Source organism: Eublepharis macularius, chromosome 12, assembly GCF_028583425.1.
Source record: "Eublepharis macularius isolate TG4126 chromosome 12, MPM_Emac_v1.0, whole genome shotgun sequence".
NCBI classification, from domain to species: Eukaryota; Metazoa; Chordata; class Lepidosauria; order Squamata; family Eublepharidae; genus Eublepharis; species Eublepharis macularius.
In genome coordinates, this window is record NC_072801.1 from 37,052,114 (window position 1) to 37,170,207 (window position 118,094).

The 118,094-nt window shown below is 45.2% G+C and overlaps 2 protein-coding genes across 7 annotated transcripts; both read left to right on the forward strand.

Annotated features, from left to right (window-relative positions):
• Nucleotides 1-487: 487 nt before the first annotated feature.
• GRB7 (growth factor receptor bound protein 7) lies at nucleotides 488-75,840 on the forward strand. 6 transcript variants are annotated; one of them, XM_054995063.1, is made up of 17 exons: nucleotides 488-549; nucleotides 872-1,024; nucleotides 5,426-5,510; nucleotides 49,148-49,343; nucleotides 51,812-51,956; nucleotides 58,428-58,584; nucleotides 60,466-60,587; nucleotides 61,458-61,538; nucleotides 63,546-63,683; nucleotides 66,140-66,250; nucleotides 66,719-66,817; nucleotides 68,203-68,283; nucleotides 69,529-69,645; nucleotides 71,006-71,066; nucleotides 71,655-71,742; nucleotides 73,439-73,532; nucleotides 73,869-75,840. In XM_054995063.1, the coding sequence occupies exons 2-17, from the start codon at nucleotides 881-883 to the stop codon at nucleotides 74,013-74,015; spliced, it is 1,866 nt and encodes a 621-aa protein (XP_054851038.1). In that variant the 5' UTR covers nucleotides 488-549; nucleotides 872-880; the 3' UTR covers nucleotides 74,016-75,840. The 6 variants fall into 6 exon arrangements, with proteins under 6 accessions (XP_054851038.1, XP_054851039.1, XP_054851042.1 ...); XM_054995064.1 differs by lacking the exons at nucleotides 488-549; nucleotides 872-1,024; nucleotides 5,426-5,510 and adding an exon at nucleotides 16,103-16,183; XM_054995067.1 differs by lacking the exons at nucleotides 488-549; nucleotides 872-1,024; nucleotides 5,426-5,510 and adding an exon at nucleotides 16,281-16,347.
• A 1,089-nt stretch (nucleotides 75,841-76,929) lies between these two features.
• Nucleotides 76,930-90,797, forward strand: LOC129340544 (retinol dehydrogenase 8-like). The gene is made up of 6 exons (XM_054995400.1): nucleotides 76,930-77,029; nucleotides 79,313-79,474; nucleotides 81,142-81,321; nucleotides 81,606-81,699; nucleotides 87,366-87,549; nucleotides 90,358-90,797. Exons 1-6 carry the CDS (start codon nucleotides 76,933-76,935, stop codon nucleotides 90,595-90,597), a joined length of 957 nt encoding a protein of 318 aa, XP_054851375.1. The 5' UTR covers nucleotides 76,930-76,932; the 3' UTR covers nucleotides 90,598-90,797.
• Nucleotides 90,798-118,094: the final 27,297 nt, after the last annotated feature.

Sequence of the window (118,094 nt, forward strand, 5' to 3'; positions counted from 1 at the left end):
GGCTGCTCTTTTAGTAAGAACTATAATTTTTAAAAAACCCTTCCCAGATAAAGACTGGCTAGTTCCCCTTGTTAAAAGTTTATACTCGAAGGCCTGGTTTGAGATTGGAATATTTGGCTAATCCTTTCCTTACTACAGTGGATCTGGTTTTCTGGAAGGAAGCCAGTCTGGGAGACAGTGGGAGAGCAGGCTCTTTTCTCTGATGTGGTTTAAATGATTTTAGGTGGCTCTGTGGGCCTGACCAATAAAGAACAGTGAATTTTTCTTCACCTTTGGTGAAGTGTACCTTATAGAACTGAAAATCTAAGTTGGTGAGGAAGTGCTCCCCTCCTCCTCACCCCTCTTGGTTTGCAGTCCGTGCTTGGCCTGACTTAGCCCTGCCGACTTCTTTCTCCTGACAGACAGAAATAGCTTGGCACCACGTGGCTTTTGAGTCACTCATCATCTCTGGATGCCTTCTGCTCCATAAGGAGAGATGAGACGGATTTCAACCATGTGCAAGGCAGCCACTATTGCTACCTTGTGGTCCTCCGTGGTCCTTCATGTCAGGTTTGTGCCACAGGAAATGGGACAAGGAGAGCAGAAATGACATGAGAAGAGGCGAGACCAGGACGGGTACAAAACGAGCTGTGCCGGATGGATCCGCTGTAGTTGTCACCATTTCAAATATCCAGTCCTGTCATCGTACCCGAGTGTGAAGCATATGGAACTTCAGCAGGCCACGATGGGGTGGGGTGGAGGCGGAAAGTGGCAGGTGTGGAAAGAGCCATCGGACGCAGCTGTGGGCTGATTCATTTCAGAGTAAAGTGGAAAGCTGGGGCAGATGGGAGCACTCTGTTAAAGAAAGTGACCTCTGTCCTCCTGATTATAGGCCTACGATATGGAAGACTCCCGGGGGTTGCACTGGAAGAGAGCTATGGGGGTTGTCTTCTGCTGCACTTGTCTGCGCAAGCGTGGCCCTCCGGGCAAGGCACACTCTTGTCATGAGCAGAAGAGGAGCCGCAGCAACGTTTTCTACCACAAGGTAATTGTTGCTGTCTGGGAACTGGTTGTTAATTTCTCGAAAGGTAGGAGGATATGCCACCATACTGCCTAGAAGTCACAAGATCTGAAAGGCCGGTCTTCTAGTATAAAGTGGGGAGGGGCACTTTACATGTTTACTCACCACCAAAGCAAATTCCCTCTTCATATCTCTTTTCCCAGGATAGAGCCCTGTGCCATGGTCAATTTTAAAATTGAAAGACACCAGACACAAGATGGCATCCTAATCTTGGACTACGTGTGGGTGGCTTATGGTTGCTTGTCGTTCAAGGAAAAGCACTAGATTTGTTCCAGGCTAGGTCTTAGAACTCAAAGCAAATTGAGGCTTACTGGGGAGTTGGTGTATGGAGGTACTTGATTCTTTGGGTCACACAGATTACCCTTCGTTCTCTTACAGATTACCTCTGTGTTGGTGTCAGAGCATGCAACTGAGTTTTTATGTTGAGGCTTGGTAAACCCATGAATTTGGATGCTAGACTATGTAGGATTTCCTTCAAGATCATGTGAGAACATGGGTATGCAAGGGAGGAGCTATAACAGTGATGGAGTGTTTGCTTTGCATGCAGCAAGCCCAGGTATTTAGTCTCTTGGATCCCATTGGGAGTCCTTCCACCCTGAGCCCTTCGTGGGGAGGGCAGAATAGAAATCTAAATAAATAAAATACATAAAAGGCACGGTAGGATTCACTTTTAAAATTGCTTATTTATTTAAAATATTTCAATTCCTCCTTTCCACCAAATTCAGAGTCCCCAAGGTGGCAAACATTAAAATATTTCAAACATTAAAAAGCACTTAAAATGCAAATATATACAAATTATTTAACACAATTAAATAAAACATAAATTAATATACTCTAAATTAATACAAGTAATATAAATATATAAGATAATATATTTCTTCCGTATGGAAATTATCTGGCAGAGTTCCATAGGGTGCAGTCTTATCCCCGATGTTATTCAACCCCTATGTAAAGCCTTTAACCAAAATCATTCATAGCTATGGAACTGAATGTCATCAATATACAAATGAAACCAGCTCTGTATCTCATTATCCAGATCCCCTGGTGTTGCAGTAGAGGTTGTGAGTTGCTGCCTGACAGCTGAGCTCAGCACTGTGTACTGTCTGTAGTAATACATTCCTACTTGGTATATTGTTTAATGTGTCATGTTTAATTGCTTGTACTTGTTCAGCATTCTTTTCAGTTCTATATTGGATTTCTGCTTGTTTCCAATTTCTCTAAATTTACACTTGCACACCCTAGTGCATTGTTTATTGAAAGCCCCAGCTGTTGATTTTATTGACTTATACTGTGTAATCCGCCTTGAGTCCCAGTGAGAAAGGTGGGCAATAATAATGTAAAGAAATGTAAATAAAAATAAACACATAAAACACACTCAAACAGGGAGGAGGGCTAATTAGAGTTTGTGAGGGGAAGCCGATCAAATAAAAGCAGATCAAATAAATATCAAATCATAGGGTTGGAAGGGTTCTTACAGACCATCTAGTCCACCCCCTGCCTAATGCAGGAACAGCCTAAAGCATTCCCTCATTCGGCCGCTCCTTGAAGAGTGCAAGTGAGGGGGAACCCAACACATACCTAGGCAGCTGATTACTCAATGTGATGTCCAGCTGGTACCTTCCCTCCTGCTGTTTAAACCCATTGTTTTTTTAGTTCTATCCTCTGTTGCCAACAGAAACAATTCCTTTCCCTCCTCTACAGCCTTTTAAATACTTAAAAAGAGCAATCATGTCTCCCCTTAACCTCCTCTTCTCCAAACTGAACATTCCCTAGTCCCTCAGTCTTGCCTCATAGAAAGACTTTCAAGAAACAGTTTTCTTGAAGCAATTTAAAATAAATCAAGATATATGTGCTCTGCATGGGGCCGATTCGGCCCGTTTGGGGCCAAATTGGCCCCAAACGAAGCGCTGGAACGCTCCCATGACCGGCACAATGACGTCACTTCCAGAAGTGACATCGTTGTGCCAGTTGGGAGCGGGCACATGGTGCATGTTCCTGAGGTGCCTGCTGGTGGTGGGCAACCTTTGGCAGTTTGCTACCTCCCACCAATCGCTGAGTGATCGGTGGACGAGGGGGCAAATCTCCAGGAGTTTGCCCACCACCAGCAGGCACCTGGGAACCCTAATGCAGTCACCTACTCATGTGATAGCTACATTAAGTATACAATCTCTGTGTGAAACTAGGTTTTGTCCAAAGCAAGTAATTTTTTAAAAATGATCCTTTCTTTTTCTTCCTCCTTCCCTTTTTTCTTAATGCTCTTCTTGGTTGTTTAATTGCATGTAATATTCCATCCCATGTTTACTACTCTGAATGGGGACAATAATTAAACAAAAATCAAAGTGAAGGGGTAGGGGAGTGAAAGCCATGTGAAAGGGAATCCTCAGGCAAACGATGAATAGAAAGATTAATTTCTGAAGAACGAGAAAGCCCCAATGTATTTTGATTAAAATCTTCCTTGGGGCAGTGGGATCTGATACTCCTTTTTTTCAAAAGAAAATCCAGAGAAGATTTTAATCATAACATTTTCACCCCGGGGAGACCTACATTGCTGACTGCAGAAACGGCATCCTTAGGCTTTCTCCAGAGCAGAAAGAAAAACCATTTCTTGCTGCAATGACCAAGGCCTTGGGTTACTGCTGATTTAAATCTCCAACAGCTAATGTGGGCCCACCGCCCAGAGATGACAGTGCAGTTCAACACCCCACTGAGGCTTTTGCAGCTGTCTGGGTCCTGTAACTGTCAGTGGATTGATGGTCAGTTAGAATGCTACCAGACACCCTCCTCTATCCCCCTCCTCGTTCACAGGCAAGGGTTCTTTGACTTTTAACATTCCTTTAGGCACTGTGTCCACTTCAAAACATTTTATCCTTGCAGCCATAAAACTGTGAGTGCAAGCCAATTACAACTTTCAGCACAACTTTTTGAGAAAGGTAGCCTACATGCAGTGCTGATCATATCGCCCCCAACAGGGACTCTCTCCACTCCCCCACTTCTTCCTTCCTTAATATTTTGGCTATGCCAGCTTTTAAAATGCCCCCTTGCTTAAATTACGTAGAGCACTTTCTTGGAGCAAGCTCCTTATTCCTGGAAATCTCATGTCACATTGTATAGTGGTTAGAGTTTCAGTCTTAGATCTGGGAGACCCAGGTTGCCGTGGAAGCTTACTGGGTGATCACAGTCACAGTCACATGCTCATGGTTTAATATACCTCTCAGCATGGTTGTTGTGAGGATAAAAGGGAGGAGAGGAGAAAAATGTAAGCAGCTTTGAGTCCCCAATGGGCAGAAATGAATGAAATAAATAACAAATAATTATAATCAAGGCAGAGCTGTAAATTAAGTGCTCTCAAAGTATTTCTTTCTGGGAGACAGAGAGAGAGGAAGAGAAAGAAGGCAAGGACGGGGCAGTGCAGCATCTTGGCCCTTTGGTTGAGGGGTATCTTCTCACGTGGTCTCCCTCTCTACCATGTAGCAAGAAGTTCCTGACATGCTTTATATGGTCACCTTTCCTTCTCTTGCAGTGGAGTTCTGAAATGAAAGGTTAGGAAGGTTGAGCTGGCTTCAGCGGAGAATGCAGGAAATGGTATATTTCTGGAGTGGCAACAACTCCAGAACCCCAAAATATAATCAGTCCTCTGAACCCAAGAAACCAATCCAGTATCACCCACAGATGTTTTGGCACTTGAAACAAAATTCAAAATGGCCTCTTTTAAAAGTTGCCAGCTCTGGCTTGGGAAATTCCTGGATATTTGGGAGTGAAGCCTGGGGAAGGTAGAGTTTGGGGAGGGGAGGAAGCTCACTGTGGATATGATGTCATGCAGTCAACCCTCTGAAACTGGCATTTCATCAAGGGGAACTGATCTCTGTAGTGTGGAGATGTTGTGATTCTGGGAGAACTCCAGGTTCCACCTCACTTGCACCTGGTGGCAAAGGGCACAGTTATTGTGCTTGAGTGCAAAGCTATCAGTGTCACAGGCATTTTAGATGACTGAACAGTGGGACTGCATGGTTAGAGCAAATAATTTGCATCAGAAGGTCCCAGATTCAGTTCCTAACATACCCAGTAAAGAATTCCTGATATCGGGGTTGGGAAAGACCAGATATCAGAACAGATATGTTGTTCCTAGGATAGATGAATCAAGCACTGGATTTACTAAGTTCATATACATTAAACAGATTTTTTTTTTAGCTCTGTTTTATTATTTCACTGGCAGATAGCAGTTAACTTCTAGTATGTCTTTTATCTTGTCCCAGCAACCCTCTGGTGTATGCACTGGAGCAAAGAAGGCTATATGGGGAGGGAGGAAAAGTGTAAAAATGGCCAACTAATGGGATATTTCATGTACTGCCTTTTCCCTTTCTATAGGAAAACCTGGGGTCAGCCCCATCTGGACTCCGGCTTCAGGAGTGGATCTATGGGGGGTCACATTGTTTTGGTGTCCAGAATCCAGGTAAACATAGGAAATGCTTTGTCATTCTTTTTTCAACCCCAAATGTCACTGATCAGTGGAGACAGGTCTTGCAATACCTCTTTGTCTTTAGGTTCTGCCTGCTGCTGAGAACTGAAACAAAAACAAAATGTAACCACCAAACCTTTAGATCGGGGTGCCCACCATTACCTTTCCTGGGATTCACCAAGTGTATTTAGAAAGTGAGAGGGGCCATGTGGGGCTTTTGCCTAGAAGGGCTTTTGATCGGCTATTAGAAATCTGATTGCCTGGGTGGATTTATGAAAAGTTGCTTTGGCAGCTGCTGCGACCACAGCACAAAGATCTTCACTGCATGACTGCAGGAAAGTTGTATGTATGCAAGAAAATATTTTAAAACAATATGTTCAATATAAAAGGCATCCTGTTAAACATACTTTCTGCCAAAAATATTGAAGAGTTACTGCTAGAGTTAAGTATGAACTCACTCTCTGACATTTTGTGGTTGGCTCGGCCATCTGAAGAAGCCATTTTGTAGTTGTGCCCAGCACCCTGTGTCAAAATTCCAAAGGTGCCTGCAGGCTCAAAAAGATTGGGGGGCCCTGCTTCAGATTGTAAAGAATCACATAGTTACATTATTTGGACCACTGATTTAGAGTGTGTGGGCATTTTTTAAAATGGAACCCACTTCTAAATTTTCTCTTTTTTGGAACCTCTTGCAAAACAACTCCATATTGATTTCCTCCTCCCCAGTATAAAGAACAAGAATCTCACACTAGTTACGGTTGAATAAGTTTGTATTTTATTATTCATTTTTAGTCCTTATCAATATATAGCATCATTGAGCAACAAGATGAGTTCCACAGCTGTTGTGCACATTATGTTGAGACAAACACAAATGTGCCATGTGCCCTCCCTGAACCTCCTCTCCAAGCTCATCTGTTCCACTTGCTCCTTCCTAGCCTTGCAACCCAGCTGTGTGAGAGTCAGTACCCACTTTTGGATCCTAACACACAGTTTGAGAAGCACTGGTTTAAAGAGAGTTTTCAACTCGAGATGCTTTAATGCAGATTGTTGCTTGCTAGGCTCCAGTTTTCCCAACTCCTCTGCACATGTAATTTATTTCAACTCAGTCTACAAGAGCTTCCATATGACAGCAGTACTCTGTGTGGCTCTTGCTGCTTCAGAAAATACAGATGTTTGCAGGGGCAATGGAGTATTTGCATGTCAGTTTTCTTTGTGCTTTCCTTGCCCCAGGCCCCACCTCCCCCCATGGCCACTATTTCTACCTGTTGTGCCACCAAAGTAGTTTTTGGAGCTTTTAAAAAAAATCAATAATTGACATGCTGTAGCATTAAAGTGCTATAATAATATACCAATTACTGATTTTTAAAAACCGACCCAAAGCTCTCTTCTTGTGCCACAAGTACTTTTGGGGGATTAAAAAAATCAGTAATTGACATGCTATAGCTTTAGGATGCTAAAAAGATATGTCAATTACTAATTTTAAAGCCCCTCCCCTCTAGTCACAGGGGGTGGGGAGGGGGGAATTGGCAGCCATAGTGGACTGGGGCAAGGAAAATGGTAGTGCCAATGTGGGCAATACCTGAGAAAAATCCATACCTTCTCATCCGCACCAGTTCAAACGCTCTTTGGCTGAATTTTTTTTTAAAAGATTGTCCCAAAGGAGGTTTAGAAACTATCATAGCAAAGCAGGAAGAAAGCTCAAAGATGCATGAATGCATAATGATGCTATAAAGATGCTGGGGGAAAGACTGTTCTTGTCTGGGAGCCAAGGAGAAGCAAAACAGCCAGGAGGAAGCAGCTTGCCACTGCAGGCAAATCTGAATTGTTAACTGTGAGTATAAACAATTTTGCCCGCTTCTTTGAAAAGTCTAGAAATACACTGTATCACATACAGACATGTGATAAGGGGGATGTAGTTTGTGTTGTGTGGTTGGAAGACATGACCATCTTGGTAGGCTTTTGCATAGATCAAGTGCTTTCTTAGTGACTAGCTACTGAAACACATCTGTTGGCTGGGTGGGGGGGGGACAGTCCAGAAGCTTTAATCTGGGTAGAAAGAGAGCCAGTTGAAGTTTTGCAGCTGTGGGAGATTGGGAGGATGATGCATCCACAGCTTGTGAGGCCCAGACATGAGAGCAGGAAGGATGGTGCAGATGGCTGAACTGTCTGTGGGTGGCCTGGCCCCGGGGCCATCTCTGATAAGGATCAAAGCAACTGGGTGAGAGGTCCAGGCAAAGAGGAAGGGTAACTGCCTTCTCTTAGTCCACAGATGAGGTAGAATACAATGAAGCACCTGGGATATGTGGGCAACCACCCCTCTTCTCTTTTCCTGTCGTTTGAAGGGGGCCCCATCAGCACCACCATGTTTTTGATTGCTTACAGGGCAATCCTAAGCAGAGTTACTCCAGTCTAAGCCCACTTGTTTCAATGGGTTTAGACTAGAGCAACTCTGCTTAGGATTGCACTGTTAGTATGCCTTGGAAAGATTATTTTATGTATGTATGTCATTTATAGTCTGCCTTTCTCACTGAGACTCAAGGCGGATTACATAGTGTGAAATTAGTACTATCAGTATCAAGGGCATTTCCATAAATAATGTCATAGGATTTTACAAAGGCAGAGCATTAGCAAGGATTGCTGAAACAGAACATAATCAATTCTAGGACTGACATTAGATAACATGAAGCACAGGTAATATAGAGGAGTACATATTCAAAGCGACAGATAATATGCTGAAACAGAACATAATCAATTTTAGGACTGATGTTATATAACATGAAGCACAGGTAGTATATAGGAGTACATATTTAAAGCCACAGATAATATGCAAGGCAACATAGTGGTGAAGTCTATGATCCCTATCTCACTAGTGAAGCATCTGAGACCCCCTCCCTACAATACTTCCCTCCTATTTGAGTAAAAAGCCTTTTTGAATAATTTGGTTTTGCATCGTTTGCAGAAAGCCAGGAGAGTGGGGGCCCTTCTGACTTCCTCAGGAAAGCCATTCCACAGGATAGGGGCCACCACAGAGAGCCCTTGTACAGGCTGCTGCTGACTTCACCCGTGTGCAGACTGGCACCTGCACAAGACCCTGTTCAGATGAGTGAAGCTGCCGTGGAGGGACATAAGGAGGGAGGCAGTCCCGTAGGTATGCTAGGCCAAGGTCATTAAGAGCTTTGTATGTAATAACCAATACCTTGAATTGGGCACGGTAACTGATAGGTAGCCAATAGAGTGACTGTAGGATGGGAGTGATGTTCATGCTCCTGCTTGCTCCTGCTAACAGTCGAGCTGCAGCATTTTGCACCAATTGGAACCTCCTAGTTAACTTAGTTGGGAGACCAATGTATAGTGCATTACAACAGTCAAGTTTTGATGTTAACATAGCATGGATCCAGGTGGCCAAGTTGGCTGTGTCGAGGTAAAAAGCCATCTTCCAGGCTAGAGTGAGATTGGAGTAAGCATCCTTTGCAGCTGCCTTAACTTGTTTTTCTAGCAGTAGTGCTGGAGCCAGTATAACCCTTAGACTCTTAACCGAGTCTGCAAGGGTCAGATGAACTCCATCAAAAGTGGAGAGTACACTGTCTTTCAAGATCTCTGCCTTCCCAACAAGCATCACTTCAGTCTTGTTTGGGTTTGATTTCAATTTCTTATTTTTCAACCATTTTACCCTGGTGTCAGGCAGTGATCTAAGATTTCTATTGCATCCTGTGGGAACCTAGATAGTGAGATATAGAGCAGGGTGTCATCTGCATATTGATGACATCCCACTCCATAGCTGGGAATGAGTTCTCCTAAAGGTTTTACTTAGAGGTTGAATAACATGGGAGATAAGATTGCCCCCTGTGGAACCCCACAAGATAGTTCCCATTCTGGAGATAGCTGATCTCCGACAGCAACCCTTTGATTCCGTTCCATGAGAAACGATTTAAACCAGTCTAGGGCACATCCTTTGATGCTCACTTGTGTTTCTAAATGCCTCAACAGGATGGCATGGTCTACTGTGTCAAAGGCTGCAGACAGGTCCAGGAGGAGCAATAAGGAGGCATGGCCCTTGTCTATATTCAAACGGAGATCATCCACTAACACTACTAGTGCTGTTTCTGTCCCATGCCCTGGTCTGAATCCAGACTGGAAAGGGTCTAGAGTGCTAGAGTTTTCCAAGAAGATCTGGAGTTGGTTAGCTACTGCTTTCGCAATCACTTTGCCCAAAAAGCGCAGATTAGAGACTGAGCGATAATTGGCCACATCAGTTTTGTCTAGGGATGGTTTTTTAATCAGTGGACGGATAGCTGCCTGTTTGAGTGGCTGGGAGAAGGAGCCCTGAGTTAGCGATTGGTTCACTTATGTGATCTTTACTTGATTTTAACAACCAAGACGGGGAAGGATCGAGCACACAAGTAGTGGCTTTCATAGATGCCAGGATCCTGTTTTGGTCTGTCATTGTAATTGGTTCAAAGCAGTCCAAATGTAGGCCAGATGGTGCATTAAGCATTTCTCCTATTTTGTTCGCATTGCAGCTAGCATCTAGACCAGAGCATATTCGTGCTATTTTATCAGTAAAAAACTTAGGCTACCGTGTTGGCCACATCCGTCTTCTACGCCTCTGGGAGCAGTGAATTCCCAGTCAGAATTCATTCATTCACAGTTTTGTCTGCCAGCACATGAGCAAGGCCATTTGCTCTTCAAGGGAGGCAGTAAAAATATACCCAGATTCTCCAGCATACTCCTGACTACAAGTGAACAGGCTCATTTCACAGAGGAATTTCTGAAGTGTTAAAAAACTCAGACCCATCTCTGGACTCTAACTGCCTGGGTTAAGGATACCAGAAGGCACTATTAGTTGGGCATCCACACCTGATTGTTGTGGGATCTCTCAAGGAAATAAAGATATATGATTTAGTATGTAGGGTGAAATACATCTCCAGGTGTAATCCTGAAGCAGGGTATCTAAAGATTAGGAAACTCTGCTTTCAATAAATGATTTTTAAAAATACGAAGCAGGCCTCTTAAGAAAGCCTAGATGGTTCTCAGGAGAAGTGCAAGATTTTCCTTTCTTTTCCCTGCAGGTGTCTTCATACTGGCAGGGGGAAGAAGGCCTTTGTTTGGCAATCTTCTTGGGTCCTGCCTTGCACCCTTCAGATATCTCTGACTGTTTGGGACTGGCTTTTTGAAGAAAGAATGCTAAGATTCTCAAAATGCTGACCAATGCTGTCCTCAGGATCAATTCCTTGTGAAACTGCTATATATAGTTTTAATAATAACAACAAGAATAATTAATATTCTGTTGTAACTGATTGGGCCGCAAGAAGCAGTGCCAATTAGTGCCCTCCATAGAGTCACTAAGGTTTGTTACTGGCATCTGTCCTGTACCTCAAACAAGAGTTATGATGATCTGCTGATACTAGCAGGTAATGGCCAGGAGTCATTCTGTAGAAAAAGAGCTGGAGGAACTCATTAGCATAACTCATTAGCATAACTCATTAGCGTATGCCACACCCTTTGCCATCACCGGAAATGTGTCATTAGCATAACTGATTTGCATATGCCACACACCCTGACATCACCTATCCTAGCTGTTTTGGACCCAATCCTGGCCATTCAGGGCTGAAATTGGGCCCAAAATTGCGAAAAGAGGCCCAAAATGGTCAGGATTGGGCCGCTGCTGAACAGGAGAGTGATCCACCACCCTTCAGAGGCCCGATCCGGGCCGTTTCGACCCCAATCCAGGACGAAATGGGCCCCAAATGGCTGAGAGTCAGGTGGGCGGGGTCACCTGACGTGACCTCTTTGAGGAACTGCCGGAACTGCATTCCTGTGCGCTCCCCCTCGAAATGAGCCCTGGTGATGGGCGGCTCTTATGAAACATGCCATGGAAAGCTTCACCAGCTGATCACTGCATGGCAAAGACACAGGGGTGTACTAGGCCAGGCTGTTTTTGTCCTGGCCAATTGGCAGTTCTGCTTGCAGCACTTGGGTGCTCCTGTGTCTTAGGGATGATTGTTGTTCATCTTTCTAGCTGTCTAGTACATTTCTTTATGTTTTTATCCCACTTTTAAGAAACTCAGGACAGTATATAGAATTCTGCCTTCCCTTTTTTATCTAGATTATGGGTAAAATGAGAGCCCTTTTAGACATTATGGTTTTTGCTGTCCTTTCATGCGCCAGGGGAGATTGGACTATGTACAGTCATCTCAATACTCACCGTCACTTCTTTACAACATGTATATTTTCTGGCTTTGGGACATGCAAACATTTTTCATGGTATGTATTTGTATGTACCAAACCTGGAAAATAATCATTCCCCCAATTTACATTAAATTGTTACTTTGTGTATCATGAGGATCATGTGTAGCACAATCTCCCCTTGTGTGGAACTGAAATGCCAACACTGTAATGTTTGTAAAAGCCTGAGGTTATTCAGTGTGCCTGAGGCGCAGTTAGTTTGCAACTTGCCTTCCCCTGACCACATATTTGCCTACTATGACAGATCTATCTCTTTGCTTCATTTCTGTATCTCATTACCTACCTTTTCTGATCTTACGGAGTCATATTCTTAAAAGAAGAATGTATGTTGGAAGCTAGGATGCTAACCCGGCAGCTGGCAAATCATACAAGGATGCCTTCCTGTCCCTCCATCTGGACTCTTTTTTTGCTTAGCTTAGGTAGGCCCTGCCCCAGCTGGTGGCCAAGGGAGGACAAAATCCATCCTATCTAAAAGGTGCTTTATTACAGCCTAGGCTGTGAAAGCCTGTTGGCCAGATAACTTCCTTGACTAATGGATGCTACACTTCATGCCTAGATTGCCAGAGAGAGGAAGGGACCCCAGTCAGTCCTGTTTGTCTCATTGCTGATCATATGCAGTTATGGGGAGACCTGCAAAAACTTTCCAGTTTTTTTCTTAATACAATACTTTGCCTGTACATACTTAGACCCGCTCCAGCTGCTCATTCTGTTCATACATACCCCACTCATGCAATTTCAAAACTGCAGTGACTGCCTCATTGTCTTATTGCGCAACTACCTGTCAACCATCTTCCAGGGCTCTCTCACTTTACCTTCTTAGCAGTTAGGCTATTCATGAGCATTCTAGGGTACCACAGCAGTCCTGCCCAGGCTGCTGAATGCTTACTGCTCTGACCTCCAGGCTCCTATGACAGTTTGGGTTGCCAACAGCCCTGCAGGGAAAAAAGTCTTGCCCTTTTAATAGGGGCTTACTTTGTGGAAATGGGCTGCTGACGTTTTTTAAGGCATGGGGGTAAACATTAAACCTTTGTTAAAAGGAGAAAACCTTTTTTCTCCAGGTAGTTGGCAACTTTCCGATATACTGGAAGAATCACAGTTGTGGCAGATTTTGCGTTGTCCCCTTCTCTGAGCTCCAGGGCATTTTTTGGCTTGCTTCATACATCTCTTTGACCACTTATGCATGTCTCTTCCACCTGCGGCTGTTTGCATTGAGGATGTATGAAATTAGTCCAAAGCTCATTTTGCAGCACAGCATCCTCAGTTTCTTATTCTTCAGCAGCGCAAACCTGCAGCATTCCTAGGCTCTCCCAGCATTGCAGTGCTCTTTGGAAGAACCAGGCTTTGGGCATTTGACTTCACTGTGTGGCAGCTCACAAAGCAATGCCTCCCAATCCCAAGGATGTACGAATTGGGATGACCTGTTGCCTGTTGTGGAGCTCAGAGCTGATTAAATATCAGTATTTGTGGTTGTACTAGGAACTGCAAATAGGGACTGGGGATTGGGAAATGACTGCAGCCTCTTCATCAGATGGTGTATATATTGTGTGGGTCTGGATCAAACTACGCATTATGATGGAGATCTATGACGGGATCTCTTGACATTTTCTTTCACATTAAAAACCATCTTTGGGTCAGGGGTGTTCGCTCTGGGGGAGGAAGCATTTACCCTTCTTCCTGCTATGCTTCCCTTGATAGATGTTTCCTCCTGAAGCTATTTATCTAGACTAACAACAACTCTTAGGGAATCAACTCAGAGGAGAAAGGGTTAATGTGTACACGTACACACACAACGAGTAATGCTAACTACTGTCACTAGAGGGTGCAGGCTGCAGCACAGGATATTTGTTTAAAAAATAGGGTAGCTTGCTAAAGGGTCTGGGAGAATCTGATCTCATGTCTGCAGGCTGCAGCCAGCATTACTTTTTTGGGAAACTTCTACACTATGGTCTTCACATATGATTAGGGAAAAAACCCATACTCTAGAAAGTATTTTATCCTTTGCTTTCTATGGGATTGGGAGTTGAGGCCTAGATATTCCATATACATTATGGGAAGTGACAAGCTATGCTAGGTGGTTCTGTTGGGATTCTTTAGGAAAGGGAACAAGTGTATGATTGTAGTATTGATCATACAAGTGTTAGGAATTAGTCTGGTCCAATGAACTGAGGTATGGGGGAGGTTCAAATCCTTGCTCTACAGGGAATATATTGCGTGGTCTTAAGCAAGTTATCAGACATAAAGTCAATCTGGCCTACCTCATAGGTAGGGTTGCCAGGTCCCTATACCTTCTTGGTGGGAGGGGGGGGAGACCTGACACTTACCTTGTGTCTTGCAAATGTTTCCCAGCACTTGCATGCTGACGTCACTTCCGACCACAGGTGTGCTCTTGTGCTTTGCATGGGGCTAATTCTGACCTGTTTGGGGCTAAAATTGGCCCCAGCAAAGCATGGGAGCACACCCACAGCTAGTGCAATGATCACACTTCAGGAAGTGACATCATCGCTGCCCACTAGGAATGCGTCCAATGCGTGTTTTCCCAAGTTGCCTGCCAATGGCAGGTCATCTCTAGGAGGTTTGCCACCTCCCATGGATCACTAGCAATCATCGGGCAATGGGACAAACCCCCAGGACATCGCCCACCACTGGCGGGTAACTGTGAAGCCTACTCATAGGGTGATTGTGTGTTTTCAAATATAAGAGACCTCTTCAGGTGTTACATCCGTGCATATTGGGAGGTACCCATGATACTTCTGAGACTAAGATCAGGCGTGGAGGTCTCCTGGAATTGCAACTCATCTCTAGGCTACAGAAATCAGTTCCCCTGGAGAAAATGGCTGCTCTGGAGGGTGGACTGTATGGCATTGTACCCTACTGAGGTCCCTTTTCTACCCAAACTCTAGCCTCCCCAGGCTGCACTTCCAAATCTCCAGGAATTTCTCAAACCAGAGATGGTAACCCTAACTGATATGTGTGGTCACCTGTGTTGTATAAACATGAGTAATGTATGTATTATGCATGTGTATATAGGTTTGGTACATGTGAACCAAAAGCCTGGAAGATCCAGCGGTCAGTTTGCATATACCAAAGCTATACCCACGTGCAAAATACAACATAATAAGCATGCCTGTTGGGCAGATACTTGCAAATTAGGAAAACCAGTATTGTCTGAACAGGACTAAGAATGTAACTCAGTGGATATCGTGCATGGGTTAGAAGGGAAAAGAAATCTACTTTAAAAACAAATAGTGACTGTGGGATGTAGTAGATCTCTGGTTTACAGACTATGTCTGAGGAACCTGGAGTTTTTTGGAATCTTATCAGAAAGTGCTGAATGAAGAGTCATGGTGGACTCAGTCTCAGTTGCTCAGCGGTAACAGTGAGGTTTAAAGCTCCTGACAGGTGCCATTGTATGACCTGAATGTGTGTGCCTTAAGATTAGAACACTTCCCATAATGTTTTGCCAAAGGCAGAGATTTTGTAGCAAATATGTTGGGCCTCCTCTGCAGATAAATCTGTGTAGGAAGGGTTCTCTGTTGGCAGAAAGAGTGAAAACCTCTGTGAGAGTGGGCTTTGGAGCGCACATCATGGTGGTCTTGTGCCCCCTCAAGTGTAAACCACTAATGGGGTTATCATGTTTCATTCTGGGGGTTGGATTCCTATAACTAGACGCTGCTCTGTACAATTCACTGCACCTGGAAACCTAGGACATTAGGGAGAAGGTTAGGCTATATCTGCTCATTGTTTTTATGCAGGGATTTTTGTACAAATGAGCTTTCAGCAGTGTGAGCCCCCCACTTCAATTCAGCCTGAAGTGGCACCGCTCACAGGTTTACCATTTCAGTGAGCACTTAAGCCTAAGGTGGCTGCTTGTGTGGAATTTGTCCTGATGAAAAGTCATTATTGAGGCACTGATCAGCAGACCAGCTAGAAATGTGATCTTTTACTCTTCAACCTTCACTCTCCCCCACCTCCCAATCTCCACTCTTCCAAAGCTGTCAAGTCTGGTTTTTTCAGGTTTGTGAGCGGCACCAGATGCCCTTTCCCTCTTAGCTGGCAGAGTGCGAGTTGCACTAGAATATTATCATGACGGGATTCTTTTTTTAAAAAACGAACAACAAACTGAAAAGTATTTGGAAGGAGAGGGGGTGGGAGAGAGGAAACACTGGGGTAAGTTAAACATCAAACTCTGTGTGGTAGGAAGATGCAGAGGAAAGGAGGCGGAGGTCTTGGTACACCTGCTGGACTACCTTTGGCTGATCCTGGTCTGTTTGTGTTTGCGTGAGTGTGTGTGTTTTGCCTGGTGTGATGTCAGGAGAAGAAGGCGTGGCTGCTTTACAGGCAGGTAGATAAAGGTTTCAAACTAAACAGGATCCCCCAGTTCTGAGAGTCACACCAGCAGCGGAAGCCCAAATTGCCAGGGCCAGGTAAGTTGACGCACTCCCTTCAGTCCGGTTTTGCCTCTCTCTTTCCTCTTTAGACCGGGAAGCTGGGGAGAGTCCTGCTGGGAGGCGGATAGGAGAGATCTGCAGCTCAAGCCTCTGCGTGTTTACCTGAAAGTCCTGTTGGGTTCAGAGGCGCTTGCTCCTAGGTGAGCGAATGGAAGGTTGCAGCCCCAGTGTTGCAGGTCAGGAATTCAGAGGTTTCCAAATTGCTCTTGGCTCTTTCATCTATGTTCCAGCCTGTGAGCTCTGGAATTCCTACCTCCCCCCCCCATTATCTACATGTTTTCTTTTGTGTCTGTTTCAGAAGTGGGTTATCTTTTTCGGTATCCCCTCTCCTTTCTTTTTCTTTTAAACTGTTCCTATCTTTTGCTTCTGCTTCACAAAAATTAGGCCCTCATGCTCCTCATTTTCTTCTTTTGACCCTCAAAGCAGAAATAGAAAGGATACGCTTTTGAAAAACCTCAGTGAAATGTGGGACGGAGGGACTTAAAAAAAAATAAAGGGGTGGGAGTTACGTTCTGTTGTTATACAAATGGCACAACTTCCTAATTAGCAACTACTTTTATTGGGGGGCTGCTTTGGAGAGGGGATGACTGGGACCAGGAACAAGGTCTTATTTCATTCCGTCCCACTTCTGGCCAGTTTCATTGCTCTTCATCCTGCTGCCAGTACACCCTTTCCTCCAGGTTGACTGTCCCCAGTTCATGGTCCTGAGCTTAACGTATCCTTTCTTTTGTGCGCGCGTACGTTTGTATATATTTTGAGGCTACTTGGGGAATGAATATGTTTTCTGATTTGGACTCATGCTCAAGAATGCATAAGCCTGATTAGCTTACCTTTTAAAACTCTGTTGAGTAGATACTCACACGAGGATAATACAGTGGCCTTTTTAATGGCATGCTTATGGGTGAAACTGGGACTTCAGTCACCTGAACAGCTGGGTGGGAGCAAGGGCCCAGAAGGTGGTCGCTGAGATTTGTGTGAATCAGGAAGGAAGGTACGATCTTGCACAGAAGGCATTTCTCCACCCAAATATGCAGCACAATTCAGAAAAGGGATGCGGGAAGGAGGAATAGGCCACCAGGGCTAGGCCTTCGTTGTTTATCACAGTGGGTGGTAGGGCACGGGATCAGCTGGCAAGGAGCTATGTAGGGTGTGATTTGTTCTAAGGTTGGCATAACAAATTTGTTGTGGCATGGAGGGGGGGGAGTTGTCTGCAGATTGCGCCTCGTGATTTGGGAGTCCTCCTGCTCTGGCCCTGAAGATGAAACCCAAATGTCAAGCAGGAGAACCGTGGCAGAATCTCCCACTTAAAAAAAAAACCCTTTAAAGCAGGCATACAGTGGTTGTTAATCTGGCTAGAGAAGAGATGCCAGGAAGGAGGACATTGCTGTTTCCTTGATATAAATCTATCTCCCCAAAATTTATTGGTTGTGGGGTGGGGCAGGGAAGGATGAGGTGAGGAAAAAGACAAGTACCAGGTGCTTTTTTTCTCATACAGTTGGTGGGGGGGGGGGATTTAGGGGCAGACTTGATGTAGCAAAGGGAGGCTTGTGAAGGGGTCTCCTTAAAACACACCTGTGAATAGCATCCCTGGCGAGGAGTGCAGTTTGATTTCAAACTACAGCAATGGGAAGGGGGTATATGCTTGTATGGTACTGATGTATTTTCCCCACATGGCAAACTGTAGCTGTGATTGCAGGGAGAAAGAGTTAAATTTCCTTTCCTTCATGTTGTGACCCTAATCTGAGTTGGGAAGAGAAGGGGTGGGGGGGACTGCAGCTCTTCTTCACAGGTGTTTTTTTAAAAAAAATCAGGAGCTCTATTCATGGATATAACCCCCATCAGAGGCATGTTCCCAATCAAATTAACAGCCCCATGTGGCTGATTTGAAATTAATAAGAACACCCTGTAGGAGATTTAGATCACAGAGCTCTGGTGTCATATCAAGTTTGGTTTTCAGTCTCACTACAAAAGCACATAACAAAATCCGGATGGGCTCCCCCCACCCACCTCAAAACAGAAAAGTTGCTTTGATGGGGGGGGGGGAGGAATTTGTGTGTGTGTGGTTGTGTGTGCTTAATTGCTACTCTACTCCACCACCACTCTGGTTTTACTCCATTAGATTTGAAATGCATGTAGTATTGCCATATCTCAGACTGTGATGTGAGTGTTTCAGGTTTTAATCTCTTTTTCTCAGACTCCAAAATTCAGCAACTGGAAATGAGGATGGCAGCTATCTTCCTTAGATCCATCTGCAGCCTCCCCCTGCATTATACATTTTAAACCACCCCCGTTTTCCCAGTATGTTCTTCCAATCTTAATAGCTGCATTTAAGACATCATGATGACACATCTCTGTGACGAGCAGTTTGGGATTGGAAGCCTTGAATGGGAGTCTAGTTTGCTGTGGTGCCTGAATGCTGGTGCTGGGATAAATTTAAGTTTATTTCCTTTCCTACAAACTGTGGTTTGAATCCCAGTTTTTGAGGAGGGATGCAATTCCAGTTAGCCCAGATACCTGCATTTGAACATCACAGCAAATTGGAGTTTGATTTCAGGGCTCTAAAATGAGGAAGCCTTCAAACATACCCTTCTCATGAGGAGAGGTGGGAGGAGAGAGGTGTGAGGACTGTGTTAGAGTAGAGATTTGTTTGCAACATCTAAATGCAATATCAGAAGGGACACCAGGAAAGGAGGTAATGTGTTTTCAAACTCTTTGGGAAAGTGCAATAATCCTGTTAGAGAGTCTTGTGATGTTAAAATAAATAAATAAATTGCCAAGTGCCTTCAGGCTCTGCCCTCTAGTCTGACTGGCAACGCTCCTGAGCTCCCAGTCTCCACCCCATCCTTCGTGTGGCCTAGTCTTCATAAAACCTGGAAGCCCAACACCAAGGTTTGCCCTAAGAAATGCATGCAGTGGAAAAATGATAGGGAAGAGGAATGATTGGGAGTCAAGAAGTAGTTGATGGGGGAAACATCAGGTATCCTTTCCCTATCTGCTTTTTTACCAAACCTGTTACTTCCAGTGTGACTTTTCTACCTTATGTTCCCTCTCTCGTTTTAAGAGAGAGCCACTGTGATGTAGTGGTTAGAGTGTTGGCCTAGAATCTGGGAGACCCAGGTTTAAATCCCTGCTCTGCTATGGAAGCTCACCTGGTGACCTTGGGCCAGTTGCACACTCTCAGCCTAATCTGCCTCACAGGGTTGTTGTGCTGATAAAATGGAAGAGAGGAGAACTGTGTAAGCAATTTTGTGTCCCCACTGAGGAGAAAGGTGAGGTATAAATAAAGAAAATAAATAAAAATAAGAAGGCTGTTGAGATGTCTTTAGATAGCTTTGTGTACCAAATTAGGGTGGTCAGCCTCTAGGTGCCGCCTGGAGACCTCCTAGAATTACGACGAATCTCTGTACTAAAGAGATCCGTTCCCTTGGAGAAAATGTTTCCCTTTGGAGGGTGAGCTCTGTGACACTATGCCTCACTGAAGTCCCTCCCTAGGCTTCACCCCCGAATTTCCAAGAATTTCACAATCTGGAGTTGTCAACCCTAGTATACCATAGTTAGACCTCTGGAATTGAACAACATATTACCTGGCTCAGACGTGTTCCTGAAGGTCACACAATACCTCCACGTGGAGCAGCAGAAGTGGGAAAACTCTCCCCACACTGTTTTTGAATGGGTAGAAAAGCTTAGGAGAAAGGCAGGAGCTCTCTCTCCTCCGGCAGCAGCTTTCTGAGCCCATTTGTGCTCTCTTTTTATAACAGAAGCCGTTCCCCAGAGCTGCTATGTGACTGTGCAGACCATGGGTTGGCTCTGTAGCAAACTCGGAACAGAAATAACGTTTAGAGTGACCTCAAGTCTTAGTTTGCCATAAAGGTCATTTGTAGAGAATCTGCTGCCAGGTAGGAAGAGCTTGAGGCCTCCTATAGCTTTCAGTTCACCGCCCCCCCATTGGCTCCCTGATCTGCTTTTCTTCCTCCTAGGCTTTATCTTGGAGTTGGCTGAGGAAAATTGGTTAAAAAAATCTGGGCATGCAGAAGAAGATGTGCATAGTGGAAGATGAGTGAGTAAGGGCAGGGGTAAGCACCCTTTGCCAGCTGGTACTGCTTTCTTCCAAATGCCCTGTCATCCCCACAAGATTAGGAGCCTTGTATTTGCCTCAGACCCATGTATGTGCCCCCTTAAGCCCAGTTGTATGGGATCAGTGTCTTTTGCTCAGCGGTGTGGGAAATATATCCTCAGAGGCATTCCCCACTAACGAAAGGTTGTTGGCAAGATCCTGCATGTAGGATGCCAGTTGGCCATGAGCCAATTCTAGAGGGACATGACTCGGTGGTTTGGGAGAGGGACAGAGTGTTCAAGTTAATAAAAAACCAGGTGGGACCCAACCCCCTGCCGTCAAGTTTAATTAGTTAGGGCTGAACAGGGAGCAGAAGGATCTGAAGTCACTGAGCACTGCCTGAAAAAAGAGGCCGTTCTTCCAGAAGGCTTCCTGAGTGGCCACTGTCTGCTGCGGCCTTGTAAGCCCATCTGTCATCTCTGGAGCCACAGCCAGGTAGGGTTAAACTTTAAACACATTAACTGGAGCAATGAGTTGGAGGCATATCTAAATTTTTCTCTGCAGGCAGCAAAATGTACACCCTATGGAATGCCGTTAGGATCTGTTTGTCATCAAGCCTGTTGAGCTTTTCTTTGGTGGGTTTTGACCCTGTTGTGCAACGGACAAAAATGAATGAATATAAAAGTTATGATTGTAAATGCACAAGATCTTAGGTGGAAGCCTCAGCCCCTTCAATTGAAGGATTTATGATAGAAATGCTGGGAAAGGCCATGGAGAACAGCCACTGCTGGTCAGTTTAGGCCATTCTGGAGTCAATGAACTAGTGGTCTGATGCCACGTCCTGGGTTCATATGGTGAAAGGTTACTGCCTGGAGAACGTATCAACTTTTTAAAAAGATCCTAGTGGGGTAGGAATGAAGGGAACCCATGAGAAAAGTTGAATTCTGCAGCCTGTATACATTAAGGCTGATAGCTCTCCAACCCTGTGAGGAGTCTGGTACTTGGCAAGTCAGTCTGTAGACGGGAGCCTAGTGGTGCATGGTAAGTGCAGTTGATAGCTCCTTGCTGGTTTTAGTGATTCTTGTGTAGAGCCTGATGGCTATGCATGAAGGAGACAAATCGCAAAAGCTCCCAAGCTGAAAATGTCCTGTTTCCCTGAGGCTGACTCCTTGCCCTGAGAATGAATCTGGAGACCTCAAGAAGAAGCCTAAAGCCCTGCAGCTTCAGGACAAAGCCTGAGGCCCGCCCACTCTATGCAAAATGTGTATTTGTATAAGTTGACTTACTGGGCTTGAAGCATTTTGCTTCTAGTAGTAACAGGGAAGAGCAGTGAAGGGATACTGAAGTGTGCACACCCAGCACTCGGCTGGTAATCCTGTTCAGTCCTCACTCTGGTGTCTGAGATTCCAGCAGGCCTTGACTGCGCTCTTAAAAAGCTTCCTTTGCTGGCTTCAGAGCTGAGGGCCTCAGGATGCCAGATGCAGTACAAACATCTAAAGTGCAAAATTGCAGAGTATGCCCAGCTCTATCTGTAGCTCAGTTGTAGTGTGTGGCATATTTTACAGTCTTTATCCAACTGACAGCTTTGGAAAATGACAGGTCGCTGTTATTCCCACATTACAGACAACAGTGTGAATGGTTTCCTTTGTGCGTTCTAGTGCAGTGGTCTTCAACCTTCCCAGACCTGGGACACCCCCTTTTTAATCCACTTGGTGGCAGCAAGCAAGCCACTCATCTGCAGGCATGTGACATCCCAGTCAAGTATCAGTAAAAGGGGGAGACAGAGTTACAGCCTCAGCAGGGTCAAGGCCAGGGTGGCAGACAGCGGAACAAAAGAAACAATGGCAAAAACAAAAAGTGAGCATGAGGAGCCCATGCCATTGCAAAGAACAAGCTGAGCTCCTCTTAGCTTGCATATAAATAGGAGGAGCAGCGCCCTTGCTGTCTCCACACAGGCACTAGCAGTGGATCATTCCAAGATGCAGCAAAAAATGGTGGTTCTATAGGGGTATGTGGCCCCACAGGTGGGGCTTCATAATCCACCGGAGGGTTCCAACTTATAGGTCTGAAGAGCACTGTTCTAGGCTGGAATTGGAGTTTGGGTCTTCCAGGATGAAGTTCAGCTCTTCCTCCAGCGCACCCTCCCAGCGTTCTAGACAGATTCATGGAGGAGAGGTTCACCAATAGCTATGAGCCAAGATGACCCAAGGAACCTTCACATCTAGAAGCAGTCAACCTCTGAATCCCAGTGCTAGGAGGCAACAAGAGGAGAAGGCTTTGCCCCCTGTGCCCTGTTTGTTAGCCCTCCAGGGCAACGGGTGAGCAGCTGTGTGAAACAGGACACTGGAGTAGATGGGCCATTGGTCTGATCCTGCAGGGTTCTTATGTTTAGGCAACAGATATACTTAGAAGATACAAGGACTGGGCTTTCAACTGTAAACAGTCTGATGAAAGTCAAGCTTTTGTTAAACAATTAAGATAAACGTATGACCTACCAGATGCCCCAGTTTGTTGTTAGGGTGCAAGATGGACCTTTCTCAAAGCAAAGGTAGCCTTGACTGCCAGTGGCATCTGCTGAGGTCATGGCTTTATTGAAAACCACCTCTCCTTTATTTTCTTAATCTCTCTGAAGTACCGTTTAGTTCATTATTGTAACGAGAGTTGAACGATTTATTTATTTAGTTTTACCCCTCAATAAAGCACAGGTACATAGTTCTCTTTTTATTTTATCCTCACAACAACCCTGTGAAGATGGTTAGGCTGACAGTGATTGGCCAGAGATCAGCCAGTGACTTGAATGCTGGTCACCCTGGTCTTAGAGCCAAGCTACAAGTGATGCCTTACCCAGGTTGGACTCTTGTCAGCTTCCCTCAAGTTTTGATGGGAAATGTAGGCATCCTGGTTTTACAGCTTGGCTCTCTATTACAGCTGCAAGACTAGGATGCCTACATTTCCCATCAAAACTTGAGGGAAGCTGACAAGTGTCCAACCTAGGTAAAGCGTCACCTGTAGCTTGGATCTCAGTCCAGCTCTCCAGCCCATGCAATTTATTGGTTCTTAACCCTTCCCACCTTCTGACTGTGATACAAGGGCTAGTGGATTTCCGTTCTCATTTGATCTAATGAAGTGAGTTTTGACTCATGAAAACATGCTACTGGACATGAATGTTGGTTCTCTGCAATGGGGCATTTGCACTAGAACTATGGAGTCTGGTTCAAATATCTACGTGCCCTAAAGGTTCCTGGATGACCTTGGGGCAGACATTCTTTCTCACCATAGCTTACCTCAGAGGCTAAAACAAGAGACTTGTTTTGAGGCTAAAATGCAAGAGGAAAGCATGCCACAATGAGCACAATGGAGAAAGGGTTGGGTAAAAAAATTCCCTAAATAAAGAAGCACACTACATATTTTATTAGTGGTTATCCATTGCTTCCATTAATTCTCATTTGGGGTTTTGTTAAAAAGAATCATTAATAAAAGTAGTAATTTGTCACCTAAAGTCAGAATTATAGTAGCAGCTCAGTGGAAGTCCAGCAGGATTTGAGTCCAGTAGCACCTCAGAGACCAACAAGATTTTCAAGGTGTAAGCTTTCGAGAGTCAGAGCTCCCTTCTCTAGACACTAGTGGAAGTCTTTTTGTGTAACAAGATTTTGCTTTCAATAAAGCAATGAAAACAAGGTGGGACAGCGCAGAGCGAATCAGATTTGGATCTGGAAGAGCTGGTTTCAAATCCCCTCAACCCTGAAGCTTAGCTGTCCAGGTTACTGTTACTCTGTTTTATGAGGGATTGTTGGGAGGATATCATGGGGAGGAGGGGGGTGAGCTTGTGTGGGTATGCGTGCGCACACACTTCAGTACCTTTTCCAGAGCTGTATTAAATAAAAACAAAGTGTAAACTATTACTAATGTTGTTAGACATAAAGAGGCTAGCAAAGGAAGGAAGTGTTTTTGGAATGCAGAATTTTTGTTAATTTCTGGGAATTGGACGAAATCTGAATCCAGATACATTATGAATGTTTTAATTTAGTGGGCACCACAGACATTTTGATGTCTTTAATCTGCCCCCACCCCTATAAATGAAACTGTATTTGGTTTATGAATGAATCCTGGCAGTCTACACATTTTTCCGGGCTGCATCTAGATTAACTGAGTTTAGATAAAGCTGTCTGTTATAAGGAGGAAGTGCTTTTCAGATATCTTGCTTTGAAGATCTGGTAGTGTATTGCAGATCTGGTGATTAGACTGAGAGCTATCCCACATAGGTCTACTCAGAATCCTGCTCTGGTATATTCAGTGGGGCTCACTTCCAAGGAAGTATTCTTAAGGTTGTACTGTGCTGCGCTCATCCTCTATGCTTTTTTAAAAAAATCTTTGCTTCCAGCAGCACATCTGAGTATTCTGCTTGGGTTTTCTTTTCTCCCATTTCTGAGCTGTTAGCAAAGTCCTGCAAATTTGGCATGGGACAGACTGTTGGGGGAGGTAGCTGCCTTGAGATTTGAGCAAAATGTGCTGGAAAGTAAAACGTGCGATGCGTGCACCTATACGCTGAAGAAAGATCACCAGTAATAGATGAATGATTAAACCCCAGAATCAATGAACAACTTTTTTTTTCTTTCCAAATGGAGGTTAGACAATGCTGCTTTCTTCTGGCCTTGCACAAACATAAGGCATTCACAAAAGGTAGTAACTAACTACAGTTTTACTAGTTTGCTTGTCTGTATTACAGGGCAATCTTAAGCAGAGTTACACCTAAGTCCATGAAAATCAATGGGCTTATAAGGTTATAATTCTGTTTAAGATTGCACTGTAAGTCATTTACAGCCTTGCAGTAAACCACCCCTCTTATTTTTGTAAAGCTTCCTTGCCTAGACATAGGGAAGTGATTCCTGCTCCCCATGGGCAATCACACAAGCAGTTATTTCTGAGCCTAGTCTGATCTGGAGCAGAGGACTCTTTGCTGCCAAGAGAGGAAGGAAGATTGTGTGAGCCTTGAGGCCTCTATAATCCTTGTAGTTAGCCAAGATGCTGTTTTTGCCATATTTCATTCCTAGATATCTTGCACCTGGCAGGATTTCCAAGTAGGTGGCAGTTATTAGAGATAATTGTCTGGTATAGCAGATGGAAACATGCCACTTGATCCTGTACATATGCACTCAGAAGTCCCACTGATTTCCGTGAGATGAACCATGGGATTGCGACATGTGACTTGGGCTGCTTCCGCACAGGGACAAATCCCCATTGTGTTTTCATTACAGAGGTGTTTGCACTGGAGGCACCACATGACAGTATTCTTCATTGTATCCCTTCCTGCCCACCATTGCTACTGGAGTGCTTTTTGCTGTTTATAAAAAAAACTAGCAAAAAATCTGCCAAGGAGAGGAAAATAGTGAGTGTAAGGGGAAATGGCACTGGCTCACTAGTGGTTAAGTGGTTCAGCACTCCACTGGTTCGAATCCCACTACTGCCATGAGCTCAGTAGGTGGCCTTGGGTAAGCCACTCCTCTCAGCCTCAGCTCCTTAGCTGTATTGTGGGGATAATAATAACACTTAACTAGTTCACCGCTCTGGCTGAGGCACTAATCTGTCTAGAAGAGCGGTATATAAGTGCAATTGTTGTTGTTATTATTAAGTATGATCTTTCCAGAAAGATTGTGCCCGAGCAGCTCTGTGAAAACACATTGCAAGACAGGGGGAAAACCCAGTAGGAGAATGACTCCATTATGGTGTTGTGCAGAAGCAAAAAAGCCCATAAACCCTGCTGGAGAACATGGAGCAAAATATCCATGTAGAGGCAACTTGCACTTGGACCAAAGTTCATCCTGCAATAAATTAATTAGTCTTTGATGTGCTAAGATACTTTTGGGTATACATACATAAAATCCAGTTTATATCATTTTCTCCCAAAGAGGGCTGGGAATTGTAGTTTGGTGATGCTGCTCAATATTATAGGTCCCTGGTGCCCCATTTCTCAAATTACTGTTACTGTTTAAGTCTGTAGAGTAAGTTTAAGTGGTCAGTACAAATCTACAAAATACATATTTGTAAACTGACATTTGTGCAGCTTTTTTGTTGTTTAGCTAGTTGCCTTTTGGACAAAGAAATGGGAAATGATCTTAATTAGATTACTGGTGGTTAGATGTGCTGATAGGATTCAAGTGACAGAAATCCCTCTGGGAATGAAGCTGGCCCTTAAAAATACATGATACCTTTCAAAAGATAATTACTTAGAGCAAGGCATAACTACATCCTAGATACTGCATCTACAAAAGGATGGAATTCATCTGGGAAACTGACACTTTCTTGGAGACTTGGCAACATCATGAGACTGGATCTAGAGATTTGCCTACTGTCAGAGTTGACTTCAACACTGGGTGTTTGCTTAAATCCTGATGCTAATGGTAAATGTTTTTTTTCCTCTGCTTCACATGGTATTTTCATACCCTTTCTAGCTTTTCCTTGGCTTTTCTGAAATCTTTTTAAAAAACATGTTCTACTCTGATCTTTTTGGAAAAATTACAGGAAAGCCAGCGTGGCTGCTGTGTTGATGTGAGAGTTCAAATCAGCTTTATTTTCCTAACCTACTTACAATGCTATAGTGATTTGTCAATTACTGATTATAAAAAACAAGCCGCCCCTCCCACCCAGTTCCTAGTGGCACAGAGAGTGGGATGGTCACTCTGGGGACTGGGGAAGTCCCTAAAGAAGGCTGCCAACTGGACTCCCCATTGCCACTGTGCTTAACCAGCACCTGCAGCAGCAGAAAGGAAACCACCAAGAATCATCACTGTGTTGATATCACCAGAGACTGGATATCACTTGGTTACTGAGCTTTTGTTGATTCTTTGCAGTATGTATGATGTGCCTCTGAGCTGGACATTTGAATATTGCATTTGAGTTGATGCTGGGTGTGATATGCAAGCTCTGTCGGGAGTTTTATCTATGATGACTTATTCACAAATGCAAATCATCTCATGGAGCTACAGTCAACGAGCAATGACCATGCATATGCACCATGGACCTCACCAAAACCTGGCATGAATCATCTCATGTATAACTCAGTTTCCACACTGTAGGATAAATTGGCTGCACACCTATGCATATCAAGCATGCTTGGAGAAGCAGCCCCTGGAAGTCACAGCATCAGCAGTCCAAAGCAGCTGGCTGACAGCAGAACTTAGAGGGAAGCCCCAAAAGGGAAGCAGGCAGAGCAGGCTGGCAATCCTCTGAACTCTTGAATCTGTGGGTGAAGAAGTGGGGACAGAGAGAAGGCCAGCATGTGAGCATTAAAATACCTGCTCTGGATTTCTTGGCATGAGTATTGGGCTGGAGAGATAGTTTTCAAGGTTGTGCGGAGGAGCCTGGTGAAACAACAGGTCTTGTCTCAGGAATTTTGCAGCCTATATTTCAGCACAGGAGGAAGGCAGCAAAGGAAGAGGAGGAAGGTGGACATGACGGTAACAGAAGAATACATGTGAATGGTGTTACATTATATATACATTACAGCGCATTTTCAAGAAACTTGGAAACATGATCAAGCCATTGGCAGAAATCCAGGCAGTAACAAGCGTATCTCCTTTTGCTTGGCTCTGCTTCACCTGACATATCAGTTATGCTGTGTTTGCAGCTGCTGTCTAATCACAGAACTTTGACCTCCTATCCCTCTCTCTTTCTGGGCCTGGCTGCAGTTCCCAGTTATATTTTTCCCTTTGTGAGTGGAGAGGGCTGATGAAAGGGCAGTCAGTGTACAAGTTCAGGGAGTCAGTGTCAAGGTTCTGGTGCAGGTGTTGGTGCTTGAACGCAACCCTTGCTCTGTCACAGCTACTGATCGTAGTATTGCTCTATTGCTGATGGCCTCATTCAAGAAGAGCTCTGTTAGCAAGCCCAGGTGTATTCCATTGGCATGATAATGGAGGGCAGGAAATGCCTCTTTCTAGTCATTTTAGTTGTGTGTGTTATGTGCCGTCAAGTTGCTTCCAATTTATGGTGACCCTATGAATTAATGACCTCCAAAACGTTCTATCATTGACAGCCTTGCTCAGATCTTGCAAACTGGAGGCTGTGGCTTCCTTTATTGAGTCACGCCATATCATTTTGGGTCTTTCTCTTTTCGTAGCATTATTGTCTAGTGCAGTGACTCTTTACATGATGTGACCAAAGTACAATATTCCCAGTTTTGTCATTTTCGTTTCTAGAGAGAATTCAGGCTCGATTTGAACCCACTTAAGAGATCTTTTTGGACATTGATGGTATCCGTGAAAGTCTCCTCCAGCACCACATTTCAAATGAATCACCTTTCTTCCTGCCAGCTTTCTACACTGTCCAACTTTCACATCCATACACAGTAATGGGGAATACCATAGTATGGATTATCTTGATCTTTTCCCCCAGTGACACATCCTTATTCTTAAGGATCTTTTCTAATTCCTCCATAGCAGCCCTTCCGAAATGTCTTCCAGTTTCTTGGTTGCCGTCTCCCTTGTGGTTGATGATTGAGCCAAGGAATAGAAAATCTTTAACAATGTCAATTTCTTTACTGTCAGTATTAAAATTGTGTAATTCCTAGGTGGTCATTACTTTTGTCTTCTTGATATTGCGCTGTAATCCTGCTTTGGTACTTTCTCCTTTAACTTTAATCGGTAGTAATTTCATGTCTTCACTATTTTCTGCCAGTAACATTTTAATTAGAGGTGCTAAAAATGCGTTCCTTGCCTCCCCATCACAGAACTATATTTCCCAGGATCCCCTGTAATGAGAGCCATAATATTTAATCCTTATTAATTTTTACTGTAAAAGTATCATATGGGGTTGGATCCATTTTCCAATGGCAGAATGGAACTTTCCTTCCTCCCCCCTCCCACTGCTGCCCACTGATTGCCACAAAATGATGCTCCTAAGGGACAGAGTGCCTCGAAGAAAGACACAAGGAGGGGTCTGCAGCAGGAATCGATAGAAATTGCCAGTTTTGTCTGGATACCTTTTGCAGGACTGACATGCACTGGCTTGGAAGTAGACATACCTTCAGGTTACGTGGATTTTTTTTTATGGTCTGGGTTTTCCTGATGAAGAATTTTGTGTAACTCAATAAGTCACCTACATATTTTTCCCAGTTTCATAAAGCCTGATTCAGCAACATCTGTGTTTTCTCTGGAAATAAAAAAATAACCTTTAGAGTAATATAAGCTAGAGCATGAGGAGTATGTATATTTTATAAATACCAAAAGTGTAGATTTCAGTTGAACATTAGGAGAATCTCCTTAATGGTATGAACAGTCGAACCAATCTACTGCAGAGAGGAGGTTTTGCTGGCAATCTCCAAGCAGAGGATGGAACCAGAAGATGAATCCACTAGGAATGCTTTCGCTTTGGATTTCCTGAGCTGCTTCCATACGAATTTCTCCCTAATCTTACACAAATGCTTCCCTGAATTTTTGGGGAGCTTCCACATGATGTTGTGGTCACTCCAAGCATAACTTGTGAGGCTCCTGGGGCTTTCTTCTTTAAGTTGGATCAAAGGAGCACCTACTGTGACCCAAATCACAGGAGGAACTGTAGGGTAGCTAGGGTGGGAGCTGAGCTAGGTACCACCTTAAAAAATGGTGAAGCCTTTTCCCCTCCCTTTGAAGCTTTTTTTCTGTTCCCAGCTCTATTGTATCTTTAACCATGGCTCAGCTGGGCAAGGTGAAAAGGAGAGTTTCTGGGCCACAGAAACCCAGCATGCTTGCTGCTGATTTGGTGCTTCTGCATCAGCGCAACAGAGGGGAAGGGGGGGCGGGGCCAGGACAGCCGTGAGGCGGCTTGTGATGGAGTGGCAAAGGCTGCCCCACTTGCTGCCTCCCCACTCCCCACTGCTTCTGCAGTTGTAGTGCCTCTTTGCATTCTGTACAGAAGCAGCTCTGCATGGAGTAGAGGTTGGACTGGATGGCCTATAAGGCCATTCCAGCTCTATAACAGTCACAGTGCTCTTCAGGTTGCTCGGGGCTATTTTCTTTTTAAATGTTCCTCTTTTCTTCTGTGTTTAAATTTAATTGGGAGAGAAGGCAGCATGGTCTCATCAGATCTCGCAATCTAAGCATGGTCATTATTTGGATGGGTGACCACCAAGGAAGACTCTGCAGAGAAAGGCACGGGCAAACCACCTCTGTTTCACACTTGCCTTGACAGCCCCTTCCTGGGGTTGCCATAAGTCAATTGCAACTTACACACAGAAATTTAATTACTTCCTGTTCTCTTGCAGTGTTAATTAAAATTATAATTTATCAGTTTTGGGGGGGGGGCGTGCAGAGAATGAGAAACTACTGCCTTTTACTTTGCAGCCAATCAAAGCTACTACTGTTCTTTGTTATTCTTTATTATTGCTATTTTATAATCATGTGATTATGATAATAAACAGTAAACTTTTAATAAAAATAAGTAGTGTCTTTGGTTGGCTGTGAAACCGGAAGCAATGCTTGAAAACAAGTTAGCGAACAAGAACCAACAATTTATGGTTGATTCATGAATGCTGGGAGAGAACTGGTTGGTCCCAAGGAAACAGGAAGTAATTAATTAATTGTAAAACAAAGGAAACTTGCAGGAAGAAATGGAACCTCCATTGCTTGCGGTTTCCTTCCAAGTAGGCGTATAGTAATACCTTGTTCATGAGGATAATTCTTTTTACGTGGTGAATATATTAAGTGTCTTGAGAAAACAGTTTTATTTCCGCTTTCAGCTGTCTGTGGAAGAGGGTGAGTGATAGGTTTACATGGAGTTTGTTATTATATTCACTACTCTTATCTAGAAAAAATATAAAAAATCTTAATGGGAAAAAATCCACAAAACATTACTTATGTGGATCGTCCCCAAGTTCATATCCTGACCATGAAATCAAGTGGCTTTAAGCAAGCCACTAGCTCTCTGTCCCCAGCTGCAGCATGGAGATGGATCAATGTTCTTTTCAAAGGCCAGAGCTAACGCTGCCAACTTTAAATTGAGAAGTTCCTGGAGATTTGGGGGTGGAGCCTGGGAAGGACAGGGTTTGGGGAGGGGAGTGATCTTAGCTGGGTATAATGTCATAGAGTCCATAGCAGCCATTTTCTCCAGGGAAACTCAACTCTGTAGTCTGGAGATTAGTTGTAACTCTGGAAGATCTCCAGGCCCCACCTGGAGGCTGGCAACTGTAGAGCGCCATGTTATTACCTTGTCAAAGTTGTTTTTCCAAAGCTGTGTTTACTGAGTGTAAGGCTACTGCATGAGTGGGTGGGGATTGCAATGCAGTGGGAGTTCTGAATGCTCTTCCTACTGCTTTTCTGTTTCAGCTTCTCTCCTTAGGCTGGAGAGGGGGTGGAGAGAATGCTTGCCTTTGCAAGTGTGACATTCTTGGCCTTACAGGCTTGTTTTAAGGTTTATTGAGACAATGTATGCAAAGCACTTTGAAGACTCTGAAGCACTGTATAAATGCTAAGTATTTATTACGGGCCGTCCAAACAGCCCAGACTAGCCCAAGCTTGTGATCTACATGGTCAGCCATGGGAGACCACTAAGGAAGATCAAGTTTCTTCCTATGTGAAGGCAATGGCAAGCTACCTTTGCTTGTATCTTGCTTGGAATGTCCCAGGGTGGTGTCACTATGAGTTGGTTGTGACTTGACAGCACATTACTACTACTACTTATTCTTTTACTTTTATTACAGAGCTACTCTATCCCCTCATGGTCAGCAAGGGAGGTGGGATTCTGCATGTTACAACCAGTACATTTTACAGAATCCTCTAATTTGCATTTAACCTCCCCCATTCCAACCAGTTACTACTTATGGCTTCCTATCCTTAACCTTGAGAACTGAAGATTTTTATGGATCTTTGGAAGATAATTGTAGGAAGACTCTCTTCCTTGCTGGGAAATTTAAGGCTTTTTCACACAGAGGTTTTCCAAGAGCTTGGGTGCCAAACTACAGCATTCCCCACCCCGCCCCCACACCTTCTTCACATGGTTGTTCATTTGTGGTCTTTCTGTGGTTTCCTCATTGTTTTTTTCTCAAATCAAATCAAAGAGAAACCAGAGAGAAATGACATACTCATGGGATGACAATAAATAAGGATTCTGTGAGGAAGCTCAAGAAACACCTGCTCCAGGAAAACTCAGTGTGAAAAAATCCTTAGTCTGGTTACTTGATTGCAATTTATTTGAATTTTGGCTGAAGAAACCCAGACACGTTGCAAAATGTGGGAGTTATATGAAGAGGTCATACAGTATGTTGACTATTTGCTTTTAGCTTAGAAAATCTGTTGATATTAGCTTCGGGCTCATGCCAAGGAAGTGTTGTGTATTCTAACCGCCCCCCCCATACACACAGTTTGGGAAATCATCCAAGTGTATTGTTGAAACAGAATGAGGAAATAAGCAGAAGTGAAAATAGGAATCAGTTGGCTCGGCAGTAAAGCAAGTGTAACCCAGATGTGATACTGGGGAAAAAAATAGGAAGGGAGACAGTGGTATCCTAAACAATGTTACACCATTTTGAGCTCATTAACTTCAATGGGCTCTGTTTAAGATGGCACTGAAAGCCTGCTGAGAACAACCTCGTATTAAATTTTGGACCATTCCCTCCTTCGAACCTTCTTCACATATTAGTAAATAAAGTTGCCTTACACCATGTCAAACCCAGCTTGTGTCTGTTTATTGGAGGTGGATGTCTAAAATAAAATAAAATGCTGTCTCATCTAACCTAGAAGTGTCTACTCAGACTGTCAGCAGCACTCCAAGGTCTCAGGCAAAGGTCTTGCTGGGGACTGAGCCAGGAATTTCCTGCTGGCAAGGAACGTGCTCCCTCCCTCTGCTTCCTTATAAATTCTGCAGAGAGCAAGTATGTTGGGCAAAGTGCTCTAGATGACACAAGCAAGTGGGCCAAGCCAAATGCTGTAGGGGAGGACGAAACACACGCACACAACAGCAAACAGCTCAAAATCACAAACCATTCCGATGTTGGGGGATGTTCTCAGTGAACTGAAGGAGTTGCTCATAGGCATCACATTGGGGATCACTGGATGAGACAAACACTTGACCCCTGTGATTCCAATCAGGGAGAGTTTGTTGGCTTGTGGCAGTCCCTGCGTGTGGCTTATGGTGGGGTGAGAGGGAAAGATGTGCCCATAAAATAGGGATAGGCAGCCAGAAGCATAGGGGTCTGATGCACCCCCCAGGAGCTTCCCATTTGCCCTTCAAATATTAAATAGGCTTTTATCCCCATTCTACTGGTGGTGGGCACCCAGGAGGTGATGGAAGTCACTTCTGTGTCACTGATGGCATGGGAGTTAGCCAAGCTCCTGGGCTGTACCACTGCCATCAGCACTGCTCCAACCCAAGTAGTAGTGTTGGTGTTTTGGCCAGAGAACAGGCCCTGGTGTAGGTGGTAGCCTCCAGGTGGTAGCTGGAAATCTCCCAGAATTACAACTGATCTCCAGGCAACAGAGATCAGTTCTCCTGGAGAAAATGGCTGCTATGAATGATGAACTCTACGGCCCACTGAGGCCCCTTCCCTCTCCAAGCCCTGCCCACGCTAGGCTCTGCCCCCCAAATCTCTAGGAATTTCCCATCCTGGACCTGGCAACCCTATCCATGGGGATTCATGAGCACTGACACAGCCAGAGTTCTGCAGGAGGGAGCGGGGTCTATTCTTCCATCTGGCACATTGCCAGCCCCCCAAGTCAAAGGCGCATTGCTGAGGGCCTCCCTTGTCAACCCCAGCCCGCCTTCCTCCCGGCCCTTATCTGTGCTCCCTCTCAGCGGGGGTTTGTTTTTTAGCTCAAAACAGAGAGCTCTTGTACTTCCCTGTCTCACAAACGAGGGCAGGGAGCCAGCAAGCACAGGCAGTACTGCTAAGCCACACAACGAAAACACCCTCCTTCGCCTTTCTCCTGCTCACACCTAAACCACTGACTGACGTGGGCCAAAGGATTGAGCAGACACACACCAAAGAGCCTGCTGCACATGATGCAGGGGGCTTCCTTGGTGTTGACAAGAAGTGTGGAGGCAAGGGGGTTTCTGAAGGGAGAGCCAGAGGGTTCCAGCCTGCCCCTTTGACACTCTCTCAGCCTAGCCTATTTTTTATTTATGTATTTGCATACTTAAACTGCACCTGTTAAGTTGCCTTTCTGTCCAACATGACTTACAACATGACTTCTCCATTTTATCCTCACAACAACCTATGAGTTAGATTAGGCTGAGACTGTCACTTCCATGGCAAAACAGGGATTTGAACCTGGATCTCACAGATCCTAGCTGTGGATTCTAACCAACCACTACACAATATTGGCCTACCTCAGCACGTTGTAGTGACGATAAACAAGAGGAGGGAAGAACAATGTACACCCTGAGGTATCTGGAGGATAGGCAGGATGAACATGCACCCATCAAATACATAAAACTGGGGAAAGGGGTGGGGAAGAGGAGGAAGCTGCCTGTCCAGTGATTTGGGCCAGGGCCAGAACTGGCGTCCCTCTTGCCCAAGAGCTTTCTTCAGGCTGCAAAACTTAACCTGACTCCCATTTGCAACATTTTGCATTCTCCAAAATAGGGACGGGTTTCGATGTGTTCCTGATAAAAGGGGGCGTGTGGGACGGCTCGTGATGGTGCAACCTTTCCCCAGCCCCACGCATGCCTCCTCCCCCGTTGCTCTCGAAGCTGCTGGGAAACGAGCTCGACCATAGGCGGGGGTGGGGGAAAGGCTCCGAGCCAAAAAGCAAAGCCTGAGCAACGGGCTGTGTTGCTCCAGGGACAGGGGCCGTCAATGCTTGGGGGCACATCCCTGTGCAGAGTTCGGTTCGTACGTGCACGCCCAAATCAGACGAGCTAGGACTTTTTTCTAAATCGTTTGTATCTCGCAACTCTCAGCATTCATCTGGATGGGGGAATCCTGGGAACTGCGAGGCACCAGCCGTGCAGGAGTTATTTGCTTGGGCGGGACGGGGAGGTATTTTGGAAAGGAAGTCGCCGTTTAGTATACTTGGGGAGGGCTGCTGCGGATCTGTCTTGTTTTGCGTGTCGCAGCCGACTTTCGAAGCGTCATAAGTCCGTATTTCTCGACTCGCCAGCGTGGCGATACAAAAAAACAGAAGTCTGACGTTCCTTTGAACAGACTGGCTGGCCCAAGGTTTAATTCCGGCATGGAAGGAGATGAAGTTGCTCGTTTTAGATTGGGAAGGGAGGAAAAGGGAGCCGAGGCCGTGTGCCTGTGTCAAGGGAGATACCAGGTTCGCTGGGGCTGGATTTGTGCTATATTTATGCAGGCGGCCTAACGTGGAAGGGTTAGGCTGTCTGCATAAATATATGCATGAATGTATTCGTCTGTATGAATATATTCGTGCTATATTTATGCAGGCGGCCTAACGTGGAAGGGTTTGGCTGGGCTATGTGACCTGGCTGGGCTCTATGGCATTGAGGTTAGCAGCTCCCAGAGTGCTTTGGTAGGGATGAAAAGCCAACGTTACAATCCACAGCCAGGCCCATTTGGCCAAATCTGTCATCTGCCAGTGGTGTGTACCTTTCTTAATCCGTGGCGGAGTAGGCCAGCCTCCAGGGTTCCTAGAGCAATTTCCTCCTCTGCTAGCCCATGTCTGCCTCTCTTCTGTCTGCAGATCCTTCCTTGTAGCATCCAAAACAAACCATTCCTCCTTCCTGCCTGGTGTGCCAGATACCAAGGCAGTGAGTTGTTGGCATGGGAGGGGCTATCTGGGCATCCTGCTTGGAGATCTCGATGCCAAACTGGTTGAACCACAAGCAAAGATGTGTAAGGTCCATGGGGGAGTGTTGACCACATGAAAGCAGCGGGGTGGGAAGAAGAGTCAGTTGATTTGGGGCACCCCCTTCCCCCCCCCATGTGTGAATGAATTCTATCACAATCATCTTCAGCCTTTCAGAGGCCTCCCGATAACGAGACTCTGTTTTCATTTTTGCTTTTTCACTTCGTTTCTCTCTCTTGCTCTCTTCTCTTTTACCATTTCCCCTCCTGTTCCTCCTTCACTTAAGAAAACCCCTTGAGGAAAAAAATTCATGATGGTGCAACTGCTGGGACCCATCTGAAGTGACGGTGCACAGGAGTGGTGGATTGTAGCCTTAATAGAAGATCGCTGGTTCTGAGCATTTACTCAAAAGCAGGGCTAGGAGTCCCCCCCCCCCCCCCCCGATATAACAACAGAGGGGGTTGTCATACATTTGCATACAAGTTGCAGTTACGTCTAATAATAAAAATCTTTTTGGGTAAAATGGTTTTAGGGGGTATCCGTAATACATTTAGGGTTGTCTTCCTTTTGAGGAAATATGTAAGTAATGTATACAGAGGATACACTATGAGCCAGTAACACACTCTCCGCCTGTTCTATCTCATGATACTGTTCTTAGGATAAGAACATAAGCCACTTTGGATTCCCACTGGGGGCAAAGGTGGGATAGAGAAAAGAAAAATAAATGAATGTGTAATGTTGCTGCACTGAGTCAGTTAAAAGAAAAATCTAGTGGTACATTAAGGACTAACATTTATTTCAATATGAGCTTTTAGGGGTCTCAGCTCACTTTGCCAGATATGTGCTGGAAAATTTACAGATTTTTTGAAACAAGCCTTCAGTCTTTTTGGACCCCTACTCTATTTCAGTGGGTCTTCACTTGGAATTTACTGGCAGCAACTGCACAACATTAGCATCAAATATCTCCCCAAACCACAAATAAAAACTTAGGGCAGCAGTCTAAACAAGATAACTGTAAGTTTATTATAATATAGGCATGTGGTAGACTGATCTCGAGCATACATTCAGGAGTGGAGTTGTGGATCAGACTAAAGCATCTACTTTGTGTGCAGAAGGTCTCGAGTTCAATCCCGGCATCTCTCCATTTGGAAGCTTCGGGCCACTAGCCAACTTCTTAATTCAAAGTCTGTTTCCTATTTGCTGTCTGTCTTTTTTTTAAGATTCTGGAGAAGAAATTGAGAATTGGAGATTTTATTTTCAGGCTGGGCTGAACAATATAAAACAACTCGCTGCTGATAGCTGGCTGAACCCATTTCAAGTGGAGAGAAGGGGCTAACCTAAAGTCGTCTCCCCCCATTTGCACCCCAAAATTCTGAATAGCCTGAAATATTTGTAAAGCAGCCCCTGGGGGTCCATATGGCCTCCATGGCAAATGTCTAGCCTAACTTGGCTCATGCCTCCAGGTTATTCAAGGGTCTTGCTTAGCTCCTCTTTGTGGCATCCAAGATATACTAAGGACTGAACACGAGATCTTCGGCATACAAAACGTGTACTCTCCTGCAGAGTGTTAATAGAGATTGAATGATCGTGACACAAAATTGGGAATGATTAGACTGGGTGGACTTGATCCTGGCCACAAACATATTCCTCAAACTCCATGCACCATGCACCGAAACAGGCTTTTGTGAGAAAGAAATAGGAAAATTGATGAGAAGGAAACCAGCAAAATGCAGCACCTCAGATTGTAAGACTGTCACTGACATTCGCTTATCTTTTGGGATGTGACAGCCTGCTACTGCGGAACCCATTTGTCTTCATTATGCCATCTTTTCCCTCCAGGCCTTGGGTGCCACCATCCTTAATCACATGTTCTCTGTGTTACAAAAACTTTTGAATGCAGTGTATTAATTATTTTGTTCCCTCCTCCAGGACAGTTGGTAGGTCAGTGAGATCCTTATTGCCAGTCTGCCAGTGGAAAATTAGGTCACTGGGCAGGAGTGTTCTGAAGGCCTTTCTGCTGAGCCAGGCTGGAACCTGGCGGCTTTGATTGTAAGCATCAAGCCTGTACCTTATCGTCATCATAGAGCTTTTCATGGTTGCTGTTTTCAGCACAAAAGCTCTCAAGGGTGATGGTTGAGAAACATCAGTTGAGAATCGTTTAGGTGATGGACGACTAGAGGGACATCTGTATGGGATGGAGAAAGTGGAAAGAATCTTTTTCTCCTCTCATACGGGGGTACCCAATAAAGTTGATGGGCAATAGATTCAGGACAGATAAAAGGAAGTACTTCTTTACTTAGTGCCTAATTAAACTGGAATTCACTGTCAGTGGATGTAGTGATGGTCACAAGAATAGATGGCTATAAAAGGGGCCTAGATAGATTTCATGGAGGAAAATTCCATCAGTGGTGAGGTGACCAGACACGGTAACTAAAGGGGGATCTTCACATCCAGGGACAGTCTACCTTCCCCCGGCCACTCAAACCGGCAGTTATCCATCCACTAATTAAAAAACCATCTTTAGACAAAACTGATGTGGCCAATTATTGTCCAGTCTCTAATTTGCCTTTTCTGGGCAAAGTGATTGAGAGAGCAGTAGCTGACCAACTCCAGATCTTCTTGGAAAACTCTAGTGCTCTAGACCCTTTCCAGTCTGGATTCAGACCAGGGCATGGGACAGAGACAGCACTAGTAACGTTAGTGGATGATCTCCATCTGAATACAGTCAAAGGCCTGCCTCCTTATTGTTCCTCCTGGATCTGTCTGCAGCTTTTGACACGGTAGACCATGCCATCCTGTTGAGGCTTTAGAAACAGAAGTGGGCATCAAAGGATGTGCCCTGGACTGGTTTAAATAGTTTCTCATGGAATGGACTCAATTGCTATTGGAGATCAGCTGTCTCCAGAATGGAAACTATCTTGTGGGGTTCCGCAGGGCGCAAACTTACCTCCCATGTTATTCAACCTCTACATAAAACCTTTAGGAGAACTAATTCACAGCTATGGAATGGGATGTCATCAATATGTGTGGATGATACCCAACTCTATATTTCGCTATCCAGGTCCCCACAGGATGCAGTAGAAATCTTAGATTGCTGCTTGACAGCCGTAGTGACATAACTGAAAATAAATTAAAATTGAACCCACACAAGACTGAAGTGATGCTTGTTGGGAAGGCAGAGATCTTGAAAAATATTGTAGTCCCCACTTTCGATGGAGTTCGTTTGACCCTTGCAGACTCAGTTAAGAGCCTAGGGGTTAAACTGGCTTCATCACTACTACTAGAAAAACAAGTTAAGGCAGCTGCAAAAAATGCTTACTACAATCTCACTCTAGCACTGAAAATGGCTTCTTATCTCGACACAGCCAACCTGGCCACCTGGACCCATGCTATGGTAACATCAAAACTTGAATATTGTAATGCGTTATACATTAGTCTCCCATCTAAGTTAACTAGGGGGGTCCAATTGGTGCAAAATTCTGCAGCTCAACTATTACCAGGAGCAAGCAGGAGCTTGAACATCACTCCCATCCTACAGTCATGCCATTGGCTACCTATCAGTTACCGTGCTCAGTTCAAGGTATTGGTTATTACATACAAAGCTCTTCACAGCCTTGGTCCAGCATACCTACAGGAGCATCTCCCTCCCTACGTACCTCCACAGCAGCTTTGCTGATCTGAACAGGGTCTTTTGCAGGTGCCAGCCTATACATGGGCAAAATCAACAGCAGCCCATACATGGGCTTTCTCTGTGGTGGCCCCTACCCTATGGAATGGCCTGCCCGAGGAGGTCAGGAGAGCCCCCACGCTCCTGGCTTTCCGCAAACAATGCAAAACCAAATTATTCATATGGCTTTTTTTCTCAGCTAGGAGGGCGGTATTGTAGTAAAGGGGTCCCAGATGTTTCACTAATGAGTTAGGAACCATAGACTTCACCATTATGTTCCCTTACATATTATCTGTTGCTTTAAATATGTACTCCTATATACTACCTGTACTTCAGTTTATTTAAGTCCTAGAATTGACTATGTTCTGTTTCAGCAATTCTTCAACCCCATATTGGATCCTTGCTAATGCTATGTTTTTGTAAACTTGTATTCATTTACCCTATGACATTGTTTATGGAAATGTTCTTGACACTGTTTGGAAATGCCTACCCTTGTCCTTGCTACTGATTGTACTAATCTCAACTATGTAATCCGCCTTGAGTCTCAGTGAGAAAGGCGGACTATAAATGACATAAATAAAATAAATATCTTAGAATATTAGAGCTGGGAGGCAACATTAGAGGAAAGCCTTGGGCTTCTATGTCTTGTATGTGACAAATTAATGGAGGATAGTTGTTTGTTTGTTTGTTTGCTCCATTTCTGTGCCACCTTTCTCCTCAATGGGGGTCCAACGCAGCTTGCATCTCTTTCCTCTCTTGAATTGCTATTATCTTTGCAAGCTAAGCAGAACCTCTGGATTCCAAGGCAGTATACCTCTAAATTGCTGAGGAGCAATTGTGGAAGGGTCGCTGCATTCATGCCTTGCTTGTGGGCTTCCTAGAAGCATCATATTGGCTGTCACAGGAAACAAGATGCTGGACTAGGAGGTTGAATCCAGCAGGGCCTCTTTCTTTACGCTTGAGTAATACTGCTTCTTATAAGAGTTCCCGTTGGGGTCATTTCAGTGGTTGCTTAGATGGTTTGCTAGGTGGAGCAGGTGTCTCCTGAGCCAGACAGGTGAATCATGCCAGTGTCTCTTGCTTTAGCCAGTCAGAGGCACCAGGTCTGGACATACTGGCAGCGACTGCCCCAGAGGCAAAGTGGGCAAGTCAGACTCGTTCTGTTTTCCCTGCAGCCCACGCAGCCCTCTGAGCAGGAAGGGGGAAAGAGCTAGAGGAGACTGGAGACAAAAAGGTGAAGGTATATGAGACTTAGAACATGCTTGGGCCAGTAGGAAGGGTGGGGTGGCGGAGCTGAGTCACCGGCCCACATTCTGACTCATGGCTTTGTTTGGATCGAGTGGGGAAGTGCGCGGGAGAGTAAGTCAGGACCGGCTTCTGCTTCCTGCAGACAAGGGACCAGCTGATGCCAGAAGATCAGCACAACAGAAAGAGTCTGTTTGGTTTTTCAGATGCGTGTTTGTTCCTTTGGCATTCATCGGACCCATTTATGCACTGTTGACAGGGGAGTGACTTTTGCTTAAGATGCAGGTGTGTGATTTTTTGATAAGCTGGCTCAAACCGGTACAGTGAGTTGGTGAGTCATGCCTGGCTGCTTGAAATAATTGCCTACAAGGCCATCTTGCCATAAGAAAAATAATGAGGATAATAATAACAATAAATATTAGCCACCTTCTGGTGGAAAACAAGCCTTAGATGGGTTGGAGAAAGGCTGTCGGGGCTTGGTTGCTTCTGGACTTTTCAGTCTGGGATGGGTTTGCTTGCAAGCCAAATCCAAAGGTCCCCTTAGCCACCATTTTTATGTTAGGGCTTACATTATTTATACAGATACAAAAAATATATATAAGTCACAATAGGACCGGTGGCGTATCTGGGTAGTAGGTTAAACCTTCTGCTGTTGAAAACATTGAATTCTTTGGTAATGTATCATCATCATACACATCGAATACTAACCGTGGACATAATTAGTCACATTTAAACAATAAACGTATCCTTGACATTTTCATACATATCTACAGTATACACAGGAGCTTTCATTCTCTAATGTCATAGATTACCTTATGTTATCTGTATACCTGAGAAAGTGAAATTTTAGCTTAAAAAGCAGTTTGCTCATTCCCAAAGAAAATGTTTTATAGGGGGGTATTTTGTCAGAACACCCTCAATTTTTTTTCCTTTGCAAAATTTGTAAAAAAAGCCCTTGAAATTTCTCTCCCTTCCCAATTGTTATTTATATCCAGCTTCTGTCCCCAATGGAGACCCAAAGGTCTCTGCTATGGTTCTAACCTCCTCCGTTTCATCCTTATGACACTCCTGTGATGTAGGTTAGGCTGAGAGAGAGTGACTGGCCCCGGCTCACTTGGTAAGCCCCTATGGAAAAGTTGGGATTTTAAGCCAGGTCTCGCAGATCCTAGTCTCACCCTGTAACCATTAGACGATGCTGGCTTTTGCATCTCTATTCCTGTGCCTGGTGATGCCTTGCTTTTGAAAGGCCTGTTACAAAATTCAGTGTTAGTTGCTTCAGTGCAGTCCCACAACACCCCTCCGGCAAGTTGCCTCTTGCAGCGCAATGCTAAATATTTGCTCCAGGACATGGTATCAGGATGTCCTCGCCGCACATTATCTTCCCAAGGTGGCGTCTTGGTGAAGGACAGAAGCACTTGTATATAGACAGGATCTCACTTGACTTTCATCTTGGCAGAGTCCAGGGAGTTGAACTGGAAGCTCTCCCTACAGAGATACAGGGGTAGAGGAGGCCGCTGAATCTTCCAAGTTTTCTGTGTCTTTGAGTTGGCCAGGGAGCTTATTTATAAGTCAGGCTTGTAAACAGCCACCCATATATTCATCTATGGTGAGTAAGAATTGCCTTCAGGTGATCAAGAAGGTAAATGTTCATACATTGGAAATGCTGGGTGTTTGTTTTCTCTTTGTTTCTGGTCGTGAATGATGCCACAAATGACTTGCTCCACTTGGTCGGACCGGATACTTTTGCTGACTTAATTGTGAGGCTCCAAGTATTCCACGAATTCGCAAGTGCTAAATTTGGGACTGAGCAGAATTTAGCATCTGTTTTTAAAAAATCAAGTTTCTAGTCTTTATGGTTGAGGTGACAAGTTTGAAAGGGCATGGGAAGTGCCCTTCATAACTCCTCTAATGAACAGCAAAGGTATAAATTAAGTGAGCTTTGCTGAATTTTTATATTACAGGTTGCATAATTCCTTGTGCACTATGGGGCATATTTGAAGTGTGACTTTTTGATAGCACCTTTTCTCACACTCCTGAAACTGCTTGGTGACCTTTGGCTTCATGGTGTCTCTGACCTAGAGAGGAACCCTGAGTCACCTCACCCAGTTGTGGTAACAAAAATGACAGGCAGCTCAATGAAACTAAAAGGGTGGGTGGAGGAGGGGTATGCATGAAACTCTACTAGCAGATTTTTTTATAGCCGAGCATCTGAAAACCCGTGGCTGAGTCACAGTGGAAGCTGGTGACAGGATAGAAATGTAACTATGAACCAGCCATTTGACCACACAAGTCTGAAAGACAGAAGCCTTTATTGTGGATTAATCTTTGAATGGCAAAAATGAGACTTGTTAAGAAAATAACTGTCTCACATGTGACTGTAGGAAGGGGGCCCTGGCTCAGAGGTAGAACATCCGCTTTGCATGCAGAAGGTGCCATGTTCAGTTCCCATCATCTCCAGTTAAGAAGGTGATGTGAAAGTCCCTGGAGAGCCACTGTCAGTCTGAATAGGCAAGACTGACCCTCAGAGGCAAATAGTGTGACTCAGGAGAAGGCAGCTTCATGGGAATGAATTGCATGTATTTCAGTTGACCAACTCCTATAGGTATCTGTTTCCTGATTTTGTTTGAAATCCCTCTTTGCAAAATATGCCCCTGAGCTATCTAGTGGACTGATTAGTGGCATTTATTGAATAAAACTGCTTGATTGATCCAAAAGGTGTCGCAAACTTTTAAAATCGTTTCATGCAAGGTTGGGTCACAAGCCCAGGCTTAAGAAGGGTATTCTTCCACTTCTCTCACACAGTAGGGACTGCCCCTGCATGCATGGTACCTATGGTAATGTCACAATCTAATAATAAAGGAAAGATGCTTTTGTTCATGTGTTACCCCTATAATCACATGATTCATTAAATAAGATTTCTTTAATGAGGTGACTGTCCGACCATGGACAGATTCTTGTTTAATAAAGCTTATTGCAGCAATGTATCTGTTAATCTTTAAGAGGCCAGATTTGGTGCTCCAGCCATACATTATGGGAAGATACTCCTCCCAATATGCATGGTCACCATTTCTTTAAATGGGGCACTGTGTATATTTTTCATGTGCTTATAGTTTCAGCACATACAGCAAATGTGTTCATGCATATCAAAGCAGTCTGCACATAGTAAAGGCACAAACTGTTGCCTGAGCCTATTAGGAGGATTCCCATTATAAGTGGTTGAAATGAAAAAACAGAATGTCTGAAAAGGACTTTTGCTGTCTGAAACATCTGTTATGTTGCTAAGCAATTGAGGATATACTTTCTGATGAGTGGTGGCAGGAGTGGGGAATGTGGTTTGGGAGCTCTTGTACTTTTTGAGACTTTGGACACTGGAATGACCACAAAGCAACGTTTGTCATGGATGGGAAAGAAACCTGCCAAGTGGTCATTTATTTATTGCAGTTAGTATCTTGCCATTCTTCCAAGGAGCTCAGCAGCCTGTTTTATCCTTCCAACTTTGAGAGAGTCACCTAGGAGGTCAGAGGTTAGAACGCTTAAGCCTTGTCTAATGTACTTAAAATTATTTACACTGCAGTCGTAAGAGCACTTTCCTGGGAGTAAGCCTGATTGAATAAAATAGGCCTTGCTTTTGGTTAAACCTGCTTAGGATTTTTCCCTGAATGTATCAAACTGTTTAAATAAACCAACATTTAAAAATTGACAATATGTGAAAGATTGTGTCCGTCATCCCTGTTCCTTTGCACTTTGTCACTCTCTGGAGGCAGGTTACGGGGGGATATGGTCTGTACATTTTTCATTATATCAAAAGGATTATGGGCTTGCTTTTTGTTTTGTTTTTTGTTTTAAAATGGTAGCTGAACATTAATATCACCAAGTTTTATAGCTCATTGAAGATTTGAAGCAGAGTTTCCCACCTCCAAACGTTTCAGTCTTTGTGCTGTGTGCAGTTCTATAATAATCAGTCATGTTAACTGTATGTGGAGAATGTGACCAGCATGTGGCACCAGCATGTGGGGAGTGCAAAGTTTAGCTCATGATGAAACTCAGCTACAGCTATACTGATCCCTCCATGCTTTTCTCCTCCTGCCTTTGCTCTAGCATCCCCACAATCAAAATAATTTAACACCATTAATGAACACAGGTTTGTAAAGAGAAACAGATAATAAGGCAGGTCCCTGCCTTGGGAAGCTTACAAACTCAGTTTGCTGTCAGAGGGGAACAGAGCATGGGTTGGCGCTCCATTTGCTGCCTAAGAGCCAAACTACAAGTGATGCCTGACACTAGTTGGACACTTGTCAGCTTCCCTCAAGTTTTGATGGGAAATGTAGGCAGCTTGGTGGAAAGTTGGACAAGTGACAGTTGAAAAGTCCATTGGAAAGCAGTCAGCCAAGCTGCAAGACAAGGATGCCTACGTTTCCCATCAAAACTTGAGGGAAGCTGACAAGTGTCCAACCTGTGTCAGGCATCACTTGTTGTTTGGCTCTAAGATCTCACACTCAGCTTCAATCAGTCTCGTCCTTTGAATGGAAGGGACAACAAGAAATGTCCTTATTGGTTAATAGCTTCCGTGAGCAGCTTGGCAAGTTTTTCCAGGCCCTGTCCCATCCCTGTTTAGCTGGCCACTGCCTAGAAGTAGAAAAAGACCAGTGACAAAACCTTAACTTCTGGTATTCAATTGAAAACTGCCATTGGCAATTATTTTCTATGGACCCAGACTGGTATCTCTCTCAGGTGAAAGAAATCCTTTGCATTGAAAAAAAAGAGTGAAAAACTGTACAGTTTTATACTGAAATTCATTACAATGATGACTGTATTAGGACTGGACTAGACCTCTTTGTTCCACGGGCTGAGCCAATTGCTTCCCAGCAACTAGTCAGCATGCTTTCTGGCTCGCATGCAGAGGAGATCTGGAAAGCTGGGTGGCTTCAAGAAGTGGCTGGTGTGGATATAATGAAGAGATAATGGATCACTCAAGAGTTCTTTTGGGGAAACACATGACCACTTGAAGCTGAATCCGGACAGCAGCTCTCCAGGCTGTCTGGTAGAAGTCTTTCCCATTACCTACTGCCTGATCCTTTTAACTGAAGATACCAGGAATTGAGCCTGGGATCTTCTGCATGCAAAGCAGATACTCTACCTCTGAGCTATGGCCCTCCCCAGAGGGAAGGAGAGGATAAAAGCGTCAGTCCCAGCTGAGTATCGCTCCAGAATACATAGCCCACCCATCTATTCTTCTCTCCAGCATGGGCTTTCAGGTGTAAAGAGACAGAATGTCTTGCCTCCCAATACTGTGTGGAAATGCAGCATTCTGCCTCTTCATCTTTTATGTTCTTGGCAGAATCATGTTTCTTCAGCTAAGACAGTAGGACCAATTTCACATACTATATTTTCAGTGCATACCCCAGTATTTCTAACTGCACTCATGAAAATAAAAAAATGTGATTTGCATGTATTGACACAACATGTTGAGTGTATATTCAATGGCAAATTTGAATTTGCCGCTGCATGTAGCATGTTAATACAGATTCTTGATCAATACTGTATACTTACCAGTATTAAAAATGAAAAATAAAATATAAATTTGTTCCGTGTTAACTGATGTGAGAGTTTTGCATTTCACGTTTGAGGGGAAGAAATAGCATGTAGTTTCACAGTTTCATACAGAGCTGAATAAATTTGGAAGAAGGTTTCACTTTGGAAAATTTGAGAGCCTTCAAAGTCTATAACTGAGTATTTTCCAGAAATGTTTTCTTATACCTTCTTGTTTTTAATGTCTGCTGTTAAGCAGGTACAGGGTGTAATTTTAAATACACTATTGTGCTTTTAATGAATGTTGTATCCAGAAGCTCAGGCATGAAAATCAAGAGACTGTGCAGTTTTCAATGGACACAGAGTTTAATAAAGAGAAGTTCTCTACTCCAACCCTGTTCTAACCCACAGTTAATTCTGGAGTGGATTAGCATGTAGTTAATAATCCAGGACAATCTACAATATTGGCCTTGAATAGGAGTTGTTACAAACAGCACAGTTACTTATTGGTTTTGTTGGATTGTGCTTTCAGTATCTGAAATTGATGAATGACTCAATCAGTGAAAGTTTGCACACTCTACCACCAACAGAACTTTGGCCCGGGGAGTATGTCTTCCTGAAAGAATTCTCTGTAGCACTTAGGGTTGCCAAATGGTTTCAACCCAGATACCAGACATACTCCATGTTTCTCGAGCTTGCATAGTGCATGCGCACTCCAGAGGCTCCAATGACACCACTTCCGGTTGAAAACCAGAAGCTGCGGGATCTCAGTGGGGCCAAAATCGGCCCCAAATATAGCATTTTTGCACTCAGTTTCACAGAACACTGCCCTAAGCCTGCATATTCACAAGTAAATCCTTTGGAGTTCAGTGGGTCTTACAGCCTAGTTTAGGATTGCAGCAGTGTGTGTTTTGAACATTTAATCACTCTCCCATATTGAGATTTGGCGTGGGGAGGGGGAATCTTGCCTGAACCTTCCTGCATTGGGATAAGGCGAAAAGTGAGAGTTGAAGGATATTTCTATTTCAGTTATGCTACAATAAGACCGAAACATACCTTGAATCATGTACAGAGTGCCTCCCCTTCTCCCCCACCCCCCAATTCATACATACTCTTCTCCCTCCCCCATTTAATTTTGACCCATAAGCTTCATTCAGTCTGATGTCAGGCAGCAAATAACACCTCTCTGTTGAAACACTTCCCACTTACCTTCCCAGCCTTCCTGGGGCTCCATTTCTTTCTTTCCTCAGCTGCACAATCCACTGTTTGGGGGTGGAGGAGTGAGGACAGCACTTGGGCTCTTCCAGTCTCCTCTGTTCCACTTCCTTGGTGCACTCTAGCCCAGAGAATAATGCTGGCAATGCAAGCAGTGCAACCAACTTGGAAGAGGACAACAGAGTTTAAATGCTCTTTTTTGTCAAGGAAGTCTAAAACTATCTTTGAAGAAATGGTGTGTGTGTTTTGAACATTGAATCACTCTCCCATATTGAGATGGGGAGGGAGGGGGAAGCTTGCCCGAATCTTCCTGCATTGAGATAAGGCGAAATGTGAGAGTTGAAGGCTATTAACAGTGTGTCCCCATCCTACCACTGTCAGCCAGCTCAGGCAGGCTCCATTGCTCACTCTAGCCATTGAAAAGGAGGACTGTTACGAGTGGGAAGGGGGTTGCATGGGGGATTTGAGTAAGCATGCTACCACCTTGAGATGGACAATGTGATGCTGACTGAGGTGACTGGGCAGACAACTGGCTGCTAGTGGGGAAGTGGGGGAAGGAGGCAGGGAGGTGGATCCTGAGCTCTGCTCTCCTCAGCAAGGGCCTGTGCTTTTGTGCCCTCCATTAGTAGACTGGCTGCTGGGTAGGAAGCATGGGGGGATGAAGGGAGGAGGCAGAGGGGCAGAGCCTGAGCCCAACTGTCCTCAGAGAGAGCCCGCATATGCCCTCCCCTCCTACCAGATGCTCAGATACCTGCTTGCCACACAGCATATCAGCAGCTGTAGCAACCTGCTGGTGCCACAGGCTGCCCACCAAAATTCTTGCACACCCAGACACAGCAGCAGCTGCTGCTGCTGCTCATCTTGCTTGCCTTGCCCGCTCCTCCTTCCCACCATGCAAAAATGCCAGACATTTAAATGTCTGGTATTTTCTTTGTCATTTTCCTGGACAGTCCAGTCCAGGTAAAAACCGGACACTGGGCAACCCTAGTAGCAGTTCTTTTTAAAATTTAAACTTTATTTTGCATTATCCTTTAGAGCAGAGATGCCCAACCTTTTTGAGCCTGTGAGCACCTTTAGAATTATGACACAGGTTGGTGGCCACAGCCACAAACCCTGCCACAAGATGTCAGAGAGCGAGGTCATGCATAACTCTAATAGAACTCTTTAACCTTTCAGGTAGAAGCTCTGTTCAACAGAATGCCTTTTAAAATGAATATATTATTTAAAAACTTTTTTTTTTGCAGATACACAGCTTACCTTCAGTCACTCACTAAAGATCCTTGTGCTGTAGTGGCAGCTGGTGTTGAAGCAATATTTTTAAAGATCTGCACAGCCAGTCAAAAAGCCAGTGACCACTCAGAAGCCCTGCTAGACAATAGCCCTGTCTGACCTCATACACTTTCTAAAAATATTTGGTGTATTCCTATTTGGGCGTAATGAACGTAACTTTAGATACATGAAAAAAAGCAAGGCAAAGGGGGGGGAAATAATCTTCCCCATTTTCTCCTCTTCCATAGATAATGACATGGATCTGGGCACTCTCCAAAACAACATCAACAACACCTTGGACAACGTTTATGAAGAGGGCCCGGAGTCTGATCGGTTCAGGACCCTTTCCAGTGGCAGCCCCATCTCCAATGGCGAGCAGGCCAACCTTCTGACAGGGGCTGATACTATCAAGCGTTCTCAGCCCCTGCTCATCCAAAGCAATAGGTACGTGAGGCTGGGGCAAAACGTGACGGGAACTGCAAGCCACTGCCTCCAGAGGTGAGGAAACCTATTTCTCATAAGAAAATGTGGGAACTAGTTGTGAGATTAGGACTTTATTCATATCAAAGTTCAGCACTGAACCAGGGTTCACTGCCAGGGCAGAGACAGGGCATGGCTGAAGGTTATATCTCTGCAACATGCAGAGGGCACAGGCTGATGTGAGCCAGTGCTCAAGTCATGCAGAAGCGAGTTCTCAGAGCATGAATAAGTTTATTTTCATTTCTGAGAAAATACCCCCCCACACACACACTCACAGTTTTACACATATCTCTGGGTGTATTGGGTAGAACCCCCAGGAGCCCTTGAACACTGGCAACTCTTTTAAAAATAAAACAAAATAAAATTGCAGAGCAACACATCCTTCACCTGTGGGCTTAGAAGGGTATAACTCTGCTTAGGACAGCACTGTAAATAAATCAATCACTGTTGTAAGACCTAGTTCAAGTGCTCCCTAAAAGCAGGGAAGGAAGGTGGGGATCTGGCAGTTTTTCTGTTACAGTTTTATACAACTCAGGAAGGGCATAGAGGCATCCATGGTTCTCCCTGCTCCATTTTATCCTCACAGTGACCCTGTGAGGTAAGTTAGATTGAGAGAGACAAAGAGAGCGAGTGTGACTGACCCATAATCGACCCTTGAACTTCCATGTCAGAATAGAGATATGAACATGGGTCTCCCATGCCTATTGGCACGTTACTTGCTACATTTCTGCTACATAATTGGGAATTGGATTTCTAGATTTCACTCATGTTGAAATTACGTAGTTCTGTTTGTTGGTGGTTCATGAGTCTTCCTTTGATTCACAGTGGTAGCAGGAGATCACTCCTCCTGGGTAATATACAAACTGCCCCTTAAGGTTAGGAAAGTTTTTGAATGGCCTTGTAGCTGTCAGACTGCATAAGAGGAAGGGCTTGGTACAGACATCCTAATCCAGGCATGTGCATTGGCGCCCTTGTGAAACGTTGCTTCAAGCAACATTTGCCGCCAATTTGGTGGCTCCTCCTCATATAAAACATCTGAGGAAGTTTCAAGGAAGACGCCAAAAAAGTATTGATAAGAACAATGGAATAGCTCCAGGTGTGTGGGGGGGGGGGGGGCGGCGGCGGCGGATTCTTCCATACATCCCTACGTGGAAAACGCCTGGTGTCATTCCATCCCCCAGCTGGCCTGATCAATATCTGGCTGCAAGACTGTCAGGGATTCTAGCTGCCCCACTCTGAGAGCCAAACAAGATGCAGGGAGAAATGATTGCATTTTTGTTTGGTTTAAAATGAAAAGCAGGCACAGGAAGAGGGGAGGAGAAATCAGATTAGTGTGGAGGAAGGGAAGGGTTTAACCCTTTCCCTCCTCCACAGTTATCCAGATGCAGATCATATTTGTTTCTCCTGTGAGGTGAGGGATTTGCATTGGGAAAATGGTAAAGGGGAAAGGGTTAAATGTCACTACTGATTCAAGGCTCTTCGGTTGTTTATACCTGAAAATAGGTGGGGGCAGCAACCCCTTTGGATAGTTCAGATCAGGATTTCACTGCACCATGTCTAATTTGACACTGAGCGCCCTACTAAGATAAATCTGCATACCTAACCTCATTCAGCTGCCAGTTTAGTTGCATCCCTGTACAGCCCTTCTTTCTCTGTCACTGCCATACACATGTTCAGGTTGTTATCCATCAGGCAGATTTTCAGACTAATTCCCTGTATACAATGTACATTAGGAGTGAAAGGCAAATAGTGTCAGGGCAATGATTAGCTTGCAGCATTGTGGCAAAATGGAACAGAGCAAGATTCCCAGTGTGATGGTGGCAAGAGAGCACAGGGCTGAATGCAGGAGGGAAATGAAATGCCCAGCCACATCTTCAGCCATAAACAGGGATGCATAGATGTTGTAACTCTGGGCAGCAAAGAAAAAATGCAAAAAGTCGGCCTTAGATGCAGAGTTCAGCTTCCCAGCAATCTCTGGGTTGATCTTAACAAGATTTTGGATCCTATTACTGTAAAGATATGCTTGTCAGTGTGTGGTCCATGTTTGCTGGAATTTCAGACACCAGAGCGGTGGCTAAATGAGATTCCTAGTGGGTAGTTGGGGGAGGCTTTGGTGCTTTTCAAGTAGCTCTTTGTTCCCCACCAGGAACAGCAGAACCAGAATAAATCACGCAAGGTAAGAGAAATGAAGCATTAATGCACAATTTACTCAGATCACAGGATTCTTGAATGGAGAGACAACACAGAATTGGGATTGCCAAGTGACAAAACATTTAATATTTTTATTGTTGAGGATATTCAACCCTGAATCTCTAGCATAAATGACCTGTTTTCTGACATGCTAACCTAGAAATTCCACCATACCCTTGTTCCAGGCCTTCAGCATCTCCCTCCTTTCTGATAAACTTTCCAATGTCCTTCTTTCCTCCTAGAAAACCAAAGGAGGAGGAGGAGCCACGGGCCTTGTCTCTGCCCTGCATCCCCAACCCCTTCCCAGAGCTCTGCAGCCCCTCCAATTCGCCCATCCTCAGCAACTCCTCCCTGGGGTCAGGTTCACAGCGAGAAGGCGGCTCTCATGTAAGTGCATTCCTTTGTATTTGAGTCAGACAGAGATCAGGTCAGAGAATTGTTTGAACTCAGGACTTAACTCTGAAGCTCATTTTTTTCCAGTGCTGGTGGGGGAGGCTGGAGGATATGAAACGCATGATCAGTCAAAGGATCTTTCTGGAAAGTAATGCTTTTCCTTCACTTTGCAAAGCTTTGAGATCAGGAGTAGAGGCTTGACGATCCCCACCTCCACCCCAGCCAGGGTGTCCTTGCAATATATCTGCCTGATACAACACGTGAGAATTGGGCCTTGCTCAGAGAAAGTTAGTGGAGGAGAGCTGGATGAACAGAGACTCCAATCACCTGCTTCAGACTATTAGGCAAGAGCTGATTATGGGGCAGTCCTGGAGGCAGATTATGGGGCAGTAGACTTCAAGAGGTTCCAGGCGACGCTGGAAAGCCCCCAATGGGATGGTGGAATCACAACTCTGCTCCTCATTACAGAAACCCCAAAGCCACAGGCCCTGAGCTTGGAGGAAGCTAGTCTTACCCTGTCAGCTGAAAAAAAAAATCAGCTTCTTCTTCTCACCCTGTTTATTTAGGGAGCAGGGGAAACTGTTTATAACTGGGCAGACCCTTAAAGAGGGAACATATTCTCTTCCCTACTCCACATACGGTGCAGCAGTGGAGGAAGCAAAGTTCATCTTGCCCAGGGCAGCCAGATACCTCCAGCTAGACTTGTGCCAGGCCTTGATTTCTCCTCAGAGCTGGGAAGTAAACCAAGGTGTCTTGGCTTCTTAGGGTACCCTGATGTTCTCCTTCACTTCTCCCCCTCCCATCCTCCCAGACAGAAAAACCTTAGAATTACAGTTTAAGGATCTAAACTTGCTGGGCATGAGAGGGTGAGGCTGGTTGCCACGGGGACTGTTGCTAAGGCTCCCAGGTTTTGTTTGGCCAGCTTGTGGGCCTCCACTGAGAGCCTGTAATTATGGCACGGGAGGTTTCCAGAAGCCTTGGAAGTGTTTCAACCCACCTGATGCCTCTCAGGGCCCAAGACAGATGCTTCACCCACACCTTCCACTCTCTGATGGAGGAAAACAAGAGATGCTCATTTTGCATTTATGGTAAACAAAAAGAATGACCTAGATCAGGCAGCTAAGAGAGGAAGGAGCCTCCCTGCTGCCTACAAAATCCATTTAGGTTGGGGAAGGTACAGTCCAAAGCAGATCTTCCTCAGCCTCCTGAAAACATGTTTCTCTCATTGGACAGAACTTCCTTTTTTGAATGCTGAAGGCCAAACTTGACCTGATGGGTGCAGGACCCATTTGTAGATTCCTGCATGTCTAAAAGGCAGGTCTAAAACAGAAGGTGCAGGCAGGTGAGAGGAGGCCCTTTGCCCCAGCCTACTTCCTTCTGGTATTGGCTTGGCCTAATTTGGAGCAGGACTGCAGTACTTGGGGAGACATGGATTGCCCCCCCCCCCGGCACCGCTTTCCCAACCTGAAATGGTCCTGGGGAGCTACTATTTTCCTCCTTAGCAAAACATACATGTAGTTCATCAGTACATGCAAGTTTCCCCAGTGGACACGTAGCAGCTCCCTGAGTAGGTACAGAAAATGATGCAGGGGAGAAGCTTAAGCCCTGTTTCCCATTCCCCACAATCCCAATCTAAATTGAGCCACCGTGAGCCTGTGAACTAAGTTCTGAACATGGAACCAGAGCACATCTGGTCAACAGAACTCATGGCAGGCATGTGAGAGGGATATGAGAACTTTGTAGCATGTGAATTGGTCCTCGGCCTTGTAGAAACTGCAGGACAGGGAGCACAGCCAGTATAACTGTGTGCCTCTTTCTTCTGAGTGCTGCTTCCTTCATTTCTGGGTTCCTACTAACTTTTTACAAAACATAACAGCAACAGACATCATCTGGTCACAGCCTAAAACAGACTGTGTTTTGCAAGCCAAATAGCAGCAATAGTAATTGCAATAATAAAATAATTGAACCATGTTGAAAATGGGATAACATACAGTTAGTGTTTCATGTGAAACAATAGGGGCACCGCACAGGCAAGGATTTTAGGGGTTGGTGATGGTGATGGTAGAAATACCATTTTCTCCCTCCACTGCAGGTTGAGGCTCACATCCCCCCTCTTCCTGCTTCCTGCCAGTTTTTGCATACTGGGTTTGAGTTGCTGTAGCAACCCCAAATGCCACTTGAACCCAGATGATTTGGGTTTTGTAACATTTGCACATGTGCAGTCCTCACTATTAACTTTGGGGGGCTTAAACCCCCCAAACCAGATTTTATTTTTAAAGTAAGATTGTTCTGCAAACCTGGGTTTTCCCTTGAGTTTACAAAACCCTGAATGACCATTGGGGCATGGATTTGTCTATTTGCACAGGAGCAGTTTTCAGGATTAGATCTAGCAATAGTAAAAAATATATGGGGCTAGAACGGGAAGGGGAAGAGGGTGAATAATGAATACTTTGAAACATTGTTTTGAAAGCAACTGCGGGGAGGGGGCACAATAAGTTGGGTGCCAGTGCCCTGTAAGATGTCTACACTCTCCTAGCCATCAAGCAGCACGGGAGGTTACTGGCTTACCCTCCTGGTCCCATGCTTCTGCCTGCTGGGTGCAGAAGGCCATGATGAGTGTACTTTGCTTGGGGTGGCAGAATTCCTCGAATTGGCCCTGGCCTCATACTTGCAAAAGTGGAGGAGATATTAAGCTGCTTCCTGATCCAGCAGTACTGATCTGCACAGAGAACAGATTGGACAAAAGCACCTGCTGGAAACAGTTGCCTCCAACACAATTCCTTTCATCTTTTGTAGGGAAGAGGTTAATAACTCCCAAGCTCCTAATCTTGAGAAGGGGGATGATTACAGGCCCATTCTAGGAAAAGCCCTTGTCCGTCAGCCTGTCTGGTATTTTGAGGCTCTTAGAACTCTCCGCCAATTTCTAGCTTTACTGGCGGCACAGACTTGAGATTACCCTGGAAGGTGTTTATGTGAAGTATGACATCGAAACTGTAGCCTTGCCTTTCATCTTGGGTGAGGTGGGAGGGCTCCTGAGAGGGGGACCTTCTAATCTCTCTCCTGGGATTTGAGCCAGGGTGGCTTGTGCTATTCAGGGAGCCTTTTTTAAGAAGACCAATGACTTTCCCACACTTTCCCCCCTCCTTCCAGCGTGTCAGTTTTCCCTTCCAAAGTTTCATCAAGGATGGAAAGAGCTGACTCAAGGTTTGGCCATGTGTATACAGGGACAGCCCTCCAACTTTGTTTTGGGAAAATGGATGGGTAGAGGCTCCGTTGGTCCTGCAAACCACTTTCCTTGGGATCGGGAGGTGGTTGGCATCAGGCTTGTGGCCCACCACTCCTAAAGCAGCCCCTGCCAGCCATGGACGGTGGCCCAGTGGAGGCTCGGAAAACCTTCCGTTTCCATTACCTGCTTGGGGTGGTTGCTGACGCTCAGGCAAGCTATGATAGATGGGGCTGCCTTTGGCTTGGAGCATTGCCTCTGTGTGTACGGTGGGCCTGCTCTGAACTGGGAGAATAAAGAACAGTCATGTTTCAGCACTTGTCTGCAGCTATGTTGTCATTTTTTTTAAAGGAATACAAATCTTAATTGTACCTTTTATAAGATAAATTAGCCTGCCATTTTATAGTTTACAGCTTGACAGTTCTTCCTGCAACCCAGCCACATGGAGCCACCTGCCGCTTCCTTCAAAACCTGCCTAGTTGGTGAAGCTTATAGTTCAACAGTTGTCCTCTGCTTTCCTCTCTGAAACAAAGTACTACACATGTGTTTGCATTCTTCCCTTGCTATCCTTGATTCTCCCATTCTACTCTCTTGTGCATTTAGATGAAGGACCCCCCCCTCTCGCTCCCACATATGCTACTCTATAAAGCACCTGGTATTCTGATCATGTGGTACAAATAAACTGCTTGTTTGGGGACATGGTGTGGAGCAAGCAACACAGGGCCATTTAGCAGTGCAAACAGAAAGCAGAAAGTGGGCTGTGCAGGACTACAGTATCTGTCTGTGCATGCATGTGTTGGGGGTGTCTGTGGCTAGATGCTGGCCAAGTGAGCTACTCCCCCACAAGTCCTGTTTCGCTTCTCAGCCTGCGAAGATTCCTTGGGGACATGGAGCTCTGTCACTTGTCTGTCCAAAGTCCAGCAGCTCTCTTCTTCCCCATGAGCCCCTGCCCTTGATGGATGGGGTCTAGTTCCAGGTAGTGCCAGCTGCAGTTTATACTCCTGTCTGCCTGCCAGGTCAACCAGTCTTCTGTGACCTCCATTTCTGGGAAAAAGAAATGGCCCCTGACCATCCTTGGGATTCTTTGTCAGACTCTCTCTCTCTCTCTCTCTCTCTCTCTCTCTCTCTCTCTCTCTCTCTCTCTCTCTCTGTGTGTGTGTGGTGTGTGTGTGTGTGTGTGTGTGTGTGTGTGAGAGAGAGAGAGAGAGAGAGAGAGAGAGAGAGAGAGAGAGATTATAGATCTGCTCCTGGGTTGCAGAGTCAGGCATCTCTCTCAAATGTGGATCCCAGCCCTGACCTTTGCAGTATTAACATGCTGGCAAGGCCAATTCAGTCATTACAAAGTACATAGATTTGGGTCCTAGGGTGTATAGTAGTTAGAGATAAATTGCTGGTTCTCATCAATTCCCATCCATGCCATGCAATGCCCAATTCAAATAACAACCATGGCACATGAAGAGACCTGTTTATCTCTCCCCTCCCCATGCCATTGGGTTTCCCCAACAAATAGCAACTCCTTGGGGGCCATTTCTGGTGTACGGAATGGTGTGAGGGAGAAGGCCAATGCCTCTTCTTCGCGTGCATCACGGTCTGAATCGGGTACCACGCACACAGGAATTGAAGAGAACTCACAACACATGTCTGACTGTTCCACAGGGTGGGGACCACATAGCTAATCTGTGTTTTCCATAATCTTTTTGTAGACACCCACATAAGATTTACTTCAGTTTAACTTCTCATTTCACAGTGCTGCAGAGAACAGGTGTACTCAGACTCCATCTGGGAGGCTTATCCCAGCCCCTTACAGATCCGTGGGGTCACCAACAACCTGGAGTGGGGAAAAAAATCTTCTGCCCCTTTAATAGAGTTTTAATGGGATGTTGTCTTCAAGGTGGTGTTTACCTCTGTGCGATGAAAAGCTTCAACTGCCGATTTCCACACATGAAGCCTCCATTAAAAAGAAAGGGCATTTTTTTCTCCAGGCCTGTTGGCAGCTCTACAGGTCAGGGCTGTTGCAGCTGTTCCAACGAACCAGGAGTAAGGGGCACCTAGGAAGAAAGGGTTGCCTCAGAGCCCATGTTAGTAGCCCACCCAGGTGTTGAAAAACTAGGCAGGCCCCATTAGGAAACCCTTCAACTGAGTGAGCTGGAGGCAGAAAAGGAATTCAATTTTTTAATTCCTACCTCCCCTGATTTTTTTCAAAATGGATGGGGGACTTCTGCAGCACCCTGATAATTTTTCATGTAACCTGAGTGGGGGGAAAAGAAAAAAAGTGGGTTGGGAACCTTCTGAAATTGCTGCCGTTTAGAGAGATATCTGGCCATATAACTCCAGTGCCTCAAGTGACCTGATGTGTGTCTGCTGTGGTTGGACAATCAGGCATTCCACCGCCTTTGAAGGACCCACAGCCTCTGTCAGAAGACTCAGAACTTAATGTGAACCAGGGCCCAGCACCAGAGCCTGCTTCCAATGCCAAGGCCATGTGAGAATGATTGTTACAAGGACGATGCATTGATGAACGTGCAGAGTGTATTCCCCCCCCCCCCCCATACCATCAGGCAATCACAAATGGAGCAGGAAATTTTGGAAATTCAGTACTGTGCTGATTGTCAGGCATTAACGCACTTCAGTGTGGCTTACATAATTGGTTGACTCCCTCTTGTGGAACTGTTGGGTCACAGCAACACTCATAATCACAGACCATACAGAACTCTGCAGAGTTTGATCTGTGATTGCTCTTTCAGAGCTGCAAAGCCACCACTCAGTTTTGCAGGCGGAGGGACTTGCACATGTGAAGAGGACCTCAGGATCCTTTGACTAGGCAGAAGAGAGTTTCTGCAATGAGGATGCTCACCAAGAATGCCTATTGTTTGCAGTCCAGTCTCAGAGGCCATCAAGAGATATCTGTGGTGTGCTGGATTAAACCATACATTTACCATTCGAAACATTTAAAAAAGCAGCATACAGGCAGGGGATTTGAGACTGATAAAAGGAAATATATCACACAATGTTTAGTTGATGGTGATATGGTGATATGCTAGTGGCCTAGGTAGTTTTGAAAGGCTTTAAAATGGGTGGAGGCTCAGTCTTCCGGTAGCTGTCCTAATTGCATTAAATGGTCTGACCTGGCAAGGCTTTTCTCAGGGGCTGTTCCCATAACTTCATTCTTGGAGGACGGAGCCAGGTTTTGATTACACTGATAATGCAACTTCCTTCCACCTCTCTCTGTCTTCTTCCTGCAGGTGGTCAAGGTCTACAGTGAAGATGGCACTTGCCGCTCACTGGAGGTCACGGCGGGTACCACAGCTCGCCACGTATGTGAGATGCTGGTACAGAAAACCCACGCTTTGCACGACGACTGCTGGTCCCTCGTTGAGGTCTATCAACACTTAGCTCTAGGTGAGGAGGGAAGAGAGCTCTCTAAATGAGGTTGGAGTAGTGGGGGCGAGGTATGGCTGTAGTTATGTTAGAAATCACAGAACTTATACATCCGCCTTTCTCCTGAGCATCTCAGAGTTGCGCAGGATCCTGTGACTCATCTAACTCCACTCTGTTTTGGTAAATTGAGGCAGAGTAACTCGAGAGGCAGGTTACTTTAAAACAGACAGGGCAAGGAAGATGTCAAAACAAGTCAATAAACAAACTGTTGCTCCTCTGTAGGGTTTCTAACAGGCCTGGAGAAAAATGTCCTGTAGAGGCTTAATTTATGAATAATGGGCTGTTGGAGCTTTACACAGCATGGAGTTAAACAAGATTCGTATTAATCATCTAATATTAATCATCTAGTCATGTCCAGAGCTATCCCAGAGATACAAAAATTGCCTTCCTGGATCAAACCAACAAAACTGACTAGTCCAGAACTGTGTATTTCTAAGGCCTTGCCCTTCCTTGTGCCATTCTAGCTTTTTTGCCTCCTAGATACACTAGTTTTCTATATACAGGATTATTTTGTTTGAAAGAGCAGTTAATCATGTGGGCCTGAACCTGTAGTCTGAAGTGGTATAGCCCAAATATAGGTTGATCCCCCCTCTGAGGGGGTGGCAACCAGCAGCACTGAGATTCTTCTAGGAAGCTTACAAGGGAACAACTTGGCTCTATTGCTTGCCTCCCATGTCTGATACTCAAAGGTGTCCTCCTGGCCTTTGAAAATGGAGGATACATTCTTAGGGTCTCAGCTGAGACATTATTCAAAACCATGGCTTAATTTAGCTAACTACGACTAGTTGTTGTCTGGATGAAGGCTCATTTGCTTTTTTAAAAAAAATGTGTTTACTGCCTCCCCAGAGACCTGTTTGAAGTGGCTTCTGTGCTATGGTTAGCTAGGGTCTGTCAAACTCGGCTCAGCAAACACAGTTTGAAATTGGTTTATTAACCACAGCTATGCTGCAATTATATGCAGAGCTACTGTGGTCTCTAGTCCCATTGATATCAGGGGACTTAAACGGGAGTAACTCAGCATGGGAGTGCACTATTCACCTTAATTATAGTCTCTCATGATGTACAAATATAGACATATTGGCTGTTTCCCCAGCTTGTTCCCCAGTGCCATCTTCCCCGGCTACAGGACAAAGGTGATGAAACCACCATTCACCTGAGGCAAATCCAAGATTTGAATCATTAGTGTTTTCGTTTCATGTTATGTCTGGATCCAACCCAGTCATACTAGATGAGGCAGAGATCACATATCATCATCAGTCTTCCAAAGCCAGATTCCAGTCTTGGCCATGCAAGGGGGAGGTTTAACCCTTCCACCCCCACACATTTTCACTAATCAAGAAAAAAATATATAGGTGCCTTTTCCTTACAGGGCTGCAACATGTATATGTCTGCATGCATATAAATAGACTGCACCCAATCAGTTTTTCTCCAAGGGAAATAGGCCACAGGAGTGCTAAAAGGCTATGCTGTGGATCATGGGACCTCTGTGGAAAAAAGCCATGTGGGATGGGGCAGTAATAAGGAGGAAAACTGGGGGAGTAAAAAAGCTGGTTGGATCCAGCCCCACATTTATTTTGGGTTAGATAAGCAAAATTTTGTGAGGATGGAACCCCAATCCAAAATGGGACAAAGCACAGCTGTGATTTGCCTTTGAAAGTCACTGGAGAGATCCAGTCACAAATCTCCTTGATGCTCACCTGTTTTTTCAATCCTAGTTGCCATTTTTAATGGACATTGATTCTTCTTCCTCCCCTCCCTTTATGTGACAGTTTGAATGGGGGAAAGGGCTGCTAGGGAGATTCTGATGCTCTACAAACTCTTCTCTCTGCTCTGCTTCCCTAGAGCGGTGCCTGGAAGACCATGAGTCTGTGGTGGAGGTCCAGGCCACATGGCCTGTTGGGGGTGATAGCAGGTTTGTCTTCCGGAAGAACTATGCAAAGTACGAGCTGTTCAAGAGCTCACCGGTAAGTGGCATGGACCATAAAGCCTGAAGGGGTAATGATTACTTTTCCTCATTTTGATGTGGGAACTGCCTGATTCTCCTAGTTCTTCAAGTAGAAGATTGAACTTCTGTTAGTATATGTGCAACAGATTCTCATTCCCTACACCTTAGTTTAGTAAAATTGGCATGTTTTACTTTAGAACTGCTGCCTTAAGTCCTGAACCCAATTTCGGCAAAGTTCTGCAGAGTTCTTGGGCTTCTTACACTTCTGTATTACAAAATGATATATCCACAGCTTTCAACAATATTTCCTACATTTTGTTTTATTTACTTCATTTCTAGTCTGCCTTTCTTGCCGAGACTCAGGGTGGATTATACATCTTTAAAACAATGCAGTAAGAACAGTATAATACATGCAATAAACAATGCAATAAAACTGCCTAGAATTTTTTTTTATCATTAAACAAGAGTTACATGCTCCTAAGCCAATTTACTTCAAAGGGTGTAACTCTCATTATGATGGCATTATAAAACTACTACTCTGTTCCCTTTATAAAAATGCCCTCCTGAACAATTCAATCTTACACATTCCACAGACTGATAAAAAAACATGGCAGCCTTCCTGACTTTTTCAGGTAGGCTATTCTACCAAGTGGGACACTCAACAGAGAATGCTTGGCTATGGGCAGCTGCTGATTTTACCCTCCCTCCCCCCTTTAATAATTTGGAAGTCAATGATGGGTTTGTATCTGTTTTATATAAGACTTTTTAGCATTATTAGCCATAAGGATCGGTATCAAATTCTATACCTGGGGAAAACACACTTTGAAGCCTGCTGTTCTGTATCTTAGTTTGGGCTGAAAGGCTCTCTTTTGTTTCTGCCCCATTGCAGCAGTCACTGTTCCCGGAAGCCATGGTCTCCAGCTGCCTGGATGCAGCCAACAAAGGCATGTCCCATTCAGAACTCATCCAGGTATTTGCTTCCTCTTCTCATTCTGCCCTTTCAGCCTTACTCCCATTCCTGGGTCTCCGTTCATCCAAAAGGAGCAAATGCAGCTCTTGGGACTCAGTCAGTGTGGAATGGTTGGCAGTCCAAAGATGTTGACCAGAGCACTGCCTTGCCTTACACCTTAGCTCCTTGCTGTTTCCTATCAGGGCTTCAGGGACACCTAAGTAGCCAGTAAGCAAAGGCCAAACCACTTAGAGGTGCCTCTCCACTTCATATATGCAGCATTTTTGTAGGAAATGATAAAGAAGGTGGGTTTGTTTGGCTTAGAAACAAAGTCAGGAAAGGGGGAGATTTAATAGAGGCCTGCTTCCATATGGGGATTTTCCCCCTTGTGGACAGCAAAAAGCCCCTCAATTTAAAGAGAATGTCCACATGATATTGGGCTCGTTCTAAGCATCACTAGTGGCATTCCTGGGTCTTTTGTTTTAAAAAATTAACCTGTGATCTGATTTGAAGGGGATTCTTTGTTGTGACTGCAGGGGCACATTTCCCCACCACTACCTTAGCCCTTTTTCTTTATCACTGCCAAGCCACGCTGTAACACTGCACTGCAGCTTGGCTGGGAAAAAAGAAAGGGTGGGTGGATTCTGTGCTCTGGGGTGGCCCATTGGACCTGTCCTTTTGCAGCAAGTCAGAAATGGTATGGGGGGTGTAGACTCCTTTCCTGGCTTGCTTGCTGATGGTGCCATGATGGGACACGATTATATGTTGGTGCCACTGAGCTTTCTAAAATGATGAACCACGTGGGGAGAAGTGTTTTCCTCTCTCGGTCTTTCAACGGTTAGTGACTGGCAGCCATTCCAGACAAAGGCAATTAATGTAAGGAATTAATTGCCACAAAACTTATGATTCTGGCTGTTCACTTAGAAGGCTTTAAAAGGAGTTGGATGACTCTCTGGAGTCTGATAGTCCTGACAGTTAAATGGGACACCCACACCCACCACCCCATGGTCAGCGCTGGTGTGATTTAGCAGACCAGACACCAGAGACAAGTAACACAGAAAAACTTTCCCACGGGTAGAAACAGAGTCCTGAGCCCTCACAGTAGTTCTCTGTAGTAGGTTGGGGGAGTCACTGGTTCAGGTTCATTACTGAGTTGGATTATGAATCAAGACTTCACTGGTTCGGGTCAGCTCTGTAAGCAGCAGCAATTGCCGGGGCGGCCACCGGCCACAAAATGAGTCTCAAACTACATGTAACTTTTTTAGTGGGCTGGGGTTCTCCCAACTGGACTCTTTCCCCACAGCCACATGGCAGCTGCTGGGAACTTATTTCCCCAAGTGTCACAGGGGCCTATGTAAATTGGGACCACAGCACCAGGGAGGAGGAGCCTCTGCCTCCCCCTCTGCCCTTGTGCCACTTTCCTGAGCTAAAGCAACCCCTGGAGGGCATTATTTGGCCTTTGTGGGGCAGCATGTGCACTGAATACTATACATACCGCCCTGCAATGGGGCAACAAGCATCTCTCCTATGTTAAAAGGTCACATCTAGATTGAGCCTGAGGCCAGGGCCACTTGGTTTGGCTTGCTCCTGAGCCATTTTGATGGCCCAGTCCACACCTCTTTAAGGAGCAAGGGAAAGATCTTTCTTCTTCCCTTGGGACCACATCCCCACATTTCTAAAGCACAGACCACAAGGAATCCCTTAAAGGAAAGAGAAGAGCAGGTTGTTGTCAGCTATTTTTCGCTGTTAACATTTCCCCGTTGCAACTGTTTTCTGATGTTTTGATTTTATGCAATCCTAAACAGCGTTACAGCTGATAAATTGGTTGAAGGTAACTCTACAAAGGATTGCGCTGCAGTTCTATGTATTAATTTTATCATGCTAAATTTGTAAATGTTTCTAACATGTTATTGACCTCTGGTGCCATTTACGTAGTGGAAAAACAGGATGCTTTTAGTAATCAAGATAGAGCTGCTAGTGGAACTGTTAATGCTGTTTTTTCTTTCTTTTCTTTGCTCCATCATTCAGAATGTACTGAATTCCGGAAGCTGCCCTGAAATCCAAGGGTTCTTGCATATGAAGGAAGTTGGGCGCAAAGTGTGGAAAAGGTTTTACTTCTCCCTGCGGCGCTCCGGGCTCTATTACTCAACAAAAGGCACATCAAAAGTAAGGGGATTGGAGGCAGGCAGGTAGAGGTGTATTTCTGTTCATGTGGGAGCCAGGCTTCTACTTCCTTCTTCCTTCTGGCCACAGTTTTGTCTGTCATCTTTCTACAGTTTTAGTCATTTCCTTGGCTACTTCCACACTGACATTTTGTTCTACATGGCTTCATTACAGCACTGCTGTTTGGGGAACATTCACATGATGTCATCTTCTCTTTGCTCTGCTTCTGTGCCTGTCCCTCACTTTGCTCCAATATATTCCATACCTGGTTTGGTATAATCTTTTTGGAAAGATGGTAGTCAAAGTTTTGTGTGGAGGGGACAGGCACATTTTTATAGGTTCTGTTCACATTGATGCCCTTTCTTTTAAACCTCAGTCCTCACAGCTGCCAATCTCTTCCTCACTGGGGGGCTTTCCCCAGGCTATTTAAGTAATCAGTAATAGCTAGGTTACTATAACATTATCCTACGATATAAAAGAGTAAGTGTGTTCCAGATGACTCACTTCCTACCCTGGGGCACCACCAGAGGGTGCTGCTGCAGAGGGAAGCCCAGGTGAGGCAGCCTGTCCCTCCAGAGAGCACATCACAGTGGGAAACCAAGCCCAGGATTAGGAAGGGAGCAGGTGGCAATGCCTGCCTCCCGAATTCACCCAGCTGGGATCAGGAGCGTAGCAGGTGGAAATGCCTGTCCTCCCTTCACTCAGCTGGAATCAGGAGCAGAGTAGGTGGCAATGCCCCCCCCGCCATCACCCAGTTGGGAACAGGAGTGAAGCAGGTGAAAATGTCTGCCTCCTTCATCTGGCTGGGATCAGGAGTGGAGCAGGTGGCACTGCCCGCCCCCTATTCTCACCGAGGCAGGATCAGGCGAGGAGCAGGAGGCAATGCCTGCTCCCCCCCTTCACCCAGCCAGGATAAGGAGCAGAGCAGATGCCAATGCCCGCCCCCGCCATCACCCACTTGGTATTGGGAGCAGAGCAGGTGGCAAAACCCGCCCCCCCCCCAGCTGGAATCAGGTGTGGAGCAGGAGGTAATGCCCGCTCCTCCTTCACTCGGCTGGGATCAGGAGCAGAGCAGATGGAAATGCTGGCCCCTGCCTTCACCTGGCCAGGATCAGACACAGAGAAGGAGGCAATGCCCTCCCCTCCTTCACCTGGCCAGGAGCAGAGCAGGCAGCAATGCCACCACCCCCCCACTTTCACCTGGCTGGGATCAGGCACAGAGTAGGAGGCAAACACTGCCCCCCTTCACCTGGCCAGGATCCAGTGCAGAGCAGGCGGCAATGCCCACCCCTCTTCACTCAGCTATTGTCAGGTGAGGAGCACATTGCAATGCACATCCCCCCTTCACCCTGCCAGGATCAGGCACAGAGCAGGTGACAATGCCCGCCCCCTCTTCACCCAGTCGGAATCAGAAGTGGAGCAGGTGGCAATACCTGCCCCCTGCCTTCACTGGCTGGGATCATGAGTGGAGCATGAGGCAATGCCCACCCCCCTTCATCTGGTTGGGATCAGGTATGGAGCAGGAGTTAATGCCCTCCCCCGCCTTCACCCTACTGGGATCAAGCGTGTAGCAAGTGGCAATGCCTGCCTGAACCTTCACCTGGCAAGGATCAGGAGCAGAGGAAGTGTCAATGACCTCCCCCCCCCACACCGCCTTCATCCAGCCAGGATCAGGCATGGAGCAGGAAGCAATGCCTGCTCCCCCCTTCACCCAGCTAGAATCAGTCACAGAGGAGGAGGCAATGCCTGCCTGCCCACCCTCACCTTTCTAGAGCCTGTTGTATTTTTCCCTCAATGGGCTTTGTTGCTAGTAATATTATAATGATCTATTGCAACAATGTATCAGTTCCCAGTGTTTTTTCTTTTTTTAGGGTGAATTTAGGGTGAAAGTGTGAATTTGGAGGAAATAGTAAATAGATCATTATAACATATCTATAGCAGTATGCTTATTTTGTTTTTAATAAAAAGCCTGAAAAAGCCCTCCATTGGCAGGGGAAATTGTGGCTGTGGGGTGGGGAATGGTGAAGCAAAGAAAATGGTTCCAACATGGGCAGGACCTGCCAAACTGCATAGCTTCCCATCCATATGACATGCTTTGACTGTTATCTTCCTCAAAAGATTATATAAAATCAGAGTCGGGAAAGATCACAGCAGAAAAGACATCTTTCCCATTATCTCTTCACAATGATAGAGGCTAGAGACTTACTTTTTAAAAATGAAAACTGGGATTAGGAGATAGAGAGGTTGATAATGCAAGGGATATGTCAATTGCCATGTTTTGGGGAAAAAACCTCTGCTGGGGCACGGGAGCAGCAGCAACAGAAGGAAGACAGAAAACCTATGGCCACATGGAGCAGCCCAGGTCCTCGCCAAAAATCTGGGACAAAAGTGAAGGGGTAACATCTCACACTTTGGGGGACAACCTTACCTGTTGCCTCTTCCTGTCTTTCCCATGCCAGGACCCTCGGCATCTGCAGTACTGTGTGGACGTGAATGAATCCAATGTCTACTACATCACTCAGGGCAAAAAGCAGTACAACCCCCCCAATGAATATGGTTTCTGCATTAAGGTAAGAAGGGAAAGTAGTGCCGCCCAATGGGGTCCATCCTTAACTGTGCTTCAAATACCTCTGGTAAAAGCAAACAATCAGATGGATTAGACAGGAACCAAAATCAAACTCCATTTGGTCTTTCAAGACAATTAAGGCTGGAGAATATCCTAAATAAGGACAATTAAGGCTGGGGGATATCCTCATTTTAAACTGAAGGTGTGGGTTATCTGAACCTAGATAAAAATCTAGGCAATGTGCCAATGTTTCCCAAAGTTCTAATGGGTGATGGCTGCTTGCCCCCCTCTCCAAATTAAAACTGGAAGCAGATCTCACTGTTATACTTTCATTGCTATGAGCCAAACGTTAGCCATTGAACATGGGAAGCAATACCACAGTACTCATGCAAAATGCTGGCATTTTTCAGAAATGAGATAGGCAATATTGTGCCATCTTTATCCTTCTTGATTTCATCTCTTTGTTCCACAGCCCTTCAAAGCACGCAGTGGGGTCAAAGGTCTGAAGCTCTTCTGCAGCGAAGATGAGCAAAGCCGCACATGTTGGATGGCTGCCTTCCGCCTATTCAAGGTGCTGGTCCACTGAATCCTAGCCTCCTGTCCCACCCTTTGGCTGTTGTCTCTCTTTAAGCCCTCTGTTTGAGAATAGGGAAATAAGGGTGATGCCCAATCCAAATTGCCTTCGTGCTCATATGACAATGAAAACCTAAGTAGTTATTTCCTTCTCAGTCCGTTGAAGCCTGTGGATTTTGAGGGCTGTGACTCTGCTTAGAACTACATTGCAAAGCACTCAGCAAACTGTTTCACATGACAGCTCTAGATGCCCTCCTTTAACAGCCTCTAGCAATCTCCTACTGTAAAAAACAGTTGTGCTGTCACTGTTTCAGGCCTCTGGACTCTTAAAAGGAATAGTGGACCTTGATATTTTTATAAAGGATACCACTGCTTTCTGGGAACTGAGATCCCAAGAGGAAGCAAAGCCTGTCATGGGTTACAAAGCTCAAACTACTTGCCCCGATATATCACTTGGTGTTTGAACTAAAGTGAGGAGACACAGGGTGGGATTCAGCCAGCTTTTCTGCCCAGTCTTAGCCAGTTCTCTTTCTTACTCCACCCCCATCCTGCATAACTTTTGTCCACGGAAGACCCACAATTGCCAGCATAGCCTTCCTGTGTGGTCACCTGGGACCCCTCCTCCCTTTTTCACCCACGGAAAAACTGGTTGGATTCTACCCATTGTCTCACAGATTATTTCTTCATGGAAAAATCGGGAGTGGGGAGGGGGAGTGTATGCTGTACTGAGAATCTTGAGGTCAGGTGGGATAGAAGCTTAATGAATAGAAAAAACAATCATAGAGGAAGAAAAATCAATAGGGTCCACTGTAAAGAGCTATAACGGTACCATTTCTATAGGGTTTTTTTCTGTTGATAATTCTTGTCTCATCTTCCTGACAAACAAGAATACAAGGTGTTTTAGACGAAGTGGGAAAAATTCTTAGCTCAAGGCTGAACTCCGTGGTGAAGTCAGAATTTGAAACTTTGCTGAATCTGTAGCCAAACCCAGCATTCCCATCACAACACTGGTGGTTCCCAAAACAGATTCCAGCAATTTCCAGAGGATCTTCAGAAACCTGTCAGGGATTCCCCAATTAGATCTGTAAAGGCAGATAAAATTCCCTGAGTCAGGTTCCCACTGCTATCAGTCTCTGCCTGCAAAGCATATGGTCTATTTCCTGGATATGCCTGCTTCATATTTTGGATCTGGGGGCTTAAGGGGATTTTAAAATGATTTTTTTTAAAAAAATTACAGGCTTTGTACAGCTGTACCCAGACTTAAAATTCTGAACTCCTGCAAATAAGAGGAGCACAGGCCTCAGGATTGCTGTCTGGAATATCAAGCATGGTCGTCCAGTCTGCTTGCTGCACAAGCGCTAACTGGGATTATTCTTTCCACAGTATGGCATACAGCTCTACCGGAATTACCAGCAGTGTCAGTCACGGCAAAGGGAACCAGCTTGGATTGGCACCATGCCCCTGGTAAGCTTTGAGTATCTTAACGTTGCATGGATTGTCATGACCTGAGAGTAAAGACAACAACAATGTTTCTAGAGAAGTGGAGGCAGTTTGGAAGCATCATAACTGCATTGCATCCAAATTAACTTTGGCAAGAAACCCATTACACAGCAGTTCATTTTGAATGAGGAAAAGCTCTCTGCAGATAGGACCGATAGGCTAGTGCTTGCAATGTCACCATACACTTCGCTTCACCTTTCACCATGTTTGGTAGAGTTTTATTTAAAGAAAGGAAGAATATATAAAGGAACGATCATACCATAATGCCAATAAAGGTTGACTGACTGACTGACTGACTGACTAACTGAATGATCATACTTCATGGATAGCCCTCATGAAAGAACTGAGAGCCAAATTAGTGATCAGAGTTTGCTGGTGTGTTCTGTACATTTGCACAAGAAATGCACAAGAAAAGAACCTTCTTGAACACATGAAGCTGCTGTTTATGGAGTCAGACCAGTAGTCTTTCAAGTTCAGTATTGGCTACCGTGACAGGCAGCAGCTTTCCAGGGTCTCAGGCAGAGGTCTTTCACATCACTACCTCCCTGATCCTTTTAACAGCAGATATTGGGGACTGAAGCGGGGACTTTCTGCATGCAAAACAGATCCTCTACCACTGAGCAATGGCCCATCCAGTAGCCCTCTTTGACCACGGTTTAAATGTTATGATGGTCACCTTAAAAAGGCTTGCTTGCTTGTGAGATGTGCTTTTCTGCCTTGTGCCTGAAGAATGTAAGAATATCTTCTGCCAGAAGCTCCTTTCTTATGGCAGGCAATGAAATTTCACCTCCAACTATCACTGCCAGCCTTGTTCTCCTTTCTGATCTTTAAAGATCATCGAAGACCTGTCAGTAACATCATTTCTGTGCCGAGGATTGATTGGAAGAATCATACCAAGAAAGTTTGCCCCACATCTTTGGGATACTACTGGGAAGTTTCATCAAAGCCTTAACTAGGAACCTTCAGAAGGATTTTCATTGGAAATAGATATTTAAATGAGCTTTAAAGTTCTTCTGTTTCAAGTTTTTTTTTTAAATTCAGTTTTGCCTTGATATCATAACTTACCATTATCTGCTCCTCAGCTAGAAGGTTTTACATAAATAGCATTTAAAAAAAAAAACAGATTTGGGATCTACATACTGCTGTTAGGAACCAGACCAGTTATTATTGAAGGGATTTGTTGCTGAATCCTTTTTTAAAATCCATTAGCGGAGCGTGTCTGATAACACTCTGGTGGCCATGGACTTCTCGGGCTGTACGGGCAGAGTGATTGAAAACCCCAATGAGGTACTGACCGTCGCTCTGGAAGAGGCACAGGCGTGGAGGGTGAGTCTGCCATTTGGCTCCTAGTTAAAAATTGTGGAGAGTAGGAGGCGGGGACTGGGAATCACTTTGGATCTCCCGCTGTCTTCCTCTCTATGGGTCAAATCCTGATCCATAAGTGGGCATTTCTCAGCCGGAAAGGTACCTGTGACCTGGCCCACCCCTGACAACCATCTGGGGAGCTAAGAGGAGACTTGGAAGGGCCTCAGTAGCATCTTGTCTGGTGAGCAACCAGGGGGCTGCTTTCCTATACATTACAAAGAGTCTCCATGTAAGGATGGTGCCATCACCATGGGCCCAATGGCCAGTAGCTTTTCTCCTTCCTAGGGACCCCTACTTAGAGAGGCTGTCACTACTGTGCTTCCACAGTCTCACACTTCAGTGTGTACACAGTAGTATACCATACTGGACTTGTTGCAAGGTCATTTCCCTATCCACATGAATGCAGCCCCTGACTGCAATGAGTTTCTTCTTCATTTGAAACCACCCTCTAATGCTAAAATCTGCAATGTTAGAATAAAGAAATCAGAACAAGGGATTCTTCTGAGGTGTCCTCCCTTTAAAACTGCCTTGGAAGACCTCATAGTGCACCTTTTTTGGCTGCAGGTCTGTACCTCATTTGCATTGGATGGACTCAGTGAAATGTTCATTCATATGTTCAGCATCAACTCTAGCGCCTGTGATCAGGGATGCAAAAAGAGGATTCACTATCCATAGAAAATATATATGGGGGATGTGTTTGTATGGCAGAGTGTTAGTCATGGGAGCTTCCACCTGCATGCTGAAGTGGTGCAGCCCAGGCCCAGGTTTACCATCCAAGCCAGAGCTAGGCTCTGTCTAGCTCAACCCTTTGTGTTTCTAGTACACCATGGGAAATGTGATTCCTGCACTGTCTACAGATTTTTTGCATTGGGATTATTATTCATTTCAGACAGTGAGGTTGCATCAAATTAATTTTGATTCACATGTAGTAAACTGTTAAGCAGACAGCTAATCATTTTTATTGTATATTTGCTGCCCTATAATTGATTTTTATTTGCATGATTTGGGCCACATTGCAGAAATCTAAATGTTCTATTGTTTGGTTTTTTGGTAGCATTCACACATATGTTGTTGGTATAAACTGTAGCCTAGACAAATAGAAAATCTTGTGTCACCCTAAAGACAAAAAGATTGATTGTGGCTGAAGCTTTTGTGGTTGTGGAATCCACTTCTGCAGAAACACGTAACAATGGTACTCTGGAGTACAAAAGTTTCTGCCATGTAATAAAACTGTTAGTCTTAGTCTGCAGCAAAAGCAAGCACAGCAAACGGAATTTGCACAAATAAACTCATTGCTACCCCCTTTCTTTCTGTACCCCAGAAGAAGACAAGTCACCGATACAGCTTGCCCACTCCATTCCAGAGCTCCCCACTCAGCGCCGGTGAGTGTCTGTAATTAGTGTTGTATATAATCAGGATTTCCTTGACTTGAAAACCAAACATAATGTCCAGTGAGGTGTTGACGGCAGCAGGTCCAGGGATGAGAGAGACCAGCCTGCCCAAGGATGGAATGAATACTGCTGAACATGACTTTTCCTATAAGAGAGTCCCAGTTCCCCTGGTTCCCTCCACCTCTATTAATTCCTCAAGTATGTCTGCAGGACTTATTTGAAGTCAGAGTTCAGTTTGACACTTAATACTAGCATCCTTTGCTGGAACATAAGAAGAAGCCTTCAGGTTAAGAGTTCCTCTGAACATGTGCAGACTGATGGGCTAAATTGGAGCCAGGGGCTTAGCCTAAGCCCATGCAAAAGGACCCAGGAACGTGCTAAATAGCAAGGGGAGGAAGGCCCCTGAAGATGTGGAGACAGCCTTTCCAGGCTATCTTGCAGCAAGGGGGCAAGTCTCCCTGGCGTCTTGAACCGCAGTATTTTCCATTGCAGAAAATAAGTGTTGCAGCTGTTCATTTCGTTGGATCAAGATCTAATTTTCTCAAAGTAAGCTCCTATCCAACCCTATTTATTTTCCAGCCATTCACAGAACTCAGCCGTGGTTCCACGGACACATTTCTAGAGAAGACACCCAACGCCTCATCAACCAGCAGGGACTGGTGGATGGGTAAGATGCTCGCAATATCTGTTTAATTCTTAGGTTCCTCTAGCTTGACTTTATCCATGCCTAATCAAAAAGGAAGTCTTACTGTGTTCAGTGGGGCTTACTTCTAGGTAAGCATGCATAGCACTGCAGCCTGAAAGTCTGAAAGACCCATTTAGCCAGTCCTCTCAAATCCAGAGGAAGGGCCTGTCCACGTGTCGTCCCACTGATTACTGTCCAGTCAGCCTAAGCAATCCAGACCTGTCAAGTGAGAGGCTGCTGTACAGAGTCAATTCTCCATGTAGCTTTCGTTGCTGCTGTGGATCAAAAAGCATTTCGTGACAATGGATCATCTATACAGCAGTTTTTTCCTGCACTTCCCTTGCCTGAGACCCTACAGCTGCCATTTCCCCCCATACCACTAGGAGGCTTTTTCTGGCTTTAAAAAATTGGCAATTGCTTGACTGTTATATGGCATTATAACAATCTAGTGCCCTGATCAACTTTTTCTAAGTCCCCACCTTCTGTTTAAAAAATAAGCACGTCTCTGGCTGTTAGGGCTTTTTAAAAAATGAAAGCAGAGAATTTTAAAAAGCTAATTGATCGTGGTAATAGATTGTTGTAATGTTATAATGCCAAGCTATCTAGCAGTTGCTAATTTTTTAAAAAAATCCCTCCAGTGGTCTGGGAGAGTGGTAGCTGCAGGGGCTAAAGTAAAGAATATGGTGTCGCGTGGATGGGACTTTTATGCACACCTTCCCACCCAGATAGTGTGCAGTGGCACTTTGACTACAGTCTTCCCCAAAAGATTGATTAGGGGGAAGATGTCATGAAGATGCCCTTGAAGAAACATCTTCAGTTTGGATGCAAACCCTACTTTCAGAGCAGCCGCTTCAGGTGAACCAAGCTTCAAACTGTAGGGTGAAACAATAATCACACAAGCAGGATCAATAACCAATCTGATCAGGGCTAAAACTCCTTTCTGGTTTTAAAAAAGCTGGCAAAGACCAACTTGCAAGATTTTGCTGCCCATAATTCCATACCACTCTAGGTGTGATTGCCCCAACATCTCTGAGATTCACAGAAGTAAAACTTTCCCTAACCCCAGAGAGCTGCAACTGAGGAATTCCAACAGAAGTGGCAAGATAAATCTATGCATTTCAGGGGCCTGGACTGTGCATAGATTTCTTCTTTTAAGAAATATGCAATCATAACAAGAGATATCATCTGTAGTGGTCACCAGGGCTTTTTTTCTGGGAAAAGAGGTGGTGGAACTCAGTGGGTTGCCCTCGGAGAAAATGGTCACATGGCTGGTGGCCCCGCCCCCTGATCTCCAGACAGAGGGGAGTTTAGATTGCCCTCCGCGCTGCTTGGCAGCATGGAGGGCAATCTAAACTCCCTTCTGTCTGGAGATCAGGGCGGGGCCACCGGCCATGTGACCATTTTCAAGAGGTTCCGGAGCCCCATTCCACTGCGTTCCAGCTGAAAAAAAGCCCTGGTGGTCACCATAAAAACTAATTGTGAGGGGCTGAAATTGAGCGATTGTGACAGTTGTGAGTATTCTGTGAGAGAGAAGTGTTTGGGTAGGGGGAGTGTAGGTGAAACTGGGGTGAGGGACAGTGCAGTGCCGCAGTGACACTCACCTGCCCCTTGTGTGCAGAAAATGTCATGCAACGTAATGTGTCTCTAACACCTATTTCCTGCTTCTTGGAACCTTCAGCGTTTTCCTGGTGAGAGAGAGCCAGCGGAACCCCAAAGGTTTTGTCTTATCACTCTGTCACCTGCAGAAAGTAAAGCACTATCTTATACTTCCGGTAAGAAACCCTATTGCAATAAAGATGTGTAGATGTGTCCACAGCATGTAGAGCACTCATTCAGAAGCCCTGGTTGAGATATGATAATTTCTTGGTGTCTTCCAGAGACAGAGGCCAGGCTTAGTATCTTTTGGCCCTTCCTACGTACTAATGTGTTGAATACAACCAGTTTTTCTGCTGGTGCAAAAGGGAGGGGATGATTCCCCTTTGGCCACCAAAAAGGCTATGTGGGGGATCATCGGACCTGCATGGATAAAAGCCACATGGGATGGGGGCTGTAGTGAGGAGAATTGGGTGTGATTGAATCAATGACCGGTCCTCCTTTGTGAATTTCAGAGTGAGGAAGAAGGGCGTCTCTACTACACCATGGATGATGGGCAGACCCGCTTTGCTGACCTAATCCAGTTGGTGGAGTTTCACCAAATCAACCGCGGCATCCTGCCCTGCAAGTTGAAGCACTACTGCACATGTGTTGCCTTATGATAGGTTATCTTTCTTCCCGGCTGGGCTTCCCATGCCCTGCCCTATGGTGACTGTGGCCCACCACAAGGGGAGGTGAGCAGGTGTGCAGGCCCTTTTGGACTCCATATACTGGGACTGACTGAACTTTCAACCACTCCTTGACCCTGCCTTTGGCTTTGCCTACACCAAGCAACCAAGGAAGGACCTGATCTGGACCCTCTCATTCCAACCCCTTTTTGCAAGATTTGCAATTCTTAGCAGGTTGGAGAATGAATTTAGGGTTGGGAGGTCACAGTGATAACAAATTGCTATGTCAGAGGGAAATGGTGTGTTAGGTGCTTCTTTGGCCTGTGGCTTTCACTCGATTCAGCAAAGGGGGAACACTGAATGTCCCTCTCCACTTCAAGGCTGTCTCCATCACCGCATGTAAGAGTTTGCCTGCTTCAGTCCTTGCATTCCCCTGATCCCTCAGGCCAGATGTATCCATAGTCTCCGTTTGGTGGGAATTGTCCTGCGTCCCTGGTTTGTGCTTTGCAACGGTGAGATTTAGTTCCAAGGAAAGGGAAGTATGAGGTGGTGGAGGTGCCCATCTAAACAGGGATCCTCACAGCAGATGGTATTCTTTGTTGGTGGTCAAGAACTAAAAAGGGTTGAAGATATCCCCATTTTAAAGCCCAAATTAGAACAGGTTCGGCTTAACATGGTCCATGCCTCCCATGAATATCTATATTGTGATCAGACTAGTGAGTGGCGGACCAAGGCAAGAGAACAGATGGGGGAGAGAGAGAACTGAAAGTGGATGGAGAAGCTGCATGTGGTCTGTGCTTTCATCCAGCTTTTGCCTCTGGCAAACGGGCCAGTCTTGTTTTAAAAACAAGTTTTAAAAAAGGTCATGGTGTGACCAGTTAGGCGCAAACCATAAGAAGTGAGTCTTCTCTCCAGGAACATTCAATTCTCTTGCTACCCACTTTGTTAGAAAGCTTCTAGATCTTCTCTCAATATGTACCTGTGTCCACCCCTGTCATGCGCTGTTGGTGGGCATGAGGGACTTGAGCCATAGGTGGAGAAAATACAGCTAGGTATGATGAACAAGTCAGCTGTTGACCTGGCCCGGAAATTTCGATAGTCCTCCTAGGTCTGGGGGGACTAGTGGGCTGCCTGAGTGAGTGGAGTCCTGCTGGAGTCTGGAAGAGCATTAAAGCCCACAAAGCTTTTGAGTCTTGTCCTGAGTGGCTCATGCCTAGGGGCAGCAAAGCTCTGATGCCAAGGGTTCTAGCCCCAGTTGCTCCCAGTGCAGGCATACTGCAGTGTTTTTTTCAACTCCATTTCATTTGCACTTAAATCTCAAGATTTCCCCAGTGCTGCTGCAGTGTTTATTGAGTCTTTGGTCAAATCACTGTGCCATAACCTTCCCCCATTTCTCCCTCTAAATTGTTGGACTTGGTTGTGGGGGCTGCTCATGCTCTTGCCCCTGTACACCACAGATGAGGACCTGAGGTCAGAAGAACTGGTTTTCTCTCCTGCACGAAAAGGTTAAAAAAAATTACCCTGGAGGAGGGAGGAGTGGAAGCCAGAAGCACAATCCCTGGGGGTAGTACAAATCCATAAGGCCAGTCTTACTGTGACAAGATGTATATATAGAGGTGATGATAAATGTTATTTTTTTCATATTTTTGGTTTGGTTTTTGTACACACATCAATTGTGAGAGGAAGAAACAACAGTGATCTCACAACAACTATCGAAATGAATAGCAAGTATCACCATGTAAAGAATCAAAAAATTATTTTATCTATTTATCTAAGACACAAAACTTCTTACTGGTAAATAAAAGTTTATGTTTCATAACTCCTTGTTTCCCTTTGGCAACACTAAGGGTTAGGTCAACCCCAGGCTGCCTTTCTTGGGGCTTTTGAGGCAGTATTTTGGCTTTTGATCCTTTGGTACCACTCTTTGGGCTTCTCCACATGCATCTTGGTGCATCTTGTGGGGGCGATTGCTGAGGCATCTTCATGTGAGAAAGACTACACTGGGGCAAAAAACCCTCCTAGGTTTTTCTCAACCAGCTCCACAGCATCTGTTAGGCTTCAGCTTTTGACATGTGACAGTCCTAATGGCGTATTCTTATCAACCTTGATTACAATAGTATGGTGATACAGGCTTGTAGAGGTTGTTCAACCCAATCTCTTGGTATTTTACCTCCACGTCCTTATTATCCTACATGAGAAATTTAATGGCTTTTCATTATGTTCAAGCATTTGCCCTGGCTCAGTTAAATGCTAACTCCTCTGAAGTACTGAATGGCAGATTTTATCATATTCCATATTCAATTCACCTTTGTTCTCATGGTCAGGTAAAATCGACACTTTGTCACATAAAATATTGAAATGTCTTTTTACTGTTTTTAGGAATCGTTGGATTTTACCTCTTAACTTGTGCTCTTGTTAATAATTCTCAGGAGAAGATTCTTCCCTATCTGATGCTAGATAGTGATCCAAATATAACCTTGTTGGTTGCTAAATTTCTATCTAGCATATTTTCCTTTAGAAATTAATTTATTATTCTGTTAGTCATTGCTCAGGATCATTTGATCGTAGGTGCTCTGAAAAGAAAAAGAATAGTGCAATGCATGCTGGGTATGGCTTCTTGCAAGGCATTCTGGGAAATACCTTTTTTTCCACCCGCACAATTCTGCCAAGTCTTGTGGTTCTCTTTACACATCACGAGTGGCTGGACCTGGAAGGGATTAGTTGGGATTTGTCACGCAGATCCACTTGGGTTTTAGCTTGGGCAAGGAGATTAAAGCCTTTAAGTATCGGCCAATTAGGTCTCAAGAGGGCCTTTTTTAGGATCTGTGAAGAGGGTCCTTCTAGAGAAGATGTGAGGCCAAAGCTCGGAAACACTAGAAGCCCAAGCTCGCTTTCTCAACCTCTGGCCACCATGACTCCCAAAACTGTTCTTATCACAGGATGCTCGTCTGGCATTGGGCTGGCTTTGGCTGTAAAACTAGCACAAGACAAGCAAAGGAGGTTCAAAGGTGAGGGTTTTTTTAAAAAATGAGATTTTCCATATGCAAAAATATATAAAATATAGGTAACTAACAGTACAATCCTAAACAATTCTAAATCCATTGAAGTCAGTGGGTTTAGAAGAGTATAACTCTGCTTAGAATTGCACTGTAGATCATAAGAAACTAAATTATTGTATAACATTCGTTGAGATCAGCACTCAGAAAGACTAGGCAACAAATTTTCTGTGAATCTTTTAATATTCTCTGCCTACCTTCTCTTAATATGATGCAGTTCATTAAATTAGGCATAATGGCATTGTAAACTATTTTTTTAAAGATTTGTTTCCAGATGAAATGTCTTTCATTCTCCAGGATTTAGCATATATTATTCTGATCATCTATGCCATAGCTGCTGTAGCATAGTGGTTAAGTAGCTGGGTGGCGAATCAGCACTGCTGGTTCAAATCCCACTACTGCCATGAGTTCAGTACGTCTTTGAGTAAGCCACTCCTCTCAGTCCCAGCTCTATTGTGGGGATATTAATATACTGACTTTGTTCAGCACTCGGAGGTACTAATTTGTTTAGAACAGCATTATATAAGTGCAGTTGTTATTATTCATAAAGCTATAGATTTTAAGAGAAAGGACAGCAGTTTGGAAGAAGCCTATCTTCCCGTTGCATATGAGCACATTTCCATTGCCTGGGACCAGGTAGATTTTGCAGGCTTTTTTGAAAAGCTTCAAAACCCTACAAAACCTGTTTCTCAGAGGGAAAAGAAACAAGCAGTGATCCCTTTTGAACTTGCTTTAAAAATATCCTATTATTCCTCTCCAGCCTGGGTATAAGAAGCAATTTTTTTTCCATGCTGGAAATGACTACATCCTTTCCTCTAGCAGCACTAGATGCACAGAAGCACCATTTCAGATTTCACTTTCAAGGAAAAAAGTCATAGCAAAGTGGGTTGAGATTGAACAGGGTCTGGATCCCTTTTTTGGAATATATTTAAGATTTCATTCCCCATCCCCCATCGGTTATCGGCGTGCAGAGCATTGGCATGCATGCAGTGGTGGCTCCAGGATTTTGGGGCCTCCTGGGCAAGCCAATAGTGATCTTCCTTAATCTGAAAGAGGTAAGGCTTTAAGAAGATGGTTTTATGCTGTGTAGAACTTTCCATGCAAAGCACAAATAGAGGAGTTGAGGTTGTCGAAGCCTTTGCCAGTCTTGGGGTACCAATAACAGTTTGATGTTGTCCAGGCTTCCATGTATAACTAGTGCACAGATCTATTTAATTGAGAACCAGTGTAGTTTAGTAGTGAGGAGGGTTGGACTAGAATCTAGAAGAACTAGGTTCAAATCCACACTCAGCTATGAAACTTACCAGGTGACCTCAGACCAGTCACTCTCAACCTAATCTACCTCACAGGGCTGTTGGGAAGGTACAGTACCTAGACTCCTTGAAGGAAGGATGAGACAAAACTGTAGCAGATAGCAATGCTTTAGCATTGCAAAACCACTGAGCTAGCTAGTGTTCCTGTCCTGAGTTTTAATGGGAGGGAGGGGGTGGCTTTCCTGAGATGGGAAACTCTTGTGGCTTGAAAATATTTCTATGGCCTACCTGAAATGAGCATTTGGAGATGTTTTGGTCTGAACATTTCACGCAATCATAAGAACACGTCCCTGGGATTAAGCCCCATTGACAAGTCAGATACTTAGTAAACTCACAGTATGCTTCCAAAACCAATATGGGAATCCGTAGCAGTCTTGCCATAAGCTTTTTAATTAGCTTATTATTATAATATGATTGAGTTTTGAAAAATTTATTTAAAGTGAAGCTTTGGAACTTCCAAAGGAATTGAGACCCCCCTGCCCCCAAGTTTCAGTTTTAAATACAGATTTCAAAATACCAAGCGTTTTGTAATTTTCTGCTTTTGAAAGACCGCACTTTGAAATGTCAGATACTGGGAATGCAATTTGGAGATATATTTTAGGGTTGCCAACTATCCATCAACATGTACCTTTGACAGCAACTTGATCTACAGAACAAGAGAAGATAAATAGACTTCTGCAAGACACACTGCTGTTTAAAGACTTCTGCAAGTCACACTGCTGTTTAAAAGGTACAGTAGAAGAGGTTGGCTGGAAAGTTGACAACTTTACCTACACTGGACTCTAGGGAGTTAAGAACGTTATCGTCTTGGCAAAGATTTTGATTTTTGAAAATCAAAGCATCCAAGTGATGCTGATCAAGACTGGTCCTGAATTTGGCCGGCCCAGGAATGGGATTTGAGATGGTTTCTGCCTTCATGCAGTGATTGCTACTGTGAGGAATGTGGCCAAGAAGGAACAGCTGGAAGCAGCTGCTGGGGATGCTCTCAACAAGACCCTAGAGATCAAACAGCTGGACGTCTGTGATGAGAGATCCATCCGCCGCTGCATCAACAGTGTCCCTTCCAGGCACATAGACATCCTTGGTGAGTACCCAGCAGAGTCAGCTTCACTCTGCATCACACCTGGGACCAGAAGGGAGGTGCACAGGAAACTCAGGTTGCTTCCACACAAGGGTTTTGCTCCACTTTGGCATCCAAATAGGATGTTGGCATCCAAACAGGTGGGAGTTGGCTGGGGTTTTTTGAGGGGAGCATCCACACAATGTCATCTCCCAACAGTCAGTTTTCTGGACATTCCCCTCCTTTGTTGTTTTCTTTCCTGAAGTTGGTTTGATACTACATGATTGGCAGGATTGCAGTCAATGCACCCTTGCACGATGTGTGGATGAGAAGCATTTCTGAATATCCTCGCTGATGCCATTTTCCTTCTTTCAACACCCACCGCCTCCATTTCCTCTGTGCTGCTGGAGGACTTTTGAGGGGCTTTGAGGGGGGAGTCAGAGAAAGAACTAGAAAATGGAAACAATGGGACATTACAATGTTATAACACTGTAGCGATTCAGCAAGTGCCAATTTTTTACGAAAGCCTGTAGAGGCTGCGGTGCCCAGGGCAAGGAAAGTACAGGGGAAACTTGCATGAAGCTCCAACATTCCCAGTGCCAATGAGAGCAATATGGATTCATTCCCTCTGCAAGAAGCCTAAGAGATGAGCATGCAGCTCATGGGGCAGGGGTAAGGTGTCCTTTTGCATATGCATATGCGTGTTTATGAGCTTTTTTTTTAAAATGGGGTCAGGATGGGGTGGAAAAGCAGGAGCAGAGGAACAGCAGAATACCTTTTTTCTGCTTTTTATGCCAACTTACTATAGGTTCATGCATGCTGGTTCTGGCTGCTTGAATAATGCATTTTAGCAATAATTCACAAGTGGATGTTTCCTGTTTCACACTTGCAAACAATCGCTAAAGTGGACACACTTGTACTACCCCAATTCTCATTCAAAGGATCTCATAGGGTTTATAAGGCAAGAGACTTCAGAGGTGCTTTGCCATTGCCTGCCTCTGCATAGTGACTCTGCTCCTCCTTGGTGGTCGCCCATCCAAGTTACTAACTAGGGCTGACTCTGCTTAGCTTCTGAGATGTGATGAGATCGGGCCAGCCTGGGCCTTCCAGGTTAGGATGCCTGCATTCATACTTCATGCAAAACCATGGTTAATACCAACTGGTTATTAGGTCCTGATTTGACAGACACTAATGATCATAGTTAGTGGAGTGGCTGGCATTCAGACAATCACACTAAACATGATTTCTCACGAAGCCCTGGTTTATTTGTTTGTTTGTTTGTTTGTTTGTTTATAACCTGCTTTTCTCCCGAATGGGGATCCAAAATGGCTTACAATATTGTTCTGCAGTGGAGTTGAAGGAAACCCAGGTGAAGTTGGTGACCATGTTGTGCAGAAGCCAAATTTACATCCACTGTGATGGGGGGAGGCAACTTGGAACAAGACCTCCTTGCACAAGCTACCTGACCGTGGTTAATACGTCAACTGAAATCTCTGGGTTCAAATTCTTCTTTGATGGACTCTAAAACTAACCATAGCCAGTGATGTGACTAGGATTCAGACAATATCATCCTATCTAGCAGTTTAATTAAACTGGGCGGGGCGTCTGGGCTGATCCACTCTGTGGTTTGTGCTTTGCCTATTTCCACTTGGCAAAGGTGTTAAGTAGAGTCTCCTGGCCACCTCTTGCAGTCAACAATGCCGGGGTAGGTCTCATTGGGCCCATCGAATGCCAGTCAATTGAGGAGATGAAGACCATCATGGAGACCAACTTCTTTGGTGTGGTGCGAATGATTAAGGAGGTTCTACCTGACATGAAGAAAAGAAGGAGCGGCCACATCGTGGTCATCAGCAGTGTTATGGGCTTGCAAGGTAAGCCAGTTACTCTGCATTTACACAGCCATGTTCACATGACCTTCTTTCAGCTTTGGTCACATGGCTCTGAAGAGTGATCTCCATCAGCTCTGTCTTTTTAAACTACCCTCCTGTAGAGAGGTGAAATTGACAGAGCCTTTGGCTCTGTATTTTTAAACTACACTTCCGGGCTAATATTGCGTCTCCCTACACTTGAGCATTCTTGTGTAAGATGTCTTGTGTAGAGAGACTCATGGTGTCCTCCCCCACCTAATCTTTTCCCTTTGGTGTCTCTTGTTCAGGCATCATGTTCAACGACGTCTACGCAGCATCCAAATTTGCCATTGAGGGCTTCTGCGAAAGCCTCATCATTCAGACGCTCAAGTTCAACATCTTGTGAGTTGATTCAGACCCAGATGCCTGGGTTAGTGGCTGAAAGAATCTAGGCTGGGCTGCATCTGTGCTTGTGATTCAGGTTAGAATGACTATGGAGGAATCTAGCAACTTCTGAAAAGGAAACCAGTTCACCACACAAGTTTCTAACCTGTTTGAACATGTTGCCTTAAATTAAGCTGAACCATTGGTCTATCTTGTCTGCTCTGACTGGCAAAGGCTCTCCAGGGTCTCAGGCAGAAATCTCTCACATCACCCAGCTTTAACTGGGACTGGATCTGAAACCTTCAACATTCAAGGCAGGTGCTGTTCCGCTGAGCCACAATTTCCCCCCACTTCTTGAATAATGAACATGTTTGGAAAGACCTTCCTATTATTTTTTTTAAAAGCCATGCTAGCCACCTGCTTCCCCGAACCCCACTATTAAAGCATGGTATTTGCTAAATAACAAAATATAATTAAACAGTGGAACTCTTAGTCATACTCACTCTATGTGTCTATGCGGGAAGGGAATGTATCTGCCTCAGTACAACTGGTTTTCTGGAATGAAGTGGTAAGTGGCGGGAAGGTTTTTGCCTATGGAATTTTTTGCGGGAAAATTTGGTAACCTAAACAGAATGTCAGTGAATTGCTAACTAAATAGCACACAGCCATTGGCCAGAAGCAGATCCAAATTAGATGAAATAATTGGAGATCCAGGATCGTATGTCCCGTGTGGCACAAAGCTACAGTAAGGAGGGGGGGGAGGGGGAGGTAGACTAGGGAAACAGCAATGATGAACTCCCACACACGCTACTTTGCTGATCTACATTCCTCCTAATGTTGCTGTTGATCCCACAGAGAATCCTGATATATTCATAGATGGTAGGAAGTGTCTTCGTAATTGTCACAAGAACCAGCCAATCAACACTCCGTACAGCTGACAGCTCTAGCATGATGCAAAACTGGTTGCACCAGAGCTACATTCTTTGCAGCAGGTTGTACAGCTGGCCAGAATTGCCAGCAAGTGAATGTGCCAGGAAGCTCAAGCTATACATGCCTGTATGTAGCCAAGTTTACCCACCACCAACAAAGGGTTATTGTTGTTGTTATTGTTGATTTAGAGTCGCCCTTTCTCATTGAGTTCCAAGCCGAACTACATACTTCAAGTGAATACAATATAATCAATAGTTAGGACATTCACAGAGCAAAAATACAATATGATCAACAGTGGAGACTTTCAATGAAATCAGATACAATAGGGTATGGTAGCCACAAATTTGCACTAGCATAAAGTTGAACACAGAGATGAAAGCATTCTGAATGAAAGTGCAAATAATTAACATGACATTTAACAACATGAAACTACCCAATAGCCTAGTCTACAGTCTCTGTCCCTTACCAAGGTATCTTTTAGCTATTTCTTATGACATAAACCTATATTCTGAGACGAAAGCGCTCCTGAATAATTCCCTCTTGCATAGGATGCCTGCCGTAACTCTGCTCTGGCCTTGCTTCCTTCCAACAAGCCTTTACTGAGTGTGGGCTAGGGATGTGCTTTTCGGCATTCAGAATGCCGAAAGAATGCCGAAATAAAAGTGTTTCGGCTTCTTTCGGGGAATGCCGAAACGTTTCGGGGAATGCCGAAACGTTTCGGGTAGCCGAAAGAAAAAAGCCGAAACGTTTCGGGATTCTTTCGGCTTTCTTTCGGCTTTTCAATGGGAAAATGCCTCCGTCTTCCCGGACGTCTGGGGGAGGCATTTTCCCACCGAATAAGCCCAAAATTGGTGGGGACCTTCCTCTAACCTTTCTCTAACAACCACCCAAGTTTCAGACAGATTGGACTTTGGGGGGCCATGTTATGGCCCCCCAAAGCAGGTCCCCCCATCCTCCCATAAGAAAGCGAAGGAGCAGCATATTGTTAGCATGCTGCTGCTAATCTTTCTTCATTATTTCCTATGGGGAAAAAATGAAGAAGCAGGCTTCCTTTGCCAGGGGTGGCATTTTGCATGCAAAATGCCCCCTCACCCTCAGGGGCCCTTCTCCCACCCCTCCTCCCACCCCCCACCAAGGCTCAGCCTGCTCCCACTTGGGGGGGCCATTTCATGGCCTCCCCAAGTAGGTGCTCTAATCTCTACCACTGACAGCTGGGGAAGGCTTGTCTTGCCAGGGGTGGCATTTTGCGTACAAAATGCCCCCCAGCCCTCTGGGGCCCTTCTCTCACCCTTCCTCCCACCCCCCACCAAGGCTCAGACTGCTCCTACTTGGGGGGGGCATTTCATGGCCTCCCCAAGTAGGTCCTCTCAGCCCCTAAAGTCCACCCCTTACAGCCCCACACAAACCCAATTCCCCCCCAGCTGCCACACACAGACCCAAATCCCCACATTAGCCCCTCACAGACCCAAATCCACCCCCACCTGCCCCACACCCATAACCCCAGGAACAGGCTGGCAAAGGCCAGCCCTCTCCCTTTGTTCCCTATGCTGGGAACTTCTAAACTCTCTTTCCCTGGGCAATTCTGCACAGCCCAGGGGTGCCACAATGGTGGGCACACTTCTGAGTGCCAGCTGGTCCCTGTGAAAGAGCACCTGAACCACAGACACCCTCCCTCAAATTCCCCCACCACCTACAGAGATGGCTGGCCAGCCAGCCCCATTGTTCCCTATGATGGGAACCAACTGCACAACAAAGAATAAAACAAGAACAACACAAAATAAAGTTTTAAATTTTTTTTCTCCCTTCCAAAGTACAAGTAGGCAAAGCATTATGACACATTACACCAGCAGTCCCCCACACAGAAAAATAACACAACTCACTTAACATCAGAGAATCACAAAGCACGATTCCTGTCAAAAACACTTTATTTCTTGAACAGCTTTAGGTTACACAGCAGGGGGGAACACCAAAGGGCATGGCAGCACTATCTTACACAAAAATAACACAACTCACTTAACATCAGAGAATCACAAAAACACAATTCCTGGCAAAAACACTTTATTTCTTGAACAGCTTTAGGTTGCACAGCAGGGGGGAACACCAAAGGGCATGGCAGCACTATCTTACACAAAAATAACACAACACACTTAACATCAGAGAATCACAAAAACACAATTCCTGGCAAAAACACTTTATTTCTTGAACAGCTTTAGGTTACACAGCAGGGGGGAACACCAAAGGGCATGGCAGCACTATCTTACACAAAAATAACACAACACACTTAACATCAGAGAATCACAAAAACACAATTCCTGGCAAAAACACTTTATTTCTTGAACAGCTTTAGGTTACACAGTAGGAGGGCACAACAGGGCATGATAGCAATGTACTACAAAAAATGATACAACCCACTTCACTGTTTTTGACAGCAATTGTGTTTGTGTGATTCTCTGATGTGAAGTGAGTTGTGTTATTTTTGTGTAGTACACTGCTTTCCTGCTCTGTGGTGCCTTCCTACTGTGTAACCTAACGCAGTTACAGAAATAAAGTGCTTTTGACAGCAATTTTTTGGGGTAATTCTTTAATGTGAAGTGAGTTGTGTTATTTTTGTGTAAGATACTGCTTCCATGCCCTTTGGTGTTCCCCCCCCTGCTGTGTAGCCTAAAGCTGTTCAAGAAATAAAGTGTTTTTGACAGGAATTGTGCTTTTGTGATTCTCTGATGTTAAGTGAGTTGTGTTATTTTTGTGTAAGATAGTGCTGCCATGCCCTTTGGTGTCCCCCCCTGCTGTGTAACCTAAAGCTGTTCAAGAAATAAAGTGTTTTTGACAGGAATCGTGTTTTGTGATTCTCTGATGTTAAGTGAGTTTTGTTTTAATTTTTCTGTGTGGGGGACTGCTGGTGTAATGTGTCATAATGCTTTGCCTACTTGTACTTTGGGAGGGAGAAAATAATTTTTTTAAAACTTTATTTTGTGTTGTTCTTGTTTTATTCTTTGTTGTGCAGTTGGTTCCCATCATAGGGAACAATGGGGCTGGCTGGCCAGCCATCTCTGTAGGTGGTGGGGGAATTTGAGGGAGGGTGTCTGTGGTTCAGGTGCTCTTTCACAGGGACCAGCTGGCACTCAGAAGTGTGCCCACCATTGTGGCACCCCTGGGCTGTGCAGAATTGCCCAGGGAAAGAGAGTTTAGAAGTTCCCAGCATAGGGAACAAAGGGAGAGGGCTGGCCTTTGCCAGCCTGTTCCTGGGGTTATGGGTGTGGGGCAGGTGGGGGTGGATTTGGGTCTGTGAGGGGCTAATGTGGGGATTTGGGTCTGTGTGTGGCAGCTGGGGGGGAATTGGGTTTGTGTGGGGCTGTAAGGGGTGGACTTTAGGGGCTGAGAGGACCTACTTGGGGAGGCCATGAAATGGCCCCCCCAAGTAGGAGCAGTCTGAGCCTTGGTGGGGGGTGGGAGGAAGGGTGGGAGAAGGGCCCCAGAGGGCTGGGGGGCATTTTGCATGCAAAATGCCACCCCTGGCAAGACAAGCCTCTCCCAGCTGTCAGTGGTAGAGATGAGAGCAGAGCACCTACTTGGGGAGGCCATGAAATGCCCCCCCCAAGTGGGAGCAGGCTGAGCCTTGGTGGGGGGTGGGAGGAGGGGTGGGAGAAGGGCCCCAGAGGGTTGGGGGGCATTTTGCATGCAAAATGCCACCCCTGGCAACACAAGCCTCCCCCAGCTGTCAGCGGTAGAGATTAGAGCACCTACTTGGGGAGGCCATGAAATGGCCCCCCCAAGTGGGAGCAGGCTGAGCCTTGGTGGGGGGTGGGAGGAGGGGTGGGAGAAGGGCCCCTAAGGGCTTGGGGGCATTTTGCATGCAAAATGCCACCCCTGGCAACGGAAGCTTGCCTCTTCATTTTTCCCCCATAGGAAATAATGAAGAAAGATTAGCAGCAGCATGCTAACAATATGCTGCTCCTTCACTTTCTTATGGGAGGATGGGGGGACCTGCTTTGGGGGGCCATAACATGGCCCCCCAAAGTCCAATCTGTCTGAAACTTGGGTGGTTGTTAGAGAAGGGTTAGAGGAAGGTCCCCACCAATTTTGGGCTTATTCGGTGGGAAAATGCCTCCTCCAGGCGTCCAGGAAGACGGAGGCATTTTCCCTTAGAAAAAAGCTGAAAGAATGCCGAAATAATGCCGAAAGAATCCCGAAAGCCGAAAGCCGAAAGAGATTCTTGTTTCGGCTTTCGGCTTTAACGATAGAGAATCTTCTTTCGGCTTTCTACTTTCGGCTATAGCCGAAAATTTTTGGCTTGCACACCCCTAGTGTGGGCAATTCTGCTCCATTTCTATATCAGATGTCAATGGATCATTAGCCATCCTGGTACAGGAATACAGCAGAATTATCTGCCCTCTAAGGAAGCAATGTGTTGCATCTCTGTATGCTTCTCTGCTCTGAGCTTTCCTCAAAGGCATGCTTAGAACAATCTCTGAAGCAAAGGAGATGGGCTGCACAAAGGGTGAACATCATGTATTCTTTAGAAGGTTTATTTTCAGAGTAGCAGTACCACCAATTTTAAATGGGTGGAAATTACTTTTCAGCTGGAGAGAAGGAGAGAAGCAAGAAGACCAAAGATTTGTACCATTAATAGCAGCTCTGATGATGGGCAAAACATCCTACAGGCAAACCTTTTCCTAGAGAGAGGCAATGTGTCACCTCCTGAGTCTCTGGCATCCCTCGTCCAGCTGTGCTTTATCTTTCTGCTTTCTTTGCAGCATCAGCTTAATCGAACCAGGCCCTGTGGTGACTGAGTTTGAGATGAAGGTCTATGAAGGTGCGGGGAAAGCAGACTACTCCCAGACAGACTGTGAGACAGCTGAGATATTCACCAATATCTACCTGAAGAATTCCAAGGCCATCTTCTCCAGTTTGGGTCAGACCCCTGAAGATGTGGCCGAGGTAAAAACTCCAATATCTTTTGTGGAGGTGGGGGAGAAGGCAAACTATTTTAATAGTTTTGTCAAGCATGTAACAGGCCTTAGAAAAATGGCTGCTGGCTCTCTGGAGTCTGCGTACTTGCCCTCTAAGGAGAGATAATGGTTGCCAACCTCCAGGTTGATCTCAGAATTTCCATGAATCTCCAGACTACAGGGGTATGTTCCCCTGGAGAAAATGGAGGGTGGAGTCTATGGCATTATAACCTGCTCAGATCCCTCCCCTCACCCTCTACAGGCACCACTTCCAAATCTCCAGGAATTTCCCAACCAGCAGCAATGTATCTATTGCCTGGAGCCCCCAGCATGACCTAGAGTTGCCTACTTTGGCTTGGGAAATTCCTGAAGATTTGGGAGCAGCACATGGGAAGTGTGGAGTTTGGTGAGAGGAGGGGACTCAGCAAGGACATGATGTCATAAAATCTGCCCTCTAAAGTAGCCCCTTCCCTTGAAGGAACTGATGTCTGTAGTCTGGAGACCAGCTGTAATTTTGGGAGGACTCCAGATCCCACTTGGAGGCTGGCAAATTTGTCCCCTAAGTAATTTCCATTCCCTCTCAGAAGCCCTTTTACAAGCCGTAGGGACCAGGGGAACAGAACAGGCTGACGCATGGAAAGAAATCTCAGGAGACAGGGAATCTGCAACCTATAGACAGTCAAAAATGGGTGAGTGCCAAACAGGCCACTGAAAGGAACAAATTCAACTCTTCCACAGCCTATGCCCTTGTTTTGGCTGTAAATTCTCATTTCCTTCTCAGTTCACTCTCTTTGTTTGCAAATTCATTTGTTCCTCCTGTTAACAAATAATCCTACTAATCCAGTTCCCAAGCACTTTAAGCCTCTGTGAGCTTTGCATTGTCCTCTGAGCTTTAAGCTTAGCTGGAGGGCTGTGGTGCCTTAGTTTTGAAGAAACAGCTGGCAAAAGGAGCTTTGACCCTTGAAAGCTCATACTCTGGAAATCTAGTAAATCTTTACGGTGCTACTGGACCCAAATCTTGCTCTTCTACAACAGACCAACATGACTACCAACCTGAAGCTGACACTAGTAAATGATCTATAACCTACTACAAAGCCCATCACTCTGTGTAAGTGCAATCAATGCAGACATACATAAGAACATTCAGAGTTTGTGTGTTTACAGACAGAAAAGGATAGCACAAACAGGATCTGCTAAAACAGTGTGAATGAATAAGAATCCCTTGCAAACAGAGAATTCTTGCTTATTTATTTCATGTATACCCCACTTTTCTCCCCAATGGGTCCCAAAGTGGCTTACAACACCCATGTGTTGTCACAGCAACACCTCATGTGTTGTCACAACAACCATATGAGGTAGATTAGGCTGAGTGTGTAATGGCCCAAGGGCTACCAGCAGTCTTCCATTTAAAGTTGTCAACCTCCAGGTGGGTCCTAGAGATCTCCTGGAATTAGAACTGATCTCCACACTATAGTTCCTTGGAGAAAATAGCTACTTTGGAAGATAGACTTTATGGCAGTATACCCCAGTGAGGTCTCTCCCCAAGCCCTACCTCCCAGACTACACCTCAAAAATATCCAGGAGTTTCCCAACACCAAGTTGGCAACCCTACTTCCATGGTAGAGCAGGGATTTGAACGTGGGTCTCGCATATTCTTGTCCAACACTCTGACCACCATATTATGCTGGCTCTGTTCTGACTTAGCTCTGTCCTCCATTCTGTTTGTGGCAGAATTTGTTGGTAAGGAGAGAGTTGCATGCTGGGAAAACATTGGGCAGAACAAGGCTGCAATGTGTGGTACTGATTTTAAACTTACCAGCCAAATCCTTGGCTGCAAGTTTCTAGTTCCTATAGATTAGCTGTGACTGGGTGCTGAGAAGGTCTGTGGGACTGTTCTTTTGTAGGAGAATATGCCACTGCAAAAAGTGTTCTTGTTCTATTATATATTCTCCTGGAGAATAGGCCATTGTTTCAAACCTTTCCCAGTTCTTCTTATGCTAGCTCTTAGGACCATCAATCTACTTTCTAGAAACAGCTAGCTTGGATTTAATGTTGAGTTCCTGATTGGAAAGTGTGAACCTAGTCACGAGGAAGTCATTACTGGAGTTATTTTAAGTGGGTTGGCAACTGGGAATCTGGGATGGCCAGAGTTCAGCCTGAAACTTGCGAAGTACCAATGACAGCAGCCTCTGAACATGCACAGAGTCTAGGACAGCACAACAATATTTAGTTGATTATTTGGTTGAATTTAGTTATCAAAAACTTAAGTTATTCCCAATCAACCAGGAAGCATGACTGGCTTCCTTTTTTTTTAAACTACTTTAAATAGAAAAAAGCCATCAATATACATTAATAGAAGCTATATAAGTACTTCAAAAATGGAGAGGGAGCAATTCGTTTAAAGAGCTGTTTCCACTCTTCTATTGCCTTTCCCAAGACAACCTCTGCGGGCTCACTGACATACATAGTTGGAAAACAAAGTGTACTTCCTCCCTTCAGAATTATTGTTTTTACTCATAAGGAAATGTCAGAAGCAGATTTGATTGATTAATCAGTTCAACCATGTAGGACTAGCTGCCTCAGGTGTAACAGCTTTCACATTCCCTTTGCCTCACCAGTGAGTAAGCCCAGCGCCCACACGTCTGAGATTTCAGGGCAGCAAGGGCATGAATTTCCGGGCAAGTTGGAGTCATCGCACCTTGTCTGTCAGCAATTTAAGTTCGCCGAAACTGCCCGAAAGAGAGATCCACGAATGAATGAAGTTCACCCACACCATGCCTTTTCTTCCCCTCAACAGCACACGCTGAAGGTCATCAGCATGGCCAAGCCGCCCTTCCGTCACCAGACCAATGCTGTCTACACACCCATGACTGCCCTCAAGCATGCTGACCCCACTGGGGCTCTGATGACCGACTCCTTCTACAAGCTGGTCTTCAAATATGATACCCTCTTGCACGTCAGCTTGAAAGCCATCCGACTCATCCGCTGGCAGGCCCATAAAATGAGGCAGGGGGCCCGGTTGCTGGGCTTCCGGTGAGGTCTCCCATAGGCCAACAGAGCCTCTACTTGAGGGATAGGATTGCCAACTCTGAGAAATTCCTGGAGATTTTGAAGTGGAGTCTATGGAGGTCAGGGTTTGTGGAGGGGAGGTACCTCATTGGGGTATAATGCCGTACAGTCTACTCTCCAAAGCAGCCATTTTCTCCAGAGAAACTGATCTGATTTTGGGAGATCTCCAGGCCTCGCTTGGAAGTTGGCAACCCTATCAAGGAAGCCGTTCAGCTCCGTTTCACCTTACCAAACTTATAGTGCAATCCTAAGCAGTTACTCCAGTCTAAGCTCATTGATTTCAATGGACTTAGACTGGAGTAACTGTTCTTAGAATTGCAATGTTAGTAATTTATTCACGCACTTTTAACATTTTATTTACCCTGTTCTAACCCTTAGATCTTTAAAATCCAGAAACTTTATATAACTACTTGCTATTTGATTTTGCACCCTACATTTTCCATATAAAAAGCCTGTCCTTTTTATTGCTCTGGGGGTCTGATGTCCTGTGATCAGGGACCATAGTGTGGTGAAGTGATCAGAGTGTCAGACTAGGATCTGGGAGACCCAGGTTCAAATCTCCACTCTTCCATGGAAGTTTGCTGAGTGACTTTAGGCCAGCCAGTTTCCCCCTTCATTTCACATCCCTCATCCCATTTAGCTTTTGTCCACACAGGTCCCAGGATCCCCAACACAGCCTTTTTAGGTGACCAAAGAGGACCCATCCCCTGACTTTTTCACAAGTGAAAATGAATTCACCCTCTCTCAGCCTAACCTACCTGACCATGTTATTGTTCTAAGGTTAAAATGGCAGAGGGGAGAACCATGAGGGCTGCTTTGGGCTGCAGAGAAAGTAGATGTCTAAATAAATAAAACTGCAGGAATGGGGGTAGATGGGATAGAGCTCTGCTTGGGAAAAGTACCTGGGCCGATTCCAGACGGCCCTCTGCAATCTGAAACGTTGCGCTTCGTTGCGCTTCGTTGCTCATCGTCGCACGGAAAACGCAAAACTCGCGTGAGAAAACGCGATATTTCACGTTTTCTGCGCGACGACGCACAGCAAAGCTCAACGTTTCAGATTGCAGAGGGCCGTCTGGAATCAGCCCTAGTTGCAAGAAACCTGGGAACCAGCTTTCAGCTATTTGGGACCCTTGGGAGGAAGAGAGCCATTTACACAACTAACAAAGAAACAAAACATGAATGTCTTTTTAAGCCCTTTTGTTCACACCTTTTAACCCCCTAGTTTGCATACTAGTATTTTTATCTTTTTAAAACCACCTTTTGCATTCGCAGTCCTTTCCCTTCCCTTTTCTTTTTTATCATGTATATGTAGCCCTTTTGATTCAGACACTTTTTACTCCCTTTCTCATTCCCTTCTTTTAAACTCCTCAGCTACCCTTATGATTCTTCCAGATGTGGTAGGTTAAAGTCTGAGTTTCCGCTTCTCCCTGGTGAAAGTATTTTCCTAATCCTCACATGTGGGATGGTGAGAACCCAGATTTAACAATCTGTTGCCATTTCACTTCCAATTCTGTGCTAGTGATGACAAAACAGTCCAACGTGGACTGAGGAGATCCCAGTTCAAATCTCTGCTCAGCTCTGAAGCTCACTAGGAGTGACCTTGGGTTAGCTAGGCCCTTTCTGTCAACTGAACTAGGCTTCCCAATTGCCCGCTGGTGGCGGCAATATCCCAGGGGTTTGTTCAGAGGTGACAAGCCCCAGAGATCACCTGCCATTGGCAGGCAACCCAGAAAAATGAGCACATTGTCACGCAGGCTGTGGGTGTGCTCCCACACTTCACTGGGGCCAATTTTGGTCCCAAACAGGCCAGAATTAGCCCTGTACAAAGCACCAGAGCAAGCCTGTGGCCAACATGATAACATCACTTCCCAGAATGAGCATGCAGAAGAAACAAAGTAATGCCAGGTCCCCACTCCCACCAGGAGGATAAGATGACCTGGCAACCATACAACTGAACCCACCTCACAAGGTTGTTGTTGTATTGCCAATTCTCAGCTGGGAAACCCTGGGGAGAGCAGGGTTTAGGGAGGGAAGAGACCTCAGTCGGTATAATGCCATAGAGTCCACTGTGCAAAGCAGCCATTTTCTCCAGGGGAACTGATAGCTGTAACCTGGCGATCAGTTGTAATTCTAGGAGAACTCAAACTCCACTTGAAGGTTGATAATCCTAGGTTATTGCGAGGATCAAATGGAGTAACCTCAGTCAGGAACTTCTCGGTGGAATGAGGTGGTAGACATGTGATCCATTATTTTGAGAATGTTGTCAGTAGAAGAGTCACAAAGACGGGGGGGGGAGTACTCTTCAATGAGGGCGCCTTCCTCCTCCTAGCTCTGAAATCCACGAGTTGCTTCCCTGGCATATGCTTAAAGTTTATAAAGACAACCACCACCCAAGTTTTGCACCAACACAGATCTACAGTCTTTGCAAAGATCCAAATTATGTTGCAAAATGCCTTGCTAACATAGTATTTGCAAATGGACTAACAGGGAAACCTGGGGTTCCTCAGAAGCTTACTTCCTGGGGAAGAATTGACATCTATGCGGAAAGAGATCCCTGGAGATAGGGAGCTGGAAACCAGAGCGCTAGAAGGCTCAGGCATTGGAGCACCTTTGAACTGCCAGCAATCAGGAAACTTCTCTCACCTTGAATCACAGATGGTTGGGGGAAAGGGCCTATCAATACTTGAGATAAATAAATGTTAAATACATAAATTCACTAAGACCAGTTAGGACAAAGACACAGACCGCTTGGCCCAGAAAAAATTAATGATGCAATATGAGCAATGCCATGTACACTTGTGTCATTTGCACCACTGGCTCAGGTTGCAGAATTCCATTTTCTCTGGTACAGATTCAGAACTTGCTACAGATGTTAGATTCCTTTAACCCATCATTGGCTAGAGATTGTGATTTCCCCTAGCAAGCTACTGGGCTGGTGCAGGAGCTTTTCTTTCTGCTTGAGAACCTGAAGCAAGAACTCGGCTGACAAAAGCAGAGATGGCACCCAGCTGAGAATTCTATGCCAGAGATGGTCTTGAGAAATTTCCCAGCAAACAGTTATAGTTGGCCGATGAACCTGTGTGTATTCTGACACCTAGTGGTCTCTGTGGGTAATATTTTGCCTTCATTTTCTCAGGGAGCGAACGGCGTTTGACACGAGGCTTGCCCAGCAAAATAATAATAATAAAAAATTCCTGGACCTTTGAGATGAATAAATTTGACAAGCACAAAATTTCCCCTGTTATGATCCACAAGTATATAGAATGGCTACTTCATCCCTGCTTTAAAGCCAGTCAAATGGAGAATGTTCCCCTGGAGAAGCCATGTTAGTCTATAGTAAAAAACAAAAAACAAAAAGTCCAATGATACCTTAAAGATTAACATTTATTCCAGTATGAGCTTTCATGAAACAGGGCTCACTTCTTCAGACACAATAGAAGAAAGAAACTACCTTACCTTGTTTTTACAGAAAATTACAGAAGGGCCCCTTCCTCTGATATCCAGATATGCCATAACAATGGGTAGTACAGAGCTTATTTACTTATTTATTTTTCCTTCAGAAACTTTGCTGGGGTTAGCTCCTTCTTATAATCTTGAATTGGGAGGGAGGGCGGCATGGTATAGCCTGCTCATATCAGATTGTAGAAGTTAACAGGGTCAGTACTTGGGTGGACAACCACCAAGGAAGACTCTGCAGAGGAAGGCACTGGCAAAGCACGTCTGCTTCTCACTGGCCTTGACAACCTCTTGCAGGAGTTGCCCTAGGTCAATTGTGACTTGATGGCACGCACGCATGCATACATACATAATCTTGAATTATCATCAGATGTAGGGGTGCAAAAGACTTTTCCTCCTGTTCTTGTCAGCAAGGGAAGAGTTTCTTGGCTTTTTCAGAACTGAAGTATACCTATAAAAATTAAGAGGCACGTGTTCCTTTTGATCACTTGAAAATGTTTACTTTGTAGAGTTTGCAAGGGCGTGTCTGTATGAGTCACTGTTCTGGGCATGCCACCTGACAGAAGGAAACAAACTGAGAGCAGTGATTCATTCAGTTGTGCTGTAAGCATCTTCCTTTAAAGGCAGAGGATTGGATTCTGCTGCTTTTGTGCATAAAGAATGAATAACGGGTCAGACAGGTATTAGAATTACCAACCTCCAGCAAAGACAAAATCTTACACAGGGACACTTAAGTGAAAGATCTTATACTCGTTCTCCCATTGTGGATACAAATGCATTGCTATGGAGACAGAGAGACCAGGGCTTTTTTTCAGCTGGAACACGGTGGAACGGAGTTCTGAAACCTCTTGAAAATGGTCACATGGCTGGTGGCCCCGCCCCCTGATCTTCAGACAGAGGGGAGTTCAGATTGCCCTCTGCACCTCTGGAGCGGTGTGGAGGGCAATCTAAACTCCCCTCTGTCTGGAGATCAGGGGGCGGGGCCACCGGCCATGTGACCATTTTCTCCAAGGGCAACCCACTGAGTTCCACCACCTCTTTTCCCAGAAAAAAAGCCCTGAGAGAGACTATGGAGACTTGAATATAAGACCACACAGAAAGTAAGTCACTTGAGCGTCCCTGTGTAAGATGTCTTGTAGGGGGCAGGAACAGAGCAGTGAATCAAGCAGAGACACAGTAGGAAGAAATGTGTGGCTTGGTTCACTGGCGCAAGTTATCTGAAGTTCTTTGCCCTGCATACACTTTTCCTTTTGGTGTAATAACCCGTTTTTGACTTGGAATACTGTTGTCTGAATTTTGTGTGCTGGTGTGTGTTGGGTCCCAACATTTAGTTTGCCCAGGGGGGTCAATTGGATGAGCTTGCCTTTGGCCCTCCCTTGTGAAATTATGAATCTCTAAATGGACCTAAGCCTCATGACCCTTCGTGTGAGATGGAAACCTTTGGAAGAAGTTGGGATTCATATTTTTTATTATTATGCCATTTATCTACATGGTAATTTACAAAGGAACAAGCAGAAGAATGAACAGGTCCCTGCCCTGATGAGCTTACATTTTTTTCTGGAGCAAGTCAAACATCAGAAGCGCCCTGCTGGATCAGACCACTGGTCTGTCTAGCCCAGTATCCTGTTTCCTACAATGGCCAGTTAGTTGACCTGAAGGGCCAACAAACAGGGCGAGGAGGCCAAGGCCCTCCCATTATATTGACTCTATTCGGAGGCTGACTGCCTTTGGACATGGAGGCTCAATGAAGTTAGAAGTCAAATATGGCAGCCTTTGCTATGGGCCTTGTGGATCATTAACCGGGACACTGGGAAGGGTGTTAAACACATGGGAGCAACTGACCTGTAGAGGTGAGCCTGCTCACGGGACAGGAAGGAGGAGGGAGGCACCGTCCTTCCATCATGCTTGTTCAGTCATATGAGCCTGAGGCCGACGGCCCATGGCCAGCCATAGGAGTTTCAGTTCCCAAGTCCCAGCCAGAAATAACTCCAGTGAGAGCTGCTTATTAAACCCTGACCTGATATTTTTAACCAGTTTGGGGTTAAAGTGATAAAGAAATTACTTAGCAGTGACCAACTTTTTTAAATGACCCTGGGCTGAAAAGGCAGGTGCCATATCGGAGGCGGAACCTAGATTTGCAGTTTGCAGAGCAGAGGAATCTTCAATCTGAAGCGGAATGGCACTGCTGCTGCTGCTTCTTTTTTAAAAAAGATGGAGTGCTTTAAAAAGCAAAACAGTTTAGGTTTCGCCCTGCGACTGTGAAGGAAACGCAGTTGCCTGCCTTGCAGAGTGTATAAACGGCTTCTTCATTTGCACAAACAGACGAAACAAAAGAGTCCAGCTGGATTCTGGCCTGACACATCGCATGAAATAGCCCTTATTTTCCAGAGATGGAAGGCAATGGCAAACCCCTTCAGCTCATCTCTTCCCTTGAAAACCCTGCGGAGGTCGTCATAAGTCAGTTGCGACTTGATGGCACTGAATTATTAATAAATCAACAGAGTCTTGCAACACATTAACGCTGTGACAATGACAGCTCTTGTGGACAGAAAAACAGGGTTTCTCACCTGTAACTGTTGATTGTCGAGTCTCTTCTGTGCAGACACACATTGGGACTGCGCAGGCGCAGGCCAGCCGCGGAGAAGATTCTTTTAGCTTCTAGAAATGTGACGGGGACGTTCGGGCCCACCGCGCATGCGCGCCGGTGTTCCCGCCAATTTCGAAGTACAAGTACCCGAACGTCCCCGGCATTCCCTCAGTTCACCTGAGCCGCCTGAGAAACAATGGAGAAACCAAGCACTCACAGCGGGGCAGGTGGGAGGGAATGTGTGTCTGCACAGAAGAGACTCGACGATCAACAGTTACAGGTGAGAAACCCTGTTTATCGTCGTCGTCCTTCTGTGCAGCCCCACATTGGGAGAATAGCTAGCATCTCACCAATGGGGGCGGGTGTGAGTGTCTATGAGAACAGAGAGTGCAGAACAGCCGTGCCAACAGCGGATTCACGGCGTGCATTCACGTCTATGGAATAATGTTTAATGAAAGTGTCAGCGGTAGACCACGTTGCAGCTTGGCAGACGTCTTGGAGTGGCACTCCTCGCAGGAAGGCAGCAGAGGCAGCTTGTGCTCGAGTAGAATGAGCAGTAACCGACAACGGGCACCCAACTCCAGCTTGCTGATAACAAAGTTTAATTGCAGACACAATCCAGCGAGAAATGGACTGGGCAGAAGCTGGCGAGCCCTTGCGAGGGCCAGAGTAACATAAAAACAAGGCAGGAGACTTCCTGAAACACTTGGTGCGATGTAAATAAAACAATAAAGCACGTTTCACATCCAATGTGTGTAGAGTACGTTCCTCTGGGGAAGAGGGTGTAGGAAAAAAGGAAGGAAGGACCACCTTTTGACGCAGGTGAAATTTTGAAACCACCTTGGGCAGGAACTGCATACTAGTGTGGAGCATGACCGTACCGGGGAAAAATTGCAGGAAGGGGGGGTCACACCTCAGAGCAGACAACTCCCCAACCCGCCTGGAGGAAGTGACTGCAACCAAAAAGGCCACCTTCTGTGTGAGCAGAGGCAAGGGACAGGTAGACAGGGGCTCAAAAGGGGAGAGCATCAGACGGGAGAGCACCAGGGTCAGGCTCCACTGAGGAATAGGATGGGCCCTAGGAGGAAAGGACTTTAGTAGGCCCTTCAGGAACTGTTTGGACAGCCAATGTGCAAACACAGTCCTCCCATCAATCTGCTCATGGAAGGCAGAGATAGCAGCCATGTGCACCTTAACACTGGAGAATGCCAGGCCCTGGGAGCACAGGTCCAGAAGGTACTCCAGAATGACAGGCAGCGGGCAAGTGAAAGGGGAAACCCCTTTGGGGGCTAACCACCTAGAGAAACGTGACCACTTCCTCTGGTAGGACAACCTGGTAGACGGTTTTCGGGCATTCAGAATCACATTAAGCACCCTAGTAGAGAGGCCTAGTCTGGGGCGCAGAGGAGCCAGGCAGTCAGATTTAGCACTGCCACATCGTGATGCCACACTCCGTCCCTGAGTAGCAGGTCTGGGGCGTGTGGCAGCGGGAGACACCGCCCCTGTGACAGGGAAAGTAAAAGGGGGAACCAATCCTGGCGAGGCCACCGAGGGGCAATCAGGATACAATGGGTTCGGAAGGCCCTGACCCTGGAGAGGACCTTGTGAAGGAGCGGGAAGGGCGGGAAGGCGTAAAAGAGCCCTGGAGACCAGGGTATCTGGAAGGCATCCCCCAGTGAACGATGGCCAATCCCGGCCCGGGAGCAAAACAGCGGGGCTTGTCTGTTGTGGGCTGTGGCAAAGAGGTCGACCAAAGGCGTGCCCCATGTGCGGAAAACCTTGTGGAGATAAACCGTGTTGAGGGACCACTCGTGCTGGGGCAAAAACACCCTGCTCAGCGTGTCTGCTGCCGTGTTGTTCTCCCCCGCAATATGAATGGCCCTGGGCAGGACGTTGTTGGCAATGGCCCAAGTCCAGAGTGTAGTCGCCTCCTTGCAGAGCTTGAGCGAGACCGTTCCTCCCTGCTTGTTGAGGTAATAGCAGGCTGTGGTATTGTCCGACAGGACCTGAACCCTCCTGTTCCGAATGACATCTGCAAAAGAAGCAAGGGAGTAACGGATCGCTCTAAGCTCTAACAGGTTAATGTGCATGCCCATTTCAAGGGAGGACCAAACACCTTGAGCAGACAGGTGTCCACAACGCCCTCCCCAGCCTAGATTGGAAGCGTCCGTGAAGACGGTGACCTCCGGCAGGAAGGGACCAAAAGGACAACCCTTGGACAAATTCTCTGGGTCAGTCCACCACACCAATGTCCGCTGTATCACCCTCGGGACGGAAAACCCACGGTGTTGACTCATAGTGAGGGGGTTGAAAACCCGAACAAACCAATTTTGTAGAGGCCTCATGCGCAGGCGTGCAAAACACACCACCCCTGTGGAGGAGGCCATAAGGCCTAACAACGTTTGAATCAGGAGGGCAGTTTGGAACCGGTTATGCACGAAGTGGCGGGCCAGGGAGGACAGCCTGCTCAAGCGGTCCGGGGGTAGATAAGCCCGGCCCAGCAGAGAGTCAAAGTGGACCCCAATGAATCTAATGCTCGTACCAGGGGACGGGACCGATTTCCCCAAATTGACCACTAGCCCCAGACCGTCTAGGACGGACAAGGTGAGGGCGATAGAGGCCCGGAGGGAGTCAGAGGAGGGACCCACCAGGAGCCAATCATCCAAATAGGGATAAACAAAACAGCCACTAGACCGTAGATGTGCCACCACGGTGGCCATACATTTAGTGAACACCCTGGGCGCCGAGGCCAGGCCAAAGGGCAAGGCCGTGTACTCATAGACAGCGCCTCCACAGGTAAAACGGAGATATTTCCTGTGGCCCTCAAAGATGGAAATGTGGAAGTAGGCGTCTTTGAGATCCAAAATGGCCATCCAGACGCCTGACTCTAAGAGTTCCAACACCCGGGACAGGGTAAGCATCCTAAACTTCTCCACCTTCAAGTAGGTATTAAGGGCCCGAAGGTCCAAAATGGGACGAGACCCCCCATCTTTCTTATCCACAAGAAAGTATCTTGAGTAAAACCCCCAAGGGGAAGTAGAGACATTGACCACCCGGACAGCACCTTTGGCAACCAACTCCAAAACATTATTTTGTAACACAACATTACAACAAGAAGCACAACGGGGTGGGTGCGAAAGAGGGGGTGCAGTGGTAAACGACAACTTATAACCACGGGCCACAACAGAGAGGACCCAGGTATCCGTAGTAATGAGTTGCCAACGGGGCAAGAAAGGCCGTAGCCTGTCCAAGAACAGGACATTAACAGCGTCCTTGGAGACCAACTGGGAAGCGTCCTGGTCTAGTCAGAAGACCGTGGGCTTCTGCGCTGAAGTCGAGGGCTTGGGCGAAGGAGGCTGCTGTCGTCCCTTGGACCGGCCGGAGCGTCTCGAAGAGTGGCGCTGCTGGCCAGAGTAGGAACGGTGGCCATAGGATTGACCGGAGGGGAACCGTCCTTGGCGCTGGTGGAACTGCTGGTAGGGGGACTGATAGGACCGGAACCTGCCGTACCGATATCTCGGACCCGTCTGCGGAACCGAAGGCGCAACCCCGAGCGACTTGGCCGTCTGCTGGTTCTTCTTCATAAGAGAAAGGGACTCATCCGTTTTCTCTGAGAAGAGTTGAGGACCTTCAAACGGAAAATCCTCGACCTTGGCCTTCTTCTCGGGGGGCAGGGCAGTAGATCGAAGCCAGGCGTGCCGACGCAAGAGCACTGAGGATGCCATCGCACGCGCCGCGGAGTCGGCAGCGTCCTTGCCAGCCGTCATCTGTTGCTTCGACAAACGGAAAGCCTCAGCCTGGAGAGCCTTGACCAAGTGACGGCGATCGTCGGGGAGGTCAGAGAGGTAGGACGACAGACGCTTCCACAAGAAAAGATTGTAAGAGCCCATTATTACTTGGAAATGGGCGATCCGGAACCCCAGGGAAGCTGAAGAATACACCTTCCGACCAATTCCATCCAGCTTTCTCCCCTCCCGATCCGATGGAGCCGAAGAGGAGCCCCGTCGGAACCGAGCCTGACCCTCCTCGGCCACGATGGAAGAGGGCTTCGGATGGGCAAAGAGGTAAGGGCAATCTTCCGGTTTGAGGCGATAATATTTCTCAACCTTCTTGGCCGTAGGCGGTACAGAAGCAGGGGTCTGCCAGAGTGCCAGGGCATTGTCGACGAGATCTTCGACAGGAGGAAACGCCACCGAGGCAGGAGAGCCCGAATACAACGGCTCCAACAGCTTACTCTTGGGTTTGGAGGTCGTGGAGGCGACGTCGAGCTCCAGTGCTGCGGCCATTCGGACCATCTGCTCTGCAAACACCCTGTAATCGTCATTAGGGGACGATGAGCGGAGCTCCCCCACAGCATCATCAGGGGAAGGGTCAGAGGCCGCGTCCGACGAGTACTCAGAAGGAGACGCCAAGCCCTCATCATCCTCGGAGTCGGAGAAAGCTGCAGGGGTCTGCGTCGGAACCGACGGGCGGTCAGCCGGAACCGAGGTAGAAGGCTGGGGTGCCGAAAGATGGCGACGCTGCTGAGTGGCAGGCGGAGCTGGAGGCAGAGTGGAGGGCGCCGGAACCGTGGCCAGGGGCACCGAAGGACCAGGCAGAAAGGAAGCGGACTGCTGAATCCAAGCCACAAAATCCTGCCAGGAGGCCACGTTCCCTAGGCCCGGGACAGGCTGCCAAGGAGGCAGAGCAGCAGGCAACGGAACGGACCGGTGAAACGGCGCTGGAACCGAGAAGACTGGCTGCGATGGAATGGAGACCTCCGCCGGAACCGGAGCACACGGCAGAGAGCGCTCAAACTCCTGGAACGCGTCCGAAAATCCACGGATCGACTCGCAGTCGTCGGGAATCACCGGAGGAGGTGTGTGAGGAGGCGACGGGGTATGGAGGAGACTCCGGACGTCCTCAGGAGGAGGGGCCGGTCCAGGAGAGGAACCAGCCAACGAGGCCGGGGCCGGCGACAGAGCACGGCGCTTGGCCTTTGACTTGGCCTTTGCCTTTTTCGGCGGGGGCTCCGAAGAAGCCTCGGTGGCCACAGGTTTCGAAGAAGGCTTCGAAGAAGCACGTTTCTTCGCCTTTCGACTGGACGGAGCACTCACGGAACCGGAGGCGATCGACCCGTCCGGAGCGGACGCCTCCGTCGGAGCCGAGACGAGCGGTTCCGACGAGTGATGAGGAGCCGGCGAGGGGGCGACAGAGCTGGGCTTGCTCCCGGACGACCCAGAGGCTTTGGACGGTAGAAGGTTGGCGTCCCAAAGAAAGGCCCGGAGCCTGGCCTTGCGGTCGTTCCGCGCTTTCGGAGTGAAGGCCATGCAAAACTTACAGCGCTCCACGACGTGCCCCTCGCCCAAACAGATGAGGCAGAGGTCATGACCATCAGAGTGGGTCATTTTAGTGCCACACTGTTGGCATTTTTTAAATAAAGCGGAATGGGACATAGTGGAGGCGTTTCCCAGTCAGAAGGAAACGGCAACTCACAGCTAGAAGAAAGTTGGAAGACACAAGCGACAGCTGAAGAACCTTTTCGAACGGCGGCGAAAAAGGAACTGAGGGAATGCCGGGGACGTTCGGGTACTTGTACTTCGAAATTGGCGGGAACACCGGCGCGCATGCGCGGTGGGCCCGAACGTCCCCGTCACATTTCTAGAAGCTAAAAGAATCTTCTCCGCGGCTGGCCTGCGCCTGCGCAGTCCCAATGTGGGGCTGCACAGAAGGACGACGACGATCTGGTTGTTCCAGCGAAGCCATCCAAGGGCTGCGGTGAAGGAGGGGGAATGCATCCCCTTCCAGTTCAGATGATTGTCACTGTTGGCCCAGTTTAAGGCTTAAGGAGAGCCCTGCTGGATCAGGCCAGTGGTCCATCTGTCTCCCACAGTGGCCAACCAGCTGCCCTAGAGAACCAACACAAGGACATAGAGGCCAAGGCCTTTCCCTGATGTTGCCTCCTGGCACTGGAATGCAGAGGTTCACCACTACCTCGGAATAGGGAGGTTCTCTTTAGTCCAGTTACTGCTGACAGACCTGTCCTGCATATGGCTTGGACCCCGCTGATGCCATAGGCCCAGTAAGGGTTACGTATACCTTGCTTGAGGTGACAAAATACCCTTTTTTGTAGATGAGACCCCACTTCATAAGAGGCATGGAGCATTATTCTCAGCTGCCAGATTATATGATATTTTATATATATATATATTGTAAAGCGCCTGTATTAGCTGCCCTTTCATCACAGGGCAAACTTCAACACTTGGGGGTGGGGGGCTTGGGTTGGGGAAAGGGTGCAAAGGAAAGGGTTAAACCACCTCACCCACAGCACTGCAGCCTCAGTCTGACTTGGTGCCTCCCCCCCCCGCCCCCGCTCACCATTCACTGTTCATGAATATCTCACCATCCCCTTGAGTCTGGCCTTCAGTCTTTGAAGGGAGGTGTTGTTGGTGGGTGGGTCAAAGAGGCCAGGGTGCCCCACATTCAGTCTCCAATAAGTGGGGTAAGGAGCCTCTTTCCTGTCTGAGGAAGGGGGTGGGGTGGGAAGGCAACCTCTCATTGGGTCTTGCTGCTTGTTTTCAACTATCGGAACTTTCACCACAGTTTTAAAAAAAGAATAATGATAAATATATACCACAGACAGCCTGCAATGTCTATGATTTTCTCCTGTATTTCCCTTTTGTTTTCTGCATCAAAGGGCCATGGGAGGTGTTATTTCTTTTCACAAACTATTATTGGGCTTTGCAGAAACCAAATTTTTTTTAGAACAGTGCATAACACAGGGAGCCGCATGCTTTGCAGTTGGCTGCCTCCTCTCCCCCTGCAGCGACAGGAAGGACACCTGCCGGATCCACAGTTCACATGTGTTCCCATCAAAGCCCCTAAAAGAAGCAGCCAGCCCTGACACTGTGGTTTCTCAGAATTTGAATAGAACTTTCCTCTGCTCAGAAAAGGCAGGGAGTGCAGGAGACGAGATGTGTCAGAATGCAGCAGATGGAAGGAGCAGACAGAAACCCAAAGTTCCAGCAGTCACACAAATGAACACGTGGACTAGGAATTTGTTTTTATCCAGGGCAGCCTCGTTTAAATGCTCCTCAACTCTTCCATTGGAATCAGTGTGAGGCTTAGAAGGAGTACTCAGTTTTGGTGGGAATATGCCCAGAATTTTGTCTCAAAAAGCCAAGCATACCTGTGGATGGAAACCCACTCCCTTGTTTGTCCAGAAGGGGAATGACAGAGCCACCATTTCCTGTGCGATGCATGCTCATACCCACAATTAATTGTGATCATAGTGTGGCAATTTTACAAAACCCTGCAAAAACATTCCAGGGCCACTTCATCAATGGGCAAGCATAGGAAATTGTGGGAAACAAAAACCTCTCGCAGATCAGCTCCTGCTGTTTGAAAATCCATTGCCAGTTTCCAGCCTTGGGAGTTAGGAAGGATATCCTGTGTGGCAGGTCTGGAAATCTCCTTGTCCAGAGGGAATCATTAGCCACTTTGGATGAGAGACTGACTACAAGGTTTCAAACACTTTTGCCATGCCACACCTTCCTGCTTGCTCCAAAGCCACTCTGTCGTGAATGAAACATACATTCAAACGCCTAGCTGTCTTTCGGCATTTATTGCTTCTACATCTATCCACATTTTAGGCACTCACAATAGTAGTGTTCCCTTTGCATCTCCCCTCACCCCACCTTTCCGTACTGTATCTTTTTGACTGTAGATAGATTAGGTTTTAAAATAGTTGTACCCACCCAGGGGATAATGCCACTGCTGTGCTATCTCCAGCAGTCCAGGAAAAGAACCTCATTGTCTGAACTGAAGGTTCAGTTAGCCTATGGTGTGTGCAGTCTCATGTGACTTTCATTTCTGGCAAATAGGTTTGGCAGTGTTTTTTCTGGTGCTTCCAAAGAAAAAATCCAGCATATAGAGGCAGCCCTTAAGCTGCCTCAGGTGCCAGTGATGCTGGAGCTGTCCCTGCCCTGCCACATTGTGCAACATCATTTCCCTCCAAATTCGCACCCCCCCCCAAGCTGCTCTATTGAGTGCCGGTGGGGGATGGGGTGTGTGCCAGCAGTGAGTTGCCTGCTTATAACAGGAAAATGGCAACCCTAACCCACAACGCCATTTTTAACTCTGAAAAATCTAGTGTCTGAAGAGAAAATTATATGGTAGGGTCTCTGCTGACAGTGGTGACCTGCAGACCCTTTGGAGAGCTACAAATCTGTTTGAATAGAGTGGCTTCTGGCACAGAAGATGTGTGTGCTCCAATATAACACCACCAACAACAGTGCACTTATATACTGCTCTTTTAGACAGATTAGTGCCCCACTCAGAGCAGTGAACAAAGTCAGTATTATTATCCCACAATACAGTTGGGGAGCTGGGCCTGAGAGGAGTGGATTACCCAAGACCACCTGCTGAGCTCATGGCAGTAGTGGGATTTGACCAGCAGAATACTGATTCACAGCCCAACCACTTAAACACTGTGCTACAGCAGCTATGAAAGTGCCTAAGCAGGTTAAGCCACATAGACCAGTCCCATCTGAACCCTTTTTGAAAGCTAAAGCTTAGATAGCAACTTTCCTCTTTAGACTGATTTTTTTTTATTCTGAGGAGGAGTGCTGTATGTGTTGTCAAGCTAAGGATGGCTTCCAAAATTCATGGCTAAAATTAGTTGATGATAGGCTTCAAAGAATGGGCTTTTCCTTCGAGCTCTTCTTCAACCACATAGAATATTTTGATGCATGTAAGCTTAATAAATCTAGCGTTCTACGCTTCGATAAATGGAGTACTGGTTATAGAGCCAGAAGGGTGTGTTCCCTATACTATTTGGATCTTCCAATCCCAAAGACTTTACCTGCCTACTGCAAGATTTTAACGGTTCCCAATTGTAGAATATTATTCTCTAAGGCAAGACTAAATGTCCTGCCATTAGGAGAAATAGCAAGTAGGTTCCTAGGAGTGCCTTTCTCTGAGCAGGTTTGCAATTGTAAATCTGGGGATGTAGACACCATCTGGCATTTTTTAACTATTGCAACAAATATAATTTGGAGCCAAAACACACGTTAAGAAAAACCTAGGTTCAGCACGTGTTCCCTTACCTCAAGGTTTGCTGGGATCTGTAGGCGTCCTGGAAGCTTAAAGTTTAGCATTTACAGAGCAGCAAAAAGGGAAAGGGAAATACAGGCGCCTGTATTTTAAGCTTTAAGCTTCCAGGACGCCTTTAAGCTTCCAGGACGCTTACAGATCCTTTAAGCTTCCAGGACTTTAAGCTTCCAGGACCCCTACAGATCTTTAAGCTTCCAGGACTCCTACAGATCCCGGCAAACCTTGAGGTAAGAGAACACGTGCTGAACCTAGGTTTTTCTTAACGTGTGTTTTGGCTCTTGGTCTGTAACAAATGAATCACAATTTATATCCAAAAGTGGAGTTCTGTTGCAAAACAAGAGGTTGTAGCTAAACTACTAGCAGATACCGATCCAAATGTGACTTGCAGTTGCAAAATTTTTGTCTATGGCATTTAACGGCATTATTTCCTATTGTAAAAAATTTGTATTCTTGTGTTTTCACATTGTCTGTATGTTAATAAATTAATATATTCTTTTCCTGTTTATTATATTCTTTTCCTGTTTGCTTGTGACCTGTTGGTCTACGAGTATTAATAAAAGAACTGGAACTGGACCGGTCCCACCTAAGCCCAGGTGCACTAGCTCCCCAGAAACACTGGTAGAAGCCTTCCCAGCCTCCACACCTTTTGAAAATGGAGATTCCAGGAGATGAACTTGGGCGTGCAAAGCAATCCACTCCCTCCCTCACACAAGCAATGATGTGATTAGACGCATTCAGGCGGGAGAGGTCCGTCAGTGGCCATGGTGATGACTAAAGGGAACCTCCACGTCCAGATAGCGTTGCCAGACGGTTCCAACAAAAATACACTTGCATCCTCTAATTTTTTTTGCTGAGTTTGAAAATTCTGCACTTTTAAAACTGAATTTTCGATGTCATGCCATGCAACTCCAAAATGGTACAAATAACACCCTCCCATTTCATTTTGACTTGGAAAAACAACATGGGGAGAGGAAAGAGCCCCTCCTCAAGCCAAGTTGGGCCCTTGTATGCTTTCTGCCACCTGACTTGTGTTTGTACTGGGAGTGAGAGCAAGACCAGGAAGTGTTGGACTGTACACAAAGTCATCTTGCCGTCCACAGAGCCTTTTGTCATTACGTATTTTCTTGATCAACAGATAAGAATAGCTTGACTGCTGTCATATAGAGGATCCATGAGTGTTTTTAATGCCAAAAAGGGATCCTTGTACTCGAAAAGTTTGGGAACCACTGCTATATATTTAATAAATGCTATGTTTGAAGAGTTTTGTTATCCTCAGCCAGACTGAAATGTAACTCATTATCAGCTACTTTGCCTGGAATTGGCTCTCCAGGGCTCTCCCAGCACCTGTGCGCTCAAATTCTTTTGCAGGAGATTCAAGATATGAACCCAAGACCTCCTGCTTGCAGGACAGGTGGTCCACCACCGAGCCACAGCCCCTTCCGTTACAGTTCTGCAGAGCTGTAGTAGACCTGTTAGAATTCTGTAAATTACCAGGGCAGAAAAGTCATGGAAATGTGTTACTCTGAGAATCTCATATTTTAAAAAAGAAAAAGAAGAAAACTACTAGTCTTTCACTTCCGGTTTGGGATTCATGGAGGTCTAACGCAGCTCCATTTGCGGAGCTGACCGGACTGCCGTTTTAACCGGCCGGAGGGGTGAAAATAACCCGCGGCCGACTGCTCTCAGGCGGGGAGCAGGCAAAGAACGCTCAAGACCCTAGGGTGAGCTAGATCTCGGACGAGGGGGGGCTCTACTCAAGGAGTCTCCCCCCTGATCCTTGAGGTCCCACCTTGCGACGGGTCGGCTATAATCTCTGCGGCAGTTTTGGGGCCAATTCGGCTGGCATAAGACCTACATACCCAAGCTTCGATCGGGGAGGGAAGTCGAGAGGAGAATTTAAGATCGAAACAGCGATTACAACCCGAGAAAGTTGAAGAGAAGGTAAAGATCGCTATCTCTTGAAACGGGACAGATGGATAAAAACAGAGAAGAAAGAAAGTAGATTTTTAAACTGCAACAGACTAGTGAAAAGGAGGCGAAGACTCGGCAGGAGTTGTATTTTAAAAGAGACTAAATTTAAAGAAGTTATTGCAAAAATTGGACTATTGTTTTGAATACCTGTGGTTTCGGAGCTGTGGGAAAAAGACACCATCGCGAGACCTGCTGTGGGAAGACGGGAGACAGGAAGTGCGTAACAACAATAGAGTGGCTGGAGGGAAGCGGCCCTTGCCGACGGACAGGAAGTAGGGAATCGCCATTTTTGAAAGGGGAAGGGTCGCGGCTTCAGCGGAAGAGGAAGTAGGCCATCTTGGATTACAATAACATAGAGAAACCATAGAGAAAAGACGCCCGACATTTTGGATACAAAAAAATTAATTTTGGCAAAGATTGGGACATTTGAAAAAAAGGAAAACGTTTAAATATACGCCACGGAGCTAAGGAAGAGAGCAGACTCGTGGGAGCGAGCTAAAGCAAGCCCCACGATGTCGAAAAAAGAGTGGCAATCGGCGATAGAAAATTTGGACAAAAAACTTATAGACATGATGAAAGAACTTAAGGACACGAAATTGGAGCTTATTAAAGAGGTCAAAGAAGTTACACAGACAGTAAAGTCGGAGCTGTCAGAAGTGAAAAAAGGCGTGGAAACGATTAGTAGTGAATTACAAGGAACGCAGCAGAGAGTTAAAACAGTAGAAGACGCGATGGAGAATTTAATAGACACGCAACAAACAGAGATGAGACTGGTGAAGGGGAGGATGTCAGTTGCAGAAACTAAACACATGGAGAAGCAGCTTCGTTTTCGTGGTCTGCCGGAAGTGGAAGGGAAGTCAGCGCAAGAACAGATGACTGAGGTGTTGGCTGATTACCTGGGGAAGGAGGAGGAGGAAATTGTGGCTATCCTAGATGTGGCGTACCGAGTGAACTCGAGAATTGCAACCCAGAGGAAACTACCAAGGGATGTGATTGTGCAGTTTACAACTAGAAATATGAAAGAGAAGATTGTGACAAAACAATTTCAAGATCCATTGGAGATTGATGGCAAGACGATTATCATAATGAAGGAACTGCCCAGATCAGTGTTATTGGACAGGAAAAAATATAGAGTGCTAATTCAGACTTTGAAGGACATGAATATCAGGTACAGATGGGAGTTACCGGAAGGAGTGTCCTTTGAGTTTGGAGGGGCAAAAAAACGCATCAGATCTGAGCGGGAGATGGAGAGATTTATCAAGGACAATGAAAAAGACTTACCAACAAAACCATGGATATGGAGTGTAAAGTATTATCTTGGAATGTAAATGGACTAAACTCACCGAATAAGAGGAAAAATATTTTTCATTGGCTACTAAAACAAAAATGTGATATTGTTTGTTTGCAGGAGACCCATATTAGAAAACAGGATGTAAAATATTTAAAATCTGGAAAATTGGGCAAAGAATTTGTAGCGGCCTCTAACAAGAAAAAAAGAGGAGTGGTGTTGTACATAAAAGAGGAGCTGCAGCCAAAATTTGTTATGAGAGATGTGGAAGCTAGATTTGTAGCAGTGGAATGTAATTGGAATTTAAAGAGAGTGTTGGTAGTCGGACTTTATGCACCTAACGGTGCAAAGGAAAGCTTCTTTGAGGATTTAAGGAAGCATTTAGACGATCTTGTATATGATCAGATAATTCTTGCTGGAGATTTCAATGGAGTGACAGATTTGGAACTAGACAAAAAGACTACAACAGCACAAAAGAAAAGAGGACTATTGCCAAAGCTTTTTTTTGAGTTGATTCAACAAGAGACTCTCGAAGACGTATGGAGGAGAGAATATCCTAAAACCAAACAGTTTACTTTTTATTCTGCAAGGCATCTTACATTATCAAGAATTGATATGATCTGGGCCTCAAAGGACTTAGTGTTATGGACTAAGGAGGTAGAAATAATGCCGATGGTAGGCTCAGATCACAATCCAATTATGTGGAAATTTGGAAAAAGGAGAAAAAGGAAAGCCTGGAGAATAAATGAGGACTTGTTACAGGAAAGTGAGAATATGGAAATATTGAGAAGAGAGACAAAGTTTTTTATACAATACAACGTGAATAAAGAAGTACCAACCAATAAAGTTTGGGATGCTTACAAGGCGGTTGTAAGGGGCATACTAATGGACTTAAATGGCAGAGCAAGGAAAAAGAAAGAGGAGAAAAGACAAGAGATTGAGGAGAAAATAAAGGCCAAAGAAGCACAGTTAAAAAAGAGACCAGGGAAAAAGAAAATATATCAGGAAATCAAAATTCTTCAAGAACAGTTAACAGCAATGAGTAATAAAGAATTGGAGTGGAACCTTAAAAGACTGAATCAAAAAGCTTTTGAGGGTGCTAATAAACCTGGGAAATATTTGGCATGGCAATTGAAGAAGAAAAGAGAAAAGAAAATAATAAATAAAATCTGTGAAGAAAATAAAACGTATCTGGAGCAGACTACCATTAGTAGAGCCTTTTATAAATTCTATGCTAAGCTGTATAATAAAAAAGAAGTAACCAAAGAATCAATAGCATCATATTTGGAGAAAACCAAACTTCCAGAGATCTCGGAAGCTTGGAGAAATAAGTTGAATAGTGAAGTAACCGATGAGGAAATAAGTAAGGCAATACAATCCGCAAATCTAGGAAAGGCGCCAGGGCCAGATGGACTTACGGCTAAATTTTATAAGACAATGGCCAATGAACTGGCACCATTCCTAAAAGAGGTGATGAATGGAGTTTTCAGGGATCAAAGGATTCCAGATACTTGGAGCGAAGCGAATATATCATTGATCCCAAAAGAGGGCCAAGATTTGACTAACGTGAAAAATTACAGGCCTATATCATTACTTAACAATGATTATAAAATTTTTGCGAAGATATTGGCGGAGAGACTGAAGGGGTGGCTCTCGGAAGTCATAGAGGAAGAACAAGCAGGCTTTTTGCCAGACAGACAAATAAGAGACAATTTAAGGACAGTGATCAATGCTATTGAATACTATGATAAGCGTTGTGATAAAGAGGTTGGTTTCTTCTTTGTAGACGCTGAAAAAGCGTTTGACAATTTAAACTGGGACTTTTTGTTTGCCACTATGGAAAAGCTACAATTGGGAGGAAGATTCATCAGAGCAATTAAAGAAATTTATAGAGACCAGACTGCAGCAATTGTAGTGAATGATGAACTGACCAAGAAATTGACGATTAGTAAAGGAACAAGACAAGGTTGCCCGTTATCTCCATTGTTGTTCATTTTAGTATTGGAGATTCTGATGATACAAATACGACAAGATGAGGAAATACGAGGAATAAAAATAAAGGACTATTCATACAAGGTTAGAGCATTTGCTGATGACATAATGTTAATTGTAGAAGATCCATTGGAGAACATGCCAAAAGTGATAGATAAGATCAAGGAGTTTGGTGACTTGGCAGGTTTCTTCATTAACAAAAAGAAGTCAAAGATATTATGCAAAAACATGACCAAGCAGAAACAACAATTGTTAATGGAAACAACGGACTGTGAAGTAACTAGTAAGGTGAAATATTTGGGAGTTGAGCTGACTGCAAAAAATATAGATTTGTTCAAGAATAATTATGAAAAATTATGGACTCAGATAGAGAGAGACTTGATTAAATGGAATAGACTGAATTTGTCATGGTTGGGCAGGATTGCAGCAGTTAAGATGAATGTGTTACCAAGAGTAATGTTTTTGCTACAGACAATACCAATCATCAGAGACTCTAAACAATTTGAAAAATGGCAGAGGAAAATATCAGATTTTGTTTGGGCAGGCAAGAAGCCTCGAGTGAAAGTAAAAGTTCTACAAGATGCAAAGGAAAGAGGCGGAATGCAACTGCCCAACCTGAGACTTTATCATGATGCAATCTGCCTAGTTTGGTTAAAAGAGTGGATGACGTTAAAGAATAAGAAACTATTAGCCCTAGAGGGATATAGAAAAATTTTTGGATGGCACGCATACCTATGGCATGACAAAGTAAAGGTCAACTCGATGTTCCTACATCATTTTGTAAGGAGAAGTTTATATACAATCTGGAAGAAGTACAGAATTTACCTACAAGAAGGAACCCCCTTGTGGGTGGTTCCATACGAGGTGATAGATCCGAGAGCTGTTGATAATGAACAACAATGTTTAACATACAAAGAAATAACTAAAATTGAAGTATCTAAACTTAGAATAAAGACGCAAGAGGAACTATCACCTAACTATGATTGGTTCCAGTACAGACAGATTAGAGACTTATACAATTCGGACTCTGCAAAAGGGGGCATACGAACAGAGAACTCGGAACTAGAGCAGACCCTTCTTAAAGAAGACAAGAAAAGAATATCCAAGGTATACCAAGTACTGTTGAAATGGTATACTGAGGATGAGATAGTTAAAACACAGATGGTGAAATGGGCTATAAATTTCAATAAAGAAATAACAATGGAGGCATGGGAATACTTGTGGAAAACTACAATGAAGACAACGACATGCATTAATATTAAAGAGAACATTTTCAAAATGATCTATCGTTGGTACATGACACCAAAGAAGATTGCGCTAGGGAACTTGAATACTTCTAATAAATGCTGGAAATGTAAGAAACATGAGGGCTCCCTCTATCATATGTGGTGGTCGTGTGAGGTAGCTAGGCAGTTCTGGGGGGAAATAATAAGAGAAATGAGTGAAATTTTACAGTTTCAAATAAATAAGAACCCAGAACTCCTGCTGCTAAACTTGGGAATGGAGGGAATTCCAGCCCATCATAGGACGTTGATTTTTTATATGACTGCAGCAGCTAGACTTTTGTATGCGCAGAAATGGAAAGTACAAGAAGTGCCAACTATTGAAGATTGGATCTACAAATTGCTGTATATGGCTGAAATGGACAAGATGACAAGAAAACTGAGAGATCTGGACTCAGGGCAGTTTAACACAGACTGGGAGAAGCTGAAACAATATCTGGAGAAGAAATGGGAGGTGGGAGGAAAACTGTGGCAGTTTGAGAACTACTGAAGTATAATAAAAGTATAAAAGAGAGGGGTGACTTTACCGGGGGAGGAAGAGAAATGTGAATTTATAAGCAGTTAGATTAATTGATTGAGATATATATAGATATGTATAGGTTAACTGATAGAACATCGATAGAGAATAATTAATGATAAGGTTTAAACATGAGGATTGAGTAATTAACAATATTTTCTTTCTTTGATAAGATTTATATGCACCAAACTGAATGTACAGAAGAGTTAAATTGATTGATTATGCGAGGAGTTATATAGAATTACCATAAAAAGATGAAATGAGTAATATATAGAGAACAAATCAAATTGTTTGATTTAAATGTGGGAAATTTTTATGGTTTATGATATATAGGTTTATATAGAAATATTCAAAACTGGAAAATGGGATAAATTGTTTATCTAAAGACGTATAGTTTGGGTGTATAATAAGTAAAGGAGTTAAAGATGTACTGCTTAATATAATGGAGAATGTATATCTGTTTTAGACAGAGGAATTTAATAGAAGTAAGGGAAAAGGGACAGAGGGTGGGAAAGCTGTTGGAAGTCAACAAAAGGGGGGGAAAGGGAGGGGGTTAGAAACGAAAAATTAGGGGAACATTGATTGTAATGTAAAAATAATAATGTTCTAACCCAATAAAAAACTTTTCAAAAAAAAAAAAGAAAACTACTAGTCTTTATAGTTGCAAGTATGAAGGAACTGCCTGGAAAAAAATCAGTATCCTGAGAGGAAACAAAGTAGAGTTTACAGCACTGAAGAGGATTGGGAAGGCGGGGAGGAATAGCTCACTCTGTGTCTCTGATTATTTCTGGAAATAGAGGACATTTAAATGAGACAACGGGGCAGTTATCCTGTTCTTACTGCGTTGTTTTTTATTGCATTATCCCCCTTGAATAGCAAACTATAAATGAAATAAAATAACTAAGTAGGTGAGCAGCCGGTGCTGATCCTTCACAGTGTGTGTAAGGGAACTGTAATTTGGAGAGGGTCCCTCAAGACCCCCTTTTGTGACTGTGGCAGAGCCCTCAATTGGCTTGAATGCCATCTGGGTCACACAAGGGGGTGTTAGAAGTGCCCCACATTTCCACATGCATGAGGCAGATTGCGAAAGGCAGAGGAGTGGGGCTGGGGAACAGCTTGCAAATGGCACCTGCAGTACTGGAAGGTTTGGAAGGCAGTAGGGAGTCATGTGGCCATCTGCACCTCAGGGTTGCCAACTCCAGGTTGGGAAATTCCTGGAGATTTGGAGGTAGATCCTGGGGAAGACAGGGTTTGGGGAGGGGAGAGTCCTCACTCAGTGAGGTGTAAATTAGGCACACTGCATGCCAGGCTTTTGCATCTCAGCCTGCCCCCCCCCTTTGCAGGTGACTTCTAAACAGCCAACAGCAGAGGCCTCACCTCTGAACCTCTCACCTGGTGGCTGGGAGGAAGAACAAGCAAGGAGGACGAGGCTTCACCATTGTCAGAGAAGAAAGGAGAGAGGGAGGCTAATCAGGATCAGGCTGGGGGCACCCGGTCCCCCCACCATTACTTCAGCAACAACAAGAACAGCAAAATTAACCTGCTACTGCTACTCGCAACCTGCTCGCTCTCCACTCATCACACTCTGTCTCCAAGCCACAAGGTGGGAAGTGCTTGCACCACCGTCCTGTGAGCTCAGCCTCCAACAGTTTGCAAGGAACAGAGCAGCAGGTTGGCTGCTGGGCACAAGGAGGAGTCAGGAAGACAGAGCATGAGCCTAAGGGCCCGCACTTTCTCCAGCAGCAGCTGCCTGGCTGGATCTGTACTGCTGGGAGAGGTGGGAGGAGGGAGGCCTGGTCTCCTCAACGAGGGCCTCCCTCAGCACAAAAATACTGGCTATCTATATGTCTGGGATTTTTATTCCATTTTCCCCAGACAGTCAAGGAAAAAACGGACTATCCAAGGGAAAACTGAACACTGGGCAACCTTGCATCCAGATGCGCTGCTGAATAACAGCACTAGGAGGCAACATCAGGGAGAGGCCGTGTACTCCCTTCCCCATTTGTTGGCCCTCCAGGGCAACTGATAAGCCACTGTGGGAGACAGAATACCGGACTAGGTGAACTACTGGACTGATCCATCAAGGCTCTTTTTACGTTCTTATGACATCCTTATACCAATCCCTATACCACCTCAATTCTCATTGAAACTATGCTCTCTCTTCCGCCTAAGATCTTAAGACCACTCAAATTTGGAACCTTAATTTCCTTGTATGTACAAAGAAAAAAAACTGACTTGCCTGAATAGAAAGCACGAAAGCACCTGAGAACATGTCTGCTGGAAGACAAAGATTATTTGTTTTTGCTTTCAACACCCCCTCCCCCCCATGCTAGGAAAATGTCTTCTAAGAGCTGTGAAAACCTCTTTAAAGGATTTTAAATTATAAGCAGCTATTTTAAATTTCTCACCTTTGCAGCAATGGCTAAGTTTGCTCACCCAGGGTGGGAAAGGTTGTGGGTGTGGGATGGTTTAAAGCAGGGCTTGGGCCAAATGACAAGAAAGAGGGGAGGAAGAAGAGAGAAATGAGTTGCCTGGCAAATTTTCAAGGATGACCTAGTGGTATGGAAAGGCGCTGGGGTGCTAAACAGAAATGTTGTTAGCGAGTTCTTGTACATTAGAGGACCTTTGGCATAAGGATGCTTAAGCACCCAGTGATTTAATTTGTGGTATACAATCAGCATAGCTGAATATTCAACCAAGTGCCTGTATTCTAACAGATTACAAATAATTGCCTTTGCACAATTACTTATTGCTTTCCCTCCTTTGCTGCCACTACCACCTCGTTGTCTGTGGTGGGTGCACAAAACACTAACATTTTACAATCAGTTTTACAGTTGTGAAAATGTCTTCCTATATCCCCTATTGCTGCTGATCATTTGTGGCAAAGGTAGGCGAGTGGTCCAAATCTGGATCAGTTTGAGCATTCACATTTTTGCACTGCTTCATCACATATGAAGTTCACTCTGAGTCATGACAAGGAGCCACTTTGGCTGCTTTCTCATAATAAGCAAGTTATGCAGGAAAGAGCAGGTGCACAGTTGCTCAACGTTGCATTGTATCTGATCTTTGAACAAAAATTTTGAGACAATTTGGTGAGAGACTCAACCTGCATGGAAGCTAGGATTGCCGTTTACCTGCTAGGAGTGGGAGATCTCCCCCCCCCCTGCCAGTTCCCATTGCCTGCCAGTGCTCCAGTGCTCAGATAGAAGAAAATAATAATAATAAATCTCCATTGGTGTGCAGTGTGACATCACTTCTGGGGGGAAACGCATGATTTTTTTTTAATACATGCTTTGAGTAAATCTCATGTTACAGTCAATGCTTGTATAGCTGAACACATGATCAAACCCCACATTTATCCAAGAATTGGTCCCCAGCGTCATTTTTAGAGTGAGTGCCCATTGGGTCTTTCAGACAGCAAATTATGTATGAACATACAGGATGTGCATGCATTCACTGTAACACATGAACAGGGCTTGTGAGTTCTCAGCATCTCTGTTATGAACCAGCCAGGTTGGGAGGAGGGGAATCAGTGCTTCCAGTTTGGTTTTGCTGTAGACCCAGTTTCCAAAAAAGGAAGGGAGCTTTTCTAAATAGAATTAATCTCATATCCAGATAGCTAAATCTCCTGCTTTGATGCTGTGTGTGATTCTTCTTTAATAAATTTCCTTTCTGATCTCTAGTCCTATCCGGGTTGCTCAGGATTTCATCAACTGGTTGTGTGGTCAATTGCTCTGAGTTCCAGCCCATGTTAAGATTGATGGTCTGCTTCTGGCATTTTGGGCTGTTTTATGTTGTTTTTTATGGTATCTTTAATTAAATTTTATTTTATTTAAAACATGTGTATGCCATCTTTCCAGTCAAATAGGACCCCCAAGGTGGTAAACGTGTATTAAAACATTAAAATAATACTTAATATGTATATATAAACTGATAAAAACATATAGACAGAAAAACAAACAACAAATACAGGCAGGAGGGCCAATGAGTGTTTACTGGGTACACCAAGTGAAACAGAAAGTCTTCACCAGCTAGCGGAAGATTCTCATGCCTAACCCCACCCCCTGACATTTTGTGGTTGGCTCCATCTCCTGCAGCAGACTTTTTGTACTTACACCCACCACCCTGTGTCAGGATTCCAGTGGTGCCTGGACGGTCTGACTCAGTATAAGGCAATTTAACATTCCTTTGTACATTCAAATGACTTGCATCTTCTGCAACATGCCAGGGGGCATTTTGAAGGGTCCTTTCCCTGCCTTTATCGCTTGAGCCTCAATTAAGACATTGGGTTTCTGACCAGTTCCTGGACTGCAATGCTGGGGTGAAAACACAAAAGCAGGAAAAAACACAAATAAACAGAAATAATTGTAGAAAGTCAAATCAGTGTATAATAGCTATAAACGATGCAAAACACTCCTACAAATCAAAGAATCACAGTTACAATGAACAAAGTGATAGAAATTAATCCTTAATAGGAAGGCATCCAACAGGTATTGCAAATGATAAAGATGTGGCAAAATGTCATTCAGGAAGACATCTCAGAGGTAAGCTTCCAAATTAATATACAAAGGCAAGTATAGTAAAGATCTTTATATTCATATTTCTTTATCACTTTGTTCATTGTAACGGTGATTCTTTGATTTGTAGGAGTGTTTTGCTCTGTTATAGCTATTAGACATTGATTTGACTTTCTACAAATATTTCTATTTATTTGTGTTTTTCCTGCTCGTGTGTTTTCACCCCAGCGTTGTATCCTTTGAGTGGGTACCTCTCTTTTTTGCAGTTCCTGGACTGAGCATCACAAATAAGTTTTGTCAGATAACCTTTATTTGAAACATCAGTAAAATCCAGAAATGGACAGACGTTGCCTCTGACTCAACAAATTCTAGTCAAGTTCCACCCTTAGCATATTAGGTGCTTAGTTTTTTTAATGGTTTCGATTGAAATTTTTTTATCGTGTGATAATCTTAAAGCAGGTCTCTATAGAGGCAGCAGGTACATTTTATAAATAAATAAATCCTGCTCTCCGGTCTGCGTTTTTATAATGGACTAACGTGAAGATAGACTTTCAAACAGAGTGGTCAAGACTTTGCAGAGCCACGTGAAGGAGGGAACTTATTCCAAACATACAATTGCTGATTTGAGGTGACAATCCATGCGAGCTGAGTGGTGGGGAAATGTTTATTCCCTACTGACACTGCAGAGTGCAGTCCTAAGCCGAGTTGAACCCTTCTCAGTCTATTGATGTTAATGAGCTTAAAAGGGTAAAGGTGGTCCC

Coding starts and splice junctions, on each gene's coding strand:
- GRB7 (XM_054995063.1), top strand. CDS start 881: ATGGAAGACTCCCGGGGGTTGCACTGGAAGAGAGCTATGGGGGTTGTC. Junction 61,539..63,545: donor CCCATTCAGAACTCATCCAG/GTATTTGCTTCC, acceptor TCCATCATTCAG/AATGTACTGAATTCCGGAAG. Junction 73,533..73,868: donor AGCACTATCTTATACTTCCG/GTAAGAAACCCT, acceptor TGTGAATTTCAG/AGTGAGGAAGAAGGGCGTCT.
- LOC129340544 (XM_054995400.1), top strand. CDS start 76,933: ATGACTCCCAAAACTGTTCTTATCACAGGATGCTCGTCTGGCATTGGG. Junction 77,030..79,312: donor CAAGCAAAGGAGGTTCAAAG/GTGAGGGTTTTT, acceptor GCCTTCATGCAG/TGATTGCTACTGTGAGGAAT. Junction 79,475..81,141: donor CAGGCACATAGACATCCTTG/GTGAGTACCCAG, acceptor CACCTCTTGCAG/TCAACAATGCCGGGGTAGGT.